This window comes from Cololabis saira, chromosome 3 (assembly GCF_033807715.1).
Source record: "Cololabis saira isolate AMF1-May2022 chromosome 3, fColSai1.1, whole genome shotgun sequence".
Classification (NCBI taxonomy): Eukaryota; Metazoa; Chordata; class Actinopteri; order Beloniformes; family Belonidae; genus Cololabis; species Cololabis saira.
In genome coordinates this window covers 39,238,724-39,382,902 of record NC_084589.1, presented here as the reverse complement: position 1 = coordinate 39,382,902, position 144,179 = coordinate 39,238,724, and the positions used below count along the sequence as shown (strand labels likewise).

The 144,179-nt window shown below is 44.8% G+C and overlaps 1 protein-coding gene across 1 annotated transcript; it reads left to right on the top strand.

The window, feature by feature from the left end:
* Positions 1 to 56,991: 56,991 nt before the first annotated feature.
* Positions 56,992 to 130,090, top strand: satb1b (SATB homeobox 1b). Its single transcript, XM_061717479.1, is given in 14 exon segments — positions 56,992 to 57,415; positions 70,095 to 70,333; positions 73,446 to 73,622; positions 75,037 to 75,163; positions 80,023 to 80,071; positions 86,037 to 86,148; positions 87,638 to 87,715; positions 93,343 to 93,515; positions 93,517 to 93,834; positions 96,949 to 97,161; positions 102,461 to 102,532; positions 103,287 to 103,442; positions 123,290 to 123,496; positions 129,028 to 130,090. Coding segments are annotated over 13 exon segments (2,526 nt in total). The 5' UTR covers positions 56,992 to 57,415; positions 70,095 to 70,119; the 3' UTR covers positions 129,658 to 130,090.
* Positions 130,091 to 144,179: the final 14,089 nt, after the last annotated feature.

Sequence of the window (144,179 nt, the reverse complement as noted above, 5' to 3'; positions counted from 1 at the left end):
TGTGCATAAATAAAACAAAAACAAAAAAAAAAACATCTGAATTTTATTATTCATCTGAGATGTGATTAATATGCAAAATTATGCAAATTAAGATGCAATTAGGCTCCAATTCTCCAGTGGAATTTTCCATTATAATTTAATACAAAGTAACAGAGTAATTGGTGTCACGTGTAATTACGGTTACTCAAGTGCACTTTCAGGCATGCAAATCGCTCGCTATACGTCGGCCGTCCTATGCAAATGCACCATGTGGCGCGTGGTCGCCCGGCGGGGGGGCTGCGGCCACGCAAACACGCCCCGATGTATGTTTTAAACTTTAAAGCCGGTCCATTAACGAGGGATGAGCTCAGGTTTTTCGGGCGCCACCGGAGACGTTTGGAAGAAAACAAACTTCAACTCGAGGCGTTAAACTGTTGCTTCCCCAGAACCGACGGCCGAGACCCTCCGGACCAGTGATGCCACAGATCTCGTTCCTGGGACGGGAGGACGGCGGGAGGTCGTGGGGTCGATACCTCGAGCCGGACGAGGTCCTGCGACTCGCTCGCAGGGAGGAATATATCTCAGAGAGAATCCTTCTTGGGAGGCAAATTGATTTTAAATTGTTACATGGCTGGTTGCATGTCCTGACATCTTTCTCTCTCTCTCTCTCTGACACACACACACACACACACACACACACACACACACACACACACACACACACACACACATGCACACGCACACACTCTCTCTCTCTCTCTGGCATGAACACACACAACCGATACACTCGTCCTCCAGCAGACACACACCCTCTGCTATCTGTCTTGTTCACGATCGACGCTCCGAACAAAGACATCCTCCCTCCCTCCTCTCACCCCCCCCCCATCCTCTCCGCCTCCACTCCGGGTGCTCGCTCGCTCGCTCGCTCACACAACTCTCTCAAAGAACATAATCCCTCAACAAAATGGAAACACAAAGGAAACTTGAGCTCAATCCCATAAACGCACGGACACAACAGACAATGCCTCCTCCCACCCGTGTCCCCCCCCCCCCAAGTCCCCTCCCCAACAGCCACAAATGCCCTGTGGCACAGATCAGGCGTTATCAGCCCCCCCCTCCTCCTCCCACTTCCATTCATCCATCCATCCATCCCTCTTTTGCTCGCTGATTTGTCCTCTGCTCCGCCCGTCCCGCTCCTCCCATACCTCCACACGGGGTTCGCCAGCGTGGATCAGTTACAGGGCGGACTTGCACGTCCATCTTCATCAAAAATACCGGGGCATTCTGACAACTTGCTGTCCTACACACTTCTCAAAAAGCTCCCTGTTCGTCTTGTCTCTTCAGGCCACGTTTACACATAGCCGGGTATTTACAAAAACTGATATTTCCCCCTCTACGTTTTGAAAAATATCCTTGTTTACACAAACCCGGATTAATATGCTGTTAAGGTGCTATAAACATCCAAACCTGCAGGGGGCAGTGTAACGAGAAGCGTAAAGTAATGCTAGCCAATCAGAATCCTAGAAAAAAACGTCAACAAATGACACGTGTGAAGCCTGAATAATATGGTTCCGCGTTAAATCGACGGTGTAGCCTACGTACGGTGGGCATCGCCGCGTACCCTACGCCGTAGGCTCTGCGTTGGTGTAACACGGAACCATAAATCAGCCTTGACTGCCAGTTACTTCCAAGATGGAACGAGAGTCTTTCGTTTGGAGTGACAGAGAAGTGGAGTTACTTTTAAGTGTGACTTTAGAATATAAAACAGGTAAAATACAAGAAAATATTAACGGTGGCCAAACAAATTGTAAACACAGATCGCACAAATGATGCTGGTGACGCTTCTGTTGCATAATGTGACGTTCTGAAGCCCAAATCTTCGTTTCTCTCCGTTTACAAGCAAACGTGAAAACTGAGTTTTTGAAAATCTCCACTTTGGCCGGAGTTTTCAGAAATGATCGTTTTTGATGACTTTGAGCTCCGTTTTCGTGTAAACGAACGGCCAAAACGCATGAAAATGCCACCGTTTTTGCTCCGTGTAAACGGGGCCTCAGTCTGTCAGACAAACCCCCGCCCACTCATTTTCTTTGCCGATGACACTCATGTCTATGTTGTTGGTGTTGTTGGTGTCGCCGATGTTTCTCTCTGTATGAGAATAGTTCCATTCCCCTGCGACCTAGGACACCTCTCAAGACGCGTTCTTGTCCGGACACCGCAGCCGTTCAACGTCCACATCGACTAGTCCAGATTCTGTTCTACGTTAATACAAAGAATTATCCTGGTTCTTTGAATTATACTTTGAGTTCCAGGAGGCCGTACCAACTGACATACAGTAAGACGCTGTTTCAAGATGCCGTTGGGCGGAGACAGCCGGACCAAAGGCGGTATCAAAGAAAGGGAGGCCAATAAAAGCCTGTTGTTGGCTTTGAAATAAACTGGGGATCCAAGGTGTTATTAGTAGGGGTGTAACGATACACTGATCTCACGATACTGTACGATACACGATACTGAGGTCACAATAATGATAAGATATTATAGCAGAATCTTTTTAACAACCTTGAATGAGGAACATATGACTGGAAAAAATTGTCTTTTATTTGAAAGACACAAAATACAAAACAATGCTGTGCGTTTGCCCTATTGTTACAGTTTGTAATGCTTTATAACTGTTTAAGTTTTAAAGAGAAAGCCAGGCCAACCATTTTCCACAAACTGAACTAAAAGTAAATGTCAGGTTTGCATTATGCATCTTCAGTTTCATACAAGTACAAATATTTAGCCACAAACTGAATAGTTTCTCTCATGTATGATTTGACTTTTTTCTTTTCCAGAAATTTAACAACTAAAATTAAATAAATAAATAAAAGAAAATAAATACATGCAATTTTACATCATAAAAAAGATTGATTCATGCTCACCTTATAAGTGTAAGAGGAGATTTATTTTTGTTAAGAAGGTTATTTTGGTAATTCATGGTTCATTATTTTATAAATATATTCTTTATATTCTGATGTAAATCAGAGACTATAATTACACTAGTCAGTTTATCTGTAGTGATTAGTCTGTTTTAGATTGGGCGGAGTGATACAGCACTAGGTGCTGTGTTGATGTTCTAAAATCCTACACTGTTGAGCGGACATTAAAGTACACTGGAACTCAGCAGAAGTTGTCCCCGTGTTTATCCTACTCACGACCCGAAAAAGGTTTAATTTAATAAGGTAAGGCTTAACTCTACAACAGCCTTACATTAGTAAAAGTTCAGAGCTCAAAACGGGACTAGTTTCTTCTGATCGGAGTAAGATTTTGGTCGCGGCCGCGGTCGCGGTCGGATGCGCGTTACTAGTCAACACAATAGATTAATATTAATAACCCAATATTGTGATACACTTTGTCACCTCCATGACATGTATTGTGACGTTTTTGTATCGCGAAATTTCGTGGCACGATATATTGTTACACCCCTAGTTATTAGCAATCCATCGTTTGGTAAATCCCCCTTCCCCCTTAGTTACTGTTGCTAACTCGGACAGTCTGAAAGTCAGTATGTTTACATGCACTAACAAAAAGTCTGTATTGCCTTAATGGCCTGATATCGAGGTTTTAACAGCCTTGTATACACAGGATGTAGTCGACCCGAACTGAAGCTCTTGAGATCAAGCTTTTAGTGCCTGAGAATGCTCCTAATCCAAGTTATTCCAGCATGTATACCAACCCACGCTTAGGCGAGCTAGCAACTGCCCCTTCTGGAAGTGATGACACAGCGAAAACCAGAATATCAACCCAGTAGGAGAAGAAGAAGACAAACAACAAAGAACTAACCGGAAGAACGCCAACGCGAAAGTGCCTGTGGGGCCACCTAGCGTTGTGGAGTGGAACGCACCTCACTCAATAATAGATTGTGTTCTTGCATGTGTATACTTGGATTTCTCACAAACTCCAGCTGCATTGTTGCCAATAGCTTGATTTAGATGTGCATGTAACCACACTGATTGTGTCGGTTTTATATAAAAGTAACTGGCGGTGTGAAAACCTTGACGGAGCACATTTTGGACACAGAGGGCAGCTTTTCGACAAGGAGCATTTAAATAGGACTTAAAACATCTTAAAATACATTTGGATCCACAGCGGAAAGACCAAACGACCGCGCTGTGCCAATCCTCTAAGAAATATAGATAGATAGATAGATAGATAGATAGATAGATGGATAGATAGATAGATAGATAGATAGATAGATAGATAGATAGATAGATAGATAGATAGATAGATAGATAGATAGATAGATAGATAGATAGATAGATAGATAGATAGATAGATAGATAGATAGATAGATAGATAGATAGATAGATAGATAGATAGATAGATAGATAGACGTGTTCAGGGGGAGTAGAGACAGTGATAAATAAAAGTAGAATTTTATCGTTCCTCTTTTATAATGTCTCCCGACTTGGATATGGATTTTTTTTTTTTTTGTACGTGGGATTTAAATTGAAATGACTCTTTTGCTCAAGCTCAAGTTATTTTGGTCGCCATAAAAATAACCTGTTTAATGTTAAAGACCTTGTACATTTTCCAAAACCTACAGAACATAAGAGGTCGTGGAGTTTGTCACTTCCAGGAAAAATAATAACAAATAAAATACTGATGATTCATCCGTGACCTGAGGGCCAACACTAATTTTGCACACAATAAAATGCTTCCTTGGATCCTGGATTTCCGCCACCGACTGTTTTTAGGAGGATGACACAGCGACGACAACGTCATCCGTTGGTTTGTCTGTTTTCTTCTTTGAAGCTTATAGTTCAGCGTTCAGCCATGTCTGCCATTTCCAGCGACAGAACGTGGGGACGCTGAAGAGTCGTTAAAAATATACATATTTAACATTTTAATATCTGTTTCCCTGTGGATTGACGTTCGCCGTGACACGATCTGATCATTTGGGAACAAATCTGGACGATAACACTTTAATGACTCAGCATCTAACAGCCAGGTGAGTGTCAGGCTCACCTTGTTGCTTTAGATGCAGTTTAGGATCATAGAACAGAGAAAACACCCAGAAGTTTTCTGAACACTGGTTCTGAAGCCCGTTTTGTGCCCAACAAGATCCCCAGTTTTTTGCAAAATCTCAGCATCAAGGGAGGATTGTGGCTTTAACTGGAAAAATACCAGCCTACATCACAGTCCTTCTTTCAGGAGATCATCAGTGTAACAGTCAATTCAACACATTATTAAGATGTAAATCAATAAATAAAAACAAGCATATGTGTAAGTGTGGCTCCGTCTATTTTCTGGGAAAGCACACTGAGCTGTAGTTCCCAAGCATGTAGCTGAAACATCACAGTCCGTGTTCTTCTTTCTAAAGTTTACTGAAAAACCTTTCTTTCAATTACAAAAACAAAAACTGTGTGATAATATGACTAAATAATATTTGAAATAAGAACGGTCAAAACTAGTGTTCTCTCTCGATTTCATAGCTTCACTAAACCAAAATACACATACCGGTATATCACGTTATATGTACGTAACCAATGAGAAAGCTGCAGTCATTATTAATATTATGCAAGCACCTTGTGAATTGATATTAAACTGCATATGACTCAAAAATACACTTAAATCAAATATTACAAAACCTAAATAAATTATTAATCATTTTGTTCATATGTACAAATGTCTCTAACAATATGTGCAAAGGCTTCCAGGATGCGGGTGTGTACTTCCTGCAGAAATGTGATGTTGGGATTCGTTTCACATTTGCTGCATGGTTGTAATGTTTAAACATAAAGCACAGAAGCAACCAGCAGATGAAAGTAGCGCCGCTCTCGGCCTCCACCGGCCTCCTCCGAGCCTCATCCCTTCACTCACTGTCACAACGGTCCGGCAGCAACTGGATAAAACCATCTTACCACCCTTTTTGGGACATTCGGGACATTAACGTGTAAAAAATTAGAGGTGGGTGCAATTCATCGATGTGTCGATGCATTGCGATGCGTCACGTGAAGATTTGGAATCGATTAATTAAAAAAAAAAAAATTATTATTTTTTTTATTTTTTTTTTTAGTTATCCTATCCAGATTCCAGACTGAATAAGCTGCTGAATCATTTCATTTTCAAGAATGCACATTTCTTATTGTTCACTTGAAATATGGCGGATATGTTTACACTAAATACATTTGATGGAAGTACATATCTTGTTTACTTGAATTAATGAACTCATTAATCCAGGGCTTGACCGTTTTCAGTGTTTTCCGCCAATAGAGGGCGCTCTCATGCAAGTGCAGCTTTCCCTGGTCAAAGTTAAGTAAGTCAAAGAGCAAATGTTTACATAGTCATAAAATAAATTATTTTGTGTCTTTGAAAAATACATGTCAAATGTTCAAAAAACCTTGTTATTTACTTAATGAGTGTTGTTAGAAGAACTGAGTTAATTGATTGGCTATTTATTTACAAATGTAGCCACAGATGAAGACAAAATCAATCTTGTATGGAAAAAAGCATTGAAAATCACAATAATCGAAGAATCGTGGCACCAATAATCGAATCGAATCGACAATCGTTATAAACGAAGAATCGAAGAATCGAAGAATCGAAGAATCGAAGAATCGAAGCTCAAATAATCGAAATCGAATCGAATCGTGAGGTACCCTTGTTTGCACACCCCTATAATAAATGCTGGTGCTCTTCAGTAGAACCCGTCAGCGACTGTAGACGCCACCAGGAGCTTCTCCGCGGTCAAGCAGAAGCTGCAGCAGCAGCAACAGGTCTCTCTTCGGCCTCGAAGGAAAGGCGACGTCACAAACAGCCGTCAGCTCTCTGAGCTTGAACACTGCAGCCCAGCTGCGGGTTCAACGCCAGCAGCGACGTGTTGCAGTGCAGACGGGAGCCGGAGACGGCCTGCGGTTTGTCAAAAATAGGGCAGCGCCGGCAGCTAAGTGTGACTTAACTGTTTTGTGCCCGTCGTGATCAGAGCTGCAGGAAGCCGGAGCGCCACCCGTAGGGTTGCCAACCGTCCCTTGAAAAACGGAACCGTCCCGTATTTATAAACTAAAGTACACGTCCTGTATTGAGCTGAAAAGGGACGCACTTTGTCCCGTATTACTGTGAGAGTAAAAAAATAATCAGAAAATGCCAATGGCATTGAGCTGTTGAGTTCATAAGTAATTTTTTTCTGTTTTACTACAACTGTAGCCTACAGGTTTTCTACAGACCTATTATTTGCACTTTTGTTATTGCACTAAAAATGTGCACTATTACAGAATGGAAGTTCTGCTTGCTTTTATTTTGTTTTATATCAATTGATACAATTTTAAGTTAAGCAGGACAGGTTTCTGTTTAAGAAAGATACTTATTTTATTCAGTTAATTTTGAATTAAAGTGAATTACTGGATAATAATTTGTTTTCCATGTGTTCATGGCATTCAAAAATATGCATCTAATTCAATTCAGGTTTGAGTCAAATAGTTAAAAAATCGTTTCACTCACAAAAAAAGGGGGCTAAAAAAATTCACCACGCCAGGAAGGGTGAAGGCAATCAGGTTGTTCGGCCCTCCGATGAGGTGTCCCTTATTTATTTTTCAGGGATTTGGCAACCCTAGCCACCCGACTCCCTGAGTTCCCGCCTGTGAGAGTGGTTCCTGCTCGGCCTCGCCGTGGAAGGAGCCCCCTGGAGGCGGCGGTGACGAGGGGGAAGCTGGAGATGATGAGCGGGGTGGTTGCCTGGCACCAGCGACGGTGTCGTCTTTGGAGAACCACTTCCCGCCTCCGCCAGTCCCAGGCAACGGGAAGGCGAGGCAGGTTGTCTCCCCTGCTAACCCCCCCCCCCCCCCCGTCTCTCACCTGCTGATTAAATCAAACCTACGTGGGGCAAAAGCGAGATAGCAAAGTAGGCCGCCGTGCCTCGCTGTCACAGGAAGAGGAAGTGCCCCGGTGCAGCCTCACCTGCGCTCGGCGCCGCTGTAAACGTGTCGCGCAGCTGGAGACGAGGCGGCGAACGCGTTAGATCAGAGAGCAGCGACGCGAGCGAGCTGCATTTCCTGCCACCGTCGGCGTGTCGGATGACCGTCTGAGGCCTGACGAGGAAACATACACGGAAAACACGCACACCTCTCCGTCGGGGGTCTGCCTTCGTCTGGCTAATGCTTCTTCCCTCCCCTGGATTTAAACACCTCCAATGTCTGGACAAATATATCCCGATTTAAAAAAAAAAAAAAAAAAAAGAAAAGACGCCAGGTGAATTCTTTGAAAATGACTTCCTACACGTCTCTGAAACAGAATGAATTTGGACATTTCGCCAACAAAGTAGCGCAAAGAAAAAAACAGCTTTGGATTATTTCGTATATATATTTTTTTGTTTTCCTCTTCATTTATGTTGCCAAAGAGCAAATCCCACAAACATCAGAGATGTGGATGGCGAGTCCTTCTCTATAAATTCTATAAATGTCTGGTCTCCTTTCATGGATTACTGTCATTTGCCATCCACCATTGTGAGCAGCTGCCAGGCGGGCTTGCCATTTCTGGGCCTGTGTTTCCAACCTTGATACATTTGCCAAATGAATATTTGAAGCTGTAATTAAATTTATCCCACCTCTACACCTTCTGTAAGACGGCCACCTCGCACATTTCTCACATTGCCATATTTCAGCTATTTTTTCTGCTGGGGGGGTGAAGGGGGGGGTACAAGCACAGCTTGTTGCCTTTCTTTAATGATTTGGAATGAGGATATTTTTACGGGGATAAATCTGATTTCAGGACACTCATAATGGTCCTGCTTGCGTATTCAGACATAAATACTCGCAGCATGATGAGAGGAGCCTTCAGGGCTGCCTCTGGCTTCATAAACAAACTCCATTAAACGTCAGTAAATGTGACAGGAGATGAAATTATGAGACAATCTGAAGCATTAAGCTTAAATCAGGTTTGGACCTTACACTAATATGTCCACGTACGGAAGAAAAACTGCCCTCAATAACAATATAACCTTTCTTGCTTTCTAACATTTGAATCTAAAAAGTTGTTCTTAGTAATGTAAGTAAGCAGTCAGATTTACTTGAAAGCCCCTGGTGTAATACCACTCCAGACCTGATGGAGGCAGCGTATCACACGGAAGTTCACATTAAAGCACCCCACCACAACAGCAAATATAGAAACATGTGACATCCTTGTGCAACAACAAGCGTTATTATTGTTGTGTTAATATAACTACTCATCGGTCGAGATGAAACCGTCCCAGCTCTGCATCATATTTCATGTCTTTAGGTTCGTTTCCACCAGCGGGAGTTCCAGGTAGTTTTTTCGGGGTCTGGCCGGACCGTGTGCGCCTGTCTCTATTAGCAGGAAGGGCCTGTAACGTGGCCTCCAGGAACCTTTATGGACCAATAAACGGCCCTGTAGTAGGAGAGGGACGGGAGGAGCTCCCTGGTGGATGATCTCTGCTGATCTACAAGCAGGAAATAACGTCCAGCCCTCTCACGTGAACTTAAAATCATGTGACTACAAATCATTTACGCAATTTAAAGGAGCATGAGGCAGGATTGAGGCAGGATTTATGAAAAAAATGTGTATACGTTTTAATTTTTCTAGTAATAATGTCAGATGAAGCGTTCCAAACCAAAAAGAATGAGCCCTCTAGCGTATCTCTCCGTTGCCTTGAACAGGCTGTGTGCTGCAAAATGTGCTGCAATTGTGGAGCTGAATTTCCTGCGCTGTCCTGCGGATGTGACGTCACATGACGCTGCATGCGCGTTCTCCCCGTTCTCCCGTGCCGGCTTCACTGTTGGCTGCAGTACCCCCGACGGCCGTCGTGGTGAAAGGTGGCGCTAGAGAGTCTCATTTCTTAAAAGGAGCCTCATGCTCAGAGACATTTGAGGAAGTTGGAGTTTACATGAAAAAAACGATAAATAGTGATGTGCGGATCGATACTGAAATATCGATACTTCCGATACCAGATCTGTATCCTCTAAAATCGATCCCCAAATGAAATCTTTTTTTAGTGATGGAAACACCTTTTTCAAACACTTTTCTGTTGTTGTAACAGCTCGGCTATATTGTGAATGAGGCTCCTACCTCAGTATACTTCTGACTTTAAAATAAATAGTTAAATAAGTGACTGATGTCTTGTATTCTTAAACTATCTAAAATACAATTTTTTTAAAGATTTACCGGGCACATTAGGTGTATTTGCATAATGTATCGGTATTGAATCGGCATCGCCGAGACAATCCTTAATTTTACTCAATATCAGATCAGAAAATAAATCGGTGGTTTGGAACATCACTACCAATGACTCAGTTCAGGTCTTGCTGTTATATTACACCAATATAGAGGTCCGGTGGGGGGGGGTTCTTTTAATCTCAATCGCTACGACCGTGGTGTATGTTTAAAAAGAAAAGCAATTAGCATCCGCTGTTTACGTGTTTCTTCCTTTCATTCTGCTGCTGGCTGTTTGCAAACTGCAAAAAATGAGCATCATCGCCACCTGGTGGTCTGCAGCGCTATTTTACAGTCAAATGTTCTTGTGTTACAGTGTCGTGGAAACGTGGAGGCTGAAGGGCCGAAGAGACGGTCGACCCTGTTAGGGTTCCTGTCTGGCGGGTTTACCTGGAACTCCCGCTAGTGGAAACGCACCTTTTATTTGCTGAGCCTTATCTGCGTCGGGAGGAATGCAACAGAGACGTACAGTAGACCCGTCTTTCTGACTCCAGACGTTTTTCATTGTTTCACCTCCAGGCTGCAGGCTGAAGCCTCACATAGCCCTTTTCCACCGAACCGGTTCCAGAACTGGTTCTGGGCCAGTTATGGTGCTGGTTCACCACTCATTCAACTTGAGAACCAGCCCTGGAACCGGTTTGGTGGAAGAGGGATAACAGTGACGTAGCCACCCAACCATTTTTGTAAAAAAAACAAGTACAAAATGTAAAGAAACAGCAATGCTGCTGTTCGTGTGGCTGAATTAACGCTTGTGCTGTCTTCGGGTCAAGGAAGTAGGAAGAGAAGAAGGGAGGAAAGAAGGAAGGAAGCAAGGGAGGAAGGAAGGAAGGAAGGAAGGAAGGAAGGAAGGAAGGAAGGAAGGAAGGAAGGAAGGTAGGAAGGAAGGAAGGAAGAATGAAAAGAAGGAAAGAAAGGAGGAAGGAAGGGAGAAAATAATGAAGGGAGGATGGGAGAAAAGGAAGGAAGGAAGGAAGGAAGGAAGGAAGGAAGGAAGGAAGGAAGGAAGGAAGGAAGGAAGGAAGGAAGGAAGGAAGGAAGGAAGGAAGGAAGGAAGGAAGGAAGGAAGGAAGGAAGGAAGGAAGGAAAAATGAAAAGAAGGAAAGAAAGGAGGAAGGAAGGGAGAAAATAATGAAGGGAGGATGGGAGAAAAGGAAGGAAGGAAGGAAGGAAGGAAGGAAGGAAGGAAGGAAGGAAGGAAGGAAGGAAGGAAGGAAGGAAGGAAGGAAGGAAGGAGAGAGCAGGAGGAAAGGAAGGAAGGGAAAAAAGAAGGAAGGAAGGAAGGAAGGAAGGAAGGAAGGAAGGAAGGAAGGAAGGAAGGAAGGAAGGAAGGAAGGAAGGAAGGAAGGAAGGAAGGAAGGAAGGAAGGAAGGAAGGAGAGAGCAGGAGGAAAGAAGGACAGGAGAATTAGGTCATTCTGACCCGAAAACAGCACAAGGGTTAAAAAGCGTTTGTACTGTTAGTTACCGAGGTGAATCGTGGTCCTCCCTCCGTGGGATTCCCTCATCCCTCGTGGGGGCACCAGCCCGTTCCCTGCTCTCTGATTGGCTCTAAGGGCGACCATGAATACACAACCCCCCCCCCCCCCGTCCTCAACCAGCCTCAGGTCACAGAACTTCCTCCTCTTCATTTTACCGTCTGAAGGCAGACCAAAAGCCAGATCTTTCATCAACACGGCAGATCCTTGTTTTTAGTGTGGCGATGAATATTTTCATCAGACATGCAGGACAACAAACCTTTGTTGCTTTTCGTTTAAAAACATACAAAATTTCCTTTACGTAATGCTGCACGGTTAGTACGGGTAACACGTGAGGGATTTGGGCTTTTAAAAGTTCAAGGATTTGAATTGAAACACATTTTAACGTGTGATCTGGGCCACAGTTGTCAGGTCCATCCTCGTTCTTCCTGTCAGACGCCCCCACTCCGAATCCTGTTAGTTACACTTTAAAGGAGCCCGCGCCTGATAATTAACACCTCCAAGACTCCCAATGATTACCGCTGGTTCCTGGTGACATAATTCATTAGTGTTTGTACAGAGGAGCGACGTGGAGTCTTTAAAGTGTTCCTCCATGCAGAATAACTATTAAAACAGCCACATGCACGTGAACTCAGAGGGTTAAACGGTTTGTTGAAGTAAGTCAGGGTACGAGGGATGATAAATGTAAATTATGACTAATACAATGCACCAGTGGCTTTTGGAAAATAAAAAATTACTGACACAGGGAAACCACTTTGGAGCGCTGCCCCCCCCCCTTCCTCGTCTGTGTCCGCTGGAGCGAGGATGCAGGAAGCCCGGCACAAAATGGCTCGGGCTTCACCCTGCACGTTCGGATGGGGAAGCTAATCGCTCACGCCTGGATACGCCGTCGTCATTACCTGGCCTCGCTGTTGAGCTCCTTCCAGGTGACGCCGAGCGCCTTTGTCTTCATTCACCTCCATCTAAAACTTCCCGACCCGCAGTGCAACTTCATCACAGCACACGGTGCTTAAACTTATACCAGCAAACATGTGCGTAAAGTGCAAACCAGTCTGTAGTTTTAGTGACAAACACTTTGGAGCGTGCATTAAATTACAAAAGAAAAAGTGGATTTTAGAACCCAACAACTTCTTTTTTTTTTTTTACGTTTGTATCTCAAAGAGGTCACAAACCAGGGTTCCCACAGGGTCGGTCTCAAGCTGTGAGGACAAAGTCACTTTTTACTAACGCACAATATTGAAAATTTAAGGCAAAACCAATAACTGATGATTGACTGCTTCTGCATGGCTGAAATTCATGTTTTTATATTTAATATAATCTTCATATTTTCTGCAGTTTGTGCACCCAGAGAATGAAAGAGAACCCCAAAAACTAAGACGCAGTGATAAGAAACTAATAGTTTAGTAGCTCTGGCCAAACTATAGCTACTAACTAGAGCAAACAGCACTTCTGGCTCTCTGATCTTTTATTTTCTTGTGTGAACAAGACCCTACAACACTTCCCAAACTATTAACAAACTTTGGATAAACTGGGGTATTTATATCAAATAAAGTCAAGTGGCTGAAATAAAAATCTACCGTGAATGCAAACAGTGAGTTTTCATGCAGTTTTTTATTTAAATCCGCTCACTTGATATTCATTTAAGACTGAAGAAACCTTAAACGCCTGATCTATTGCTGTACACTAAAAACACAAATAAAAAAACTGAATGGCTTATTAAAGTTTATAATCAGCAGACTCGAGGAAAAAACAAAGAAAAAAAGCAACAGACAAAATAAAACACTCCCAAAGTCACAGCCGCACATGAACTCTTCGCTTTTGGAGTCAGAAAATACAAATAATCCACATTCTGACCCAGGGATGCTTTTTTTTCCACCTGCTTTTGTCCCAGAAGTGCAACGCTTGTCCGTTACTGAAGACAAAATCGCACCGCTGGGTCTCGGGAGGCTCGTGCCCTGCAGCTACGATGGAGATCTGTGACTGTCGGAGAGTACGTTATTATTCAAAGAAGGAATCACGTTTCCAAAGCTTCAACGCTGGACACATTTAACCGCATAAAAGCAACGCTAAAGTCACGTGTCAATGCTTTCCCAGCATCCCATCTCACAAACGAAGAAAAACAGATCCACAAAGCTTCTTCAGCTCAACCTGGAGGGATGATGAAACATCTTCAAGGAGCAAGAAAAGTCCAGCTTTTCTTGCTTCAAGCCTTTAACATCCCAATGACCCGGACGACTGAAGACCCAACCCAGTACCCCGTCCTCTGTTTTCCTCTTCAGGGCTGCAATCACACTTGTATTCCAGTCTTGATTCCGATGGTGACACCCTGCCTTTGCACGTAGGCCGATACGATCCCACTGATGTGTGAGGAGACTTCAACATTAACCCTTCGTAAAACAGAACATATCACACGATGGCAATTCTGAAAGCCTGATTCATGCTTCCCTGTTGAATCGATTGTGCCACGACACAGAGCTCGGTGTCGTCCAATGTGCAAAACTTTGACCACAAGTAGAGTGATTTGTAGATTTATTCCTCTTTTTTGAATTTCCCGCCACTATTTTTCAACAGTTTGCTGCAATGTCTGCAGAAGCAACTGATGGTCAACGTGTGTGTGTTGCATGAATGAGAGTATGGGGAGTGGGGGCTCAAGGGGGATTGTTTCTTTTCTCTTTTTAATGTAAAGCCCTTTGTGTTGCATTTTATCTGTATGAAAGCTGCTATATAAATAAATAAAGTTTAAGTTTTAAGTTTTAACATCCGTCAGCGGCTGTGGAACGCACTTCCTGACCATCTGAGGGTCCTACAGACTGCAGAGGCTTTTAAACGTGACCTGAAAACTCACCTTTTTAAGAAAGCTTATAGCTAAATATATCTTTTATATGCTCTGTTTTTAAATATATATAAAAAAAGTTCATGTTTTATTTTCCTGCTCTGTAGCACTTTGAGCTTACTAAATATAAAGAGCATTATAAAGAAAATGTATTATTATTATTATTATTATTTGGTGGTGTAATTAACGGCGGCGAGGCTGTTCATACCCTACATGCTTTGGTGCTACGCAGAAGTAAATAAATCAGGTAGAAATATGGTGGCAAGATAAAGTATGTGAACCCCCTTTGAATGAGCTGGTCCTCATTAATTTGCCATAAAATGTGATCTCGTCGTCTAAGTCACAATAAAATACACAAACATCCTCCAGCGCTGTGAATATATTCATTAAAAAAGGACAAATCCTAAAAGTCTGCTTGTTATCAAATCGAGCACATCTGACGGACATCAGACCGCGTTTTAAGACGAACTAAATCAGAAAACCAGCTGACTCTACGGGGTTCACAAACTTCCTGGACCCAGCGGTCCGTCCGCTACCTGCTCCGAGCCTCCGGCTCTCCGTGCCCTGAAACATTACGGCGCCCTGCATTCATCACTACGTGTTTTGTCTTTGCAGGAATTATTAGCAGCTTAGCACCCAGAGGCCCCCTAAGTAGCTCTGAGGGTGTAAGCCCCCCCCCCAAGCCAAGGCCAACAACGCCGCGACTCCCCCAGCCCCATTCAGCCGCAATGTGCATCTCAGCAGGGACATGCAATCATCCGTCACTTCTCCATGCTAAATGATCGTTTTCATTCTTACACTCTTTCTTTTATTCAAGTAAATCCCCCCCTCTCCAAAAAAAAAGAGAAAATATTAACCCCCTGTCAAACAATAGTCCCTCAGAAAACATGAATCAGCAGATGATTCCCAGTCCCAAGCACAAAACAAGGGATTGTATTGAGGCTAGGGTGTGTGTACATGTGTGTGCATGTGTGTGTCTGTTACGGCGGAGGGAGCGCAGCCTCTCCTAACACCAGAAACTCCCAGCAAAACTGCAGACCGCCGGCGTAAGCGCGAGGCTTCTGCTCGGCGGGAAAGCCGAGGGAGCTGCAGAGCACCTCGCCCGAGTCTCCAGACGGCCTGATTTGGGAACGCCGTGAAATCCGTGGCACCTCTCTTGGCTTCCCGGCTGAACGGCTGCCATATCTTGTGATGGGCTGAGGCAGGAGAGAGCGAAGCAGCCAGGGATGAATACGGCTTAATCTTTACCCAGGCCACATGTGTGTGCATGATAACATGGTTGCTTTCTTCCTGTGCAGGGTTATTCTCCGCCAGCTGCCAGGTTAGCTGCCTCGCACAGCCGTGTTTCGCTGCGATATTTGCCCGCTGTAAAAAGAACCATTGCACCTAAGGTGGGGGCTAATGCATGTTTTTGGAAGTGACTGTAATTCCTGACACATTTCGAGAGACAGATAGGGTGTCTTATAGCAAATGACAATATATGTAAAGACACCTAGCTTTTCCCCCCTTTTAGTTCCTAATATTTTATTTGTGAAGCGCCTGCATTGGAAATCGAGGTTATTTTTGTAATTAAATGGCGCCATTGTGATCAAAAGCGGCAAGAAATCCAGAAAATAACTAAAAACACACATAAATTGGGGGACTCGAGGAAAAAGCCTTAACATAACATCCAATTCACTTCATATGCAGTTTATTTTTAGATCTAGGCATGCGCTCGAAATAGTCACTCACTTCTCAGACTGTTGTTTTGATAAGTTTACAGAGAATAAAGCATATTAAAGCAGCATTATCCTGCTGGATTTTTTTACATCTATGCATGTATCTACATTTTTTTTCAGCCTTTAGGTGTAAATTTCTCCTTTTTTCCCCCATCTCATGCAAACTTCTCCCTCCTCCTTCTCTACTCAGCTGCCTGGCTGCACAAAGCCCATTTATTATGATTGCATTACCATAAATGATTTTATAGCATCTGCTTGTCAATAATTATCGTACAAATCCCCAGAGCCCTCTGACCTGTACTTCAAATGAACCCCAGGTGGAAGCCAGTGTCTGGCTAATGAGTAGCTTCACGGCAGCACACTGTCACGCTGACAGCACTTACATCACTGTCACATGCCTTTAAACGGAGGGATGGGGCATTAATTGAAAAATACTGTATTCAAGTAAAGATAACGTGTCAAACGGGGAAGATATTTAATCTGATATCGGACGATATGGAGCAGGTCACGTCTTTGGATGTCTAGTTTGGTGATAGTTACAAATGTGAAGTTGATGGAAGTACAATCAGCTCTCAAAGTAAATATTGGTGCTTTTTCTTTTCCTCAGCGGCCACTTGAGGGCTCTGCCGGGGTCTTATAAGTCCTGTAAATGCAAGCTAGTGGTACATGTGGGTTTGTACTCCAGCTGAAGCCCAGTATCACCACCAGAGATCCAGAGATGGTAGGAGCGAGGCTCTGTTCCCACCGCTCTGATGCACCAGTCCGGCGTCGCACAACCCCGGTCCTCGAGGGCCTCATGTGACTCTACGGATCACATGAAGTCACTGGCAGCAAGGAGACGTCGCAGCACTTGACAGTAATAGTAATTATGTACATTATATACATTGAAATATGTAAATATATACATAATTATTATTATCATACATAATTATTAGCGACCTCAAAGATATTCCTACCGATGTCGCAAGTCAGATTTTAGCATCACGCGCTACCAAACCAGACTAAGTTCATACCGAAGTCAAAAGAATCACCGGACGGGAGACTAAGCGACTTTTAACCGGTAGTTCTTAGTCGTAGGTGACGTAAAACCTATGCTCTCTGGTTCCAAACAACACTGGAACACTTTAACACTTAGCTTGATAAAACCGCCGTTTCAGAAAAAAGAAGAGGGAAAATGAACCTACTGGCGGTTTTGTTACTCCGTCAGAATTGTGGCGGTGCCATTGAGAGAGAAGCCCCGTGCGGACTTGACCGGAAGTTTGGTGGTGTGGGTCGGTTCCGTCTTATACGCAAATTATATCTACATTTCTTGAAAGTTGCATATCTGTGCAGCTCCGCCCGTCAGATCCTGACAACAGAAAAACAGGGGCAACAGAAAATAAAGGTTATAAAGCAGTGGTTCCCAACCTTTTCCAACTCAGGGCCCACTTTTCTGTCTCAAAATGTTCGCAGCCCACCTCCGAACTTTTTAATTCTCCCTGTTGCTAGCCAGCTATCCATCTTTATACTCCAGTTTCAGGTATCAGCATCAAACGTAAATAAGTCAAGTGCAATGCAGTCCCGCTGCAAAGTGGTCTGACCGATAACAACAAAAGTTCCTATCGCTCATTTGCTTGTCACATGTCTAATACAAAACAAAATAATGAAAATAATATTTAAACATTTTTAATATAATTTTAAACATAACTGAGTTTTAACATTTAAAACATAATTCTGTATATTTTTATATAATTATACCCCCCCACAAAAATCATACTTTTTTGGAAATGATTTGGCGGCCCACTTGCAATACCTTGCAATACCTTCAGCAATACCCACAGGTTGGGAATAACTGTTATAAAGCACTGAAACACTGTCAGTATTCATGTTCGGGTTTTGTTTTTAATTATTTCTAAATTACAGTCTTTGTATTATGTTTCAGTTTAACTTTCTGATTATATTTTCTTTTAATTTTTCAGTAACAAATTACCATGGTTTGGGCCCCATACTGTCAGATTTCTCCCTGCTTCTACACCTGGTTCAAATTAATTTTGTTATGGTTTTGATAACAATTCCTGTTTTTATTTTGAAGCCTGTGTCTTTGTGTTTGAGTTCTGTCTTGACTTCCCTGGTTCCCATCTGCCCTGATTGTCTGCACCTGTGTCTCGTTAACCCTTCTGTATATCTGGGCTTGTCTTCCCCTTGATCCATACTGTTTCCTCCCTTCGTGTTTCAGGTCTGGTTTTTCTTCTGCTCTCGTATTTGTTTGTTTTACCCTGCTCAGCAGCGCTTTTTGTTTGACTAATAAATCCCCCTTTTTGAAACTCCTGCTCTCCTGCGTCTTGGTCCTAACCAGAGGTGTCAAAAGTATTCACATTCATTACTCAGGTAGAAGTATAGATACTACAGTTTAAAAATACTCCTTTAGAAGTTGAAGTATCAACTCAAGTTTTTTACTCAAGTAAAAGTATAAAAGTACTGGTTTCAAAACTACTTAAAGTGTAAAAGTAATGTAAGGGGGAAAAAAGCCATTAAGGACAAAAGACATTGAAAATGAATGCATCTTAGTATAATGCAAATATATTAAAGAACCATATATGTGTACTATTGAGCATTAACATGTGTTTCAGAGAGCAGGAGATATGATGACTAGTTGTTTTTATCCTAACCTTTATTGGAATGTACATCCAAGTTTAGTTGCAGGAATCTGAGGGCAACGGATGTAAGAACAAAACTGGACAAGAACATCTGTGCCACAACCAAATTCACTCTATCCGTTTAAAGCCGAAATGAATAGAGTAACAAGGCTGTTTTTAAAATGTAAGGAGTAAAAAGTACAGATAATTGCGTGAAAATGTAAGGAGTAAAAGTAAAAAGTCGTCTGAAAAATAATTACTCCAGTGAAGTATAGATAACCCAAATTTCTACTTAAGTAAGGTAACAAAGTATTTGTACTTCGTTACTTGACACTTCTGGTCCTAACCAACCAATTCCTGACAAATGTGTTATTAACAGACAGATGACGAGCTGATGGTGATCCATACATTTAAATCAGGTGTGTTGAACCAGGGAAACAGGACAGCTGCCCCTCGAAGACAGGAATTGGACAACACTTCCCCTAACCCTCCCGTCTTCCAAGGATTGGAGCTGTCTGAGCATTCAGGACCAATCAGCATCAATGGATGTGGGAACAAAGGGATGACCCCAAGACAGCAAAGCTGTGCAGCTTTTATCTCTGCAAATAAACATGCGTCCTCAAATAAGAGCGGTCCCACCAGAGGTGATGGGGAGCGATTTAGACGAGTCCCAATAGCAGCTGTCCACTCTGCTGCACTAAACACACGAGTTGAGTCTATTTCGGGGCTGGACTGCAGCTAAACGGCTTGATTTTACACACAGCAGATCGAAGGGGAAGGAAGCCAAAGCCAAGAACAGCATGAAAACATGGCGGAATTTCCAAAATAAAACACCGACAGGAGGCTCTGACTTGGACGTTGACATTAACCTGTGGAGTTTTGGAAGAGATTTGAACCACATACAAGTTTTATAAGATATTTAAACCACATAGGCTACAAGAGTTTTATTATTATTACGTTTATTGAACAGGGACAAATGTATCAAACATTATTTCATAAAAAATAAAAAACAGATGTCATACATACAGGTTTCTAGTCAGAGCTAATTTGCAACCCCTGTCCCTGGTTAGGCTGGTTAGAAGATATTTAAAAGACATACGAGTTTGAGAAGAGATTTGAACCACATACAAGAATTTTATAAGATTTTTGAACCAAATACGAGAGTTTTAAGAGATTTGAACGACATACAAGAGTTTTAGAAGAGATTTGAACCACATACGAGTTTTATAAGATATTTAAACCATATGGAAGAGTTTTAGAAAAGATTTGAACGAGATACGACAGTTTTAAGAGATTTGAATGACCTACAAGAGTTTTATAAGATATTTAAACCATATAGAAGAGTTTTAGAAAAGATTTGAACCACATACAAGACTTTTATGAGATATTTAAACTACATACGAGAGTTTTATAAAAAATATTTGAACCACATACAAGACTTTTATGAGATATGTAAACCGCATATGAGTTTTAGAAAAGATTTGAACCACATACAAGACATTTATGAGATATTTAAACCACATACGAGAGTTTTAGAAGAGATTTGAACCATACGATGAGAGGTTGACTTTAAAATTAAAAAAGCTTATTTTATTTTATGCCATCCTCTCTTTATATGCATAACTCCAGAAAGAAGAACACATGTGAATTATATTGGTTTTAATTGTGGTCAGACCATCTGTGTCCTCAATCAGCTGCTCTCCATCCACCACAAGATAACTGAGATAACAATATGACAAATCGGTTTAATTTTACTCCAAAAAAAAGTCAAGTGAAATGTTTTTTTTGTTTTATCGTACATCAACGTTTGCAAACAGGGAAACAGTTGGACTGGGAGCTGCCGTATCCATCGCTCAGCTTTCTGACCATGAGAACAAGCTTTTGTTGTTTAAAAGACTGCAGCAAAGCGAACCTGGCAGGCGAGTCACATTTCCCACTCGGCATATGGAAAATTATGTAACGTTGAATTTTGATATCCCGCTTCCTCGGTGCATTGAACCAGTCAGAGCCAACCAGTGGGAATCTGAATCTTTCTAAACCAGAACAGGTCTTGTCATTGGGTCTGCAGGTCAGTCAGTGCTTAATTTATGATTTAAAATGATGTGATGTTATAGTTTAAACTGATGTTAAGTACGACACAGAAAACAGGGATGGGATTCTGGCCTCCCAGCTGCTCCCTGATTCCTGCTGGTGTTTCCACTTCTCTTCCTGTGTTCTTCCCTCCATCAACATCATTTCAGTTATGATAAAATCCATCTGTCCATTCTCTACACCCGCTTCATCCAATGCAGGGTCGTGTTGCTCCGCTGGAGCCTATCCCAGCTCCATAGTGAAAAGGAAGGGCGTACCCCGGACCCATCACAGTAATGATGAAATAATAGTAATACAATTAAATCAAATATTAAAAATAAAGCAAATCAACAGTACTTTAATTTTAAAACAGTTTCACATTACAAACCTTTTACTCAAGTATTCAAAGACTGTAAAGTGCATCAGTCTGTAACACGAGCCGCTTTCTCCCCGAACAGCAGTCTCTCCTCCAGAGCAGACGCAACTGCAAAGTCAGATTCAGTCCTAATTGAAAAGTTAATTAACTCTTTGAAGGCATCAGCTGTCATTCTTACAGACCAGACTCTAGTCCAGCTCCCCTGAGACCAACTCTATATCAGTCTTAATGGCTGGGGACCCTCGCTTGGCTGCGTGGGAACATTTGGTCATTGAATATACCTTTTAGAGTATTGTTTAATTAAAGTCAAACTAAAAGAGCAGTATGCAGAATTAAGTTTCTGGTAGAAATTACTGTCAAAAACAGAGTGCAACTTGAATTTAACTTTTCATTATCCTCGCCTGCCTCCAGAGGTGCATCCACTACTTCCCTGCATAACTGCTAAAAAGTATGGGAGAGGAGGCCATTCATAATACACCACATAGGTACCGGTTCTCTCATTACAACTTCCTCCTGTTCAATGTTTTTGTTTCCCAATAAATTAAAGGTATGCAGAATAACTTGCTGGTGCTCTGCCAGTAGCCAGTCTGGTTACTAATATTTGAATGTACCACAAAATAGCTGACACGCTGGTTCCCGTGCATGACTGGAGTGTGTGATTTTGTTAGGAAGACGCTGGAGGTGTTCCCAAAATTGCCATCTGTGGTTTTCTGTCAAAGCTTGACCTCGTAGGCAGCAGGGAGATCAACAAAGGTTACATAGCAGAAGGACATTAGGATGCAAAATGATCCTCCTTCTGAAGATTGGATGATCTGTGTATTCTTTGACCAGGACGGTTTAACAAATGTTTATTACATTTTATTCATATCAACAATACATGCAGTGGACTCAGTACCTTTTATAACATTGGTGATGGTATACCCATATTAAATCAAAGTTGTCTGCTGGGTACCTGTTGGTTCCAACCAATAAGAGCGCAACGTTTCCCACCAAGGTGTAATTTGCAAGGGGGAACCCCACAGTCCATCTAACCACCTATTCTCTACCCCTTCATCGTGCTCAGTCCCAAGGCGTTAAAGTCTATCCCTGTCATGATCCCTCACCTGATCACCTGCCCGCTACTCCCACCTCATCAGTGCAGTGTCACGCTTTGGTTATTTAGTTCCTGTTTTATTTTGAAACCTGTGTCTTTGTGTTTCAGTTCTGTTTTGACTTCCCTGGTTCCAATCTGCCCTGATTGTCTGCGCCTGTGTCTCGTCAACCCTTCTGTGTACATCTGGTCTTGTCTTTCCCTTGCTCCCTGCTGGTCCGTACTGTTTTGATCCTCCATGTATCCTGTTGGGTTTCTGGCACACGCTAGTGTTTTGGTTAACCTGCTCTGCAGCGCTTTTGGTTTGTTTTTACAACTTAAAGCACCTGTTTTCTGGAACTCCTGGTCGCCTGCATTTCCTATCCACTGCATTCGTGACATGCAGCCAGCTTCACCTGTGCTCCATCCCCAGATATATCCCCACTCCTTCCACTCAGTCTTTGCCAGATTGTCTTAGCTCCATAGCAAAGCCTTCTAGTAGTTTTCTCTCGATTGTCTTTTTGGTTTCGACTCTGCCTGTTCCTGACTATTCTGCCTGCCTGTAGCTTGTCTGGTTCCTGGTTGCTCAGAAGGACTGTTTTTTGGCCTGTTCAGGTTGTGGACTACCACAACACCTTATTTTTGTCTAATAAATTGAACTGTTCCACCGTCGTCGATCTGTTCTATTCTTGGGTTCAGAAGAAAATGTTTAAAGAAAATATTGTAAATATAAAACACTATAAACTATAAAGTATATTATCAAAAACATTCTAGAATGCGAAACATCAATTTAATATTTTTTTTTTCTTCTTTATGCATTGTTTGTTTCCATGGATTAATGCTAATGTTTCAGATTTAAGCTGATCACAAGAGAAAAAGGGTAGGAACTATAAGCTACGGCTTCAGCCTACACCTTTTCAGCAAAAGCAACGTTTATTTTACTTTTTTCATTTTGTTTTTTAAAATAACAATGACTGAAATAAAGACAATTCATTAATTCAACCTCACGCCCATTACAATCCTGGCTGTCAGAGAACGAGAGGAAGGGTACACCCTGTCGATCCTACAACGCTCCAAAGCACAACCGCACTTCTTTTCTTGATTTTTGAAGACATTTTAACTCTCATCTGAAAATGATTTTCCAGTTCTGACAAAGTCGTTTAAGGCTTATGAACTGCTATTGGTGTTGCAAGTCATCGATCTGCCCATAAAAGGAGAAGTGCTGTGAAATTGCCTGTGGAGGCGAGACAAGTCTACTATGTGAATACGGGATAGTTCATGGTCTTCAAGAGTTTGATTTCACCTCAAGTTTTTATGATTACCTTGAGAATCTACCCTAGCACCATCGACAAGTTTCCCATTTGACAGAGAGACAACCAAGCACAACATCTCCAGTAATCAACCTAATTTACTGTAGGTGTCTTTAGAGTGGGAAGAATCCAGGTTATCTTGAGAAAACTCACACAGGTAGAGGGAGAACATGCTCCACACCGAAATGCACCATCCAGGGTTTCAACCAAGGCCTTTCTTCATGTGAGATAACCATAGTAGACAGTCATCACACCACCTGCCTAATCCCTGACTTAATTTCACATGCACACATTAGCCTAATAAGGTAATGCTCAAATGATGATGTTAAGTGGAGTACTGCCTTATTTGTGTCCAGATGGGAAACTTTATATTTCAATTTACATAAGTCAGAACAAAGTCCGATTGATGACTCCCAATGCTACTATGAACGTAGCATTCATTCAGTCTTTATGACTTAAAATGTCACCAGATACTGAGAAGCCCCGGATAGAAAGTAACAGCAGGATTAATACATGTGTACTGTATGTTCAAGTAATGATAGGATCAGAATGTACTGTTAAAAACTATTTTGATTATTGCAGCGTGAGCATTTTTAATTAGAGAGATATTGAAATAGTCCCTGTATATATGTACTATAGGCTGGGCTTTCATTTCACTGCTCCATTTCAAAGAAGGGCTGAATTATGTCTGGTGCAGTAGGATCCGGCAGGACAGGCTAAAATTCCCACCATCATCTTGTTGTCTCAATTGAAGGGTTGTATGAAGAAGAATCCTCCCACGTTGTTTCCAGAGGTCAGCACAGGTTTAATTGATTCTCCTTCTCCCTCCGTCTCCTATTAGGGCCGCAGCGCCTCTCCAAGGGAAATGCTAATTAGCCCTCCCCTGTGGCCACTTGGGGAAGCAGGCAGACGTGACACAGTAGACACTTGTGATGGTCCACAGGGACAGCGGTGGATGAGAGATTCACGCCAACTGCGTGGCTCTGTGAATTTCTCCTTAAGGGACGTCAGTCCTACGTCTTCTTATTTCACCATCTGGATGCCAGATTTACCGACAAACACATCCAAACCACAGGGACTCACGAGGCACAATGTTTAGGAGATTATACCTCTGGCTTGTGTGTGTCTGAACGGACGACTACTCGACATCCAAACTCAGGACATTTATCGAACAGTGAGGACATCTTCACACACCATTTGTTTGTTTGTTTTGTTTTTTAAGATCAAGTTTTTCCAGAGAATTCTCAAAATGTTCAGGAGGGGAATCTATATATAGTACAGACCAAAAGTTTGGACACACCTTCTCACTCAAACAAATGGGGAAGTGTGTCCAAACTTTTGGTTTGTACTGTATGCTATATATATATATATATATATATATATATATATATATATATATATATATATATATATATATATGTGTGTGTTTATTTCTCTTTCCAGAAATAATCGGGAAATAATGTGAGAGAGGTTAATAACATGCATATCTCCTGAATTGGCCATATTATGCTCTCCATGTTTTCTGACTGATCATATTCTTATATTAATCATAATCTTAGACTGAAGACTTGAGTTTTATATCTTCATTCGTTTCTTTCTTTTAGTTTCTCAGCACTTTCAGGCTTCAGAAGTGCCGAGAATGTTTCCTCCCAGAATGTTTTTTTTCCAACATCGGTTCTCTATGACATCATAGTGGAGAGAAATTCCTTGTACAATCATATTCTCTCTACTATGAGTGCCTTATATTTTTTGTTGTTTGCAATTAACAAATCAGAAGTTTATGACTGCATTGACATCAATTGAATTTTCCATCCTGGTGGATCTCCTGGTACTTTGATTCTGTTTCCAAAGAAATGTGTTTTTGGTTGAAAGGAAAATTCGGCCGACCGTGGTTCAGTGGATGCAGTTTCTTTTTCTTGACCAGCAAACAAAAAGAAGACGCATTAGCTTTTTTGCAAGACATCAGACAAAACTATTATTAAAAACAAGGCCCAGTACGTCAGGGCACCATTATAATGATTTTAGCTTGTGAGTCTGAACGACAAATGGTAGATAAATGGTAAGTGTCTGTGTTGTGGTTGCTCCTGTGTTGGTGTATTTCAGTGCAAAGGCAGTGGGTAAAGTGAGTGTATAATGCTCCGTCTTAGTCAAACAGAACAAGCAATTTCACTTATTATCAGAGCGAGATGGCCTCAATTGTTGGAAATTATGGGGTCAAAAGTAGTTTGGTGACAGCAATGTAAGCTTTTCTTTTCCCTGACTGCAAGTGTTTTCTGACCACATTTCACCACACTTGCCACATCTACACCTACTGACACTGATACACTGAGGAACATACACTATAGATATATATAGACACACAGCAAGTGACTAACAAAACATATTATTTAATGTTCCACAATAGCAGGCCATCAGCATATTATTCACTAATCAAACGTTCTGTTCTGTTCTGGAGCTCCTTTGCTGCGTCTGGTGTCTTGAATCTGTGCGGGTTCAAGAAATCTCAAGATTATCAGGACATTCTAGAGACAAATGCGCTGCCCAGGGTCAGAAACCTTGGTCTTCATTGCAGGTCAAGGGTCCTCCAACAGAATAATGACCCAAACTCAGGACTCAAAACATCCAGGAATCACTAAAAAGTGACACAAAACACTGAACTGTGCTGAAGTGTCCTCCTGTGAGTCCTGATATAAATCCTATTGAACATTTATGGAAGGACCTGAAACATGTAGTCTGGAGAAGAAACTCTTCCAACCTGAGACAGCTGGAGCCGTTTGTCCTCGAGGAGTGGACAAGACACACTTGTCCACAGGTGCAGAGGTCTCATTGAGAGTTACTGAAGCATCTTGATTGCAGTGGTTGCAACAACTGTTAGTTGTTGTTTTTAAATGATACTGTTGAACCAAACAGCAAGACTAATGTGACACTTTAAACTTTAAATCAACTGAAAAAGTACAAAGACAACATATCCATGTTGATAATAATAATAGAAAGTGGTTGAAAACCAAGAGTTTCTTCTTGTAACCTTTTGTGTCTTATGTTTTTCTTATTTATGTATCTATTGTTTGATCATACTGTAAATGTTTTCCAACTATTAACATCTTTACAACAGGAATTGTTCAAGTAGCCTTTCAGTGCAGTTTCAGACCTTAAAACCATGTTTTCTTCTGTCTTTTGAAGGAGAATTAGACCCTGCAGACATTTCAGCAGCAACGTTTTTCTTGAAGGATGAGGACAGTATTCAAATTTTAGGATATTAAAGAAAGCAAAAATATTTTTTAGTTCGGTATTTAAGGGTGCTTTCACACCTGTCCCGTTTGGAGCAGTTGTTCCGAAACAGGGAGCATTTCCCCCTAAAGATCGGTTTGTTTGGTATATGTGAACACAGCAATCGCGCTCAGATGCGGGACAAAACAAGCGAGCCGAGATCGCCTAGGAGAGTTGTAGTGAGAACATAATCCACACAGCAACCGACACAACTCACTCATAAGCTGCTTTCACATAGAGCGCGGTTTGCGCCGCACCCACCGCCGGTTTGGGCACAGACTCGGCGTAGAGTCGGCGCAGAGCCTCCACCACCTTCTTTCCTATTGGACGCAATGTTCTCTTTTCTCCCTTCTCTCCAATTGGACGTGCCGAGATGTCGTCATAGCGCGAAATTAAAAAATGTTCAATCCGGGCAGGCAGGCGAGGCGCAAACGCAGCGGCAGGCGCCCTCCTGCGCGCCACCGAGCGGTCCGCTCTCGCGCCGCGGTCGCACATACACAATGAATGGGATCGCTGGCGGGGGTCTGCGCTTTGCGCCCTCTATGTGAAAGGGGCTATAACCATTGTTGTTTTTCCCGGGGTACAGAAGAGGAAACTCCTTCTGGATTCATTTCTGACCAATGAGAGAACAATTGGTCCACGCATGGCATTTGTTAACAGCTTTGAACCGCTACAGACGCTTGCCTTGTGAACACAAATGCCACAAACGAAACAACTGTATCGATTTAGCCCATGAATCGGAACAAAACAAACGGGCCACAGGTCTGAAAGCACCCTAAGTTTTTTGTTTTGTCTTTTAAGGGACAGTGAGGACATTCAATCATTTCTGTGAAGGCCCTCGCTGGAGAAGACGTACCTGCGTGTTTTTCTGAGATACCAGTAGAGACGGATGCAGAAAAAAGTGTGGGATGATTTAAAGGTTGTTTGTGTTGTGGGCATGGCGGATGCCCCTACAAGCGCGTGTCAAGCACATGAACGTGTCGAACAGATGTGGTGAGAAGTGTGGACTTCGTACGTTGGTGCAAGTGTGCAACGTGTGCAGCAGATGAACATGAACTAAACGCTGGTGCAGCCAGTGTGTGTGTGTCGTTACAGGACATAACGTGTACTTGAATAACTGACCTTGATGTTTGTTTGTTACTCAGAAATGAAGGTAAGCAGGTAGAATCGCTGGATCTCGGCTCGGTTCTCCTCCTGTTCTTGCTTCACCTCAACCACAAAGACACAAGAGGCTGCCTGTGTTTCTTCCATATCAAACTAAACCCAGTTCAGGCTCTGCATCCTGTCTCTGCTCAATATACAACCACTTTCCCCGAATATGACATTTAAATCTTTTTTTAAAACTTTGATACGCAAGCAAGATTTTTTTTTTTTCTTGTCTGAGGATATTTTGGGTTTTTCATTTCTTTCTTTAAGTGTGACAACCAGGAAAGGAAATAAAATGGTTTCATGCGCACATGTTTACATATTCTCACGGTCCTGGCGGGCTGGGAAAGCTTTTAATTTTTACAGTAACTTGAATAATACCAAAAAACATTCACTCCGTTATGACTCAAACGAGTCCCGGTGGCTCAAACGTCTGCTGTCTTTGTTGTGGCATGTATTTTAATAAAGTGCCCCAAATTTACCTGAAGTGCTCTACATCACGTTTTCAGTTTCGTTTTCCTGTCGACCATCAAATGGAAAGAATTACGTTTTTTCCTCCGTCTGGTTGTACAATTTTAACCCATATCAAATGAAATTTCTAAAAAGGGTTTAATCATCTGTTTAATACAGTTAAAGTGCAAACAAGACCTCTGTAGAAACGGTTTCAGAGGGCTCTGAGGATGGAAATATCTGCAACAAACACATCATATCAGAACTCGTCAGTCATAATAGTTGTAAAACCACGATAAACTTACAACTGTGTAGGAAGAATGAAATTGAAAATGAATCAGGCGTGAAGTTTCTCAGCATGAGTGCAGAGAAATCACGGAGAGAGCGTGTGAGTCGGGATTAACATTCGAGGGGCTAAATGGTGTTATCGGTTGTGATTAAAGAGCATGTACCTGGTACTCGCTCCACCTCCCAGACTGCTATGGATGTCAATAGGGCTAATTGGCTTATTAGACAAGGTATTTAGCCATGCTATAATCATTCTGTGTCATGGCGCAGGAGCACGAGGGGCTCTGGCGATCCAACGGCCCTCTAACCTCAGCGGTAATCTGCCAGACGAGTCAGAGAGGCTCGTCAGACAGATACAGATGATGTTCTTCTGCTTCCGCTGGTTGAATTTAACTTTTCCAGAGAAGAAATGATAAAATCCAGCCAAAAAAACAAAAAAACAAGATAAAAAGCTGCCACATTATAGTGCAATAGCCTACAATTGGTCAAGTCTACGCCATATGATTTACTTGAATGATAATAAAATAGTAATAATAAAAGGCAAATTTCATAGTGTACCATTGTGGTATTTCGAACAAAGCATACCACATACTTTCATTAAGACCTCTCAAAATTGTGTCAGCTTTTGAAAACAGATCTCCTCTGTGTCCTTTAAAATAAATTAATATATAAATAACCAGGAGCCAAATCAATGAGCAATTTACAGGTTTTTATTTATTTAATTTTGGGGGGCTTTAGTGGCCATTTATTCAAGTTGCAGACAGAAAGGCGGTAGAGAGAGAGAACAGGGATGACATGCAGCAAAGGTGCGCAGGTCGGGATTTGAACCGGCGACCGCTGCAGGAGGACTGTAGCCTCAGTATATGAGCCGCTTGCTTAAAGGGGACATATTGTGAAAAACAATTTTTTCTTGTTTTAACATATATAAAGGTGGTCTCCCATGAATTTCTGCAAGGTCTGTGACCCCCGCCCGATAGAATCCCCCAGTGTCACGTGATTTTTTTTGAGCCGATTAGAATCTGCTCCCGTCGTGAGTCACGACAGGAGCAGATTTCCATAGGTTCAGCCTCCGCTGCTGAAACCACGCCCACAACCGGCTATCTCCGCCAGCTAGAGCTCCGCCATTGTTTAGAAGCGGTGGCTGTTTGAACAGCGAGGGAGAGTAGAAATGAGATTTTGCATCGACATTTACCCTCATAAAAGGATCAGTTCCCACAGTACGGACCCGGCAACTGCACACGAGTCAGCGGTAAGTTCCTTTTTTTTATGTTATTTATATTTGTATGATCTTTGCATGGGCTAAGTATTTAGCTGAGCTCCGGAGCCCCGGCGCCGCATACGGAGCTGCCGGAGCTGCTCACGGACCGGCCCGGCTCCAGTGTTCCCTAACGGAGCCACTCACTCGTAAATTAGTAATACATTTTTTCTGTCTGGTTTCAGATCTTCCAAGCACCTGAAGCTGTTCAAGGACACCTTCAGAAAACGCACGGTCCTTCCTTGAGCCAGCAATAGTGCATAAATGTTATTTATATACAACTCATATTTTATTTTTTTAACAATAAAGTTGCCATTTGTGAAAATTCAGTGTTGTGATTTATTTACAGTTAACATGATTCATCTGTCTTGTAACATAAATGATGAGAAATCTTCCTCTGTGAAGACGAGGTGACTAAAGGCTGATTTATGGTTCCGCGTTACACCAACGCAGAGCCTACGGCGTAGGGTACGCGTCGATTTAAAGCAGAATCGTAAATCAGGCTTTAAGATCCGTTTACAGCGTGTAACTGAATGAGAGCGTCCGACTATCAGGTCGAGCTGCGTGACATCGGACGCTCTCTGTCCACACTGAAACCGTTAAACTCGCGGCCAGTTAGGACAGTCTAATACAAAAAAAATAAAGCCATGGAATTGATTTTGTCGCAGAAGCTTCTCGCATGGGACACGTTTTGTGTACGCCGCAGCCGGCTGCTCTGGCCGGAGCGAGGCTTATTCTCCTCCCCTCCTACACGTCATTCAAGCAGCCAATCAGCGCAGAGCCTCATTATCATAGCCCCCCCCCGCCCTGAAAATGAAGCACAGAAAAAGGCTTTAGAAGCGGAAAAAATAAAAACATGGCCCAGAGACTGAATTTCTGATTTATGTAGAAAAAACAAGCTTTAGATTGTTTTTAAGACATTCAAGGCCTGTTTAAAATATACATTAAATGCCATAATATGTCCCCTTTAACCCACTGCGCCACCAAGCGGCCCACAGTTTTATTTTTATGTTTGAGACAGACCTGAATGGGGGGATTGCATCAAATTGAAGAGTCAACATCATCAGTTGGGATCTTTAGCTCGTCTGAATTAGCATCACAGGAGTTTAGACTCTGGACTGTAGTTAAATGAATTGGCATAGCCATTAACCAAATGACAACAAACTGGATTGAACTGGAATACAATTGAAGTGAACTGGATGGACTTTGAGAAGGGGAAATGACTTTTCCTCTCAAATAAAGGTGAAACTAGTGGGCGTATTTACATGTGGTCTCATAATGACTGATTTTTCTGATTTCACCGTCTGTGTATCAGGAATAAATATCACCTCAGTCTCTAACGACTACACCATAGCAGGTTCGTGAAATTTAAAACTAAAAAGTAACACTTGTTTAAAATGTACAGAGAATCAGTCGGTTTCAGTGTCGGGGGGTGTGCTCTGAGTTCTCCACTGAAGTGTTGACTTAGACACTTGTAACTGTGGGGTCACATGTACGTGCTGAAAGCATCGTTGGGTAACTTCAACCCCAACTGAATTGTGGGTTCCGTCCTGTCTGGAAAGGAGGTGTAGTTTCTGTTAAACGTTGGGGATATTTCAACTTTTGACACCTCATTTGTGTACGTCAGCCGATCAAATAGCCCCTACACAGCGAGTGGGAGCGAAATCGAACTTGGGGGAGGGGGGCCGTTCCAATGGGTAGGGAGCAGGAACAACTCTGACTGGTTGTTTATGGTGACCAAAGCATACAACATTTTAAAATAGTGATACCTAAAATCTTGCAAAGAGCAACAAGTGGTTCTCCCGTTGATGTGAAATCACGTTGGGAGTTTGGCCTAAAATACACCTCGCAAGTTGGACGGCCTTCTTCGTCCACCCTGTACCCGAAAACTTGCACCGTGAAACTACTAATGGCGCTTTTACACTAGTACCTACTCAGCCCGACTCGACTCGCCTCGGTTTTCCGCTTTTCCACTAGGGGTCGAGGCGGGTCAAGGCGTGCTGAGTAGATATTTTTTCTGTAACTACTCTGCCGAGGTTCTAAGCGGCTGAGTCAGGCTGCATCTGACGTCATCACACTACAGGCCACCGATTGGTCAGTTGGCTGGGCCGTCAACGTCTGAATCAGGCGGTGGAAATCAGCGAAAGAGCGACTCGCGGCATCTTGTTCATTTTATTCAACAGGCAATGGCAGCGCAAAAGTCTGTTTGGTGATCCAACTCTGAGGTGCAGATGTTCATAAACCTGGTGGCTGAGGAGAGAATTAAAAAGGGATCTAGACGGGTGATAAGGAACGACCAGATCTACCAGGAGCTCTGTCTCTTCATAGCTGCTCACGGCTACCAACAGACTTTTCAGCAGCGCCGAGACTAACAAACAAAAAAAAGCATTGCCGCTTGAAGCTTCTCTCACTCTCATGTTTTAACTTGATATCGAACACAAGCCACAGACCCAGAAGCACATACAGTATATAATCTCCTCCATGTTCTACATCTTTAGTGTTGTTGTCTTCTTCGTTTAGATCACACAATCAAATACGTCATAGCAGCTTCGTACCAACCCGCCTACTTCTGATCTGGGTATCGAAAATAAACGAGGGGCAAGGAGTGACGAGTCGAGTTGGGCTGAGTAGGTACTAGTGTAAAAGAGCCATAAAGCAGTTTTTGCCACCCGGCGATTTGGCGTTGGGTTCTTCTTTGCTACCCAAAGCCTAAAGGGATCCCTGCACTCTCGTGACTTCGATGAGATGCAAGTAACATGGACCATGGAAACAATTTGACATGTTTTTAGTGGTTTTGAAACGCGACCTTTTCAGATTGCGGTCTACCGTAATACCGGTAACCAGCCCGTGCCGGGTTCCCACACACGATGACTCATGCACCTGTACCAATGAATACAGACAGTTTATACAGATGAAGACTTTTTGATTTTTGATTTTTAGGATATGCTCATTTCCATCCGACGCTTACAAATGTCCTGACCCCACATGACACAAGGACTAGCAGATATGGATAAATGACCAGGAAGTGGGAATAAAGAAAATACATTTTTGAATGATTCTTTATTACAGTAAATGTAGAGATTGATGAAATCATTTACTGTTTATGCTCAAATATGGAAAAAGATAAGATAAGATAAGATATCCTTTATTTTCTCCCTCAGTGGGGAAACGTATTTGTCGTCAGCAGTACACACATATAGGGGAGGGGTAAAAAGACTGAAAAGTCAGAAATAAAAAATATATAAAAAATACAAAAAGATACGTATAAAATATGTATAAACACAGGATATGAACAGTATATACAGTTAAACAGTGCAGAAAAGCAGGTGGAGTGTTGTGAGGTAGATTGACAGATATTGCACATCTTATATATATTATTGCACGTGTGATATTATTGCACATATTATTGTCCACTGGCTACTGAGAGCAGGCCTTGTTGTACAGTCTGATGGCAGCGGGGAGGAAGGACCTGCGATGCCTCTCGGTGGTGCATCGTGGTGCATCGTGGGTGACGAATAACGGCAACCATCGGCTTTTATATAAAACGTTTAACTTATAAGGGCAGCTTCTGTCGGCGAGACTTGTGACCTTGACAGTGATGAAACCAGAGGATTATCTGCAATGATCCTTTCCTAAAGCTAACCAAGTGGTTTCAGATGAACCAAACTGAAAATACTAAAACAAAAAAAAACTTATCAGAACATGGGAATCCCCTGCAGGGTTTAAAAAGCCCAGTCTGAAACCATTGATGCTGTTTCTGGAACTGTTATTTATGATGTGGTTTTTGTGCACAGTTTTGCATTTTTACACAATTCTGCTTCTTTTTTTGGCACATTGACTGCTGCCAGAATACAGTACCTATCAAACACTGTATTCACATACTTACAGGTACACCAGCAGTTACAGTATTATAACTGCCTTGACTGCCCTGCTGTGTTGCACTACTGTATAGCATTGTTTTCTGTCATGTCTCTAACATTTTGCAGCGCCCCTGCTGTTTGTGCTCCCCATGTGGTCCTGTCTGCACTGTGTAGTCTTGTGTTATGTTGAGGTCCAGTAGGAACGTTTCACTGTGTACACGGTTGAAATGACAATAAACACCTACTTGACCTGACTTGACTTTTAAGATTCGATTTATGTGAGAAGTTCACAACAGTGTTGCAGAGAAAAAGAATCACTAAAGTTGTGAGCAGGCACATCTTTTTCTGCCTCTGTTTACTTTTCGTTTGTTAGAAGCTCGTGCCATCACTGCCATGGTCTTTTGCTTAAAGGGTTGGGGGCGGGGGGTGGGGGTGGGTCCTGGGGGCCCTTAAAAGCTGGCATGGCACTGACCACATCGTCGCATCCTCTGAAAGGAATGTCTGGTGGGGCATCAGTCACTGCTGGCATTCTGGAGGTGGTCTGCCAGTTCCTCATCATTGTGCCACCACTGTACACACACACACACACATTAATGGATCACACTCGGCTCCCACCCTGTGCAGGGTAGTGATAGGCAGAGGACGAAGAGCGCACATCCTTATCGACTCCAATCCAGATGAACCTACAGACACGCTTCCTCAACACCCCAGACCCGCTCGCTGCACAGTTGGCCACCATTAGCCTTCTTTTAGCTACGGCAGTCCTAAGGCTAAAGGGAAGGGGGGTGGGGGACACCACTGCCAATGTGCACCCATGATTTGCTACACTTCCCTGGGCTACGGGGCCTCTAGGCTTACTGGCCCATGGAGACATAAGCCCCGGCCTCCCTCGAGGCTCTCGGCCAACCCAGTAACTTGGCATGGGCGGAACCGTCCAATGGGAGCCATCCAAGTGCTGTGGATGGCTATGATATGTTTCCACCGAGGGCAATTTCAATCACGTGGAATTTCGATGGATGAAAGGAATGTGTTTCGCTGGAGGTGGACTGAAGGAGAGCGAGTCGGGCTGCTGTTTTCAAGCAGAACCCCAGCTCATAGCAGGAATGAGAGGTATCCTTCATCAACACTGTGGTACGTTCAAGGGGAACAAAAGTAAAAAAAAATTTCTCAAAACAAAAACATTAAAGGGTCATATGTCTGTCTCTATGGTATTTATCAAAATTTTTGAAACGTCTTTCTTTAAAGTGTTTGTCATCACTACACTGAAGTGAATACAATCTAATTCCAAAGAAAATGTTTCCACAGTGTTTTTAATTGAATGTTTTATTTATTTGGAGTTTTTATGGAATTTCTTTCTCCTTTTTTTGTAGAGAATGTTGTTTTCCTTTTTAGCTAAAATATGACGGCTATAGGCTATGTCCCCTGATTGGTCAGTCACAACACAAAAATATCCTTTATGTACATTCGTAAGCTGTGAAATATTTAAAATCAGTCCACTATCCGTACACGACCCTCAGAAGCTAAGTTGTCGTGTAAAAGAGAAACAAAAATAGTCGTATATGGTTGGAATATAAACTCCAGACAGTCACATGTAGTGTGCCCATCACCAACCTTACATAACAGAGACTCTTGAGAGCTTGCGCTACGTAGACTTTCAGGTGAGGGCCAAACCGGCAGTATCTCGTTTTCTGAGCTGTTGCAAATGTGGAAGTATGAAAGAAATCGCAGTACATTGAATGACCACTATGGAGTGGCTCCAAGAGCAAATCACTCCCCACTGATCACTGTGTTAAAATGTCCAACTTTGCAGCACAAATAAACCAATTTTTTGTGAATTACAGCTGAGAAAGCATAATCACTCTCAAACCCTAACTCTTGCCTCTGAAAGGCACATCTCTAAAATAAAGCAGCTTGTCTGTCCAGCCGAGCCTCAGAAACCTTGGTGTTATTTTTGACTCTGCTGTCTTTGGATCGTCAATTTAGAGTATCAATTAGGAATTGTTTCATTCAGCTCAGAAATATCGCCAGACTTCATAAATTACCATCGAAATCTGAGTTGAAGATGTCACAGTTTTGTTATTCCTGTTTTATTTTGAAACCCGTGTCTTTGTTTCAGTTACGTCTTGATTTCCCTTGTTCCCATCTGCCCTGATTGTCTACACCTGTGTCTTATCAACCCTTCTGTGTATATCTGGTCTTGTCTTTCCCTTTGCTCCCTGCTGGTCCGTACTGTTTCGTCCCTCCATTTTTCAGGTCAGGTTTTTGGATTTTGATATTAAGGGTGTCAAATCAGCACTTTAATTGCGATTAATTAATTAGACATATTTAGAGCGTTATGTTTTTTAATCGATGAATCTATTTCTTTAATCTCTAATTTTACTTTTTCTGTTTGCGAGTTGCCTTTACTATGAAATCTGTGTTTGTGCAGTGGGCTTCTTGTAGTGTTATGGGTGGAAAACAACGGTCAGTCCCACCTTGAAGTGGACATTGATTGGCTGTCCCTGTGTTTGGGCATTGGGGGGGGGGGGGGGGGGGGGGGGGTGAGTAGCGGAGAAGTGGAAAATGCAGGAGCATGTGAAAGTTGTTGGTCCAGTTTTTTTTTTTTTTTTTTTTTAATACTCAGAGGTACCAGCAATAACAGGCCTAAAGCCGATAAGCCATTGCATTGCCACCAGCAGCCCGAAGGAGGCCAGCAGAGGGACAGGAGGAAACCCCCCGCCATCAAGCCCCAGCCCCTACCAGCAGGCGACAGAGGGAAGCCCCGGGCGGAGCCCTAATGACCACGGGAGGAGGCAGCCAGGAAACCCGCGGCGACGGACCAGGATCCAGCCGAGCACCAAACACCTGGCATGGGCCGATCACGGGGCCAAGAGGTCCACACCCTCCGGACACCCATTCACACAGATACACTCACTGACAAAGACATGGACAATCATTCTGTCACCACTCCCATCTCCCCCCATCTTCTTCTTCTGCTACCGTGTTGTTGTGATGCCGTGACTGTTGTTATTCCCGCGGTGTCGTCACTTCCGGAAAGGGGGGGCCCGGGGCGGTCAGTAGCTCGGCTAAGTGTGGGTTGGTATACATGCTGGAATAACTCGGATTAGGACGCATTATCTGGCAATAAAAGCTCCATCTCAAGAGATTCAATTCGGTTCGACTACAGCCCGGCTGAGGTGTATACACGGCTTTTAAAACTTTGATATTGGTCAGATTAAGGCAACAATTCCCCTTTCTGTTAGTGCATTTAAACGTACTGATTTTGGCCTGGAAATAATCCCTGTACAATATTTAATATGCAAAAACAACTGGTAAAGAAACCTGTAGAAATATTTGGTCAACAACAGTGGTCACCTCACAGTGGATACATTTGTCAGTGGTAGTTTGATCCTTGTTTTGCACCTGTGTCACCGACGCTGAATTCAAATTGGCATTGTCAAATTCTCAAAATGTTTTATTGATTATCATAGACACAGGGTTAAAAAGCATCAAACCAGAGTTGTTTCTCATAGTCCGAGTGTGATAAGAACCTTTAACATCATTATAGTCAGCTTCTTACATATGTAGGGTATCACAATGTCAAAGTCATTCATGAAAGATGGCACACCCCGCAACACACCTCTAAAAAGCACTCTGATGAAGGATTGCAGTAATTTTTAATCGAGACGTGTTGTTATTTTAATTCGCTCTGACTACGCTGCCTTGATGGTTTTGATTAATATCACCAGGAAACGTTTGTGAGCAAGACATATACGGCGATTCATCTGCAAAATAATCCAATCATTACCAACTAATGACGGGGGGGTTGAAAAATGATGTGAGCCCAGCGCAGCCGCCCTCAGCCCCCCCCCCCCACTTCCAAACATGCACCAGGGCCCCACCGACGCAGAGCATTGGAGGCCCCACCTGTCACAGCCACGCAGTAATTGCATTGTGGGGTCTCTCCTCAGCTCGCTCTCCGCTCTTCCCCATCCGCAGCCGTTCAGCTGCGCAGACGACGCTCGTCCTAATGAAGCCGTCTGACGAGGTGGCAATTACAGACTTCTGTCATTGTCACCGGGGGCAACCGCGGAGGAGGTGGTGGGTGGGTGGGGAGGAGGGGGGGAGTTGTGGGCGCAGGATATCTCACCCCCGAGGGCTTCTCTGCACCCGCTGAGTTACGCTGGATAGCGGGGCGGTTAAGCTGCTGTCAAAGGCAACTGGAGTTGGATTAGAGCTCTACTGTATGAGCGATTGTTAGGAGTGAAGTGATGCATCGCAGCGTGTGGAGATGTCTCCGGATTGATGGATGATCCAGTGGCACTTTTACACTCACTTTAAAAACGGAGCAGTGCCTCCGTGTGCAGTGAGGGAAATCGCCCCCACTGTCATTTGTTTGAAGAACATACTTGTGGGTTTTGCCCAATTTTTAGGAAACTAAAATAAAGCGTAGTTTGCACATCTGAAAAAGAGTTTGCTTGTCATTAATATGCAGTCACCTTAATGCCACAGCTCCCACCCTGGGCTTTAACCAGGGAAGGCACTAAAGGTGCAAAGCTATAAATCTGTACAGTTTGCTATTGTTCCAAAGCAGTAAATCAATTCCCTTCATGTGCATGTATGTTGGGGCAAAGAAAAGGAATCCAATTAAATAATAAAGTCCAAATGAATGTGCATCCATGAATAAGTGATGTCTTGCATATAACATTTTTATAAGCAATATCATGATCCAAAACAAATTTCCAGTCATGGGAAAACATGGATTCTTGCTTGAGTTGGAGCACGCTCCTGTGGCCTCGGTCATCTGGTGTAAGGTGGTATTCGGACACAGTCTTTTCCGAGTATTCGTGTTACGACAAGGTCAAACACATTTAATATTACTGCAAATCTTAAAGGAGCATGAGGCTCCTTTTAAGAAATGAGACTCATTAGCGCCACCCTTCGCCACGACGGCCGTCGGGGGCACTGCAGCCAACAGCGAAGCCGGCACGGGAGAACGGGGAGAACGCGCATGCAGCGTCATTTGACGTCACATCCGCAGGACAGCGCGGGAAATTCGGCCCCACAATTGCAGCACATTTTGCAGCACACAGCCTGTTCAAGGCAACGGAGAGATACGCTAGAGGGCTCATTCTTTTTGGTTTGGAACGCTTCATCTGACATTATTACTAGAAAACTTAAAACGTATACGAATTTTTTTCATAAATCCTGCCTCAATCCTGCCTCATGCTCCTTTAAGTTTTGTCCAATGCAAGTGGTGTTGTTCCATGATATAATTAGTGTCAACAAAATAGGGGTGAATCTGGTTGCCGTTGTGTAAATATTGACCCTCCAAGAAATGCGCTTAGTCTGTGGCTCAAAACTCCCATTTATAGTCTTTAAATTTGAGAGGGTGTTTCACCTTTTTCCGTCGCCATTTTGAAAACCTTCTCAAACTCATCTATTGTATGATTGGCATTAGATGACTTTATTTTTTTTTTTTTTTTTTTTTTTTTTTTTTTTTTTTTTTTTTTTTTTTTTTTTTATTTTTTTATTTTTTTTTTTTTTTACCTTGTCTGCACACATATTATTGAATTATACCATGACGGTAGAAACCAAAAGTGTATATATGTGCATTATTACTATATGTAATATATACATATATATACGCACACATATGCGTACACATACATAAACATACACATACAAACCCAGTGTTTTTTTTTTTTTTTTTTTTTTTTTTTTTTTTTTGGGGGGGGAGGGGGTGGGGGGGGGGGGTGACGACATCCGCTGCCAATCCAGGAAGCAGGAACACACGGAGACACACGTCAAGCACTGGAAATCTGCAACAAAAAAACCACAAACAAAGCACGAAACCGGCACGGAGCCAACCAAAACACGAACAGCAATCGACCTAAATCTTGAGATCTGATCGCAGTCTAAGCTAAGCTAACGCTACCGCTACCTAGACCCAAAAACTAGAGAGCCAGCATGCAGGTGAACAAGCCAGTGTGTATGTCTATGTGTGTGTGTGTGTGTGTATATGATCATGCGTGTGTGTGTGTGTGTGTGTGTGTGTGTGTGTGTGTGTGTGTGTGTGTGTGTGCATGTGACTAAATGACTATATGTGTGTGTGTGTGTGTGTGTGTGTGTGTGTGTGTGTGTGTGTGTAATAAACCAAACAAAGCTCCACCTGAAGTGTATCTATAGTGGGGGAGGGGGGGGAGCGACCCCGCCACCCGCGAGACCAGAGGCCGACAAGGAAGAGCCCGGAACCCAGGCCACCGGCAAACCCCACAGAGGGGAGAAGTAGGAGGGAGGCAACCCACCGCCTGCGAGGCCCCCCCCCCGCCCGGCGGCGGCCGAGGGGGCCCGCGGGCGGGGCCCCCACGGCGCGGAAAGAAGCAGCCAGGGATCCCGCGGCGGCGGACCGCGACCCAGGCAATCCCCGGCCACCCGGTCCGGGCCGGACACGCGGCCGGGAGGCCCTCACCCTTCCGGCCAACGACCCCCACCCGGCAGGGGGCCAGCCTGCCCGGAGAGACAGAGCCGCCCCGGCCGCCGACGCGGGCAGGCGCACCCGTCCCCCACGAAAGTGGCCCTCCAAGACCAGAGGGGCGCCCCGCCGTAGAGGCAGCGGGGGGGACCGGAGACGGGCCCGGAGAGAGGGAACCCCCCAACAAGGCGACACCCGCGCAGGCCCGACAACGGAGGGCCCCAGACCCAGGCATCCCATTCATTCATCCATTCACCTATCCGATACCTATACTAATAATAATATAATATATTATACATAATAATAATAATAATAATACTAATAATAATAATAATAATAATAATAACCATCTTTGTATAATATAATATTGATAAATTATTAAGTTTTTGATGTCCTGCCAATGGAGGCTCAAATCCTCCATGGCAGGACCCTTCCATACCGCATTCTCACCGACACAGACATACAATCACGCACCGTTTCCCCCTCCCCGGGGGGGTCCAGCACCGCCAGAAGGCACCCCAGGCTGCACGGCGGGCCCCGCCAGGCCCGGGTAACCCGACCCACCCGTCCGAGGCCCAGGCCGGTGAGGGAACGCGGGTGATGTGGGACCCCCTCCCGCCCCTTGTGTTGAGTGCATGTGATTAATGCCATAAAAACAGGGAGGAGGGAGGGCCAAGTATCGATTGACACCGACCCCCCCCCCTCCCGAACTACGTGTCCTTGTCAAGTGTATTTATAAAGTGTTGAATGTGCAGTGTCTAATTTGCTGTTAAAACCGTGAGGCGGGGAGTGCCGGGCCACGCGGGACAGTGCCCCCCACGACCCGGACCCCCCGCCTTTCGCCTATGTGCGTATGAATCGTGTAGGGGGGGCAAGAGGGGGAGCGGAGGCCGAAGCCAGGAGGCAGGACCAGCAAAGCTGGCCCTGATAAGACACCCGCGTCCCCCCACCGGCCATCCAGTAGACGGGGGCCGGCCCCCCGAGCCGGGCCAGGGCCCCACCGTACCTCCACGGGCGCCCCCGGAGCCGCCGGAGCCCCCAGACGGAGGGGGAAACGGTCCAACATCCTCCCATTCATACTGACAACATAAGACATAGATACCTGGGAATGGCGCCACCCCGCCGCCGCGCCCGCCCGTGCACCCCCCGGTCAGGGGAGGCCCGATCTCCGGACCCGGCCCCACCCCCCCCCCGAGGCCACCCCGGCGGACACCCCAAGGGTCACGGAGTCCCCACATCCGCAGGGGCACTTGGCCCCCGCCCAGCGACGGAGGACCAAGGCAGCAATGCCCCCCCAGCGCAGACAGCCACCCCCCACCCAGGCAGGACCGGGCCCTCCGGGTGGGACCCCCACGTCCACGGCCCAGCCCCCCCCAGGAGGCCCGGAGACGCCCAAGCCACCGCCCCCCGCCCGAGCCCTCCCCAGCCACCCCCCCCACCGCCATGAGGTACCCCCCCCCACAGGCCCCCAAGGCCCCCACCGGCCAGGGACAGGACCCCGCGGCCCCACCCACCGCCCCCCAGGGGCCACCAGAGGCCCGCGCCCCAGACCCCCCAAGCCGACCCCCAACCCCAAGGGCTACGAGATCACCCCCCCCCCCGCCCCCACTAGGTAACGAGGCCAATAATCGGGGACCACAGAGAGTGCAATTCAGCCGAGTGTTGTTCAGTGGAGGCAGACATTATCTCACTACTAATATGATCTGATAAAAGATTCCTAAAATGGTTAATACATAAACTGGATTTTTGTTTCCAATTTACTAGAATGGTTTTCTTTGCGATACATAAGGCAGTAAGAACCCGGTGTGTCCAATTAGGATCTATTTGAGTGTCTCCCAGGTGACCTAATATACACACCGTGGGGCACACTGGGATTCTGTGGTCGATCCATGTGGATAAATCCTCACAAATCTCCTTCCAGAACCTCTGTACCGGTGTACAGAACCATAAAGCATGCATATAATTATCTGGGGTGTTCTCTGTGCACTGTGAACAGATATTAGAGGTGACAAAGCCCATCTGGAACATCCTTTGTCCAGTATAATGTATTCTATGAAGAACTTTATACTGTACTGCATTAGATGACTTTAAACTCATACACACCCACCATTCACTTGCATTAAATCAAATCTTCTGGCGTATTGATTGCCTCAGAACTATAGTCTGTAAATTAGTGAAATAAAGTCCTGTGATATAAACAGCTGAATGTAAGACAACTCTTTCAAACTTAGGTCCCTTGGTGTTATTTGTTTACCACATTTTGACTTCTGCTGATTATTTCACTGTAATGATCATCATAAAATTAGAATAACATTTTAGTTCCAGTGACCACTGGAGATACAGATAACAGTAGGACAAAGGGTTCACAATAATACATTAAAGTTATATTGTTTATAGACAAGTATTCTTGTCTAGTGTGTTCACATATTGAATATGGCGTGTTGTCCTCGCTAGTGTGTTTAGCGGAGGGCTTCTTTGTAAACTGTTGTCATACAAGTAGAACTTATTTTCCATCAACTTTGGAATTGATTTTATTCAAAAGGTTTTGTTGCATTATGATTTTAATTATAATGTATTGTGAAAAAAAAAACACATGCAAACAGTGTCCTTGTTGGAGAGCATATTGTCTGAAGTGACTACCATATTAAAAACTCTGGCAAAACATAAACCTGTCTAAGTCTGAAAAGCTGTCTTTCAGGGAGCCACCAGATTTGAAGGGTACATGTACCACACAGACACACACACCTGATCCATCCATCCATCCATCTATCATCTTACTCTTATCCAGGATTGCTCTGTGGAGGCAGCAGCATGAGCAGAGGAGCACCAGGCCTCCGTCTCTCCTGCTCATCTGGGAGGACACAAATGTCCCAGACCCACCAAGAAACATAAACTCTCCAACGTACCCCCGCTCTGCCTCAGGCCTCCCCCCAGAGAGGCGTCCAGGAGCGATCCTTACCAGTTCCCCCGACCAATACAATCAGCTCATCTTGATCTGAAGGAGCGGCGACTCTAAGTTTTTGCAGATGACAGAACTTCTCATCTCTAAGAAAGATCCAGCTGTCCTGCAGAAGCAACTCATTCCAGTGATCTTGTTCTTCCACCCTTAACAAAAATAAAGTATACCTCAGGTACATGCTTTTACGTACAGTATGCTTCAGTATATTTCGCAAACTCTACTTTTAAGTATCAAGTAGACTCAGACAAAATATACTAGCAGTTTACTTACAATTTTTGGGGGACTAAATGGGCCCACTTTTAGTTTTTACAAATTACACTTTGAAGTAACTTGGGAAAAAATTGGGATATAAAAAAAAAAAATATATATATATATATATAGCCTAATATATATATATATATATATATATATATATATATATATATATATATATATATATATATTTTTTTTTATCCCAATTTTTTTTCCCATTTTTATCACCCAGTGCTTCTACCTAAGTCAGTCCCTTTGGTGTATACTTCAGTAACTTTGCAGGTATACTGTTTATCAGTGATACATTTCCAGTATAGTTTTAGTTTATAAAGCTATACACTCTGCTTTTTGTTTATGAAATTATATATTTTTAAGTGTACTGCAAATCATCGTCTTGGTATGATTTTATTTCAATAATAATGTACTTCTGCTCCACTTTTAATGCTTAGCAAGACAATTTGGAAAACAGGTGACAAGATAGATTATTCAAGTATTTTATTTAGTAGTGTAAAGTTGTACAAGTAATTTCATAAGAGGCACACCCTGGTGAGGAGTGGGGTGGGGTGGAATATCTGACTGTACTCAATTAAGCCAGCTGCTTTGAACAGAGCTGTAAAGACATGGCTGAATACGGAGCTGTTGTACACTATTCATGTGGTATTTTGACACATACATTTGATCAAAACCTCAGGAATTGTGTTAACATTAAAAAAAAGGCATAGTACATAGTGTATCAGTGTTACAGTTTCCATGCCTTGAGGGCGAGGGAGGTCTTAATGGGTTAATTTGATTGTGAACCAACTTACCAATACTCCTTCCTGATCATAACTCTTTCCATCCTATTCAATGAAGACAAACTCTACTGAGTAGGAAGCAGAAAGTGCGTAGCCACGTCATCGCGATTCCAGTAAATCAAATTGGATTTGTTCCACACGAGTGAATCCGATGCACATCAGGTGGAATTTAATATTTGGCTTATGCAATTCTTGCTTAAAATGAAGTGATTATACCACCACTAACATTACAGTTTTTACTATGTTGTTTTGTCCAACAATGACATTTGTAGCATTCGTCCCACCCGCTCCAGTCACGTTCAGTCGATCTCGGGACCGTGGATCGCTTTGTTCGCGGCTGCTCCGACTAAAATTAAACAGTTGCAACACGGCACGTGTCAAATTGGATTTCAGTTTCTTAACAGGTGCCATTATGACAAACAATAAGACACCTTAAATTCTTAACCTCTCACAACCTGCTGTGTCTTACAAAAGCAAACATTAAAGGCACAATTATGTTAGCCAAGCTTTGCTAGACATTATGGGGAATTACAGATTTCTCTGGTTACAGTGGTATCAAAAAACAGAACTGGTGGCTAAAGGAAAACATGCATAAGAAGCTTAAAGGCATTTCAATTCTTAATGGTAATGTGATGGATGGAGCACGAAATAGCTTGCAGGCCAGGATAAATGGCACATCGACTGATATAGACCCTACCTGCGCCATACAAAAGCAACCTCTTTGTACCAAGTTAATCGCAGCAAATACCAGTGGTTAATGTGACACTTTTTTCAAATGGGTTATTTTCCATCACCGCGATGAGATTTATTGATGCAGTAAAATATAAACGTGTTTTAACAAAAAACAGCCACACAGTCACAACTATGCATCAGAACAAAAGCATTTATGACTGTGTGGTGCACTGACATGTGTTAATATTGACATTGAACAGATCCTTCAGCCTGCAGACAAACATGGCTGTGCCTTTAGGGTTCCACTTATTTAGACAAAAAAAAAACAAACGCCAACATTTACTGAGGATTCAGAGCATTCAGATGTCTCCAATAAAGCTTCAGCTGTGTTTGGAAAGTAGTTCATGCCACATACTGTTGCAAACCCACACACATATCTGCCTTTTAACGCACATGTTGCCATAGTTACATCCTGCCTACCTGCCCTATATAATTATGTAGGATTCCATGACACAAAACAAAGTAGTGTAAACACGTCTTCCATCTCGCTGTTGTTGTCTCTTCACGGATGAAGACTTCATTGTCTGATCCACTCTGAGACAAAAGTATAAAAAAAGTTTTCTAGCTGTATCCTTCAATCAAAAAAGTTTTTGTTTGTCGTGCCCTTTATGTCTGGATCACCCCTGGAGATATGGAGATACAGTATACAATTCTCACTTAGATATTGAAGGTTTGGTCGACACACATGACAAACATCTCTCATAGTTGGGTTTGGATCGTGTCTCTTTTGTGCATTTGAAAGCACCATTGAAGTGGGCAAGCAGACCAGGGGCCTCATGAACAAAACGTGCGTGGATTTCAATGTAAATCCGTGGGTGGAATTTTTGCATACGCAAAAAAAAATTCTGATCTTCAAAACTGTGCGTACGCCCAAATCCACGCAGGTTTCTTTGAACATCACAATCAGCGTGGATTTGAGCGCACATGCGGGAGCACAAAACTCCGCCCTGTCTGCTCCCTCAAATACATATATTTGAATATAATAATGAAGATAACTATCCATTAAAACCACTCATCCTAACAAGGAACTTGCAAAAACAAGTAAAACAAATTAAAAAAACATCAGATGTGAGCTGGAGACAGTCCTGTCAAAAGTTGAGGCCTGGAAAAAATTATTTATTTGGGGGCATTTCTCCCATTTTAAGCTGTATTGCATTATGGGTATTGTTGTTCTTTGCTTTGTGTTGTTCCGTGAAGTGTTTATGGGCAGCGTCAGTGCATCATTACCCTCTCCTTTTCTTTGTATTTTAAGAACCGACACCAGAACTTAAGTTGGTGGACGAAAAACGGCTCCTCGTTCCGCTTTATTGTCACGCGTATTATATACTAACGGATTAAGACCAATATACACGTGTATTGAGTCTTACACATTGTGGATGTCCGCGTTCACCTCTCTTATAAGCCATATGAACAATATAAACTTATATTTAAAACATGAAGCATCACAATCTGATTCCTCCGCTGCAGAAAGACAAGTTGTGCCAACGGGATTATCGAGGTGCAAACGTGAGAAATAAAGAGCAAAGTTGCTGTAACTCGGAGTGTTGCATCCTCAGGAGGAGAGACTGGTCTCGGTCCCGGTCCATCAACAGAGAAACACTTTCTGGATCCTGCAGCACCTGCAGCCGACTCGATATGAGACTCTGAAAGTTGCCTAAACATTCAATAAAAACTTCATTCATTCATTTCTGAGTCACATCAGTTCGTACCCACTAACCTTTCCATGACATCTTAGTTTAATTTTAAAAGACAACTTTACAGAACCGGTTTTTCGCTGCAAAATGTATTTTAATGTTTTTCTGTCCAGACACAGTTATGGGATGTTTTACGATCTGGCTTTAATCTCCAGTACTCGTCCCATACGGTCGTCATGGCAACTGAGAGATGTCCGACCTGTCAGCAGCTCGAAAGCTGAAAGCATCATGTTGGTCCGAACCGGAGCAGCTGGTCCAGTTCAGGGCAGAGATCCAGAAGATGCTCTTGGTACCTAAACCAGCTGATGGTCCAGTCTTAGTCCTGGACCAGCATTTCAGTCTGGTCCCTGAAGACTCGCTCCCGATCCTGCCATCAGCAGGTTCCTCTAACGCAGTGTTTCCCAACCCTGGTCCTTGGGGCACACTGTCCTGCATGTTTTAGATGTTTCCCTTCATCATCACACCTGATTCTAATTAATGGTCCTAATTAGCTTGTCATCAAGGTCTGCACAATTCTGTTGATGACACAGCCACTTGTATCACGGTGTGCTGAAGCAGGGTAACATCTAAAAAGTGCTAAGAGTTTTGTAGCAAAAGTGATGATAGCTATCCATTGGCTATTCCTGCCATCAGTCAAAGACCACACCCCCAAATTATACATATAAGTATTGCATTTCATTTCAAGATAAAAAACAAATTTGCCATGCATGGGAAATCTAGTTATGAAGTCACCCCAAAAAAGAAAAAAAAAAGCTGTAAATATGTTTATTTCTTCTGCAAAATTGGACATTTTAACGTGCGCGTTATTGGACATTGACTCACTTTTGAAGCAAGCTCTATTGGTCAGTCAAGGAACTGCAACCTTTCTTGGTTCCATGGCTTTAACAGAACAAAAAACAAAACAACTGATGGATTAATAGATTTTTCAATTTTTCTGCAAAACTACTTTAGATAAAATTTTACGGAGCCCCTAAAGGGACACGGATTTTTTTTTTTCTATAATGAGTTTTACGCGCGCGCGCGCGTGAAACCTTTACGCGCGCGCGTAAAACCTTTAAGTGAGCACGTAAAGTTGTTTACGTGAGCACGTAAAACATTTATGCACTCACTAAAAAGTTTCACGCGCTCTCGCAAAACTTATAAGTGAGCGCCTAAAATTTGTTCTACGTGAGCACGTAAAAACAAGTACATGGGAGTATTGCTGGAACAGGAAACCATCCAGTTGCGCCCTGCTCTGTTTATGAATGGAAATGACATTACAGGATTTAGCTGAGCTATATTTTAACCTGGGACTCCATTATAAGGACATTACCACTTTGCTTGCAAGTAAACAACTTTACGTGCTCACTTAAAGGTTTCACGCGCGTGCGTAAAACTCATTATTAAAAAAAAAAATTCCGTGTCCCTTTAGGGGCTCCGTAAAATTTAGAGACTAGAATTAGATATTTAAAAATTATTCTAATACCGTCAATTTTAGGTTGTCCTCCAGCAAGGCATACAGGCTTGTCTTACTGCTCCATCAACTGCTCTTTCTTCTGTTTTTCTACATTTGTTTATAAAGACAACTACCGAAAACGAAATCAATAAATTGAGCTTTCCTTCATGCTCCAAAATATTTGCATAAATCCAGCCTGGTTCATGCAGCGTAGTTATTGGATATTTGAGGTTATGCAGTGTCTTTATATAAAGGAGTTACCAGACGAATAAAATAATAGAAAAACAAAATAACATTTGACTCTCCGGCTTTTACAACTACACAATATTAGCATGCTGTGGAGCCCGCAGATCCAAAGAAAACCCTGTTAAGGAGGACGGTGCGAGTACAGCGCTTCAATGGCCGCTTTAACTCCACCAGACTTCCTTAAGTTTTTTTCAGCTGCAGTTGAAGACCTCATTAGTTCGAATTGGCATTGACCCAGTAACATATCAGAAAATATTACCTGCAGTCGCTCATCAGAACCCATCTGCTCCCTCAGACATAGACAGACTGTTGTTGTAGACAGCGCTGCCCTGGATGTGGAGGTTGTCTGTGATTGAGTAATGAGTGCACAATCAAATTCAGGAGACGCAGAGGGTAGACAGAGTTCAAACTTTAACTGAGTTTCTGGAAGTCTGCATCCTGATACTTCTCCTTTTCTCAGTCCTGCTGAGTAGCAAATAATATTTTCTGACAGAAAAAGATTATGGTTGATGGTGAATAGAAATGACTCAGAGTTAAAATCCCCTTGAAATATTAGCACTTGCAGTCACTTTAGTTTCTCTCTCTCATCTCTGTTTCTGTCAGTGATTCATCTTTTACAAGAGAGTGAAAATTTCCCTGTTGCCTTCCACCTGGTTGCAACAGACAGCCGTACCTAAATCCCACCCACATTTTCGCAGTAAATTACCGGTAATCAATCTGTTATTAGTTATCGCCTCATCCAGACTCTCAGACGCTTTCATTTTCTCCTGACAGTCAGCACTAAACTGCGATTGACAAACTTCAGAAGTGGACTTGAAGTGGTGCTGCGGGCACACATTACTCAAGTGTTAGCTCTGCAGCTTGCAGCGGTGTGTGTTAGAGAGTAATAGGCGCTATTAATACAGCCCAGCCACGCGTGACTCGACTTCCTCTCCGCAGCTGCCTCTCATGGTCGACTCCTTACTGCGGATTCAGTTGTGTGAGCTTGGATCAGTCTAATCACATTTGTTTAATTAAGCACAGCTAATAGACTCTCCAGGAGACGGGGCGTCTCGCTGTGACGGCAGCGCCACATTGAAATGCGTGTCAAACACAGAGCCCGGGTCGTCCCCGCAGCTCCCATGGCTCCAGGCGGGATGATGTCCCTGACATCCAGCTGTGTCTGCACGCCTGACACAAACGTGCAACTGGTTAAATACTAGATGGATGCACGGATGGATGGATGTGTGCTGCAACTATCCCTTTGTAGCATTTGCTGAGTTTTGATTACGCTCAACTGATTCCTGCTGACGCCGTGAAGGTGGAAGTTTTGCGCAGGTGATTTCATACTAGTGGTCAATAATCTGTGGTATTAGCATTAAAAAGAAACTCCTTCTTTACTGTAACATGTTACGCGTTTAATGGACCTTCAGCGGAAGTTTGTAACACTTGGTCTGATTGCAGCGTTGACAGACAGATTGGAGCCGTTTGCTTTTCCCAGATGCACTAGAAGCTCGATTGACTGTTTTTGATTTGATATCTCTTATTTTGAACAGAAGCACAAAAATTTCAAAAAAAAATTGCAGAATGCACAATGAATTAATAACGTAAAATATTAAAATAATAATCACTGAATAATAAATGTCCCATCGTAAACAAAGTAGACGAGAATTAATAAATATAATAGCAAATGTGTCATGCTGGAAAAAGGACTAAGAAGAAGTAAAAAAACGTATGAACTCCTAACCCTTGAACTCAATACTATTTTTTCATCGTTATTAAATATGAAAGAAAAGAAAAAACTTGAAATAGTTAAAGGTTGCAAAAATTAATAGTAAGAATTTAATAAATATAACGGAGTTCACACCAAACGGAGGAAGTCACCAGTGGGGAAACACCTCTGAAACATCCGGTCGTTTGGGTCTCCCAAGATTAGAACATTTTCATAATTCAGTTATCCCGCCCAAACAAATGCACAATTACGATATCACTGCAATATCTACAGATATTACCAAAGATTAAACGACTTCTTAGTATTAGTCAAATTAATGCATGTTTGCTATACGGTGCTTTTCTGTGGTTTTATTCTGAATCATCATCTGAGATGTGACTGGAAGCTCCAAAAAATGAAGTAAAAGAGTGAGTGTGCTGGGAACATCTCTGAGTTTTCTTCAAACATCAGCTCTCAATGACATCTAGACTGGAATTTCCATGTATGGTCAACGTGCAGCGACGAGAGCGGTTGTGCAGCGGACATTCCGAAAGTGGAAGTTTATGACTAAGCGTGTTTTCCATCCTGCTGGATCTCCTTGTGCTTCTTACTGAACACGTGGCCTCAAGAAATCTCCAAAGCGAACAGGCCTCGAGGGACCAGCACACTCGGTCGTTTTAGCGCCAGTTTGTGGGGGAGTTTCAGGCCACGTTTACACATAGCCAGGTATTTACAAAAATGGATATTTCTCCCTCTATGTTTTGAAAAATACCATAATTTACATCAGATCGTTTTCAAAACCTCTTCATTTACACGCATACATACGCTGTTAAGGGGTGCTATAAGCAGCCAAACCTACAGGCGGCAGTGTTACGAGAAGCATAAAGTCATGCTAGCCAATCGGAATCCTGGAAATCATGATCACAGTGGCCAAAAAAATTGTAAACTAACCCTAATCCAGGTCGCACACATGGCGCTGGTGACGTTTCTGTCGCATAAAGTCACGTTCCGAAGCCTAAATGTCCCTTTCCCTCTGTTTACAAGCAAACGTGAAAACTGTTTTTGCAAATCTCCACTTTGGCCGGAGTTTTCAGAAATTATCGTTTTTGGTGACTTTGAGCTTCGTTTTCGTGTAAACGAACGGCCAAAACGCATGAAAACACCACCATTTTTGCTACGTGTAAACGGGGCCTCAGTTTAGCAGGTACAGTGACCACAGTTGCAGAGACCTGAGACCTTTTCCCCCAAATTCAATGCATCTTACACAAAAAGTGCTAATAATCAGCCTTTACTGTATGGCACCTACAATCAAAAGTAGTGCGGTGGTTGTTTCCGTTTCTCTTTTTGACTGCAGATGTTTTATCACAGTCAGCATTTAACCAGATTTCCCACCTTGAGGAGTGGTGAGGGAATATTTGATTAAGGAATCATTGATTTGGTACTGCCAGCAGCTAAGGTTTTTGAAATGCCTGATTGATCTGATCATTGGCTCTGGTTGTTATCCAGTTAAGGATTGGAGATCTTGGTTTTGATGGTTGGTCTGATCAGCTAGACACCGTCTCGCCAATCATGATTGTGTTGCAGAAATACCCCTGAAACAGTTATTCTGACCACAGGTTCCTCCCACATCTGGGCATACTACTGCTACAGCTGATGGGATGATTTCCTCTGCACACTAATCACACTTGTGAGCCGTTTGCCTTCTGCCCGGCTGACTGACACCCCATTAACGGCTGGAGGCGTGCAGGCTTTGCGGGTGTCGCTCAGGGTCGGCTTTTATTGCTCCGATCGACCCTCATCTCCGCTGTCCTCCTCAGCAGCGCAGCAGATGAGGATTGATAGCGCTTTTGTTGCGGAGGTAATCTTTGACGAATTTCCCAACGTTTCAGTTTTCAATGAAGTGCTGAAAGGAGGAGCGAAGGAATAAAAGGCAGAGAAGCCCAAACTTCATCGTCTGTTTCAGCTGCAGGCGATTACAGAGAGAGAGAGGGAGAAAAAAGAGAGAAAAAGTGGAAATCCAGTGCTTACCCTGGATAAAGCCAGCAGACAAATGTCAGTCCTCTCAGGAATCCCTGTTAATCTTTGAAGGGTAAGCAATTATAAAAGAGCGACTGAAGAAAGTTGCAAAGGCCGACCGCAAAACCAGAGCAAAAAGCAGTGGCAGAGCATTCCACATTCAGATGAGACGTCTGTCTTTTAGCTCTTGGGCATCTCTCTGAGACAAATTACTTTCAGTAGTCAATAGCCTGTAATTAAAATATACCCACTTGATAGAGAGGCAACAGTGTCTCTATTTAGTTATGGGTTGGAAAGATTAATTCTGGGGTGTATAACCCTTGTAATTTTCCAAGTGCTGTTTATTGTTTGGGGAGGGGGGAAAAAAGTGCAGATGATTAAAATGTCTCAGCTCAAGGTCTGCTTTGATTTGTTTACACTTCACACATATTGTGTTTTTGTGGTTTCCGCGAGCTCGGGCTTTCTGCTCCGGCAGCAGAGATGCACGCCGACAGCTTGCGTTTGGAGAGCGTCCTCGCTGCTCGGCTGCTCTAATAACGCTCGCGTTGGCGTGCAAAGGTCACGGCTGGCGGTTTTGCACATTAAAAATGTCGCCACAGCTATCGAGATGGAAAAATATAACACATTAAGAGTTAAGAGGGTTTAACAGAAAGGGGCCATGGTCACGGCTGTAAATAACAGAGTTTTTTCTTCTTTTTTTTTTTGAGACAGTAAATGTTGGTGAGAATCAGTGAATCGCTATCAGGCTTTCATTCTCCGAGAACTGATGGTCTGACTGTACGCGAGGAAACCACCCTGAGCGCCTGGCGTATGGACCCTGGGTTGAGTTTGGGGGGTCCGGTTGACTCGTGGAACCATGACTGGCTACGTTTACGAATCAGAGGAACTCAGCATGTTGACGATTCCCGATGGCAGTTCAGTTCAGTTTATTGTATCCGAAGGTAAATAACTTGCAATAAGATGGTCTAGAGAGTCCAGCAACAAGACACCATCAGTACATACATAAAACATGAACGTAAACCATAATCACAACATAAAAGGCTAAAACCTGATCTATTTATTCAGGAGGGTTATATCAATAGGTATAAAACTATATCTGCGTCCTGACTGAAGTAGCTGGATGAGAGGTGTCTTTTAAAATAGATCCAGACATCTTTATATCTGTCCGGATTCATCTTCTGCTCTCTCGTTATCTTACTGGACCTCTTCACTATCTGGTTCAAATTATTTTTATTTTTAAGAGACAGATTTCCAAACCAAGACACCATGCAAAAGAATAAATGATTCAACAAAAGCTCGATAAAAAAGGGTCAACAGTGTTTCGTCGATATGAAAAGACGAGTTTTCTCAGGCAAAAAAAGACTTTGATTACCCTTTTTATAAACAGTGTCACAATTTTCTGATTTAGACAGTTAGAATGGCAAAAAAATCTGTTTCAGATTACATTACTTCACTCCCATTTAACCAACAGCCTTGTAAGAGTTAGCAGCGAGGCCCAAGTAAGGGCACTTTCAGAAGAGATGATTCATCAGTCAGAGAGCTCGCCATCGAGAGGGGCGGCAAATCCACGGGGAGCCGGCACTTGAGGGGGTGAACAACTCTGAGATATTTAAAAGACGCTCATCGGCCGCTAACGACTGGTGGATATTTAACGAGCCAAACATCTCAGGCCGACGAGGGAATCCCCGTTGGAGCTGCAGCCAGGGAGGGAGATAGTCGGTGTGTGAGGTCACCGCTGGGAGGGAAATCCTGCAGAGGTCGTCCTCAGAGCACCACGAGAAAAGCAGGGAGCTTACTCACTTTCAGCCTGTTCTGTAACACACAAATGCTTCTTTGTCGGGTCTTTATTCTTGTGTGATTTCTTAACAAATCATAAGATGAAAAAGCTTGCACCATTCCTCTGTGTCCTCCCTCGGCATGTACGTTTTGTTGACAAAATATGGTTTTAGAGACCAGTCAAGTGACGGAGTCACTGTCAAATCATGTAGTGTGTGACGATCTTTTAGAAATCAATCAGGTAATCCTGAAGAAATTACTTCAAGACTCATGAAAGTTGTGTAACGTGAACAGTCACGTCATCTGAAACTGTCGAGAATTCGTTCTTATTACTAGCTGGCATTAAAAAAGAGGCAGGGCAGGCTCTAGGTGGTTCTCTCAAATTAAACTCTTAATTGTTTACATTCATAAATGTATTCGGCTTTAGAAATGACTGTCTTTCACAACTCAGACGTTACAAACAGATATTCTTTAGGCTGCTTTATAAGAATAAGCCTGAACCTTTGTAACAGAACCTGCAAAAGTTATTTCTGTAATGTTTTTTTTCATCTGTTTCAATTATAAATCATCATATTTCTGTTATAGTTAATAGATTTACTGATTAAAAAGGATATCGTCTTAACATGGTGTTGTCAACAAAGTCTAATGAACCCCCTGGACAGGAGTTAATGTAAATATCAGAATACCAATATTTCACAAATTATAACGTTTTTTTTTGTAAGACTTAAATGAGAGAAGATAATTGCTGTCATAAAATATTGTCTCATCCTTTGATTCCTGTTAAATAAAATATTCTGAGGAGAGAAATGTGGACTTTTAAACCCCGGTCCAGGCCCGGGTCCCCTCTGCAGTCCTCGCTGTCTCCCCGAGCCCCGGCTCGATGTCCCCCTTGTGGCCGCCGTCGGTACTGCGGCGGATTTGTGCTCTCAGAGGCAGCCACGTGAATTGTTGCATCAAACAGAGGCTGCACTGAAATCACCAGCTGTTGTCCGTAATGATGAAAACATCCCCAACTTAGCATGAATTTATAATTAAGCAGCGAGCAGATTTGAATCTCTTTACTGGAACTTTTCGATTCCCGTTTATTCTCCCAGGAGAGAGCGGGTGTGAATCTTAAGCAAAGATTATAAGTGTGTTTGTGTGAAAGTGTGTTTTTTTTTTTTCTTCTTCCTACTACCTCGTTTTTTTCTGCATATCTCACATACTTCATAGTGAAACTTTTGTGGAGTCCCAAAACCACAACAAATGAACTTTTCGGAGAAGTATTTGAATACAGCAGTTACAATAAGAGCTCCAGTGTCTGCATTTTTTTTCTGATCAGTTTGGACACTCAGAATACAATTTGAGGATTTCCCGGGACTGAAAGCTATCCTCCTGCAACTTATCTGGATTTATTTTATATCTCGAGCTCCCACTAATTCTATCCGCGACGTGAGGTGTAAATGAAGTGCAAATGCAAAACTGGATCGGTACAAAAGAAACACGTTCATGTAAGTAAACAGCGACGTTACCTGCGGCTCCTGCGCGCCGCCGCGCACCTGCACAAATGCGCGCACACTCCAAAGAAGAAGAAAATAAAATAAAAAAAATTAAAAAATGAGAATAAAAATTATAAATATGAAGGAAAAACCTCACAAAGTCTGTATATATATATATATATATATATATATATATATATATATATATATATATACACACACACACACACACACACACACACACACACACACACACACACACACACACACACACACACACACACACACACACACACACACAGTAATTTAAGACATAGTCTTGTCCATAAAAGTAGAAGTGACCAGGAATCTTCTCTTTTCACCGAATTTAATCTGATCTTGATTAAGACAATTAGTCTACATTTCATTAACTTCACTCCAGAATTTCCCTTTTCTATTTTCAGGAGGAGATAAAGTCGCGCATTTAAACATATAGGCGTGTCTTTTTATTTAAATACAACATGTAACAGCTTTTACGGTCGAAAAGGAATTTTTAAAAAGCTAAAACGCGTTTAGACAACTTTGGATGTGAGAATAAAAGCTTATTTCCCTCCTTTCTCTCATCTCTGAGCCTCCAATGATTCCGCTTCCAGCTCGTGTTATTAGAAAATATACAAGAAAAAAAAGACACAATTATTCTGCTATATAAATGTATAAAAATTGCGTTAATTTGCCAACCGAATTGATTCCTTTTCTTTATTTTCATGGACAGGCCCGCAGTGTGTTCTTCAATCCTGGAGGTTGGGGAGAGCGTTTCTCTGAAAACCTGAGACAGATTCACGAAGAAAGAGATGGAGAGAGTTGGACAAACTAACAAAAGGAAAATAAAAATAATAATGATGATAATAATATTATTAATAATAATAATAGTGAAGTAAAATAATGATTTTAGTTAGTAATGAAACATTAAAATAATAATTGGGATATTTATTTTTCATCAAAAACCTGGTTCAAATCGGCCAAATTAATAGGAGGTAAAAGACGCGCTTTTGGGCCAAACAGAAGTAAATGTGTATCGACGCGTCACCGGGACAGATTTCAGACTTTTTCTTGAGAAGTTATTGAACTCTGACTTCTAAATAAACCAAAGCAGCCCTCTTGAATTTCTAGGTTGTTATTTTTTCTCTTTCTTTAGGAGCTGTGATGCTCCTTGCATGGTGTGTCTTCCCCTCAGGTGCGCGGCGCAGGTGAAGTCCGCGACTCTGCAGCGGAGTTTTCCCCTCGTCTTCCCCTCCTTGACATGCAAACATGTGGCGTGTAAATATGAAAATGAATGAGTGTGAGCGCTCTCCTGGCTGTGACTCCTCTCTCTCTATTTCTCTCTCTTTCTCTCTCCGTGTGTGTGTGTGTGTGTGTGTGTGTGTGTGTGTGTGTGTGTGTGTGTGTGTGTGTGTGTGTGTGTGTGTGTGTGTGTGTGTGTGTGTGTGTGTGTGTGTGTGTGTGTGTGCGTGTCCCCGGAGAGCGGCGCGTCGGAGAGGAGCGGCTGTAAAAACCAAAGTGGGGCAATGAGACAAGCTGCGCCACAGCTGGCAAATCATCGATTTGAGCATCAGAAACGGGGAGGGGCGGTTCGTTTACCTGCCAGCCTCTCAAAGCAGCCCTCCTTCCTCGCATGCCGCCACTCTCCCCCGCTGGCCGCCGCTCTCGCTCCGCTCGCTCCGGCTCCATCTCTGCGTAAACGCGCCTCCGCTCCGACCTCCGCCGGCCCGGCGGTTTCTCCGAGACCACCCTCCTCCTCCTCCTCCTCCTCCTCCTCCTCCTCCTCTTCCTCCACCTCCTCCTCCTCCTCCTCTTCATCCCCAGCCGTCGGACTTTTGACTCTTTAGAGCAGTTTTTCCTCCCACAGAGCCTATTTTTGGATCTGTCGTCGTGGAGCGCAGACAAGAGGTTCTCCAACTTTTGATGGAAAACGAGAGGTCGGGTCACTGCTGACTTGAAAGGTACGGTCCTACTTCATTCTCACTAATCACTGCCATTCTCACATCTCTCCACACTTTTTTTTTATTTTTTTTTTTTTTAATTGTACTTTTTTCCCTTTTTTAAAAGAAAAATAGGCATTTTATTGCGCCACTAAAACCTTTAACTTCCAACACGCACTGAACAAAAGTCTTATAAGAAGATCTCCCGCCCCAGCAAAAAAGAAAAGGATGTTAGTGTGACAGTAAATCATGAGCTTATCTTTTTTTTGTCTTATTTGACGTGGACCTGCGAGACCCTTGTGATGTTTGGGGTTGAATCCATCTCCTGAGTGATGCTCCTCCTGGTCTGATGAGTTCAAGATACAGATGTGCCTTTCTTGCATCAAGTTGTTTAATTCTGTCTTTAATTAAATTATGGACTCCCTTCACATTTAAAAAACAGGCCTTTTATTCTCTTTTCCTCTCTTTTCCTCTCCTTTCCCGCCGGATTGACTCGTCCTCAGCTGAGTTGCCACTTTTTATTAGGCCGTTGGTGCCACTTCATTTCTCCTCTCCTTTACTATTTAAATGCGATGGCGCATTTTCATTCAGTCTGGGAGGAAACTCTTTGTGCGAGTCAAAAACAAAAGAGGAGGCAGGGATACAAACAGTTAATGACCTTCTTTCAGTCGATGCAGAGATGCTGTTTGGTCTGCCTTGTGGCTTCTGTAACAGTGCTGATAAAGTCATTTCAGGTGCAGGCAGACCTGTGTGTGTGTGTGAGTGTGAGTGTGTGTGCACAGCGGGGAGCGGAGAGCAGTTATGAGAAGATGTATTGGTGTCTTAAAAAAAAAGAAAAAGGTGCGTGGGCAGCGGTTCTCTGTGGTTTACAGGCTTTTAAAGGTTTCACTATCTGCCTCCTGTAGAAAAGAGCTGACATTTCACACAGCAGCTCGGCCACTGGGCTTCACTCACACACACATCCGAGACGCTCGCCGGGGACGGAGGGAAGACGTCCGCTTGCATTTCAGAGATCAGATTATTAAAGGGCAGTTATCCTGAAATAATCTCGTCACTTGAGGTGTGTGTTCCTGTTGTTGTCGGGACGAGCGCTCTGCAAACTGGCGTGCAGTTCGGAGATAAAGCCTTTTTCTGCATGTGAGAAAAGCAGGTTATGCCACAACACGGGTGATCTCTCTGCTCTTATCTCTGCAGATCTGTGGCAGTTCAAGGTGCTGTGGTTTATCTGGTCAGTGCCTGTAAATACAGCGACACACACACGGCCCTTTTTCCTGTCTGAGTCGGGCCCCGCCATGTGTCACTTCTTGTAAAAGTCCTGCGACGCGAAGGAAAAGCCTCAACGGCGGCTCTGAGCAGAACTTCTCAGTATTACTCCTCGGCCTTGAGTGGTGCCTTTACAACCGCTTTTTCTCCCTCTTCTTATCGCGTTTGTGGTTGTGAAAGTGGCACAGAAAGTTCTCATGGTGCGTTTGGAAACGTCTGTCCGCGTAAAACCCGTTTGGCAGGAATGATAAGCATCAGAATGCGACGACTGCCGGGTCACCCGGATCCAGCAGCACGTACTAAACATCTGTCACCGCTTATTAGTGCTTCATTAAATCCTCTGTTTGCATCTGCAGTTCTTAGAATATCCCCACTGTGATTTACAGTTAGGTGGTGACAGTGGGGGGTTGTTTCCATTTGTCTCCCTCTCTTCTTTTAACTGACAGCTTTAACCTTGTCATACCTTGATCTTTCCACCTCAGAGTTTGGTTTTGTTTTCATTACATCTGAATGAAACTAGTGCACGTTGCATTTACTGTACTGTAGTGGAGTCATAGCAGGAAATCGACTTGTGATGTCTTTTACTTTGAAAAAAACCAAGTTGTGCAGGGTGATTCTTAAATGGTGTTAGAACCCCACATCTCGCAGGTTCGGGGCTGACAATAACCCGGCGGCTGCCTGTCAGGACGAGGGCGACGGGAGACGGCTAAGTTCGTCCTGTGACCCTCCGAGACCAATTAGTGGAAAAGCACAGGTTGTTTTTTTGCAGCCCCATTCCGCCTCTGAATGACAGAGGACGCACTGAAATGATCAGTCTCAGAAACACGAAGGAAAGCGGCCCAGAAAGCTCGAGTCTGAGCTGCGAAAGCTTCGCCGGGAGTTCAGGGCAGGGCTGTGCCTCGCTTCGCTGGGACCCATATCTCGGCTAAAACCATCGTCTCCCTTTACCACCTCGATAATTATCTCTGTGGCAAAATAACAGCTCAGCAAACAGTGAAATTATACCTGTGGTGGGGAGCAGTGTAAATACCTGTTTAGCTGCCAGCAAATGTATTTATTAGTCTGTCGCCAGTAAATAAGAGGCCTGTCTCGTTTTTTAATGTGTGGCTCTTCGGGGATTCCTTCGCAGCTCGCTCCCCACTGCCTCCTCTGCATGAAGCAGCTCTGTTATGTCTTGCTAATAGACGAGAAAGATAACAATGATTCCTTGCATTTTCTTTTCTTTTTTTGTCTCGCTTTTTTCAAAACGACGTGTTGCAACTAGTTGGGGAAAAAGAAAAAGGGTGGCGAGTTAATAAAGATTGCTGCATTCCAAGGCTCGAATTATAAGCGGACCCGCCCCCCCCCGCTCACCTCCCCTGTCAGCTACAGACATGCCACCCTGGGTGATTCAGGAGTTACGGCTCGTTTTGTCATTATCTGGAAATTCTTTTTTTTCCTCTTAATAAGACACAGTGCGGTTTTGTTGTCGCAACACGTCTGACTGCATATATTCTGGCGTAGTTTATCCAGATTCCTCGGATGCTGATAAAAACGTCACATTGTTTCGGGCCCTCAGAACCGTCCCCCGTCTGGAGTGGAGATGAAAGGAGCCCCAAGTCCGTCATATTGGTTTTGTCACGCTTTTTTTTTCCTTCTCTCTCTCCCCAAACTGACATCCCTCCTCGCTTTCCTCTCACTGAGCGCTCAGTGAAAGTGTAACGGATGTAATTTAAGGATATACATATGCATTCAGGGTTCCATGATTCAAATCACATTATTACAGGTCTCATCGTGCGTTTATTTATTTTAAGAGGGGGGGGAGAAAAAAAAAGAAATCTCATTGTCTTTTATGCCGGTGCTTGTCTTTATCCGATCTGTGTAGGTTTTCCTGAGTCTTTTGTCGGGAGAAAAGGGAGAAAAAAAGCGATTTAGAGGAAGGCGCATCCCGCTAAGATCAGGTTGTTAATACCCACCCACGTCCCCCGATGAAACAATATCAACAGATACTCTCTTCTCTCTCCGTCTGACACACACACACACAGACACACACACACACACACACACACACACACGCGCTTTATCAGCTGTGGATACATGAAGCATCCTTTCACGAGGGATTAAATATGCAAAGAGAAATGTGTAGATAAAGAAGCGCATCCTTAAGTCTGGTCCTGGGATTCGTCAGCGCCATCTCTCCCCTCATCTCTCCCTTCATCTCTCCCTCCATCTTCGGTGTGACTTCCTCCCCGCCGGGGCGGGTAGCACCTGCCCTGTTTTCCCCTCACGAACCGGGGTGACTTGCCCTTCACCGACCCAGCAGGACCCAGAGGGCGCCTCTCGCCCCGTCCGTCTGTCCCGCCTGAGTCTATTAATTGCGTATTTGTTGCGAGCCACGAGGCAGAGATTAGAGTTTGATTATTCGGTCATGTGGTGGTCCGGCGCGCGGTGACAGAAAAGTCATTTCTTTAAAAGCGGCTGATTTTCTCGGCGACTAATTGGTTTTGTAATTCAATAAAAGAATAAGAGGCGGCGAGCCAGGGTGGGGGGGGGGGTGAGCCGGACTCACCCGCAGCCCGCCCAAGTTCACCTCGGGGTGGGGGGCTCTTCGTCAGGCCGCCCGAAGGCGGAAACCTGCCCGCCGTCGCCGAGCGGATGCTGGCGCGTGGGAGCGGCAGCGTGTACAGTTCACGCCACACGTAGTAAGGTGGTTGTCTAGAGTTGAAAGGTGCAAGAAAACGGAGAGAGGGAGCGTTGTGGTGTTTGTCGTCCGCCCGCCGCGAGGCGAGAGCTGGCGTTGGGGCCTTCCTGTCAGCAGACACGAGGTGGAGGCCACTTGCTCCGCTTCTATTTCTGTCGGCTTCATGTGATTATAAAACAATTAAGCACTTAGGAGCCGACTCTCAGTTCATTACATCCCCCCTTCTTGTTCTCTCTCTTCTCCTCCTCCCACCACCCGGCACCGACCTCCTTCTGCTGGTAAACCAGCGAGATGCTGAGGGGAAAACGTAAAAAAACCCCTGTTTCTGCAGCGCGCCGGCTCTCACCTTGACCCGGCGGCTGATTGGACGGGTACTGGCCTCTTATGTGGAAATATGAACGTTACCCTGAAGTCTGTGGAGGGGAATCAGGTTGTGTTTTGGGGAAATCGGGCCGTTTTAAAAACCCTCAGAAGAGAAGGAAGGGAAACATGAGGATCACGGAGGACCACAGGTCGCCAGAATCGCGTTATCCCGTCTAGGATTTGGTCGTCTGACTGCACTTGGAAACTTTTCCTCCCTCGCTGAAGTTAACGGCCCTAAAAACACCTCCACTGTTCCATAAATGCACTCAGGATGAAAAATGAAGCCACATAAAAACACCTAATGTTCTGCATCAATACGGGGCTTTTTCCTTTCGACGGGGAATCCGTCTTATTTCCTGTCACTTTTATTACTCCTTAAGCCGCGTCTTGCTCCTTTTTGGGGGCAGTAACCGCCCCCCCCGCCTGCATCTCGTCGCCTGCGCTCCCACACAGACGCAGGCGTGTTCTGACACATTCCTCGACAGATTATTAAATCCTCTGTAGCCTTTAATAATACTATTATGTTTATGTCTTCTGTTTTTTTTTGTTTTATTGTGGGAGACACTTCCAGCGAGCGCTCAAAGTCGAACCAGCGACAGAGCCGTCCCCCGCCCCCCTTTCCCTTGTGTTTGATCAGACTGGATGCGCAGACTAATTTGTATTAGTAGCCAAATAATCGTATTAATGCCCATTAGAAGCGTCACAAGTGGCGAGCATGAAGACATCACAACACCTACGTGCAGTAAGTGATGGCGCTGCGTCGCCTGACACACTAAATAAAGACGCTCCTCAGCGCTGAGCCAACAATGATACCTTTTCTTATTCATTTTCAGACCTTTTTTTTTCCCTTTCTTCCACCTTTTGTGCGTCGACTCTTCAAAGAGGACACTATTAAGCAGGGAAAGGCTTCATTTCTCCGAGACGAGAGGTTTAAAAGCAGCAGGGCCGGTTATAATACTCCTGATAAGGGTGTTGTGGTGTTAAAAACAAAACACGTAGTAACTAATGCACACACAGCAGGTGGAGTGGGTTTAAATATGAGGTGTCTCTCGCTGCAATTCAGCTTCCAGTCTGTCGTGTCATTTTTCATGATTTCTTTACAAATGTGGCCATCAGGCACAAAATCCTGCCTGAACAATCACAGCGGTGTACACGCGTAACGCGGCGGCGTATCTCGCCGGCACAAAGCCGCGCGCGAGGGCTTGTAAAAACCCACCTTGAACAGAGCTAAATCTGCATTCAGCACACGATTAGAACAGCACACAGATAGTATTTTTAAACAGGCTTTCTGGGCTTCAAAAACCCATTTTTCCCTCTTTTCTGTGCGATACAAAAACAGAATATGTTAATTGATAATCAGCAGTGTTGATTCAGCGGTGCATTCAGTGCAAATCTGTGCCCTTCTGGATGTCAGAGGGTTTTTCGCAGCCGCGCCGGTGCCAACCTCGCTGGCAGTTGCCGGCACCTGTTGGCGGTGCCAAGGCCTGGCAGGGGTTATCGATGCTCTCTGATGGCGCCCGACAATCACCGCGGAAAACCACTGCGGCTGCTTGCGTCACGCCAGATAGAGAGGAGCGTTCGCTCGACGGCGGCTCGCTTTCACCGCCGCTTTCTCCCGTTTTTTTTCTGAACGCTTCCAACGGCGGCCAAGGAAAAGAGGGGGGAAAAAAAGGGAGGGGGGGCAGAAAAAAGACGCGGTGTAAAACATGCCTTATGCGGGGGAAACATGCTGCTGTGCAAGTCAAGGTGACGCACCACGGTCTGGGTCTGGGTGTCGGGGGGGCTGCAGGGTGGAGGAAACCAGAAATTAAGCAGCTCTAAATGCTGCAGGAACATGAAATATTGATTAGACGAGGACGGATAACCTCTGGACGGACACCTGCTCCGGAGCGGCTCGCGTCCTCGTGCTGGAACGCTCCCACGTTTCTCGGATGCTGAACAATACGTGATGATGACATGGATTTGTAAAAATGCAGCACGGTTCGGGCCCCTCGTTCTCACACACACACACACACACACACACACACACTCACACACACACAGCCATTTAACCGCACGACACACCGCAGCTGTGTTCAGCACACGGAGCTGGCAGCTCGCTGAAACCCCCAGGATGGTTGAGATAAGACTCGATCGGCGAACTTGTGCGGACTCCAAACACTCGGTCGAGGCGCCGGTAGTTTCAACAAGTCTTGCATTTCCTGTTTGAAAGAAAGAAAGCAAACCCCCCACCCCCACCCACCACCACCACACACACATGAACAGTTGTGGGACCGTTTTAAATGCAGCCGCCTCCACAAAACTTCACTGTAACTCGGCCTGGATATTGCAAGACATTATTCCCTCTCAGGTGAGGTTTCGGGTCGTATCTTTCCGCTAAAAGCTTGCTGGCCTTCTGTTTTGACTTCCTAATGCCGTCTGGTTGGACTCAAATGTATTTTGAGATGAGCAAACTTTTGACCTCACTTTGGGTGGGTGGAACAATGATTTGGTTTCACAACGAGGAGCTGAATGAGGGACATAAGTGATCGGCACACTGTCACTTTATCTGCTGCTGGTTATGTCATCTTTTACCGGTTTCAGCCTCATTTTAAAGAGCTAATGTTTCTAATGTTACGGTGCGTACGTTTGGGGAGCTTTTCCTCGCTGCCGTCAGGCTCAGCTGAACGGCTCACATCTTCCGACGCCGCATTGTTTATGAAACAACAGCTTTTTTTAATTCAGGTGCGTTTCTCGGCGGCCTCCCCCGCAGGGACGAGCTCCGTGAGCCCGGCGGGGATTTATTAGCGAGCACGATGTGCCACGCAGCGCTTCACCTGACCGCCACGGCTGGCTCACAACCCCGGGTTCTGCGTCAACATAGGTGCACACACGCTTCCTGTTTGCTGTCGGTTTCCTGTTTTTGTACTTACGCAACCTGGACAGAAACACTTTCTCAACTTCAAGATGCAGATATTGGCCGGATGAGTCAGATGAGGTGTCTGCATTGAACTTTGCTTGACACATTCACCCCCCCTCTGACTCCTGACATAAATAAATAAAATAAACAGCTAGACCACCTTTTTTCTTGTTTTCTGGTCTTCTAAAGTCAGTATGACTTTAACCTTGTGCTTTGCATGAAATGGTGCATATCAGATATTTTTATTGACAACCTCAACAGATTATCTTGTCTGAGTTTGTGCAGTTTGCCAGCAGGGAGCGGCTCAGGAAATAATTACTAAATAATAACAATAGCTTAACGCTGACGTCCGGCTGCCGCCTGAACATTCTGTTCCTCCCCTCCCCGACTACTTGACAGTTCAGGGTTTTGTTGACAAAATCAACAGAGATTAGAGCGTCTAATACTTTGCAGGGATCTGCTTTGACATCACAGATGTGCAGCCTGCAGTGGAGGTGAAGTTTTGTGTCGCGGCGGTGCAGAGAAAACCGAACGTTGCGATGGGAAATGTCACCTTAAGGTTTCCATTCTGACCTGAGATTGTTTTCTTTTAGAGCCTTTGATGTGAGACTTATCGCGTCACCGCTGAATGCGCAACACGACTGCTGAATCAAGGAAAAACAGAGGAGCAAATCAGCAGCCACTTAAAAACACAAATTGACAAAAGACAGAAAAATATTAATCGGAGAAATCACCGCAGCTCGGCACTGACTCCAGTTGTCAACCGATAAATCACAAACCCATTATGGTATAACTAATTCTATACACTTCATTAATATTTATTAGAGCAAATAAAATATTATTACCATGGTTAAGTCTTTTAAGAATGCAAGCTGCAAATTATTGCTCACTTAAATGTATAAGTATGTAGCTCTTTTCATAGTCCTCAATAATAGTTTGTTTTCCATTTGAATAAAGAGTTCATATCACATGGGACATATATTTCTGCTTGTACTTTCCAGAAAATAAAAATAAAAAGAAATGACTATTCAAGACTGTAGCCTCCATACAGTAGACGGGCTTTTGGAGTTTTATTAGGGAGCCAGATTTCTGCAAGCATGGCTTGTGCCGTACTGTTTAAAAGCCTCAGGCATTCCTGGTCTTGTTGTTTTATCAAAGTTTTAATGACCCCCATATTTATTTTCTAGTCTCTGCTCCTGGCACAAGCCATTAGACTTCTAAATAATGTTAACAGTTAACAGTGAGCCTCGACTCACACCCACAGCCTCATATTCATACTGACTGCCATTGTATGCCACCAGGCACCGCACACCTCATCTGGCAATTATTACTCTTTTAGCTGTTTTTAATTTGTTTATCCTTGATTTTAGGCTACTTAGGTGAAGGGAGGCAAGCAAAGTAAGAATCCCATTAGAAAGTTTTTAATATTTTACTGTGTCTATAACAATACACTTCTTGAATCTTGAATATGTATGGATCCTTAGAAACATCTGCAGACAACAGTCTCATTGAAAAGTTAAATCAGTGCTCACTTCTTTCTGAGCGACATCATTTTTTAGCTTTTACGGTTCTTTTGTTCAGAAAAGTTTGATTTTTATTTCATAGAAACCAAGGTCAGCTGATATGGCTCTTCCTGTAGGGCTGATGCACATTATGTAATAATTGAGCAATAACAACTGATTTAATTGGTCTACCTCATGTTTGTATCTCAATTAAGAGACTAAAAAATAAAAATAAACTTTGGATTATTCAACAAAATTAAGGGTGCCTCAGACTTTTGCACATAATTGATTTTTCTTTTCTTTAGTATCTCCTGATGTTTGGGTCATATGACCCCACTGATAGAGTAGAGGTTAAATAGTTCACCTTACTTTTTGCTACTTTTCATTGAATACAATGAATAATACTGGGGCCAAAATAACAAATGAATCAATAAGTAGGTAAAAACCCACACACACACGCACTCACAAATCATAAATTAATGTATGTGTTGTGTATGTGTGTGTGTGTGTGTGTGTGTGTGTGTGTGTGTGTGTGTGTGTGTGTGTGTGTGTGTGTGTGTGTGTGTGTGTGTGTGTGTGTGTGAGCATCTGCGTGCTGCCCGGTAATAAATGCAGGACCGCCTCACTCTAATCAAGCTGATTAAAAATTCCTACGCCGCACAGCCGGAACTCGCACCAGCGTGGTGCGCGTTTCTGTCTCCATCACTTTCTCCACTTCATTCCTGACTTTTCCGCATGAGTTTCCAAAAATAAAATAAAATTAATAAATAGATTCATAAAAAATAAAAAAATAATAAAAAAATCAGCCTTGTCCCAGTGGAGTGGGATGATTCCTCCCTTTCACACACCTTCTTTTCGACCATTTCTCCCCTCTTTTCCCCCCCTTTCCACGCCATGAAGCGAAGGGGGAGAAAAAGGGAGAAGCGCAGGCAGCAGCGGCACCAGCAGCGAGGAGGAGAGGAGAGAGGAGAGGAGAGGAGAGGGGGGGAGCGATGAGTCAATACAACTAATAATTTAATGGGGACAGAGAGGGAGAGAGGGGGAGAGACAGACGGGGAGACAGATAGAAAGAAAGAGGAGCTCCATCCCGATCCAACAGGACGCCTCCTACTACTACGACCGCTGGCAGCCTTCACGGGCTTCCACGGCGAGCCGTTTTCCTCCTCGACATCGGAAAGTGAACCGCACTTTTTGACCCCCCTTTTTTATTATTATTATTTTTTTATTATTTTATTTTACAACCCGACGTTACGGTGTTTTTTTATTTATTTCTTCCGTGTGTGTGTGTGTCCGCTGGTCTCTCCGCGAGGCGGCGGGTGCAGCCGTTACAGCCGAGTCCGCGGCTCGCTTGCCTCGCGGATGTGGACGTTCGTGGTTCGAACTGACGCCGAAGTCCCTTGCCGTTACAAGTGAGTCCGCGGCTCCGCGGATGTGGACGTCGTGGTTCGTCGTGGTTCGAACTTAATGTCGCAGGTTTAAACCGATACCGATTTTTTTTTAATTTTTTATTTTTTTTTTACCCTTCTTCCCCTCCTTGCCTGCTCCGGTTGGACGGAATTAGCCAGCGTCAGGGCTCCAACAGTCATCACAACCGCTCACCAATGTTCGCCTGTCACGGTGCAGCTCGGACCCCGTCACCCCTCTCCCGGAGCCGGCTTGTTGTTGTTCCTCCGCGCCGCCTGTCAGTCCGAGAGGAGCAGGAGAAAAAGCTTCTCGTTATACACTGATTTTTTGTTTTTTTCTTGTTTTTTTGGGGGCAACCTTCCGCTGTCATGCACACGTGAAGCTTTACTAAGAGAGGACATCTCTTGTTTTTTTTTCGGGGTGGGTGGGTGGGTGGGGGGGTCTATTTTCTCTCACCTGGCCAAACTTGAGGAAGACGCGTCGTCCAGGTGGCGTTACATGCTCTCCAGTGCTGAAGTGCTGCGTTCAAGGTTGGTCCGGAGGCTTGTTTTCTCCCCCTTTAAATCAACTTATCTCCTTCTCAGGGTGTCCATTTGAACTTATTACTCCAGTTTCTGTGTTTTAAGGTCATTTTAAAAAAGTATCTGGATTCCTTTGCCCCCATTCCAGCCCTCCCTCTTAATTTGTGGGGGATTAATTACCTTATTGCATGTTGTGAATGGAGAAGTTCATGCTCTTTTTACCCAGTTCACATTAACCTGCATGCGTCATCATGTCGTGCTTGATCAAATATTTTAACTTTTGCCATAATTACCTGTAATAATAGACCTGTAACCTGGTTAAGGTCTGGTGCACCTGTGGATGGAGCCGACGTCTCGTCTTGTCCTTCTTTACCTCCCTCATCTCTTCATCTTTTTAACTTTTGATGACTAACCTCATGACTCAGCAGCTGCCTGATGTGGAGGTTATTTAAACTAACCCCCACTACTAGGGATGGGCGGTATGGACTAAGAAATGTATAATTTCTGGCATTTATCCCGATAACGATAAAAATGACGATAAAAAAAATACCAATTCAACTCCACCTTTGTAACTATAAATCTATCACGCTCTCAGATCCGCGTCATCAACGGGAATTTATCTTTCTTTCTTTCTTTCTTTCTTTCTTTCTTTCTTTCTTTCTTTCTTTCTTTCTTTCTTTCTTTCTTTCTTTCTTTCTTTCTTTCTTTCTTTCTTTCTTTCAGGCTCAAATCTTTCTTTCTTTCTTTCTTTCTTTCTTTCTTTCTTTCTTTCTTCCTTCCTTTCAGGCTCATTTCCTCCCTTCTTTTTTCCCTTCCTTCCTTCTTTCCTCCTGCTCTCTCCTTCCTTCCCTTCCCTCTCTCTTCCTTCTTTCTTTCCTTGTTTTCTCCCTCCCTTCCTTCCTTCCTTCCTTCCTTCCTTCCTTCCTTCCTTCCTTCCTTCCTTCCTTCCTTCCTTCCTTCCTTCCTTCCCTCTCCCTTCCTTCCTTCCTTCCTTCCTTCCTTCCTTCACGTACGTTGTGCGTGGATTTAACGCAGAATCATAAATCTAATTTATTGTTTTTCCCGCGAGATGACAAATTCTTACCGTGGGGAAATTTTTTTGACGGTTTATCGTGAACGGTAAAATATCGCCCATTCCTACCCACTACACACACGCGCACACACACACACACACACACACACACACACACACACACACACACACACACACACACACACACACACACACACACACACACACACACACACACACACACACACGCACACACACTCCCTAATGTGTGATGTGCAATATCTGTCTACCTCACAAACAGCCTACCTGCACTGTTTCTCTTTCTTTCTCGTACTGCACTACTTTTATTCTCATTCCAATGTACGTACTGTTTATATCTTGTAATTACACATTTTTTACTCTTTCGCTGCATGTGTGTGTTGTGTGTACCGCTGCTGCACAAAGCAAATTTCCCCTTTGAGGGAGGAATAAAGGACAATCTAATCTAATCTAAAGTTGTAAAGTTATTGGCTGTGCTGAACATCGTGCAGCACTTCTTAAAATACCGTTCACACCTGTAAAGTCGTTTAACTGATGTTGTGTCTGTCACAACACGACAGCGTCATGAATGTGAAGCTACACTGAGTGACTCACAAACCGAATAACGTTTGTTTCCCCTGCTGCGTGAGTGTGTGAGTGTGTGTGTGTGTGTGTGTGTGTGTGTGTGTATGTGTGTGAAGCACAACCCTTGTTTCCTAAACGGCTCCGTATTCATTCAAGTGGAATCTGCCGGTAAATTGACGTGTTTGCACGAAAAAACCAGGGCTTGTTTGCCTCGTCTCACATGGGAATCTGTTGTAGGACAGCCATACATAATATATGTGTTGGAAAAACGTTACAGCAGCACGATAACGTCACCAGCGGCCCGGAGCAGCTCTGACGGTTACTGGTACACCGGCTCTGTTCTCAGAAGTCTTATTACTCTACGCTTTTCTCTCTCTCCCTTCACCTCGTCACATCGGCATGTCTCGGCCCGACACCTGACCTGTCGTCGTTGTTGTGTTTGTGCCTCCCCAGGTGATAGTGAGCAGAGGTGCTGAGAATGATGGAGCATCTCAGCGAGACGTGTCTGGGCAAGGAGAACTCTGAGCTGGTCAACAGCATGGCGGAGACCAAGGTCCCGCCGGCCAAGCTGCCCCGGCTGGAGCAGAACGGCAGCCCCCTGGGCCGGGCCAGGCTGGGCAGCACCGGGGCCAAGCTGGCCGGCATCGCCTTCAAGCCCAGCGGCCACCTGCTGAAGACCTGCCACAAGAAAGGTAGGAGCCACGGGTTTGATGCGCTTAGCTATACCAAACCTACAAAACATGAGCGGCCTCCAGAGTTGTAAATCTCAAGGCTCGTTCAGGGGGGTCGGGTCAGGTGTTTACTAGGGATGGGCGGTATGGACTAAAAAATGTATCACGATAATTTCCGGCATTTATCCCGATAACGATTAAAAAATACCAATTCAACTCCACCTTTTCAACTATAAATCTATCTCGCTCTCAGATCCGCCATGTTTGTTACACAAATCGTCATCAACGGGAATTTATCATTTTTTCTTTCTTTCTTTCTTTCTTTCTTTCTTTCTTTCTTTCTTTCTTTCTTTCTTTCTTTCTTTCTTTCTTTCTTTCTTTCTTTCTTTCTTTCTTTCTTTCTTTCTTTCTTTCTTTCTTTCTTTCTTTCTTTCTTTCTTTCTGGCTCATTTCCTTCCTTCCTTCCTACCTTTTTTCCTCCTGCTCTCTCCTTCTCTTCCTCTTTTCTCCCTTCCTTCCTCCTTTCCTTGTTTTCTTCCTTCCTTCCTTCCTTCCTTCTTTTTTCCCTTCCTTCCTTCTTTCCTCCTGCTCTCTCCTTCCTTCTTATCTTCCTCTTTTCTCCCTTCCTTCCTTCCTTCCTTCCTTCCTTCCTTCCTTCCTTCCTTCCTTCCTTCCTTCCTTCCTTCCTTCCTTCCTTCCTTCCTTCCTTCCTTCCTTCCTTCCTTCCTTCCTTCCTTCCTTCCTTCACGTACGTTGTGGATTTAACGCAGAACTATAAATCATTTTTACACAAAAACTTTATCAAAGGGAATTTATCGTTTTTACCGCGAGATGACAAATTCTTATCGTGAGGAATTTTTTGGACGGTATATCGTGAACGGTAAAATATCGCCCATTCCTAGTGTTTACGGTGTGAAAATCCCCCAAATTCAGCTTTTAAAGTGCTGATAGGACAAATATACAACCCTAGTATGTTAACTCTTTTCCCTTTTGACTATAATTACTAAGGGGACAAACATTTATGTGGAAATTCTGCAGATTAATTGATTTTAAAAACAATGATGCATTTTGCAGTCTGAATGCAAAAGAAGCAATACTACTAAAAAGGCTCATTTTACTTAAAAAACAAAAAAAACTAGCTGCATTTGTTGAGCGTAAAAGAGAAAATGAATCCATGTAAATTAGGTGGAAGCAATTTAAATGCCGTTTAAATCATCCCCCATCCCAACGTGCACACATCCACGTCGGTTTCCACCCACCACCACCCCTGTGTGCTCTCCAAAACTCTTAAACCTTTTTACAATGCTTCTTTAGTCCTCTGTGCACTCACACACACACTCTCACACACACACTCACACTTATTTGCCCAGACAAAAGCTAATAGAGGAGCAGTGTGAGAGTTATGTGTCGCGCTGCACAGCGGTGTCACTGCTCCTCTCCGCGGCTCTGACATTTGTTTGTCAGGGGAAAGTTGCAGTGTATTAAAGAGCCGTTGCTGCTTAAAGGGAGTCTTTACTTAGAGATTATGACATAGCTTTTTAATATAAGTGGTGTTGTCTTGTGAAGAAGAAAATAAAAAAAAAAAAGCATCCAATATTTGTATCATTTTATGCTTGTTTTTATGGTTTTAAGTGGAAATGAGGTTTAGAACTTGACTTTTTTGGAGTTGTCGCCGCGCTCGGCTGCCAAAGCTCAACAGTTAGTCGGTTTGTGAGGCTTCTTTGTGGCCAACGGGGATGCAGGAACTCCAGGAATGCGGCTGTGTGAGTGCCCTCCGATGGGCCATTCCTCTTATTTGCTACTTTTTTATCTGCGTGTTGCGCTCCAGCAGAGAGGGCCTAATGTGTCACTTCATCATCTGTGCTTCTCTTGGCCTCCCACCACACTCGGTCCTCCAAGCCCCCCCCCCCCTCCTCCTCCTCCGCCTCTCCAGCCCTCCAGTTTTGCAGGTTAGCAGAGGGTGAAGCAGCCGAGGGGCGGACGGGCCGGCGGGGCCGACAGTCGGCCGCTGAGGCTTCGCAGAGGACCCACACTGGGCATTGTGTCCCAGCCCGAAACAATATTTACCGCAGCGCTCTCTGGGTTCCCTGCAAACAAAGCCAGTATTGATCCCCCAAATGAACCTACACAGCAGTCTTTATTGTTAGATCTTTATCTATTAAAATCAGGGGAGGAGAAAAGCAGCTCTTTCAGCACATTCCTTTGCATTTGTCGGCTTATTGATTGTTTTGCCCGAGCTGTGCGCATCTTCTGGAATCCCTGAGACTGGAAAATATTAGTTTGGGAATAATTGTCTTTCTATTTTCCTGCTGGGATAACTAACACGCAGACGTGGGTGATGGCACGGGCCGCCAGGAAGTAGGGCAACAGGGCAGCTCTAAAGAGACGACTGTCTTTTTTTTTATTTTCTTTTTATAACCTCCAGTTCACACTGTAACTTCAAACTATCAAATTTGCCCTTTTTTTCTTCCAGCTCTGAAATTACAGTAATGTTATTTTAACAAAAAGTGGCATATTGGTTGATATTTGCACAGTGGAACCCTGTCTGTGGACGGGGATTGTTCACTCCACCTAACAGCGGAGCCACTGTTGACACAGACTTGTAAACCTCAGGGAGCAGAGGTGGCTCTGGGTAGAAAGCTCTGCATCATGGGAAGATGATTTCGGGTTGGCAGGCGGCGACGTCGGCAAACGTGATCGCAGGAACCTTGGGGAGTGAATATAAAGAGCGCATTGTGCCAGAAAGGGGAGCGATGAGTTGAGGGATTTCTGTGGATGCTTTTCGTGTTTGTTCGTACCGATTTAAAGCTTGTGATTCGGTCTGCAATGTGTGCAGAAACACACACTCTGCAATGTTGCATCACCTTTTAAAGCTCTGTGCAAACTTCTAAACAGACAAACGCCGAGTCATCAATTTGACGTGAGAGATTGGCACCGAAAGGTGAATTTTTTATGTGGAAACTTTCCCATGAAGATGAAATATGTTGGTTTATTTCTTCCACCCAGCAGTGGTTGTCAGTCACTGATAATCCCCAGACACTCGCCGTACCTAAACGTCTCGTCCCCCTGTGAAGAGAATAGTGAAGGCTTGCAGGTGGAGAAACTCTGTCTGAACCTGTGTCTGTGTCGCCAGGCAACATGCTGCCGGTGTTCTGCGTGGTGGAGCACTACGAGAACCCCATGGACTTCGACAGCAAGGAGGAGCACGCCGAGTTCGTCCTGGTGCGGAAGGACATGCTCTTCAACCAGCTCATCGAGATGGCGCTGCTATCTCTGGGATACTCCCACAGCTCGGCGGCGCAGGCCAAAGGTACCGCCCACTCTCACCCGGCCCACTTAACCCCCCGCCGGCAGATCTGAAGCTCCCGTAACGCATCCTGACACTGATCCCTGACGGGAGATGCTCCAGCCTCCCGGGGGTCACGCACACTCGTACCGCCGCTCTCCGTCACCTACTCACACGCACCGCTCGTATTCTGCTCGCACTCTTAATGTATTTATGTGCACTAGTGCAGCCTGTTTCCATTTTAGTTTTAGTCTAGTCTTTGGGTCAAGCTATCATTTTAGTTTGTATTAGTTTTAGTCACGTTCATTCTCCTTTAGTCGTGTCAAGTTTCAGTTTGAGCATTTTAGTCTTATTTTAGTCATAATTGTCCATTTTAGTCTAGTTTTAGTCAAAGATCGTATTTAACGAAACCCATTTTACAATTGAAACAAGGTTAGCTTATTATTATATTATTGTTACCTTATAGACTCAAGAATACATTCATTCCAGATTTGGAAGACGCTCTAATTTGACTTTACAACATATTTATTTTTCCGCATTTCTCCGCGTCTTTTTCTTTTTCGACGACACATTCGCTTTTTTTTATTTTCCACGTCTATGCAGGAAAGTGTATCCAAAGATGGTTTATTCTTTGGATGGGCTCTGCGTTAACGGCATCAGCCTCTAACTCTAAACCAGACAAAACTACTGAAAACATGGAGATTAAGAATCTTTGTTAGAACATTTCGTCCCGTTTTGGTCAACGAAAATGAAGACACATTTTAGCATAGTTTTCATTTTGTAATCTACATTTTAGTCTCGTTTTTATTCATCTACGATATTGCATTATATATTTAATTATCGTTATCGTCACATGACCAGCATATTCGTTGCATCTCGTCTCGTTTTCCTCAGGTGATAAAGGTTCGTTGACGACGATATTTAGTCATAATTTTCGTTGACGACAGCAACTTCAACGATGCGGTGCAGGTGTGAGAGGCCGGTGCAGGGAAGTGTCTGCTAATTGCACTGCAGGCCGAGCTTGGCTATTTGAAGGCGGCTCTCTCCCCTGTCTTTTATTATAGCTTGTCCATCACACTCACACTCACGCAGACGTGCCGCTCATCCCAGCCCACCTCTCCCGTAGGCAGCCCTCCTTGTCACATCTCGCCGTGTGGGCTGGCGCCGGGTTTGGAGACGGTGTCGGGGGAAATCGTCGCTGGGTTGCTGTGATTTTTCAGTAACGAATCAAGAGAAGCGGAGAGCGTTTATGGCACCAAGATGCTTCCAGGGTGCCTACACATGGTGTCGTTCGCACCGTGCATGTGTCGCCGCTCTAAATTATGCCGCGACAGCGGGCTCGGATGCTCGGTTGTCTCGTGTGTCCACATCTGCTGCCGCCGCCGAGCGCGTCCACGTTCACCCACGTCTGAATGTAAACGGCGCCTTGTCCCCGCAGGAATGATTCAGGTGGGCAAGTGGAACCCCGTCCCCCTGTCGTATGTGACGGATGCGCCAGACGCCACAGTGGCCGACATGCTGCAGGACGTCTACCACGTGGTCACGCTTAAGATCCAGCTGCACAGGTAAGAAACTTGCTTTGGCTCCCCGTGTGGTTACATAAATATGCACGACTCAGAATCATAAATCATCCACAAAGTTTTGTTTTAAACGATCAAAGCACACGAGTTCCTCCTGAATGCAAAGATCCCAAAGTCCCTTTAATCCCTGATTACAGCACGTACGCTTTAGCCAGAGGCAGGTGCCAATCTGCCCCGTTTGATACGGAGAGTGGCGTTCTCACCCTCAGCCAGGACTGACTGACCGCTCCCAGGAAAAAGGGAAAAACCCATTTGAATAATGAAAACTTCCTCAGCAGGCGATGCCAGCGCGACACAGAGGCCGCTCTATCTCCCAGTTTAACCATTAAGAGATCGGGGCAGGGATAGCCAAACCTTCCTTGCAACGTTGCCAACGATTTAGTCTGCAAGGGCATACGTGATCCGGTGGATTTAAACTCCTGTGGCCGCTTTAAATTCAGTAAATGATATAAACTCACATGTAATAACCCTCAAAGATTTAGTGGTTCAGCTGAAATAAGTTAATAAATAAAACCGACTTTCACATGAACAGTGTCAGTAAATGTAAAAATAAAGTTAAAGTTTATTTGCCATTTGTATATGTGTTGGAGTAAACATTTAAACAGGAAATAAAAAGAATAAAATAACAATAAATATCAGACACTCCATCCCTCCTTCATCACAAGCCGGGACCCAAATCAAAGACGATTTTCTGGTTCTCAAATTCATTGAAAAGGTAGTGTAGCTTAAGCCTCAGATTGTAGAGAAATAACCACGTTTTCACGTACAAAGGTAAAATAAAGAAGTGCAACTGAAAAATATTCCCCAAAATATATGGCTTTAGCTGAGCATCCACTAATTAAATGCACAAATACAGTAGGAATGAAGTTATTCAGTCATTAATCAAGCTTCAAACAGGAAACAGCCACTTTTAACAGACTCAGGTGGGGTTTTCCTGCAAATACATGGAAAAAAATGCTGAAAATGATGTACTTTACCAGTATCTGACTGAAAACAGGTCTTATGACCCACTTCTGGGTCCCGACCCACCAGTTGGGAATCACTGCTCTACACCACACCTAGGGATGTTGCACGCTGCTAGCTGCTAGCTGCTACCTCCCTGTAGGTGTGAGGCTTCGGTGTGTTTATACACACTTCTAGACCCAGACACAAACGGGCTCATCAGTGTTTTTGGTAGACACGAAGGCCCCCCAGCCCGGCTGACTGGTGCCGGTGCCAGATGCACACTAACTAACCCAGTGTTCTGTAACCCTCCGGAGAGCTGTTCCTGCTCTCCTCTCTGCCCTCTCCTGCCGCCCCCCCACTCCCCACCGCCTGATGTGAACACGTCCACCAGCGTGAACACAGAAGGTTGTGTTTATTTCCGGCTTGCCAGCCTCCGAATTCACAGATAGCCGCCCTCCTCCGCTTCCCCACGCTTCTCCCTTTTCTCTCTCTCCCTGTCTCGCACCGGTTTCACTCGTCTTGTTCGGCTCCGTTCCCCCCCGGAGGTTTCTCTCTGGCTGCTCGAGCTGTTGAAGGTGTTTCGGGAGGATCCATTGTTGCCGTGCTGCTGGAGTGTGTGCATGTGTCAGGCGCTGGGGTTTTTCTCCTCGGCAGATGTTGGCCTCGACCGTCGCACGCATCCTTGTCTGTTCCCTTCTCCTGTTATCTCCCCGCTCGTAACGTTTCCCACACACACACCCCAACGACAGATTTATGGTCAGATGCACTAACAATATCTCACACACTCGTGGACTCGCCGTGCTGCACAGCCTCTCCCCTCGTACGCACAAGTAATTCAGCGATAAGTGCCATGCGAAACCCACAACACATGCTTTGCACATGTCAAGTGTTAATCCGGAACTGGTGCAATCACCGAAGCTCGGTTCGGTTGCTCCTCGCTCTCACCTCATCCAAATGTGTTTCTGGTTTTCCAGGTAGAGCCAGCTGTCTGCAGCCCATAACTCTGGCAAGCAGCAAAAAGGCAACGCCGGCTTTATTGGAGACATGAATACATTGTGATTTTGCTGCATATTGTCAGTATTGCTATTATATCGGATGTACTCCGTCCCCCCGCCCCCCACCCAGCCTGCTGCAGAAATCTACCCAGTAAGACCTTAAATTGTTTCGCCGAGCACAACAAGCCAGGAAGGTAGAAGTAACACGAAATAATAGTCGCCACATGCAGCTGATGTATAATTCATGCATCAATCCAGCAGATGTGTTGTATAAAGTAATTAACTAATCAGAACAATCAGGAGAGAGAGAAAGAGGGAGAGAGGGAGGAGAGGAAGGCAGACGGAGAGAGAGAGACAGAGCAATCTCCAGATGCATCTGCTTGATGCGCCAAATGAAATCTGTCTGTCTTGGAGGGACGCTTGCAGCAGGAGAGACGAGAGAGCCGGGGCCCCGAGTGCTCGGCTCTGCTTCTCCCTGGTCTTTCACTCTCCTCCTCCGTCTGACGGGGGTTCACTGTCCCAGCCAGGGCCGGACTAGCACTGCAAACACAACAATAACCGCTTCCCAACCAATGACCTTTTTGATAAAGCTCAAAGAAGCGTTTTAACCAACAGTACCATTGATTACTGATTAGTTATTAACAAGTTTGATCCAGAAAAGCCTCCGTGGGATTTTGCTAGTGATGCAGCAGACTGCAGATCTAAGCCCAAACCAGTAACTGATGATAGAAAGCTGCTTGGCCGGTGTGGATAACTGATGGGTTCATGTGCAGCCTGAGGAGAATAAAAGATGCAGACATGGAAACTAATATTTTAGTAAGTTTGGCCGAAACATACGAGCGACCAAGAGTCACGGCTCTGAAAAGGATCCTTTGTTTTTTCCTGTGAGGAAGAAGTCACAATAATTTCTAATCTATAAACAACCTCTGGAAACACAAGTGGTTGAAATAAAGATCTACTCTGATTACACACTGTGTGTGTGTGTGTGTGTGTGTGTGTGTGTGTGTGTGTGTGTGTGTGTGTGTGTGTGTGTGTGTGTGTGTGTGTGTGTGTGTGTGTGTGTGTGTGTGTGTGTGTGTGTGTGTGTGTGTGTGTGTGTGTGTGTGTGTGTGTGTGTGTGTGTGTGTGTGCAGCACAGAATATCAGATTCAACAAACCTTTAAACTTGAGGACTAAAATTAGATAAATAAATAAATCTCACACAGACGCACACATACTACAGCAAACGATACTTAACGTTACTTATGATTTCAGTTAATCAAATTCTCCCTAAACTATCAGGTTTCAGAACTAAGATTGGTTTATGTGTAAATACCAAAAATCCTATTCAAGGATTTAATAAATACCAAAGAACTGGGTATATTTAGCTGTTGTGACGAGAGGTTTATATGTGGAGTTGAAGTAGTTTTTTTTGGAACTACAATAAAGGTGAAGACATGTAAAAGAAAAAGCACATTATTCACAAAAAGAGTTTCCAGCGGCGTTTACGGCTTTAGCACTTCTGCTGTTCCTTAAAATAGCTTTTCCAGTTTTCACGGGAAGATTGATCCCAACACGTTGTTGTGGTTGTTGGCCTTGGCGCTGCCCGCCGCTGCTTCGTGTTGTTTTAAAGCCGCTTCACTGCGATGACGACGGTTCAGGTGAGATATCAGACACGTCGTCTCTTCTTCTCGTCTCTGAATCCTTGCTGGATGTGAAAATCCCCAGACTGGGACGTTAGCTCCGCCGTTGACGCTCATTTCCAGTCAGGCAGACAACGGGCCGCGCCGGGTCCTGAGGGTCCGATCACACCGTTTTAAAGGCCCATCAGCAAACAGTTTCACTAATGATCATTAATTTATCGTAGCTTTTTACTGGGTTCGATTTATTTATCGTAAGTAAATATTGGGCATCAATACATTTTAGGTGTTGATCAGAAAGATTAAGCAATTTCAGGAGCTGTAGTTAGAGGCTTTGGTATTTTTTCACGTTTCATCGATGGTTTAAACAGTAAATTTACCAACTGAAACAACCAAGACAGCAGTTAAAATAGTTTTAATAAACCAAATTATCATAGGACACATTTAGCAGTTTCTATCCTACTGCGTTGAGTCGTGGCAGGAAGTTTTACCGTCCTTAGAAATTGGTTTTAAACACGCATTTGAATGCGAATAAAAAGCACCAGTCCCATTTAAGCGAGACAGCTGAACCGTCACGTGGACAGAAAAGGACGCGGGGCCGGAGCATCGTCCCAGAACAGTTGAGCTTTTATTCAGCCTTTTGAAGCGTCGGCCCGGACGTCCGCTGTCACGGTTATTGGGTTGTCGCTGATGAGATCCCCGATCAGAAGCTTGCAATTGAGATCAATCAATAACATTTATTCTGTAGCGGGATCAAACACCAAAAGTTTTATTGGTTTGTAATGTCTGGCCTCCAGAAGCTGCGAGTTTACATTAAAATGAGCGTGAATCCCATTTGAGGGGAGACGAGAGGCTGTAGCTACGAGTAGAAAGCGAAGGAGGGGGGTCATTTATCAGAGGAGAAATAAAGAGAGGTCTCCTGAATATTTTTTCCAGTTTAGCACTTTGTAAATGTTCTCTAATGAGGCCCGTCCGCTCCAGCCAATCACGAGGTTAGGTTTCGCTGTGGAAGGATGTTTCCATCTTTGCACATAAACGCTTTTTCTTAAATGTCAAAAACCTTCCCACACAAGCATTAAAAAAGAGAAAAAAAACTAATCCCAGAAAGTCATTCCTTTCTTTTCTTTTGTGTGTATCAACAATTTCTGATGCCATGTTTGAAAATATCACTAAAAATATTAGCTCTGTCTTTTTCTTTTTCTTTTTTGTCTGTTCATGATCTCCATCCTTGTCCTCTTTGTCCCCCCCCCCCCCACCCCTGTGTGTCTCCCCCTTCTCTTCGCAGTTGTCCTAAGCTGGAGGACCTGCCGCCCGAGCAATGGAGCCACTCTACAGTAAGAAACGCCCTCAAGGAGTTACTCAAAGACATGAATCAGAGCTCTCTGGCTAAAGAATGTCCTTTATCACAGGTGCTGAAGCCCAAACTGCTTATTAAAACAAAAAAAAAACAAACAACAGAATACAGAAAAAGGGAAATAATCTCAACCCCTTCTCCCTGCTTCCATACCACACGACAAAACAAACACACCAGTCTCCATCACCTCCGCCTTTTATCCGTCACTTATCAGATGCCCTGAGTTTGATCAAGTGGGAAACAAAATCGGCATAGAATATCCGAATCAATGCCTATTGTCATTTGTTTGCTGCATTTTTTTTCTTTTCTTCCACCGCCTACAACACACACACACATACACACACACACACACGCACAGACGTGCATACAGTGGCAGCCAAAAAGCAGAGGTGTTATTGAACATATGGTTATTGTTAGATAAACATTGGACCAGACCCAGAACGATCCGGATTGTTTTTTTTTTTTTTTCCTCCTCGTTGTCGATTTTTTGAGTTTGTTCTCAGCGTTTCATGGCGCAGGGCTGCTGGAGAATTGTGCATTGGCGTGTTAGGTGTTGCATTCTGCGTTGTTGTTGTCGGCTGGGGGGTTCAGCAGAAAGCACCATTGTATTAAGAGGCGGCGCGGCGCGTATATCATGGAGGCAGCTCTGGACTGAGAGGAATGAGCAGGCCGTATATCTCTCACCGCCGCCAATAACGCGCGTGTGCGAGAGTTACACTTGGAGATGTGTGTTTGCTCGAGTGTCTGATGTCAATGTACATGATGCATGTGTGTGTGTGTTTGTGTGTGTGTGTGAGTGAAGCCAGCTCCCCTCCCAGGCCGCCGTATGGTCACCTGGAGACCAGCGTTTGTGCCGTTTGTGTGTACTAGTGTGAGCGAGTGGCTGCTCCCAGCATGTGTGTGTGTGTGTGTGTGTGTGTGTGTGTGTGTGTGTTTGTGTGTGTGTGTGTGTGTGTTTGTGTTTAGCTGGGCATGAGCGGTGCACTGATGATGTAAAGAGTCCCTGGGTGGCGTTCAGGCGGAGCCCAGCCCGGTCTGGTAATCACCCTGTTTACGGTCCATATGTGAAGACGGCTCAGAGGAGAGCGAACGCCGGCTCCCAGGACTTAACGCACAAAGCAGCCTCAGTCTGTCTCCGGCGCGTGTTTGCAGCGGTGAGACGCAGACTCGCCTCAAATTAAACCCGGGTTATTTTAGCCTTTTCACCGAAGATGAAAGGTGCTTCTGAAAATACCTCGAGCCGAGTCCGCCTCTCCTTCCCGTACTCAAACGAGCAGCTGAATTATCATAAACGCTGAAACGCTGCAGCCGGCCCCGCGTTGGTTTGGGGTAGCGAAATAAATGTAACGTGGGAGCTTTGCTGCCGTTGCCTGAGCATCCGAAGAGGTTCTCGGTGATGGTGCCGTGCAGATCATCCTCAGATCAGATCCTCCTCCCAAACCCGGTCCAGGGCCGTCTTGAGTAGATGGACCCCATGCTCCCAGAGCAGTGACGTCACGGCTCTGGCCCCGCCTGTAAGGTCCCCCCAAAAGTAAAGAGAGGGGCGAAGCAAGGGGGGTGGGGGGCGGGAGATTAGCACTTTTTCAGGATTAGTGTTTCCTTGATATTCTGCTGCATAATCCTGGACTGAAAGTGGAGGTTAACGGATGAGAGGAAGAGAGTCGGCCTCTGAACGGGCCTCTGAGGAGACGGGAGGGCGGTGGGAGGGGTGATTTTCTCAAATGCTTCTTTTGTCCGGTGCCTTGTCAAACATTTAGTTTCATTCCTTTGTAGCGGGGAGTGGTGCTTTTGTGCGATCGGCCTACGAAGTCGTGAGGGTGGAAGGCGCTTGGCTGCTCCGGGGAAAACCAAAGGCTCGGAGAATCCTCCACCACGCGTTACCTGTCCTGATCCTGCAGCCTCTGGCCCCTGTTCACAGAAACTATGGCAACAAACGACAACCACCTTTCCACCCGGCTCGTTTCCCCCACTTTCCCAACCCCCCCCCCCGTTCGCTCGCTAGCGCCGGGCGGCCCTGTGATGCACCAGCTGCTGCGTTGTGTAGCGGCAAACACTCATCAAAATGCCATCTTTGCAGGTCTACACCACCGCCGGCTGCCACTAGCGCAACCTGGGTGCCAGTGGGTCCGTGCACGTGGGTGTGCGTTAAAACGAAGGCTGGGGGAGGTTCAGGGGAGGGGGTGGGGGGGGTCATCCCAGTCGAGCTCAGCTAGGTGCTCAGCAGAGACAAGAAACTGTGTTGCAGGGATGATATGCTTTTTTTCCACCAGCTGATTCGAGACATAAGGCTGGGCTAGTGTGTGTGTGTGTGTGTGTGTGTGTGTGTGTGTGTGTGTGTGTGTGTGTGTGTGTGTGTGTGTGTGTGTGTGTGTGTGTGTGTGTGTGTCTGTGTGTGTGTGTGTGTGTGTGTGTGTGTGTGTGTGTGTGTGTGTGTGTGTGTGTGTGTGTGTCTGTGTCTGTGTCTGTGTCTGTGTGTGTGTGTGTGTGTGTGTGTGTGTGTGTGTGTGTGTGTGTGTGTGTGTGTGTGTGTCTGTGTGTCTGTGTGTGTGTGTGTGTGTGTGTGTGTGTGTGTGTGTGTGTGTGTCTGTGTGTGTGTGTGTGTGTGTGTGTGTGTGTGTGTGTGTGTGTGTGTGTGTGTGTCTGTGTCTGTGTCTGTGTGTGTGTGTGTGTGTGTGTGTGTGTGTGTGTGTGTGTGTGTGTCTGTGTGTGTGTGTGTCTGTGTGTGTGTGTGTCTGTGTGTGTGTGTGTGTGTGTGTCTGTGTGTGTGTGTGTGTGTCTGCGGGGGTTGCACTCGGTGTGTGTATCACGGTCTAAAACTGGCAGCTGGGTGCCTGCAGTACCTGCCTGCTGCTCTGCTATTCTCTCCCCCTCACACACACTTGCTCACACACACACACACACACACTTGCTCTCACTCACACACACACTCCCCCGCTCTTCCTGTCTCCCATGTTGGGGAGTGGAGTAGATGTTGGGGACCGATAGCAGCCCAGTGCCACTTCCTGGTCTTGCTGATAAGCTCTCTGTGCTGCAGATGGCTATCACTTAAAGGATCCACACACCGGCTCATGCGCACAAGCGCTCTGGCACACACCGGGACTCGGGGCACACACACACATACGTGCACACATATGCACACTACCTGTTGACAAACCCCAACACAACCCTCCTGCTGGTACCTCGGTGGAAGCAGAGGCTCTGGTTATCTGCTTGATTTCACTTAGTGTGCATGCATGTGTGTGTGTGTGTGGTGGAGCTGTGGGGAAATAGGTGTGTGTGTGTATGTGTGTGTGTTGTTTCCCCCACACATGCGGGCGGTGGCCCCCTGTGAGAGGTAGAGTGATGTATTGAGGGAGAGGGCTGATTAATGAGGAGCGTTTATTAGAACATCTGTGTCAAAGATGGCGGCGGCGGAGAAGGGAGCGAGGAGGATCCGCAGGCCTCCCGTTTGTTGCCTGGAGCCGCCGTAGCCCAGATATACTGTAAATAAAACATGGCAGGCTGGAGGAGAGGAGTTCATTATGCGCCTGATTTTGAAGGAGAGGTTGTCTCCGGTTAAATATATGCTTTTTCGATGGATCCTGGGGTTGGGAGTTGGCTGCCGCCGCCAGGTTGAAGTGGAATGTCGGCTCCGCTGCCAAATCTGCGTATTATCGTCCCGAATATCCACTTTTTCTCCTCCAAAGTCATAAATCAGGAAGAGAAGTAGTAACTCTGCTCCGACTTCTGTACATCCCATCTCGATGAGTGGGAACCAATCGGCCTTTTAAGAGCAGCGAAGGTTGAAGGAGCAGTTAATTCTCCTTTTAACAAGAATATTACTTAGATCCAAAAGAAGGAAGCGCCTCATGCGCAGATGTATGACCCATTAATGAGCTAATTCTGACTTCCTAACCCCAACCTGAACTCCATCCTGGTTTTTTATTGAATGAAGGCTTTTCAATATGTCTATAAAAGGCCACTTTGTTATACTGTGCGAGTCCAACTGCAGACCCCCCCCCCCATGTTGTTCATCATGACGAGACGATGCACCGCAGCATTGTTGGCACAGATTCACACCCAGCTGCAGTCACCAGCGTGACTCTCAGCTCTCTAATTCCCTCAAAGATACGCAGCTGAACGTGTGAAGGGAAGCGACAAGTGCCGGTCGGAGCTCGTTGGGTTTGTGTCGACCGTCGTTTCTGCCGTAAAGATCAGCGAAAGTATTTACATTTATTGTTGTTTTAGAGGGTATGCATTGACGTCACTTTCCCACTGGAGTGGCAAAAATGGCTGCAACTAGTGGAGAAGACGGGATAACAGCCGATTATCGGCTTAAATTAAAGGCAGTTGGTCTTGACAGTGACCCGTACAGTTACCCCAAGAACCAGTGGTCCATGGACATTAATATTTGGCCACGAATCGAGTTTCCTGATATTTATATGTACTTAATTTCTACGCCGGGGAAATACACGAAGCAAAGCTTGAAGGCATACAAAAGTCTTGACGCTTGGTCCTACTTCAAGGCAGGATTTGTTGCAGAAATTAAAGTAATGAGGCACCGAACTTTATAATTTGACCGTTTAACGTTAGCTACCCAAAAATCCAACATTACCTGATACAAAACGGGAACCGCAAATCCACATTTCGGTGCCTGGAATCCAGTTGTTTCTGCGAATTGCAGCGATCCATTTGTCTCTCTTAAGCTTATTTTTCGGCAGTCTGTAAAACGATAACTCTGATGTCTTGCTAAATCTATGAGTACAGTTGATCGCACAACAGCTCTTTCCCATTTTAGATGTTTTCCAGTTGCTCAAACTGAAAGTTTACGCAGCCACTAAGTCTTTCTGCCACTCAGTGCGCGTAACCCGCTGTGAAGTTGCATCTGTGACGTCATGCACATTCCCTCTATTCCAGCAGGACTTGGGGAGGCAGGTTATCTGCTGTTATGAACCGTTTCTGATCCTCCCCTGAGGATTTCCTGCACACGGGCCTCTGCTAAAGTTCCTGCAGGCTTAGCGGCGTCATCACGCCGAGCAAACATCTTCACCGGGGGGGTCAGGGGGTCAGAGTTGGACTGACCTCTCCGATGACCTCTCCAAGCTGTCACCCTCATGTCTCCTTTTGTGCCGAGCAGCCGAAGCCTGAAACTCCTCGCCGAGGAGCATGAAACTCCTCGTGCTGCCTTGCTCGCTGCCAGAAGGTTCCCCCGCCATCCTCCGAGCGCATATATTATAGAACATGATAAAGATGGGAGACCTATGATTTGAAAACAGATGGTTTGGTTCTTTTGAATATTTATAACAATCAAAAACAATTTCTCCTCCACCAGCCTCTGCGTTCACCTGGAGGCTGGAAAGGTGTTAAAACATTGATTTTAATGAAACTGGGTGGGGGTGGTGGGGGGTGAAGGAGCCGTGTTGAAGTAAATGTTGGGAGGGCAGAGCGCTGACGGTATAGGCGGAGCCGGGGGCACGGCAACATGCTCGGCGTGGCCCCCCGTCCGCTTGAAGTAGTTGTCTCCAACAGATTGCATAAATAAAGAGCTGGAAAATAAAAGAAGCTTATCTGCTCGCATTACTCAACTCCACAGCTGCTGATGCTCAGTAAGCTTCTTTTGAAGGTAAATATCTCTTCTTCCCGCTTGCTCTCCGTGTCAGCCGGTGTAAAACGCGGCGGATGCTGCGCCCCCCCCTCCCCGCCCCCCCCGGGAACACAACCAGTCAAACTCAGTGGCATCTGATAAGGAGAACAGATAATATAATTTTACAAGAATAGATCCCAAATTTCTGCATGCATATGCTTTCAGTTGGCCATTTTTTTCCGTTTCTTTCATTTTTGTTTTATTTGTTTTGACAAGTTACAGTGTCACTGCATGTTTCACAGGCTGCAATATTGCGTCTGTATTTCCCACAATGAGAATCTAAAGTCTCTCTCCTCTCTCTCAATCCATCTCTCTCTTTCAGAGTATGATTTCCTCCATTGTGAACAGCACTTACTATGCAAATGTGTCGGCGGCAAAGTGTCAGGAATTTGGGCGCTGGTATAAACATTTCAAGAAGACAAAAGATATGATGGGTAAGCAAAACGGAGGGGTGCAAAGTATGGCGCTCACGCTTTTGTCTCTCTGCGCACACACACACACACACACACACACACACACACTTACACTTTCACACCAGTCATCGTTACAATATGTCCCCTCACCAAGCGCCTCTTTGTCTTCCTGCTGTCGCATGCAGCAGAAATACATTTTTATCTGGTTATCTAATAATTTGAGATTACTGCATGCAGTTGAACCCGTGCAGCGTTTATCTCTAACCGAGGCCAGTTCCCCAGCCGGACGGAGGCCTCTGGCCAGTGGGTGTTTGTCCAACGCTGCAGTTTTCCTCGACGGCTCTAACTGGCCACCGCCTCGTATTGGATTCACTTCCCTTTTTTTATCCTCCCTCCACCGATCTTAAGAGAAATCCCCTTTGACCCTCCAGGAAATGGGGTTATACCAGTGGCGAACTGTGAGCACTAATGCTGGGCCTTCAACTGGGAAAAGAAATCATTGCGGAAAAAAGCAACAGTACACAACGTCACTCTCGTTTTCGGCAATTTAACTCCGTCTCTCAGCCGCTCTCACCACTGCAGAGATTTGATGTTCAGACTTCATGAAGGCCTACCATCTTTTGTTTTATTCCCGCCCACTTGAAATCAAACTGTGATTGGTCGATTTGCCCGTCACTCTCCACACCAAAACACATACAGTAGCTTTGCCTTCCCCGGGATTCGTGAAGTCCTAACCAATGAATGAGCAGCTAACCGGGCCTTAATAGAGACAGACCATTCTGATTGGATAACAGGTTTTCAGGACATGAACTTGACAGTAAACTTAATTTTAGAACATAGATGAGAAAAAATCTGTTAAATATATTGTATTAAATTAAATGAGATAGAAATAAAAAAATATATATATGTTTTTTTATTGAATACTTTATTATTATTACATTTATTATTATTTCTTATTTTTTTAGGCCTTCTCTGAAGGCGTAGAAGGCCCTAAAGGTTCCCCATTGGGTTATACAGTGTAACACCAGCACCCGGCCGGGAGATGCACTTCTAATGTATTCTTCTGTTTTTAGATTACGCAGAGTAGCGTTGTGTTGTAAGACATGTTCAGATATTAGTTTTAGCAATCTGTGGATCTGTTTTCTTTGCCGGTGTTCTGTTGCTCACAGTGATGGGAGACGAGATACCACGCAGAAATGTTTTCACAGCCTTCATGCAAATAGCATGTTGTGATCGTATCTTATCTGATCCCCTTTTTTTTTCTGTTAAAGTGACGACAGCGAACGGGAACATTAGTTACTTGAGACCTGCTGTACACTTCTACACGTTATCTCTCACTCGTCTTCTCTCGGGTCGGCCGATGCTGATGCTGATGCTGATGTTGTGCTTCTGTGTGGCGGGAGTGGGAGAGGCGGTCCCTGGAAAACCCTAACCCTGTCTTTCTCTCCTCACAACTCCACGCTGTGTGTGCTGTGCATCTGTGTGTGTCTGTGTGCACGTGGCTGCGCAGGCATGCGCCAACCCTCCCAGCTGGAGGGCTACCTGGGGACGTGCGTCCTCCGCGAGAGTCCCCGTGCCAATGCACTAGGTATGTTGCTGCATGGGCACACACACAACCGCTAGCACGTGCACGCGCTCGGGCATCCACATGTGTGCAGACGTAACCACGGCAGCAGCGCGTAGACCTCCGCTTTTCTTTTCTTTTTTGTTTTTAAAGATTTTTGTGGCTCTAGTGGCCTTTAGTCAGAGTTTAGACAGGAAGGGGGCGGCAGGCCGGGACTCAAACCTGCGACCGCTGCAGGCTGTCTGTAGCCTCAGAATCCAGCATCTTCTCTTAAAGCCGAGTCAGTTTTACACGTTATGTTATGATTAGATAATTAGCTTTGCATGAACCAGGTTTTCGTCGCCATAAAGTTACATCTCAGCAGTTTTGGGAGTAACGGCCTTAAAAATAGCAGCGTTACTAATGCCGTTATTTTTTCCCAGTAACGGGTAATCTAACTAATTACTATTTCAAACATGACTCACTCAGACTCACCTGACCTGAGTCACTCAGACTGAGTCAGGTCGGATGACATCAATTAGATATCATGTCAGTGTATAGTAACGCGCCACATTTCACTGTCAGTAACGGTATTGTAACATTTGAAATAGTAATTAGCTAGATTACCTGTTACGTGGAAAAAATAACGGCGTTTTAAGCGCTGCTGTTTGTAACGCTGCTGTTTTTAACGCAGTTATTCCCAACACTAGATCTCAGTTTAAAGCTGCACAAAGCAGCTCTGCAGTCTGGCTGAGCGGGTTCCTGCAGCCATGTGGGTTCCACTCGGGGTGCTAACTACACCTGCCTGATCACTGGAGCCTGGTTGGTTTGGTTAGTGATGGTGCCGTCTTCCGGACTCAAGCCCGACACCGTTCCTGGTCTCAGGTTGCACATACGTCTGCACACGTGCGTGCTTTTCCTCGTGACAGACATTTAACAACATAGTGACACCATCCAGGCCTCTTTTACTCTTCAGTTAGTACTTTCTTGAGTCTTAGTCACCTCTGGAACCACGTTACACATCAGCGCTGTGAGCATAGACCCATAAAGCGAAACCCGGTTGTCCTAAGAGACGACCGGGACAGAAGTCCACAGTTACTCAGGAAACCGCCAAGAGCTTATGGACACCGCCAAAAAATCATCAAATATTCCTTCAAATTAAATTTAAACGTATTTTTTAACACAAAACTTTAACTTTTGTGCTGCTTTGCTAACAAACTCGCACAAACTGACATTTCCTTGACTTCTGTCAACTATAACATCAACCACAAAATCAGTTTGTCATTTTAAATTCATATTAAAATGGAAAATGACTGATTGTTAATTCAAAATAGAGAATGAGATAAGAGCTTTACCGCTCCAACTATCAGCTTACAAAACCCTGATTTACATGTTCATGAGGAATGTACCGGAACAGTTTTATAATGAGTGCGTTTACATGGGAAGTTTAATTCCTCTTTAATTCAGAATTAAAATTGAATCCGATTAAAAATGAGTAAAAATTACCATGTAAACACCTAATTCCGAATGAAAATGGCCATTCCGAATTAAACTTAATTCCGAAGTAAGTGGCTGGTTAATTCCGATTTTAAATCCGAATAATTCCGCGATCATGTATACACTCATTCCGCTTTAAATTAATTCCGATCTTTCTGCGCTGCTTGTTCCCTCTCCCGTCTGTCTCCATGACGCTTATATTCCCCGCTGGGCTTGTTTTAGAAAAAAAGTTTCAAGATGGCAGCACGCAGTAAACGGTGGTCAAGAGCAGATACGATTTATTTAATAAATAGCTTGGAGAACCTGGAAATAATTAAAAGAACAGATGGCAGGAAACATAACAATTGTGAGCTTTTCAAAGTTGTAGCGGTTTGTTTTTCTTCCGGTAGACGTAACTTCCGGTCCGCCCCCCTGTCCAATCAGAACCTTCCCAACCCCCAGACCTTAAGAGGAATTGGATAAAGCCGACGTAAACCTCAATTCAGAATTACTATTTCCATGTAAACTTGAAGGAAAATAGTTTAATTTGGAATTATTTAATTCGGAATAATTAATTCCGAATTAAAAAACATCATGTAACCGTGGCCACTGACTGCGAAGTAAAACTAATCATCTTTCATGTGTTTACGAGGGATGTACATGGTGACAAATGGAGGAAAAAAGCATGAGCGGTGTCTCCTGAACCCTTTTGCAAAGCTTTTACATGCACAGGAAGTAAAATATAAATATACACAGTGAAATAAAGGAAGAACAAAAAGACTTTAACACGTCCTGTTTAAAGTTAAAGTGGCACCATTGGCAGATCAAATTCACAGGAGAATTTTTAAAGTTTTAAGTTTTTAAATTTAAGCCACTTGCAGTACATGCACAGAGCCAGTGATGAGATCAGGATAACTCCAGTAGCCACAAGTCAGTTTATCTAAACCTCAGACACAAAGCCCCTCCCACTCAGCCCCAGGTACCCCCCTCATCCCCAGGTACCCCCCTCATCCCCAGGTACCCCCCCCAGCCCCAGGTACCCCCCCTCCAGCTCCATCCCTCTTCTGTCTGCTTCTCCTGACCACTAATGGAGGAGAAACTGGTGACTGCCAGGTGTGAAGGGTGGAGGAGAAAACAGATGGCAATCCTCTCGTCTAATGGGATTTGACATGATTCCACGTTCACTTCACCTCACTGCATTTACCTGCAGTCTGAGGCTAAAGTGGGTGGAGCAGGTACCTGATCACAGGTGCTGAAGTCACCGGCCACTGGGCCCGGCGGAGCAGGTACCTGATCACCGGTGCTGAAGTCACCGGCCGCCGGGCCCGGCGTTGCTTCCTCTGACGGGGTCCCGCTGGTGCAGAGCGAGAGTTGGGTCAATGTCTCCGTCTCACTCCCTCCCACACCCCCCTCAGCCCACATCCCACCCCCATTGTGTGTTTAATCCGGGGCTCCTTTGTGCCAGGATTCCACATGAGGACTCGCGCCTCTGCGGCAGCCTCTTTCTCCCAGGGCCTGCCATGCTCCTCCGTCACCCCTTCTCTTTTCAATTTGCATGGAAATGCCTGTGTGTGCCTTGCGTGCTTGTGTGTTGTGAGTATGCCCCCCAGCCATCTCTGTTAGCAGCCATATGCACACATATTCATATCCCAGTGAATAGGCATGCCATACCATCAGAGCCGGGGAATGCCAGGGATTAGAAGGAGAGATGTGATTATTACCCAGATTTTATTTTCCTCCCTGTTTTTGTCTCGTACCCCCCACGCCTTTTTACGCCACATCATTTGTTTTTGATAAATACTCAATAGAGCTCTCTTGTCCGGGCGCTTTGTGCGCGCTGACAGTTGGGAAACAGGCGTCTCATACACATGATTATTGTGGATATTTCTGGAAAACAAGCGTGCACTTAATTCTTCTTCTGCTGATATCCCATCTCCCGTTTCCCTCAACGCCAGCCTCATATTGGATGTGGAGGCTGCAGCCCACTCCCGAGTAGTTAATATCGCCATCCATATGAAGTCTTAAACGCTGCCCCCACACTCCTTCTGTACGTGATAAAAAACCTCAGCATTTTGTTTGCTTAAAGAGACGCATCAACCTGCGAGCGATCGGCTTTCCTAACCATTCATTCCCTTCGCCGTGAGTGCTACTTTCAATGTTAAATAATTGTTTTCATTCTCTAAGCACATCATTTAAACCTGTCTTAAAATATTCTCCGGCAGCCATTATGGACTTAGGGATTCCCAGAGCAGGAGCTACCACAAACATCTCCAAAGATGCCTTTTAAATGACAGGATTGATTTATTTTTTTTTTCCTTTTTTAATATGTACCGAAAGTTCCAGTCATAGCTGTTAAAGTACATTCAGACAAGGTGCTTTCTATATCCTCCGATGTGTACTCCTTCTGTCTGCAGCCACTTCTTCACATTTATATTTAAACCATCCTCCCCTAAAAATGTCATATTGGCCAGCGTGTGTTCCTTATTTTAGAATTAAGAATGCAAAGAGGGAATCAGATTTAGCAGTATTTCTTCTGCCTTTGTGGACACACACACACACACACACACACACACACACACACACCCTGAACCTACACACACTAAACTGTCTGTGTGAGATTTGTGTCCTCATACTCGGACACAGACATTCTGGACTTAATTTCGAAGGAATGGGTCGAGGAGAACACAGGTCAAACACAATGAACCTCTTTTTTCTGCATTTCCATCTTTTATTTTTTAATTGACCCGCTCTGGCTGATCCGCTGTGTCATCTCCCGCTCGGGAAGGACGGGGCTTTAGGGGGGGGCCACGCTTATGGGAAAGATACCAGTATCTTTTTGTTAGTAATTTGGTTTTCCTTGATTCGGTTTGGAAGGCTGGCAGCCTGAGAGATGCGCTCCCTGCCCGCGGAGAGGAAACAGGAAGGTTTTTTTTGACAAATATTTTTATTGACTTTTTCAATTACAGTACAAAGGCACAAAACAGAACAAGGCACATTAATATGTACAAATAGGCACTTGAAGATATTCCTAATGTAGAGATTAGGGATGGGCGGTATGGACTAAAAAATGTATCACGATAATTTCCGGCATTTATCCCGATAACGATTAAAAAATACCAATTCAACTCCACCTTTTCAACTATAAATCTATCTCGCTCTTTGTTACACAAATCGTCATCAACGGGAATTTATCCTTTTTTCTTTCTTTCTTTCTTTCTTTCTTTCTTTCTTTCTTTCTTTCTTTCTTTCTTTCTTTCTTTCTTTCTTTCAGGCTCATTTCCTTCCTTCCTTCCTACCTTCTTTCCTCCTGCTCTCTCCTTCCTTCTTCCCTTCCTCTTTTCTCCCTTCCTTCCTTCCTTCCTTCCTTCCTTCCTTCCTTCCTTCCTTCCTTCCTTCCTTCCTTCACGTACGTTGTGGATTTAACGCAGAACCATAAATCATTTTTACACAAAAACTTTATCAAAGGGAATTTATCATTTTTACCGCGAGATGACAAATTATTATTGTGAGGAATTTTTTGGACGGTTTATCGTGAACGGTAAAATATCGCACATTCCTAGTAGAGATTTAAGTGGTATATTTTACTGTTGTTGTTACTGACTGATTCTCATCATGGCGTTTAGGGAAAAGAAAAGGATAACCGTGTACTTCTAGAACGCTCCCACCATCCAAAATGTGATCAGTGACCTTATTAGAAATAAACAAGAAGTTGCATATATAAAAATAAAAATAAACTACAGATACAATGTAAGTGCTCGGGCCCTAAAAATGTATAATACAACAGTAGACTACAAAGCTGCTCCAGCTCCAGAAATTACATAAAAGAGCCCCAAATCTTCTCAAATGTGTTATATTTCCCTTTAACAGCATATGTAAGTGTCTCTACAGCAAGGCATTGCAGTAATGCCTCAACCCAACTCTGCCTGCTTGGTCTGTGAACAGATTTCCATGCAATTTTATGTTTAGCTTCTAAAAATGCGGGAAACGGGAATGTTAACTGACAGGCAGAGATCTGATCCAGAGCTGATCTCTTTCATTTCTGCTGATCCGAGGCCGCGGTTACGACTGTTAAGCTGCTCTTTTACGAGCGTTCACCTCGTCTCCAGAGCTGCTGCGTTTGTCTTTCTGGCGTCTTAAGTTGACAATCAATACTTGAGCGGTTATTGGTTCATTCTCCCGCCTCCCCGTTTCCGCAGCGGAGATGGACGGCCTGTCGGACCTGTCCCCGCCCGGCTCCAACCACAACCACATGGGCTTCTCCCAGCAGCAGCCCATCCCCGGCAGCACGGCGGAGCAGACGCCGTCCTCGCCGGTGCCGCCGCTGCCCCACGCCCCCCCCACCCCACGGCGGCCAGGGCGGCGGCCGGCAGCCCCAGCTGCCCGGCCTGCACCACCCGGGCCTGGTGTCCACGCCCATCAGCCCCCAGCTGGTCAACCAGCAGCTGGTGATGGCGCAGATCCTCAACCAGCAGTACGCCGTGAACCGGCTGCTGGCGCAGCAGTCGCTGTCGCAGCAGTACCTCAACCACCCGCCCGTCAACCGCAGCTCCCACAGCAAGCCGATGGAGCCGCAGGTGGCGTCCAACACCGAGGTGTCCTCCGAGATCTACCAGTGGGTGAGGGACGAGCTGAAGCGGGCCGGCATCTCGCAGGCCGTGTTCGCCCGGGTGGCCTTCAACAGAACCCAGGTGAGCACCGGAACTACACACTTTACCAGCTAACAGCAGAACCAAAACCTGAATTACCGTGTTTTCCGGACTATAAGTAGCGGTATTATTCATAGTTTGGCCGGGGGACCGACTTATGTGTGAAATTATTAACACATTATTAGCGGTTTATCATTTCACCAGAGGTGGGTAGAGTAGCCAAAAATTGTACTCAAGTAAAAGTACTGTTCCTTCAGAATAATATGACTCAAGTAGAAGTAAAAAGTAGTCATCCAAATAATTACTTGAGTAAAAGTAAAAAAGTACTTGGTGAAAAAACTACTCAAGTACTGAGTAACTGTTGAGTAATGTCTGATTTATTTTTTTAACACAACCATTCAAACAGACAAAAGTACAAAATAATCATCTTCAGTCAAATTAAATCAATAAAATAATAAAATTAATTAAAATTAATAAAAATAGCTTAAATTAAAATAATCTTAAAGTAAATTCAAGTACTTTAATAAATAATAAAATAAATAAAACAACAGAATAAAAAAATAAATTAAACACAAGTAGCACAAAATTTCAAGCCGTTGTACTTTTCTTTTTTAACCAGGCAGAACTAGAACAAGCCCATGAACTCATAGAAACTCTGTGTGTGTTTGAGTCTGTGTAAATGTGACAAAACATGCAAAAACAAACAATTTTCCCAAAGAATCACCCAGTGATGTCATGAGATTTACGCATACGCGGATAAAAGGGATAAAAGAAAAGTAACAGCTCAACGTAGCCTAATGTAGCGGAGTAAGAGAAACAGTTTCTTCTTCACAAATCTACTCAAGTAAAAGTAAAAAGTATAGTGATTCAAAACTACTCCTAAAAGTACAAAATTTCCCAAAACTTACTCAAGTAAATGTAACGGAGTAAATGTAACTCGTTACTACCCACCTCTGCATTTCACATGTTATTTTCACACTAAACTGCAACTGACGATGAGTCTGACATTAGCGACGTAGAAGAGGAAGCGCCGCATCTTCTACCTCCGGAGTTAGTAGAGTTGTTTAAAAGTGACACAGAGGATGAAGATTTCATTGGATTTTAGTTATTTGGAGTGACATGGATGGTTAGGTAAACTTCTTAGCATGTTATTTATGCTATAGTTATCTGAATAACTCAATAACTTAATATGTTATGTTAACATACCAGGCACGTTCTCAGTTGTGTCATGTAACGTAAGCATATGTACAATTATTCAGCCTGATGTTGCCTCTATTCTATTTTTATTTTAAATTGCCTTCCAAGATGACATGTCTGTTCTTGGTGTTGGATTTTATAAAATACATTTCCCCCAAAAATGTGACTTGTAGTTCGGAGCGACTTAAAGTCCGGAAAATACGGTAGTTAATATTGTCGCTCGGTCGACCTCTGGACCCACTGGAGTTACAGGGTTCCAGGTTTACGCATGTCATCTTTGAAATCTTAAACGGCTCCACTCAGGTCAGGCTTCAGTCCTGGCCTCCCCTCGCTGACCGGCATCCTGCTCGGAAACGTAGCGCGCTGCTTCCAGGAAGCCGTGAGACGGTTTCGCAGGAACTCTTTTGCAAACAAGTGTTAAGAAAGGCTTATTGTTTGAAGTCGCAGCTTATAGCGTACTCATGATTATCATTCAGCGCAGATAGCATCTCCTCTGTACTCCAAGACGCCTGGCAGCCTGCCATGCCAGCGATCCCAGCTTTGGTCCTGGCGTCTTTTCTCTCCCCGTGTCACCTGCTCAGGATCCAGCCGGTGCACCGCCGTGAGCCGGGACCAGTTTTTACTGCATATAAGAGTATTTTCATGGCTTTTCAGATGGAACCGCTCCATCACAGAGCCGGGTTCTTATTATTTAACCTCCTGGTCCCAAGAAAACCTTGAAATGTTTATAATATAGTCCAGAATAAGAGGATTCAGCGCTGGTTTCTGTCCCGGACCTCAGCGTGTATGAGCTCCCCCTCGAGTCACTGGTATTAAAGAAACACACTGAAATAATGTCTTTATCAGGATGTGTAATTGCTGCTCCATTTGCTTTGAGCCTAAAGACTAATGAGAATCCGTCAGAAAGGAAACGCGCAGGAACCCGAGCCAGCCCCGAAAAATAATAGCCGTTTGTGTGTCACATGTGGGATCCAGACAGTGGCGTGTTTGTGCCGATTGGGAAGCTCCCACACAAGCGGGGTCTTATCTGCGGCTGATGGGAGGAATTAGCCCGGTGTGCCGTTGGAGAGGCTGCCTTTAGAGGATTATTTATTAGGTTTGTGCTTTCCCATAAGCCTGTGTTAATAAACGCACGGGGGGGGGGGGGGGGGGGGGGAGGAGGGGCCTCCGGCCGTGACACGAAGGCCAATCAGAGACTGCGGTCGCTCTCTGCGGGGAGGAAACTGATTGACCAGACAGATAAGGGTTGATGCCAGAGAATGATAAGCATGTACGCGCTGAAGAATGTAGACTGACAGTCGGACAAAGTTCAAGCACGTGCCGTCGACACAGAAGCATTCACACCTCACAGCTCCCTTAAATGGGAGGAGAAAAAACAGCAAATACCAGAAAGCACGTGCGTGTTTCCCCCCCATCACCTGGTTTTATTACCAAATCACACCTATTGATGGCGACGGAAGCCGAGTGACGGTTTGCACAGCGTGAGTCCAGGAGCCGATGAAAAGGCCCAATCACACGTCTCTGATAATGGACTCGTTGCCGTCTCGTAGCAATGGAATTGAGCGCTATTGAAAAGTAAACGGAGGACACGCTGATTGCCCGCTAAACAAGACGTTTCACAGCCGCTCTCTTATCCAAAGCAGCCCGAAAAATAGGTCCAAGATGTGCAAAAATGACATTCGGCCGTCAGACGGCGTCTGTCATCCTTAAATGGACTGACAAAGCAGAACACGTCCTTCTTTCCTTTCTTTTTTTTAAATGAATGGTTCAGCAGGAAAACCAGGAAGTTTAAGAGGTCTCCATCATAGGTATTGGTCTCCGTCTCCACCTCTCAGCCTCAGCTCCCGTCTTTCTCCACCTCTTTCTTTTTTTTTTTACCTCTGGATCTCTTTGGTGCTCTGTCAAATCTCCTACACCCTTTTTTTTTTTTTTTTTACAACCTTTGGTTTCATCAACCAGGGCTTGCTGTCTGAGATTCTGCGTAAGGAGGAAGACCCAAAAACAGCGTCCCAGTCGCTGCTGGTCAACCTGCGTGCAATGCAGAACTTCCTGCAGCTGCCGGAGGCCGAGCGCGACCGCATCTATCAGGAGGAGAGGGAACGCAGCCTCACGGCCGCCTCCGCGATGGGCCCCGCTCCCCTTATCAGCACGCCGCCCAGTCGACCTGTGCAGGTACACTTGTCTCATGACACGTCACTCCATGATGATTATTTATCTAACAGAACTGAAGCCAAAATGCTGAAACAGTGTGGTTTTTTTCTCTCCCCGCCGCTGATGACCTTCAGCAGGGTACCTTCAAGTATTTAATATAAAGTTATCCGGTGGCTCCTCTTTTCTACGTAGTTCCAGTTCTCTCTGAAGGCCCTCAGAGGATTCAGTTAGTCTTGAAAAAACACCTCGGCCCTTCTCTCTTCCTGCCACGGTGGTGCAGATGTGCTGGTGCGTGTTTGCCGCCGTCCCGCTGCATGACCCAGTTTGCAGCCGGGTCTTAGCTGGCGGGCAGATGGCCTTACATGTGCCGCCTGAACGCAGAGGCACAAGAGCATCTACAGGCGTTTGTGCTCCTCTCAGTGACTGCAGGGGGCCCTTGTACCTGACGCTGGGTACCAATGTTGAGAAGAACATGAGTCCAGAAGTCTTGTGGTCTGGTCTGAGGTAACTTTGCAAAGCTGTGCACCAGTTTTTTCAAAGCGCTGTCTCTTGGCAGCCCCTCCAGACAAACTTGACAAACACGTAGAGTCTGAGGCCTAACCTTTTCTTTTTTTTGCACATCTTGGTCTGAATTTGCTGGAACATCCGCTCTTTAGGAGACTGGCAACCGTCGTGGTTTAGAAACGGCGTCACATCCCTTCACAGGTTGCTAGGCAGCAACAGCGACTTCTCTGAGAGTATTGCTGATCGATTTTAAATCTAAATCGGATTTATTAATCAAGACGATGTTAAAAAAAGGAAAATTGATTTTCCTTTTTTGCAGCTGGCTGCATTACAGACAGAGCTTGTCTAGTCATCTTTGTTTGGTCAAGAAAATTGTAAATGTTGTCACTTTACTAAACTCAAGGAGGATTTACGGTATCTTTCAATTGCACTTCATTCCCAATAGGGAAATTTGTTTGCTATTTTTCTTTGAAAATAAAGATAAAATATTTGAAACAATTTATTCCATTGTCTTTTGTAGTTTTACCAAAAAAATCGAAATCGTAAAACGGGTTTTCAGAGAAAGAAATCTGGATTTTATTTTTGTCCAAAATCGCCCAGCCCTACGTTGTGGTTTAGAAACGGCGTCACATCCCTTCACAGGTTGCTAGGCAGCAACAGTGACTTCTCTGAGAGTATTGCTGATGTCTGTCCTCCTTGGCGTTGCTTTAAACCCCCCCCCCTGAAGACTCCAGCGCCCGTGCCGTGCTCTCAGCGCGGGGCTCACACCTGCCGGGTTGGGTTGGCAGCTCCCGTGAACGCAGTCGGGGTAACGTGCCTCCTCACACGCTGCTTCGGCATTTTGGCTCAGGTTTTGTTAAACGAATTATAACATAATGATGTAATTTGTTATGTGTTGCTGTTTGGATATGAGTCTGTGTCTAATTTTAAGAGCTGTTAGGAGTCAGATGTCCACACCTCGACAGAGCTCCTGTTGTGAAGCCACCTCGGACCGTCGGCTCCATCTCTAGCTTCCTGCCCGTTGAGAGAGTGTAGATCTGGTTTTAGATACTCTAACGAGTGAGAAGTGAAACCTGAATCTGTGTCACGGGGTTTCGGCCGCCGCTAGAAGCGGATCAGATCGTTTAATGTGTTCACTAAACTAGGCTCCGTTGTCTGAGGGAGAAAACTGGGCCCGGTTTGGCTTCTGACCGTCCTGACACACATCTGGTCCTCTTCACAGCAGCAAATCAACGTAAAATTACATTTGTTGGCTAAAATTACCCTCGCTAGAGGCACATCTGTGCCAGAGCAGCACACGGTCACCAGATCTGAAGCGAAACTCTACAACCGAGTACAAACGGCACCTGAACATGCGCACTCTTCAGCCCGGCGACTGCTATGGATAAAACCACACAAGATATCCAACCATTTCTCCATCAGAACAATCAGCTCAGAATCCGTGAACCGGGTCCACTCAGAGCTGAACTTCAGCTTTCAGAGAGGAACTACTTCCTGGCAGGAAACAGGACTGGCAGTCCTTTTAAAACTAATGGCGCTTTTCCACTAGTACCTACTCCGCTCTACTTATCTCAACTTGGTCTGGTTTCTTTTCCATAAAAATTCAGCACCTGGAGCAGAAGTAGGAGGTTGGAGCGAAGCTGCTGTGACGTATTTGATTGTGTGATCTAAACGAAGAAGACACTAAAGATGTAGAACCTGGAGATGATATATATGTGCTGCTGGGTCTGTGGCTTGTGTTGGATACCAAGTTATAAAATGAGAGCGAGAGAAGCTTCAAGTGGTGACGCTTTTTAATTTTGTTTAGTTTGTCTCTGCTGCTGAAAAGTCCGTTAGTAGCCGTGAGCAGCTATGAAGTGACAGAGCTCCTGGTAGATCTTGTCGTTCCTTATCGCTCGTCTACATCCCTTTTTAATTCTCTCCTCAGCCACCAGGTTTATGAACATCTGCACCTCAGAGTTGGACGATGAAACAGACTTTTGAGCTGCCCTTGCTGGTTGAATAAAATGAACAAGAAGCTACAGTCACAGTCGCTCTTTCGCTGATTTCCACATCCTGACTCAGACGTCTGACTCCAACCCCCCGACCAATCGGTGGCCTGTAGTGTGATGATGTCAGATACAGACCGACTTAGAACCTCGGCAGAATAATTACAGAGAAAAATAATCTACTCGGCACGTTAGACCCCTAGCGGGAAAGCGCCGAGTCGAGTCGGCCTGAGTAGGTACTAATGTAAAAGCGCCTTAAGACAATTTAGTCTCCACTTCCACTAACAATGCCATTATTTTAAGTTCTGTTGGTACTTGGTGACAGAGTTTGCCGGCAGTCGGTGACCAGGAAGGTTTGCAGTTTCCTATTCAGAGGATTCTTTCTGTTAGCAGCGATCTCACGCACTCCTGGGCCGCTCTGTTTACGTGCCACGGCAGAAGTACCGATGCAAGAGTCATCCTCGCCGGCTGTTTTGTTGCACACTTGGCGTTGCCCTCTATATCAGGCTGCAACCGGTCTGGAAGACGCTGAATAAACAAGAGCTTATTCACATACGTTAGGTTCTCCGTGCATGTAAATGAGCCCCGCGTGATCCCGGCCCTCACCACACAGGTGAGAAGTCCTGCATCATTCCTTGTGCTAATTCTGACCTTCTAGCGTGCATTAGGCGGCCCACTCAGCGATGACCAGCTCCGTTTGGGAAGATCAAATGTGATTTTTAGTCAGTGCCTCTTTTCAAAACCCGCTGCATACCACAGCGCAAAAGTTTGTGCGCTCTCTGCAAATCAGTGTCCTTCATTTGAGAGGTATGTGGCAACTCTGTCCCACTTAAACCCGTTTGAAGTGCGGTCAGCTGCATCTGGGAGGTGAGAAGTGCAGACAGAGGCTCCCTCTGTCCCGTTCTCGCTGAGGATCTGGCTTTTATTCAGGTGAGGAGGGAAGTAGCAGGGAAGCAGGGGCCCACCCAGATCCAGAATTAAGCCTTTCCCTGTGAAAGCCCTCAGCGTGGTGGCGGCCGGTGCCCATCTTAAGCAGAAAAAACAAAAAAAAAAAGCTCTTATTCTGAGGCGGCGGGGCTTGAAAACAAGCAGGGCTACTTAAGCAGTTCACAGCTCATCTTTATAATCGGGGGGTCGATGCGGAGCCGAGGAGCCTGACCTCTCGCACAAGAATTTCTTGAAGTGAAAATATAAAAAATAAAAGCCCCGTCTCGGCTGAACGACCTGCTGTTAAACGATTTCATTAATGCGCCCGGATCTGAGGTTGAGGCTCGGAGCTCCGACTCTCACATCGAGTGCAGGAAATCACTCGCTCGCAGATATCATCTAACAAGACCTCTTCAGCGGTTCTGACACCGGGCTACTAAACGGTAGAAGCGCTAACAGTAAAACGGTGACTAACGCGGCACGCAGGATTCTCCGGTATGTGTTATTGTTTCAGCTCCTTCCCACGTCACTCACAGAGCAGTTGACACATCCACGATCGCCGGAGGCCTGATAGACTTCGCCCCTATGACTAAAACCCACTGACATCCATCATATAGACCTGTTCCCCGAGCTACCAACCCCCCCCCACACACCTGGCCATCTGCCAGCCGCTCCTATAGAGCGCTGCGGCGCGGATCTACACGCATAAATCAGCCGGGTGGCAATCCAGCCCGAGACAGAGGAGGCTTTTATTGGCCTCGTAAAAACAGATGCAGAGGTATGTTTCTCTCATGTGTGCTGATGGCAGCCCCCCCCCCCCCAGCAGCACCGCCGCCCCAGAGCCAGTTAGTGCACGTCCCAGCCCTAACAATTTGCTTGACAGGGTATCGTCGTGCTCAGGCTGACGAGCCGACGTCAGGCCGTCGTAAAGGGAGATGACAGACCGGGGGAACGCTCAACCGCTGCTGCAGTCTCACCGCGAACTTTAGGAACCCCTGATTGTTTTTGAGGCTCGTATTAGGCGTCGGTTAGACGAGAGAGAACGTCGGTTCTGTATGTGTTTATGTGATCAGAGGAGAGCTGGTAGCCGGCGGGGCGGTTCTGGTTCCCGTGAAGGATTCATACGCTAATGGTTCCCGGGTTACGTCTTTATTAGGAGGCTCGTCACCTTGTCGAAGGATTTTTGTCAAGATGCAACAAGCCGCTGATTAAAAATGATTTGATTTCACTTGACTTGCATTCGCTGTTTAATCACCAGCTTGACAGAATAACAGTTTCATGCAACACGTCTGAGTGTTTCTGAGCAAAGTAGGAGTGTGTGCGTGTGTGTGCGTGTGTGTGTGTGTAGTTTGTGTCAGCCTGTCTCAATTTCAGTTTTAGTCTAGTCTTTGGGTCAAACTATCATTTTAGTTTTATTAGTTTTAGTCACGTTCATTAACCTTTTAGTCATGTCAAGTTTCAGTCGACTAAAAGTCTGAGCAATTTAGTCTTATTTTAGTCAGAATTGTCCAGAATCATTTTAGTCTAGTTTTAGTCAAAGATTGTATTTATCCAAACTCATTTTACAATTCAAACAAGGTTATCTTATTATTACATTATTGTTACCTTATAGACTCAAGAATACATTCAATCCAGATACAGAAGACTCTAATTTGAGTTTACAACATATTTATTTTTCTGCATTTCTCCCCATCTTTTTCTTTTTCAACGACACATTCGGTTTTGTTTTCTACGTCTATGTAGGAAAGGTGTATCCAAAGATGTAAACACTAAACTGGTTTAAAGACTATACCAGAGGAAGCAACTTAAAAACTGTATATTGTGTATGTATATAGACAGATTCCTTGTGTTTGTGCTGGTGTGAGTCTAAAACAAACCTGTTGTGTTTCTCGACCCTGCAGCCCCGGAGGGAAGACTGTAACAGCGTGAGGCCCGAGGACTGGAATCCCAGAATCCCCGTGGGCATTTCACCTGTGAGCAAACCTCTGCATCCACTGCACACTGCCGACCCGAACACGCGACGACAAATATTAAATTGCAAACGTAACATAACCCCCCCCCCCAAAAACAAAACAAAAAAGCAAGCGTACCTTCATACTGGAGTTATTGACTTTCTTTATATTATATTTGTAATTTGCTGCTGGAATCCAGTTAGTTCTCCTCCATGTGCTTTGGTCGTATTTTTGATTAGAAATCAATTCATTTTTATTGCACCTGCATATCACCGTAAAGACTCTGCACACGCCGAGCCGTGCGCCTGTGCAGCGTCGCCACCCTGCTAGTGTAAGAAGTATCTTATATCCGTCAGAGCTTTGAAGCTGGTGGGTTGGGGCAGTTCTGTAACCCTTGCTGCTATTTTGCATATTGATAAATTAGCCGTTTGAACTCTTTTGAATACCAGTCGTTTAGTTTTCTCTGGAGTCACAGATTGAAACCTGGGGAGAAATGTAACGAGTAGCACTTCCTGGTAATCTCACAGCAGTTTTGGGTTAAGTTCATCCTGCCGAAGTTTTGCTGAGCTTATTTGATAAGTTAAAGCATTTTAGTGCACGTTTGTCTGTTCAGCTATCAGAAAAACCTGCAGCATCTCAGTTGGAAGTAACGATGAAAAGCCCCGAGGTCGTCAATGCATTTAAAATCCAGCTCATACAGATGAGATTCAACAATGTTTGTTGGCAGTTGTTTGGATCGAGGCATTTAAACTGTCTGTCTTCCCGTTTGTGGCAGGTCAAACCGTCTCCTCTGCCCAACGAGTGGAACGGCAAGACGGACAGCTGCATCCTCAACATCAACTCCACCATCTACGACGAGATCCAGCAGGAGATGAAGAGGGCGAAGGTGTCGCAGGCGCTGTTCGCCAAGGTGGCCGCCTCCAAGAGCCAGGTACCAAACCCCCGCCGGCTAGCTTTAACTGCTGAAGTAGAGTGATGTGGATCGTGTTAAAGGACAGTTACACTTACTTCAGTAATCAAACTGGTGAGAATCATTGGAAAAACACAGTTTTTTTTAATTTATTATTATCATTTAACTCCAGGGAATAAAGATCCTTCCGCTGTGAAGGAGGTCTATTATATCAAAATAAGCTAATCCTTGACCTGAGGAGCTCTCGGTGTGCACACACGGGGTCATCACACACTTTGTCTGTGAATAATATTTAATTTCTTAATGGGGCCCAAAGAAAAACTGCAGCTGACTTGTGACATGGTGATAAAATGCACGTGGCATGTGTTGGATGAGATGAAAATGATCAAAACTTTAAGTTGGGAGGTCTGTTTGGTGTGTAGAAGCGGCCTCGCTGCCTCGGCGCTGCGGTGAGTTATCGGCGCGATGCCTCGTCTCCTTTATTGCGGGTTTGGAGTTCAGCGGCCGACGCTGTTGCGACAGCAAACAAACCTGTTTATATTAGCTCCACGCAGTAAGATGATGAGGGGCCCCTGTCATCTCCCCACAAAGAGCCCGCGGCCCGCACAATGCAGGCTTGTGTGCGCTGGAAACCCGAATCATCAACGACAACGCAAGCCACCAGTTTAAGTCTTTATTAAAAGCAATTAAAAATGCAGAGCCAAGGACTCGCGATTAAAGGTTGTTCATGTGAGGATGGAAGATTTCCACAATTGTGCCTGATGACGATGACGGGGGGAGAAATGGATCACCAAGGGCGGAATAATCTCGAAATATCTGCAAAGGCTTTATTTTTTTCTTGCTGATTAGGATGATTATACCCCCAGATAGCTTTGTTTTACCAAATTGCAGTTTGATGCACAAACCACTGTTTTTGTTCAGGAGTTCAAAGACTCCTTGGAAGGATGGAGAAAGAGAAAGGAGGAGTGCGAGGCAGTCGCAGCATTAACTCGCTCATGTCTCTCTCCTTAAATGAAGGTTTGTCTGGGAACTGGTTTCCACTGTGCCTCCTCCACCTCCCTCCCATCTCTCCATCTTGCCCCTCTACCTCTGCCGTTCCCCCAATTTCTGCCTCTCTTTCACGTTTCCATTCATGGCAGGCGGGTGTGAATGTGAATTGAGCAGCAGATAAGAAGTGTGCTAATTATGCCTCTGAAAAGGGGCCTGCGAGAGCACTTATCTCTCGCTCTATCTCGTAATGGGCGCTTCCCGGGCAGCTGGTCTCCCCCCTTTACACCAGAGCCGCCGCCGCCGCCGCCGCCACCAGCACCTCCAGACCAGCGGCAGCGCCGACCCTGAACGGCAAAGTTTTCAGCCGCGCTTTAAATCCTTAAAAACACTTATTACATTTCTGTTTGATCCGAAGTAAAATAGGACGGGAGGCTTCATGTGGATCCAACAATACGCCGAGACGCGATGCCATTTGGACTTTAGATGCATAAAAGTAAAATAATTCTCCAGTTATTTCCACCATAGATCTATGATAACGTTTCAAATAATCAGTCCGCTTGATTCAAATGTTAAACATTTGGTGCTTTCATCTTCTTGAATGTGTTTTCCTTTTTTTTCCTTCCACTTTATTCTTGTAAATTGAATAAAACCCAGTTTTGGACTATTAATTGGAGAAGCCAGGAACAAAAGCCCACATCGCTCTCCCTCCCTCTCTCTCTCTCCCTCCCTCCCTCTCTCTCTCAATATGTCATCCTTGTCCTTGGCGAATTATGGCAGGGATTTCTCTCTTTTCTTTTTTTTTCTTTTTTAATATTGACTAACCTTTTAAGAAGTGATTGATAGAGAAAACAATGATAAAAATCATTGATTTAAACAGAGAACCGCCCAGACAGCTGTGGTTTCCCTCGTTCATACAGTCATCTTGGTAGGGAGCTGCCTAGATTATATGTATTATAGAAAAAGGCATTCGAAGGCATGCAAAGATCCGTAGTCATTTTGTCTGAAATCCATACGTGGGGAGGAAGTACGTGCCAGATATTGCTGCTTAGGTTACGCACCCATCTGTCTCTGTTAGCCCAGAAACGCTAACTTCATGTGACTGCAGCGTTTTTCCTCTGAAAGGGACACTTTAACCCGGCTAGCGGTTGTTGTTCTAGATGATCCCGAGCTTAGCGCGACGTGAACCGCTGAACAGAGAGAAAATTGTATTTACTCGTAGTGCTGCGAATTGGCGCCGAGGCTTAGGTGGAGATGTGATTGCAGCTCTGCTGGCGGGGAGGGAAGGCAGCGGCGCCCTGCGCCGAGCCGCTGCCAGCTCAGGCTGCCGGTGCTGAGCCGGAGGAGTGCAGCGTGGAGGATGGGTCGGACTGGCACCGTGCCCACGTGGGGTCCAGGGAAATAATAGTTGGGGGAGGGTGACGACGCCCGGGCGCTGAGCTGGCACCGTCTGAACTCGACTCGGGGTTTTCTCCGGCGACGATCCGGAGGTCAGGATGTGCTAGTCCTGCGGGCTCGGTGGGCGTTCGCTAGTTTAGCAGCACGACCCGCCGAGGCTCATCTGCCTCATTTAGAGAGACGGATGAGATCTGAAGATCTGGGAGAGGAAGACGGGAGCGTTCTCGCCTCAAACACAGGTTCCTGTGCTGTGTGCAGCAGCGTTTGTGTGTCGGTGTGTGTGTGTTTGGGAGGTTTCTGGATCGCAGCCATCCTGTCCTCTCTGAGGGCTCGTAACCACAGCAGGCCTCTGCCAGACCCTAACTGCCCCTCCAACCCCCCTCCAACCCCCCACATATTCAATGTTGCATTTCAATCACTCCTTTACTGCCACATATTCAGAGTGGTAACTATAGAGCAGCGACATATTCCTCTGTCGGATTCGTGGCTGCTGCTCACTTCAGTCCTCAACTTTGTTTTTCCTGTGACGCACACGAGACTGATTGTTGATCCCAACGTAAATATCTGAGCCGGTATTCGTGTACCCGTTCCTTGGCGATTCAAACTGATCAGATATCTTCCAGGAAGGCGACGTTTAGCTTCAGGAGATGTCAGACTTGGAGGAAGCGACTGGTTCAGATCCAGTGACGACGCTGCCAGAACTGGGTCGGCGCGAGCCGCGGCGCTTTGTCTCCATTCATGTTAACGGGGGATTGGTAGGTCTGGCGCGGAGGGCAGCTAACGCTCGGCTGGCGGATGGGGGGGGGGGATGGGGGGGGGCTCTGACACGACTCTCATGTACAAACATCCCCGACACTTCCGGGTGAATCACAGCCCCTGCTGTCGGGAGACAAGCACCCTGGGAGCTCAAAGCCGCGCGGCTCCTCGGTGACCAGTCGAGTACAGATCACCATCGGCGGCGGCGGCAACGCCACGCACCCCCCCCAGTCTCTCTCTCTCTCTCCGCCTCTCTCACACTCACTCTCTCTCTCTCCCCTGGAAGAGGCTACGCTAATTAGCCAGGCTCTAATGAGACAGAATGGCACTGATCTGGTCTGCCGCTGCGCCACCGGAGGGGGGGGCCGAGCAGGGGGGCTGGAGCGGGAGAGGAGGGAGGTTTGGGGGGGGTGAGAGGAGAGGTTGGTGTGTGCCATCTGTCACCCTGCACCCGCCTGGCATGGCAGTCTCTGGAGTCGAGGGTGGAGGAGGGGAGATGTTGGTGCCGAGTGAGAGCCATGTTGGTCTGGAGGGGAGTGGGGGGGGCGGTGGGGGGGGGTGACGCCGATAAAAGAAGGTAGAAATGACTGCAAACACCTCCTCGTGTTTCAGAAGTTACCGGTTTCCTGTTGCCGAGATGCTGCTCCGTCACCGTACGTCGCTCTGGGACTCAGACACTTTTCTTAATTAAGCAGACACACACACATATACACACAGACACACATGCACACGCACACACACACACACGCAGAGACACACAGACACACACACACACACACACACATGCACACACACACACACACACACACACACACACACACACACACACACACACACACACACACACATGCACACATGCACACATGCACACACACACACACACACAGACACACATGCACACACACACACACACAGACACACATGCACACATGCACACACACACACACACACAGACACACATGCACACATGCACACATGCACACACACACACACACACAGACACACATGCACACACACACACACACACACACACACACACACACACACATGCACACGCACATCCAGCCGCCGCTCAACCGGCGGGGCAGATGGCTGACCTTTTCCACGTCTGCCTCCCCGCTCAGATGTTTCACTGTTATCGAGGAGCCACTTTCGGGTCGCCGCCGAAAGGATCTCGGCACAAACGACGATAAGTGGCTTCCAGAGCCGACGGAAGATGTTAGCAGATACTTAAAAAATCCCACAGCATTTGATCACCTTCATAAGTTTCACTTATGTGCTCCAAAAAGCCAAGCGTCCAATCCTCCTCGTCTCCGTGTCCGCGGGCTCCTCTGCACCGCTCCATCTCTCAAATTAGGCGGATTAGAGCGGGCATATCAAAGCCCCCGGGGATCTGAAAAGGCTGTGACTGTTTATTAATTGATTTATTTATTTATCTCCCGTGCCTGCTTGGTTATTAGGTTGCCATGGGAAACAAGCTGGGCCAGATCCCCTCTATTATTAAAGACACAATTTCTTGAACTGGAGACCCAGCTGTCTGAATAATTAATTTAGCAAATGAGTTATCTTGCAAACGGTGAGTCCCCCCCCCCGCCCCCCTCCCTCTGAAATGAGCCTTTCCCTCATTGTTTAATGGACAGTGGAATTCCCACCCTCCTGTTTTCCCTCCGCCGCCTGTGCGGTGGAGGCAGGATCACAGGGCCGCACTGAGCATGCTCAGAGCACTTTGCGCGTCTCTCCTGCCATCTCTCTCACTTACGCCTTACATGCCACCTCTCACCCCATCTGTCTTGGGCTGCACCGCTCACTCACTTGCTCTCCTCCTGCCTCCTACCCTGCAGCTCCCGACCAGGAATCCGCCCCGGCTGCCAGGACTCTTTGTCATCATCTTTAATGCATTATTATATGATAAACGTTCGCTGCTGCGCGGCGGTTATTAGCCCCTTTTGCTCCATAACCGAACCCATTTCAGCGGCCCTCTCTAAGTAGTTCTTGTTCCAGTAACGGGAAAGTTTGTCCCCTCGCAGCGACGGCGTTCTGCCGGCTTTGTCTTCCCTGCAAAACGTTAGCTAGCTACCCCACTCCCACTGTCTGCACTTCTCCTGACAGACCACACAGGGCTTGTTCTGAGGCCCATTCCCACTAATCTGATCAGGCAGGCAAATACGCCGGGAAAAGCGCTTTAATGATCCCCCTAATTACCTCAAGTCAATACCAACTGTATTATTAGACTCGGGGAAAATATTCCATTAGGGTGCCCCCCGTGGGAGTCCCCCCTGTGCGTGCTGATGTCACGCGCCGCGCGCCCCCTACGCTTGTAATTAATTTTATTTACACACGCAGGAATGCACAAGGTCGCACCTGCAGCCCGGAGCCGCCCGACTCGGCCCGCCTAATCAGATCTGTCATAATTACCATTCTGCATGCTTCTGACACACGCCGGGAAATATTTCAATTTAACTACAGCCACTAGCTCGGCAGATGCAGTCTGGGAGGGAGAGAGAGGCAGAGAGAGGGAGAGAGAGAGGGAGTGTGTACACGGGTGTGTGCATGTGCTGTGTGAAGAAAGAGGGGGAATTACAGGGGGAGACATTAGGATCTATCCAAGTCCTCATCCTGTTTATGTGCATGTGGTTTCACTCACATCACTCCTTCTCTCGCTCCCTCCACATCACTCCATCTCAATACTCGCCTCTTTACTCCATCTTTACCAGAACTGCATCAACTGAGCTGGAGAAGGCGGTTTTTAACCACATTCAGAGACAGATTTTACACCCTATTAAACATTAAACATGTAAAAACTTTTCATAGCACTCTTCTTTTTTTTTGGTTGAATATTTAGTTTCATTAGTACTTGAAGCAAACTTGTAGACCAATTAAATCACTTATTTAACTGACACAGACAATTTGCAGGTTCTCCGCTATTTCAATCGCTAATTCAATAAGATCAGTCATGATTTATCAGCTTAATTATCCTTTGATATTAGCAATTAAACCCCAGCTTTGAATTAAATCTCAATCAAGCTCTTGTAATTGATGGAATCCGACTTCACGTAGGTGCTCTGTGTTTGATTGTAATGGAGCTGCGGTTTTTGTTTATCTGCAGTTTATCTTGGGTGCGTTTATTATCTCGTGTGCATCCATCCTCCATCTGCCTCTTCAGCATCCAGCAGAAAAAAGATGATAAACACGAGGTAAATTTGCAGTGGGAGAGCTCTCTCAGTGGCTGTGCAGGCAGCGCTCGTGCCCAAACACCAGCCCACCGCCGGGCCAAACTAGATTATGGTGCACTTTCCACCGCACTAATATTTGTTGCAAAGAGACACGTGCACCGGAGCATCGCCGGTGACTCATTTTTCAGACATTTTGTGCTCCACGATCAGCCTGTGCGAGGAGATTTGCACCAGTATGTGATGCTGGGTGATATCTGAGGTGAGATTCAGTCTCACGACTTCCACGTTTGGTTTGGGGTGTCGGAGAAACGCCGACAACAACCTTCAAACGAAATCAGATGCGTTTTCACCCACTGCGGAGGAGGCACTCCCACATTTTACTGTTGTTGCCGTCGTGTGTCGCCGCGGTGAACTTTACTGAAAAAGAATAAAATGCGAGCTTTAAAAAAAAAAAAAAGAGAGGGAAAAACTAACCACACAGATGTTTAATGCGCTCCGTTTTTGATGGACTGGTCATTTGCCTTTGGTTATTCTTTATGCTCCATCTGCCTTTATTTGCTTGCTCGAAAATCCCCCCCGAACGCTTTATCGGCTCGGCAGCCATGACGTAAACTGCCTCACACAGCGGCTCGGTATTGTCCTGCGGGTGCGAGTGCCGACACCGAGAGAGGGCCGCTTCCTGCACAGTCATGGCCGGGCCTCACAATGTGCATCGCATTCGCCGTCAATCTGTTAACGTCGACAACTCGCCTATTGTATCTGCAGAGGTCGCGACCCCCGCGCAGAAAACGCTCACTGTTTGGCTGCAACTTCTCCAGATGAAGCGTTTGGCACGTCGGATTCAGGCTGGCAGGTTTCTCTCCCACCGCTCAGACGTCCCCACAAAGGAGGACGGTGACACAATCTGGAAGGAACCCACTCCGACACATCGGAGTCAAGACTCCATTTTATTAGGATTATTTAAAAATGTGCACGTTTCAAAATGATTCAGATGATTCAAGACGAGCATTCGATCCCTCTGTTTCGTCGTCTTTCTCTTTATTCTTCTGCAAGCTGGAATTAGGCTGTGAATCCATAAGAAACAAATATGAAGAGGTAAACAAAAATGTGTCTGAACTCTTTGACCATATGTTGAGCAGCTTTTAGTCCGTTGAAGAAGTCAGGTTCTTTTCATCCGATTTTCCACGATAAATATTAAAGGTCTTCATCTCTGGATTTTTTTGTTTTCCTGTTATCAACCGACAACAGAAAAATAAAAAAACCTGCCACATCCTTGAGTTAAAGTGGATTCGTGCTCCTTCTCTGACAACGTTTTTTAAAAGTTGCATCTTAGTAAAGACTCAAACAAGGAAAAAAAAGAGATGCACATTTGACAACGTCTGAGCAAGATTTCTGACATTCTGGCCGGATTTCCTGACCGTCGGTCTCGAATGGTATCACGTTCCTTCTTTAAGCTGTCCGTCCCGTTGAGCCGTGCACATCCTAGGTACATTTTAATAGGTTTTATTGGGCACTAAAGGCTTTCATCCAAAGTGGAGAGCGATTGGAAACGAGGAACTGTTGAATATGTTGCCAACTGACAGCCACAGTATCTATCGGCTTCTTCCGGCTTCTTTCCTCCTTTTTTAAGGGTCACCACAGCAGATTATCACATTTGGCATCGGTTTTATGTCAGAAGCTCTTCCTGATGCAGCCTTGCACACAACTCCGGGCTCGGGACCAGCGCTATGGGAACGCTGGCCCAGAATCAGCATTGTAAATGTAACATAAAGCATACTGGGAAGAAGTCTCCGTAATCTCCTTTTCCTTTGGTTTCATTGATCATTCATCACAGAGCATGTCTCCGCGGTGCGGCTGGACTGAGAGGAGCAAGACGGACGTTATTTTGGACATAGGTTGAGGGACATTTGTGGATTCTGCTTTTCTGAAGCAGCACGTTAGTTTAATATTTATTATTTTTTGCACTGTTTCATCAAGGATCTTTTGTTTACCTTTTTTTTTTTTTACTTGCAAAAGCCCCCCCCCCCCCAACCCCCCCCCCCCCCCCCCCCCTACTTTTATATTAATTTTTGTCAGGATTTATTTCACGACACAGACCTAAGTTAGTCCTGTGCTGCTTGTAACCCATCACACACTTTTCTGCTGCCCGGGGAGCAGTTGGGGGGGCCCTCGGGGGCCCACGGGGCCCTCTGTTGCCAACTCTGGGGCTGAAGCTGCTGCAGAAAAAAAAAACCCGGCCTGCAGTTCTGTGCAGATAAAAGTGTCAAGTCGAGTATTTTACTCCCCAAACTCATCAGTTCTCTGTAAAACCTCCACCACGCTGCATTATACACAGCTGAATAACTCCAGCTGGAATGATGCGGCCCTGTGTCTGCATCTGTTTTATGTACCAGAGACATCCGAGACCTTTGCTTTAGTCTTATCTCCATCTCTTCGGAGTTGAAGGAAAATCAGCTGGGTCACTTTGGGCTCAAATACCTCACAGAACCCGGCGTGTTCATGTGGACGCACTGCCACGATATTCAGCCCATTAAACCTTGAGATGAGCTGAAAATGTATCTGACGTCATCACACTACAGGCCACCGATTGGTCGGGGGGTTGGAGTCAGAATTCTGAGTCAGGATGTGACATCAACGAAAGAGCGACTCTGACGGCTTCTTGTTCATTTTATTCTACCAGCAACGTCATTTAGTGATCCAACTCTGAGGTGCAGATGTTCATAAACCTGGTGGCTGAGGAGAGAATTAAAAAGGGATGTAGACCGGCGATAAGGAACGACCAGATCTACCAGGAGCTCTGTCACTTCATAGCTGCTCACGGCTACCAACGGACTTTTCAGCAGCGCCGAGACAAACTAAAAGAAATTTAAAAAGCGTTGCCGTTTGAAGCTTCTCTCACTCATTTTTTAACTTGATATTGAACACAAGCCACAGACCCAGCAGCTCATCTATCATCTCCTCCAGGTTCTTTAGTGTTGTTGTCTTCTTCGTTTAGATCACACAATCAAATACGTCACAGCAGCTTTGCTCCAACCTCCTACTTCTGCTCCAGGTGCTGGATTGTTATGGAAAAGAAACCAGGCCGAGTTGAGTCGAGCCGAATTAGCTGAGTAGAGACGAGTAGGTACTAGTGGAAAGGTGGCATTAATGTTGCTGCTGCGATGGGTGGATTCACCCTCGCTCTTCCTCCGACGGGCTACGTGGACCTTCGGAGGACTTCTGGCCTCTGCTGGATGGATGAAATTGTCTTTATAAAGATGAAAATTGTTATGTTTGAGGAAGGCAGTGTGTTGTTGCTGCATTTTTGTGCCCCGTGATCAGCATCCTCCGACTTCCAGAGGAGTTTAATTAAGGCGGCTGAGTCACTGTTTAGTCCTCCTCTGGTTTTCTGGTCCTTGTTGTTGTGGGAGATTCACAGCTCCACACTTAATTGTCATCAGCAGATGGGCGTCAACTGTGGCAGAAGGGATTTTCAGCACAGCACGCCCAGCGTTTGGGCCGAGCTGTGCACGCGCAGCCCCGGTTAGCGCGCGCGGGGAGGAGGAGGAACAGGTTTAGACATACCGCCTTATCAGCTGCATTTATCTGCCCGGTGCCGTCTGCCAGCGCTGGGCCTCCGCCAGGTTCAAGGAGGAGGGAAATAGTAACGCATTGTCTTCCCTCTCCTCCCGGCTCCCTCCCTTCGTCAGACACAGGAGAGGTTTGTCTGGCTCCTCCGGAGCCGTCCGCCCCCCCCTGCCCCGACCAGCCAGCCACAACAATGGCCACAATCTTCATCCAGGATTGTTTAATATTTCTTTTTTTCATTTTTCTGACTCGTCATGTTGTCCGTCTAAGTGCTGCCGGGTTTGCTTCGTCGCTTTCGTCGCACTGTAACCGAAGCATTATTTCTGGTCACGCAGTAATCCGAAAGGACGGGGGGGGGTGGTACTCAAATGGCAAATTGATGGACATCTGTTGGCTTATTTTATTTATTTTCGTGGTGGCCGAGGTCAGCGAGATGGGACTGATAACGAGCAAATGAGATTAGGGGGAAGGTGTCGGTCCGGGCCGTGTGACAGACCCCTCTGTCTGTCTGTCTGTCTGTCTGTCTGTCTGTCTGTCTGTCTGTCTGTCTGTCTGTCTGTCTGTCTGTCTGTCTGTCTGTCTGTCTGTCTGTCTGTCTGTCTGTCTGTCTGTCTGTCTGTCTGTCTGTCTGCCGTCCCTGTGTCTCCGGCATTGGGGGTTTGAGCAGCCAACGGGTGGGCGGTGAGCTCTCATTGGTGGTTTCTGACTGCAGCGCTCACATAGGCAAGGCAAGTTTATTTGTAAAGCACAATTCAACACAAGGTAATTTAAAGTGCTTTACATCAACATTAAAAGCCGCAAGACACAATTAAACAGTAAATAACAAATAAAATGATAAGAAAAGAGGTAAAATAATAAAAAGCACAAGTTGTTAAAAAGTAAGGGCAGTAGAGTACAGCAGGTACACATCGAGGGCCGAAGAACATAACCTCCTATCTGAAAATTTCACTTTTTTGGGAAAACACAAAAAAACTGTGTTGTTTTCTTGTAGAATGCTATTTTTTAAGGATACCCCTATCCTAACCTAATCCTACCCCTACAGGCTGAATAGGTGCAGCCCACTTGTGATGTCATCCAAAGTGAAAAATACCAATCAGACAATTTTGCAGATAGGAGGTTATGTTCTTCGGCCCTCGACATCTCATTCTTAAAATGGCAAGAATTACGTTTTTTATACGGTCAAAACGTACAAAGACCGGGTCAAATACAGTATTACAAGAGTAATCAATTCGTACGGTGAATTAAAGGCAAGGCAAGTTTATTTATGTAGCACAATTCAACACAAGGTAATTCAAAGTGCTTTACATTGACATTAAAAGCGGCAAGACATAATTAGACAGTAAATAATTCGACATAATTAGACAGTAAATAACAAATAAGATTGAATAAAATTATGAATAAGATGATAAGAAAAGAAGTAAAATAATAAAAAGCACAATGTGTTAAAAATAAGGGCAGTAGAGTACAGCAGGTAAGTATTTAATTTAATTTAAATTAAACCAATTTCAGATTTCTGAAACATACATAACGTACATGATGTACCAATTAAACTAAGCAAGGAAAATATTTTCATGTGAACACGGGGACTATGAGATGGTCTATGATCTGATCTGGTCAGTCGTAACAAAACCGGAGCCCCGCCAGCCCGTGGTCAGATCTGTGAGCTTCCTGATCGGCGGGCCGTTGAAACGACTGAATAATCAGGAAGGAAGGCTCGGCAAGGTGAGGCGGAGGATTAGACTGCAGGTGTGCGCCAGCAGAGTAAATAATCCTATGCCTGTCAGTATTTATTGTTTCAGGGAATCTGTTTTGAGCATCTGTGTGTTTAATCGTCCGTGTTTCACATCCAGATTAACTTTAGCCGGGCCCGCCTTCACCCAGTCAGCTTTGCAGGAGATTCTCTCTGGTGAAATGGGTCTGGTACCCTTCCCGTTCCCAGACTCGCCACTCGTACAGGAGCCTCCAAAATATCCACGGTTGTTTTTAGCAGCTCGGATCAACGTGTTTTCACTGCAGAACCAGCAGCTCTGCTGCTACTGCACCCCCCAACATTTGGGAGGTCTTGATACTCGCCTGGTTGTCGTTTCACCTCCATCACATTACTTGCTTCTTGAATAGGTTGTATGTCAGTCCAGTGGTGTCCAGAGTCCTGGAGTCCAGGGGAACCACACCGGTTGTGTAGACGGAACCAGCTTCAGGTCATCTATGGTGGGAAAATCCGTTACTCCGTAGACAAACTGCTAAAACTGTTCTCATAGTAGACCTTTCTCCGGATGTTAAAAGTGGTAGACTTCTGCCAAAGTTCTTGTGGTTGTAGCAGCAGCAGCGAGTTTAACTCGAGCGTGACGTCCACAGTTTTCGAGGACGGAACAACAGTTGGGAAAGTTGAGCACTAATTTTTGAAATGTAAATATAGCACGCTATTTACATTTCAAAAATGAGTGTTTGTTTTGTGAAATTGAATATAAAACCTACACGGGGGAAGATTTTCTAAATGGTCAAATATTTGTACGCAGCTCTTGAATATTCCTCAAATGAAAACAGTGTATTTACTCATCCAAACACAATCCTTCCCCGTCATCACTTATGGCCGGCTGGGGGGGGTTCATGTTCGTAGGTGCTGCCATCTGCCTGTAATCTCTCACGTTCTCATCACTTTGCTTTGTTCGTGGTGTTTTTGAGCTGCATGCTTCAGTCGCTGGCCTTCAGACAAGACCTGAAGAACCACCAGGTTCAGGATCGGTTATTTCAGCATAAATTAATTATGTTTTATCAGGAATAATCATCTTAATTCCAAGCACGAAACTTAATCAACAATCAACATTTAATATCCAAAGCTAAATACCCAACTTTTCATAGACATGCCCAATAAAACCTTCTTCTCTTGTTTTAAAATTTAAATAATGTAAGAAGATTCCTTCAACACCAACTGGTTTACTACCTTAATATAAACAAATCTTAAATTTAAAATTACTCACTAAACAATGAAGCTTACAAAAATCTGTAAAAGCTGATTTATTATTTTTTTTTTATAAAAAAGCTGATTTTACAAAATATTTGTAATATTTGGACCTGGGAAATTTAGTATTTTTCGCAAATAGAATAAAAGTTTCCCAAATCACATATTTAAGATGCTCTTTACCGTCTAAAAGTTAACTTAGAGTCAGAGTCAGAGTCATTTTTATTGTCCCTCGAGGGGAAATTCATTTAGCAGTATGGGAAACAGTCATCATACAAAGACAGACATACAAATAAGAACAATTAAAACATTAAAACATCACATAGTAACCATAATAAATGAGTAAAAGCAGAAGTGCTTCCAGCAGTGCAGGCAGAATGATAAAAATGTATTAAAAATATTAAAATGTATGTGAATTGATCATTTTAACAGCGGTTGGTATAAAAGAAAATGTATACCTATTGCTACTTAATCCAAGTTGGAGCAGTCCGGGTGTTGTGGTTCTGGACCTGGACCGGGTTAAAGGCCTCTTTGCTCTGAAACTGACATGGTCCTTCAGTCTGAGTCAGAAACTGACTTCAGCGTTGCTCCAACCTGCTAGCTCAGATCTCTCCCGCTCCGTTACAGAGTGGGACAGTTAAAAGAAGACTCTGATTAAAGTTCAGCCGGCCTTTGTATCCGATGTCAGTCTTCTCATCAATACCTTGCTAGTGTCTTCCTGTGGTTTCTGGGAGTTTTAACCAGAGCTGTGAGCGGCAGAGCTCTCAGCGTCAGGTGTGTCACCCCCGCTAAAAGCACCATGAAGGACTGTCATTGTCCTAATTGTTGGAAATATTGTTTTAATTACTCACGAGCAAAAATCACGAGAATCATTTATTGCTTTGGATGTGTCTCATGATGCAGCAGCAGTTTATGTGCTTGGGGGGGGCATCATGAAGGTCACAGGGCCATGTCTTCTCTCTGCTCTGCTCTGCGTGGTTTGGGGGGGGCACTGTCTCGCCGGATCCTGCAGGGGTCCGTGTTTCCGGCTTCGCTCCGTCACTAATGTCGCCCCTCTTTAACATCTTCACATCAAATCCGCCGCTTGGCTCTGCTCCACTGAGCTCAGGGGGGGGCCACAAGATGTAATGTTGAGTTTACAGACAGTTACTGACAATTATGATTTATTACACCTTAAAGTGTCGTCATTAAAATGTCATAAAATGTGGAAAAAATAAATAAAAGAATAAATACCATCAAGTATTTTCGAAAGCCCAAGGTGAAACTTTAAACTGTCGTTTAAAAGACATTTAAATGACTTTATCCCGTTTAGAGACTATGACTAAGTACACTTATGCAGACTTTAATACACAGTTTCTGGTGGAGCTGATGTGGCAAGATTTTCAGTTTTAATCAATGTATTTTCTTTTTTTTTCATTGTGTGTGTGTGTGTGTGTGTGTGTGTGTGTGTGTGTGTGTGTGTGTGTGTGTGTGTGTGTGTGTGTGTGTGTGTGTATATATGTATGTATATATATATATATATATATATATCTATATATATATATATATATATATATATATATATATATATATAATATACAGTACAGATCAAGAGTTCACTTCCACGTCCAAACTTTTAGTCCGTACTGTGTATATATTTTTTCTTTGTTTTTTTTTTTAAACAAAAATCCCCAATTTGAGATGCTTAAATCCTGGAAAATATGAAGTACGATCTTAACTTTAATATAGGTTATTTCAGAATACGGAAACGGGAAGCAGCATCATGTCCGGGGTAGATTGTATTCAGCAAGTGGACGATTTTTACCCGTGTATTCTTAACAGATGTGAAACACGTCTTCCTGCCAGGTCTCGTCAGCTGGTTATTCTCACATCACTCCGCTGTTGTGGCCTGAGTCCAGTGGTAACTGGAGGAACACTGCAGTCGGTTGATCGGTTAAGGAAGGATCCAAGTGCTCCGTGTTGCGTTGCGTACTTCCCTGATTTTATGGAGTGGAGAGCGTGTGCTGCGTGGGAGTGATGCGGTGGAGAGCTACAGCCACCTGATGGTGGAAACACAAGCCACATCGGGGCTTAGTGACCCAGACAGGACCATACTGACCCAGATAGTACCCAAACAGTAGCGTAGCTCTCCCTGGAGACGCGTCCCGAGGTGGATCCCAGGATCCCAGTCAGGGTGAAGGGAACTACTGGTTCTGACATGTTCACTTGTGGGGTCTGTTAACTTTGTATGTGGGTCGTTGTTTTACTGTAGTTTGATCAGCAATGTGCATAAACAGATCTGTAGGTCACGATGATTCTCCCGGGTCGCCGGGGCTGCTTCCGACCTGCAGTTCCTGGTCCCTGCAGTTCCTGGTCCCTGCAGTTCCTGCAGTCCTGCAGGGACTGCAGTCCCTACAGTCCTGGTCCCTGCAGTCCCTGCAGTTCTGCAGTTCTGCAGTTCCTGCAGTTCCTGCAGTCCCTGCAGTCCTGGTCCCTGCAGTTCCTGCAGTCCTGGTCCCTGCAGTTCCTGCAGTCCTAGTCCCTGCAGTTCCTGCAGTCCTAGTCCCTGCAGTTCCTGCAGTCCTAGTCCCTGCAGTTCCTGCAGTCCTAGTCCCTGCAGTTCCTGCAGTCCTAGTCCCTGCAGTTCCTGCAGTCCTGGTCCCTGCAGCGCTGCAGTTCTGGTCCCTGCAGCGCTGCAGTTCTGGTCCCTGCAGCGCTGCAGTTCTGGTCCCTGCAGTCCCTGCAGTTCCTGCAGTCCTGGTCCCTGCAGTTCCTGCAGTCCTGGTCCCTGCAGTTCCTGCAGTCCTGGTCCCTGCAGCGCTGCGGCGCTGCAACGGTTAAAGCGTCCTGCAGGAGCACCTCTCCTCCACGCTGCGTGTCCTCCGCCGGTCGGTAACTAGGCCTGCTCTGAACTACTTGTTCTATTTATTTATAGAGAGCCCTTAATGATCCTCAACAAAACACGGAGCACACTGGATTGAAGAGCCCTAGATGTGTGTTTGCTGGAACGCACCGGAACACTTTAGCGGCAGGGCAGCGAGCTCCATGATCCAATCAAGAGCGGCTGGTGCTTGTCAGCTGCGGTGGAGAGGTTCAACAAATTACATTAAACAATAAAAGGGGAAAACAGAGTTGCAACAGTGTGGTGATATCAGCCGAGTGCGGGAATGTTGAGCATATAATCTCGTGATTCCCCGAGTCTTAAGCAGCTATATTAATATACTGGTACTTTTGTATTTGTGTGGCAGAGAAAATACATTAAACACATTTTCTTCAGCACATTTTTTCGTCTTTACAAGTTTCCTCTCACCCCCTGTGTCCCCCCCTCACCTCCCGCTCTGCCTCTGCCTGGCCTGTGGAAGCAATGCAATTAGACAAACACAAACAAAGCTCTTGAAACTGCCGTGGAAAATGCTGACTGTCCGCCGTCCGCAGGGCTGCCTGGGAGCAGCGCTAACCGCCGCCTGGCGCGCATCTCGTAAAAAAGGCTTTAGCTCCTCATCCAGAGCTCTCCGTGAAAGTTACACGTCTCCTCAGGAACCGCCGAAACGATCAGAAACAATATCCACGCTGGTGAACTAATAAACTCTTTTGTACTTCCTGGCGCTGAGGCGGAGTTCACGCCGCGCCTGCGTGTGATTGGCTCTGCCACTTTGGGTCTAATCCTGCTGGTTTGGGGAGTGTTTGAGTTGGATTACTCCATCGCTGGGCCGGGGTACCGCGTGTGTGTGTGTGTGTGTGTGTGTGTGTGTGTGTGTGTGTGTGTGTCTATGTCTGTGTGTGTGTGTGTGTGAGAGAGAATCAGCTGAAACCACAGACGGCCCGACTGGAGTGCCGTCCAAATCCCTCTGCATGCAAATTAAAAACGCAACAATAAACGTGGCAAAGGAACAAGGTGGGCATGCAGGCTTTACGGCCCCCCCTGCTGCCCCCCCACCCACCTCTGTTCCTCTCTCTCCTTTACATCCTCCTGTACTCCTCACCCCCCCCTCCACCTCTCCTGGGTTTGATGTGGCTTATGGGAGGAGTTGGAACGAGGGACGAGCAAACTGCTGAGTTATCTCCCGCGTGCAGCGGCGTGGCTCGGCCCCGCGCGTTGCAGCGCCGTGTAATCCTGCGGAAATGAAAGGTGCTGCCGCACACTGGCCTGGAGATTACACACACACACACACACACACACACACACACACACACACACACACACACACACACACACACACACACACACACACACACACACACTTTCCCTCCCCGGCCATCCCTCCTTCCTCCTCTCCCTCCTCACCTCTCCTGCAGCTTCAGCACTCCGGCCCGCTCTCCCACACAGCTCCTCGGTGCGTTGTTTCCTCTCTCTCCCGCTCACGCGCTCGCCAGCCCGTCGAGGGTTCGGTCGCCGCCTCCGACGGCGTAACTCGTCCTCTGAAGAGCCTTCTGTCTGAGCAGAGTCCTCAGTCCTGACAGACGCACTGGCAGGACCGCCACCAGTCCTACGCCACACTCTTAGTCGTCGGCACAATCAGCAGCTTGAACTCAGCTTCCAGATCGATCAGTTACTTCTTCATATGTTATCAAAGCAAAGCTTTTTAATCAGGGTTGATATCTTTATATGATAACTGCAGAACTTCAGGGGTCTTTTTCTTCTTCTTTCTTTTGGGGCCTGAATGGCATTTGTGTCGCATACGGAAATTCAGATGCATTAGGTTATGAAACAATGGTGGGACAGTGGGTGAGATGAGAGAAATTGTGATATTTCTGTGAATGTATGGACGTTTTGTGAAATCTTAATAATAAGAGAAATAAAAAAAAAGAAATCAGAGCGATCTGCAAATGCATGAGGATGTTTGGGATAAGACTCCAGTCAGGTTCACGCGGTTAAACGCAGCCGTCAGTCGGGTTTTAAGCTTCTCACAAAGTTCCTTAGTGCAACATTTACAACAATCCCATCAGGAGAAATGTAATATCACACTTTTAATCATTAATTGATATTCTGTGGAAATGCATGCGGATTAAAACGGTTGTGTTTGGACTGAGTATTGGGGATTATTATTGACTCATCTTCTAATAATCAGCGCTGGATAATAATGTTGCTTAACCCTGCGTTAGAGTTATATGGCTGGAGTCTCGGAGGAGATTTGTCTTCACCCTCGGAGGGAAACCGCCAAGCCCTGCGTGTTGAATCTGTCTGATGGGGATGGAAATCAGTTTAAAAAGACATCAGTCCACCTCTCGTTGGGTTGCCATGGCATCGTCCATCATGATCGTTCTCCACGTCCACAGGGTTTAGTAAACGTACCGAGCGGCTTTAAGAGCTGGTGGAGCCTCCCATCACTGCTCTGGTCGGTAACCTGGTTATACGAGTCAAGGTGCAAATGGTAGTAGAACCTCGTGGGTTGAAATATAAGCCCTCCGTCTCTCCGTCTGTGGTTAACGCTGGTTCCCCCTTTCACCCCTCCCACAAACCATCCGTCTTCTGTCCAAACTGTGTCCAGCGTCGTCCCCAGGAGACGTGTCCCTTGTCCTTGAGCTGCAGACGGACCGCTGGGTGTCGACCTTAAGGGCGGCTCTCCTGTTTGATGTCGTTTAGTTCCTCTGACGTAGACGTCAGCCGTCGGGCCGCTCGCTTCACGGGACACAGGTTCTGTTAGGGGTCTGTTGGTGCTGGTTTGAGGTTCACTGGAGGGTTTGAATAAGATCTTTCTACATTTCTGAGAACTGGCTTTTAAACGCGTTTCATCCGTTACATGGAGCAGCCTCCAGCAACACTTGGACCATACAGAACAATTTAATATTTAACCAGTCTTAGACCCTGAGCAGTACGAGCAGGTGCATGCTGGGTATCTGTTCCCACAGACGTGATCATAGTCTTAGGGAGGGTTTATTTGGTTCCTGCACACCGGCCTTTTGGAGTTCCAGCTCTGAGTCAACGACACCCACACCAGCGCTAGCGAACGTGTACAACCCTACCCAGTTAAGTTTGTGTGTAGTTTGGTCGAAGGTCATGAATGATGAGTGTTTAGAAACGTAGGCGTCTTGTTTTCTTGAGTTAAGCGACTCGTCCAGCGCCTCGTTCACTTGCCGTCACTGATGGAGTTGATGCTGGTTGGACGTCTTGAAGCAGCATTTTAATAACATCTTCATTTTCCTGCTAAAACAATGACTTGTTTTTCAGAGGAAGAGTTTAAACCAAAGCGCTCTGATTATTGTAACTTAATTATTTATATGGAGGAGGGCAGTTTCATATCCATAATTAATAACCAATTATTAGAACAACGCGCCGGTCTAAAGCGAAATAATAAACTATTTTGTGTGTGTGTGATACTGAATGAGCAGCTTTCATTGTTCTCACACTATAAATAACAGTATTTGTTATTTATTCCTTCCAACACTTAATGATTTTGTTGTTCGCATTTTACTTTTTTTTAATAGTTTTTTAACACAAATATAAACTAATTTAGGTTGAATATGTTTCAAGACTGATCTGCACACGTGAGCATCTCCTGATGATTAAATCAGAGGGGTGTGTGTGTGTGTGTGTGTGTGTGTGTGTGTGTGTGTGTGTGGTATTTGTTTGGGATGATCACCACGTTGTCGTCGTCTCAGCTCTGTCTTTCATGGCCCTCTGGTGGATCGTTTCAAACACAGAGTCACTCGTTTTCTCCCGCGGGTGCTGCTCCATACACCAGGGTGCTGCTCCGTACGCCAGGGTGCTGCTTCGTACGCGCGGGTGCTGCTCCGTACACCAGGGTGCTGCTCAGGGTGCTGCTCCGTACGCGAGGGTGCTGCTCCGTAGGCCAGGGTGTGTTTGTTACGTTGTTGAGTCCTGCTGCGCTGCTGAACCTTCCCATCTCCGTCTTCAGACGACCCTAAAGAGCTTTTTGTACAAATGTCCACAGAACTGATTCAAACATTTTGTTTTGAATTATCTGGGGTTCGAAACAAGTCTTTACTCCAGAAACCTGGATGACCCGGTCCATAGAGGACACCGTCCAACAGGTCACGCCTGAAACTCTGAAGTTTTCCTCACACACCCTCCCTGTCTCTCCCTCCAGGGCTGGCTCTGTGAGCTGCTGCGTTGGAAGGAGGACCCGTCTCCGGAGAACCGGACCCTCTGGGAGAACCTGTCCATGATCCGCCGCTTCCTGAGTCTGTCTCAGGTCGAGCGCGACGCCATCTACGAGCAGGAGAGCAGCGCCGGGCAGCAGCACCACAACGAGAGGCCGTCGCACCTGATACACCTCTCCACGGACCAGCTACAGGTGAGATACTCTCCATACTGTTGTGGTATCAAAACCCTGCCGAGGGGTTTTCACAGAACAAATACTAAACAATTCAGTTTCCATGAACTAATTGGCCTTTTTTCACTTTTATATTAACTATTTAGGGGCTGAATTGGTAAATTTGAGCAAAAATAACCAAAAAGGGTAACTGAGACTGGGATGCAGTGCTATCTGCTAGGGCTGGGCGATATGACCTCAAATCCATATCACCATAAATTAGGCAGTTTTAACTCTATAATGATAAATGTACGATAACCCTTAGCCGGCAACAAATACAAACAAAAGTTTGTAAGATGAGCTGTTGGAGTTACGGTGCGCTGAAGTTAATTTCTCAGCATAAGAAATGCCATGTGAGGCCCTGTTATGTCAGCCGCTTCTTCGTTTGAAGCATCAGCCATTTTCTCGGGTTTCCCTTCTCGGTCAGACTGGGTGGTGGAGTCACATGATTACAGATACGCCGTCTTAAAGGGGAAGGAAACTGGCCTATCATCACACAGTCAAAACAGACAAAAAGATGTATATATTTTCTTTTTTTTATCAAAACACAGAATTTACCGACATGGAAAAATTGGCGTCGGTCATCGCAGTGAATGTCGGTACATTTTCGGTTTATCGCCCAGGCCTACATGCTGGAACCCTATTTAACACAAATGGAGTCGTTGGTCGAGTTGGTTGTCCTTTCAGCTAGAAGTTTGATATCCACCATCGTCACGTTCCAAACTGCCCCTGGGCAAGATACTAGAACCACACAAGTATTTTTTAATTTATTTTTTTTATGCCGTTCAAAGTGCCGGTGTGGAGCCCGGATGCACGAGTAGGGTTGTGTCGGGAGCAGAGGTGTCAAAAGTATTCACATTCATTACTCAGGTAGAAGTATAGATACTAGAGTTTAAAAATACTCCTGTAGAAGTTGAAGTATCATCTCAAGTTTTTTACTCAAGTAAAAGTATAAAAGTACTGGTTTAAAAACTACTTAAAGTATAAAAGTAAAAGTAATGTAAGGGGAAAAAAGCCATTAAGGACAAAAGCCATTGAAAATGAATGCATCTTAGTATAATGCAAATATATTAAAGAACCATATATGTGTACTATTGAGCATTAACATGTGTTTCAGAGAGCAGAAGATCAAAAAGTCAAACTTCAGAGGCATGTTATCATTTATCCTAACCTTTATTGGAATGTACATCCAAGTTTAGTTGCAGGAATCTGAGGGAACGGATGTAAGAACAAAACTGGACAAGAACATCTGAAACAACCACAACCAAATTCACTCTATCCGGATGGAGCAATTTAACTGGATAGTTTTTTTTTAAAGGCAGAAATTAAATAGAGTAACGAGGCTGTTTTTAAAATGTAAGGAGTAAAAAGTACAGATAATTGCGTGAAAATGTAAGGAGTAAAAGTAAAAAGTCGTCAAAAATAATTACTCCCTTGAAGTATAGATAACCAAAATTTCTACTTAAGTAAGGTAACGAAGTATTTGTACTTCGTTACTTTACTCCTCTCGTCGGGAGGGGCAGCCGACATCCACCCATCGTCTAGAGCTGCTGCCTCCTGTTCAGGGTCACAGGGGCAGCATTCTTGTTAAAATTATTTTTTTAATGACATTTGGTTTTCTGACACATTTTCCTGCCTCTGCCAAACGTACAGATCGGCTGCGAAGGGAAAAACCCAAAGAAGCTGCTATCAGGGAGCACGTGAAACAGTCTCGACAGTACTGAGCTTTTGTCTCCATTTAAAAAAAACAAATGAGTTAAAAACATAATTTCTCTGCTTTTATGCAATCTCAAGTAATATTTGAACAAAATGAATCAACAACACTTAAGAGGCGTAATGAACACTTGTAAATTAGAACCAGAGCAACACTTTCCAGTTCCCTCTCTTTCAGCAAAAGCCGTTTTTTAAAGATATTATTAGGTTGAACTTATTTAACACGAGACATCTGGCGTATGAATAGAAAATAACACAGAGCCCCGCTTAACAGCAGAAACATCTTAATGAAGTACAATAATACTTCTATTAAAAGTCCGTGCCACAGCTGACTGGTTGATTACTTATTTGGTTACTTGGATACATGGCCGGCGCTCCACAAAGACTCTCATTTACTGGATATAAATAAGGTAATAGGATTTCTCTTACAAATCAGTCTCAGCAGCAGATCGGGAACGGGGGAGTTTTGTGCATACTTTGCATGCAAACAGAAACGGTTGTAGATGGATAAAACCGGATTATTTCTGATTTAACGGTGCGGTTCTGCAGCATCCATAAAAGACCAGAGTTTAAACATTTTGTGCCGGTGTTTCACTAACGTGATACATTAGCCAAATTAACTCCCATTTGCTCAACAAGAACTATCATGGCTCTGTACAATGAAACCACATCTTTGCGTGCGTTCCTGCAGCTGGCGAGCAGAGTCCCTGCGAAGCGATGCTCCGGCGAACTCGATTATGAAACACCTATCTGCAGTGTCTGACTCAGAAACCAAAATAAAAGAGCACCCATTTCGCGGGGTCAATAGGGACCACGAGTTGCCCACTCGCTCCCTCTCCAGCCGCACAATGAGGCATTTTACAAGTAATGTGTCATGTGTTTACACCAACGGGGCTCGGGCGGCGAGGCCAGAGCCATCGATAGCATTCTCACACTGCGGCAAATCAGCCGGGCCATCGCTGCGTGGATTGTTTACCGCCGTCGGGCCTCGGAGTCTGATAAGCAGCAGAGGATGTGATGGAGAGGCCGGTTTCCCTGTGAATTCCCGCTGTGTGCAGAGCTGCTCGTGTCTGTTTGGGTTCCCGCTGGTGTGCTGCCTTCACCTCCACAATGAGACTCAATCTCCCACACCCCCCCCCCAAAAAAGAGAAAAGAAAAGCAAATCGCATCTGCTGATTACATTCAGTGGGAAAAACTAAAGTTGCTTTCGTCAACGAAAATTATGACTAAATATCGTCGTCAGCAAACCTTTATCACCTGAGGAAAACGAGACGCAATGAAAATGCTGGTCATGTGATGATAACGATAATTAAATATATAATGCAATATCGTAGAGGAATAAAAACCAGACTAAAATGTAGATTACAAAATAAAAACTTAAAGCTTAAATGTGTCTTCATTTTCGTTGACCAAACGAAATGTTCCATAGTTACAAGTTCCATAGAGAAAGGAGCCGATGGCAACGCAGGGATCTGCTCTGGGGGGGAGAAGAAGAAGAAGAGACCATCTTTGGATCCACTTTCCTACATAGACGTGGAAAAGAAAACCCAATGTGTCGTCAAAAAAGAAAAAGATAGGGAGAAATGCGGAAAAAGAAATATGCGCTTTTAAGAGGCTTTTAAACGTGACCTGAAAACTCATCTTTTTAAGAAATCTTATAGCTAAATATATCTTTTATATGCTCTGTTTTTAAATATATTTTCAATAAATGTTCATGTTTTATTTTCCTGCTCTGTAGCACTTTGAGATTACTAAATATAAAGTGTGTTATAAATCAAATGTATTATTATTATTATGTTGTAAACTCAAATTAGAGCCTTCTGTATCTGGAATGAATGTATTCTTGAGTCAATAAGGTAACAATAATATAATAATAAGATAACCTTGTTTGAATTGTAAAATGGGTTTGGCTAAATACAATCTTTGACTAAAACAAGACTAAAATAGTCCTGGACAATTCTGACTAAAATAAGACTAAAATGCTCAGACTTTTAGTCGACTGAAACTTGACAAGACTAAAAGGAGGATGAACGTGACTAAAACTAATAAAAACTAAAATGATAGTTTGACCCAAAGACTAGACTGAAATTGAAACAGGCTGAAAAAAACAACACTAGATTGTTTGTTTTGTTTAGGATCCCCATTAGCATTAGCAACAGTATTAGCTATTCTTCCTGGGGTGCGACATACACACAACACACAAATTAACACTTAATACATAACAGACATACATTATACATGACAAACAAAGCAATAATAGACACAACTCCCTTAGTCACAAACAACACAGATAATAACTAAATCACCATCATTCTCAGACATAAATACATAGAAATTAAATAAAATAAAACACCTTCATGAAGAATACCTGCCTGAAATGACCTTATCTTAAAATTCTTGACCACTTTTCACCTTTATTGTGATAGGGTTTACACTACCTGTCATTCTATTCAAACCTCATTCTATTCCTTTCCAAATGTCAAATCATAATTCATTAAATTTTAAAAGATATTGTTTCAATTGAATCTTAAACCAATCTTTGCTAAATACATGAGAAATATGAACTTGTATAGAGTTCCAGCCTACGACGGAGTATTAGGACGAGAATAAAGTCATAATATTATGAGAATAAATTTGTAAAATGACGAGAATAAAGTCATAATGTTGCGAAAATAAAGTCATAATATTACGAGAATAAATTCGTAATATTACGAGAATAAAGTCGTAATATTACAACAAATAAAGTCGTAATTTATGAGAACATACGTCTTTTGTGGAAGAGGAGCTGTCTGGTCGACTGCAGGGCTGTCGGTGGTTCCATCTGCTGCCATTCAAAGAGGTTTTGTTGTTTCTCAGGAAACAATGAGGATGATCATAAAGATTTTCCTCTTCCACAAAAGACGTAATTTTCTTCCAAGTCTGTGTAAACGACTGCGTCTATTTCAAAGAAGGAACCACACAATCGTTTTAAAGTCCTTATACTGATAATAATTTGATGCTGATGTGCCAAAAGAATAAGTATTTCCTTATTTGTGAAACCGATACCAAAATATAACTTCACAAGAAGTTATATTCTTGCTCAATATTCCTCATTTTAACACAGGGAGAAGACTGCTCTTCCTGTTAGAGTTCTCAAAAATTACGACTCTATTCTCGTAATATTACCACTTTATTCTCGCAACATTATGACTTTATTCTCGTAATTTTACGACTTTATTCTCATAATATTATGACTTTATTCTCGCAATTTCCAATTTTTTTTTTTATGTCTTAGTTTTTGTTTTGTTGTTTTGTTTTAGTTTTGTCTTAGTTTGGCCCTAATACTCAATCGTACGTTCCATCTGTTAAGATAAAAACACAGAAAGTTCCTTCAACCCCGTGTTGCTCCGTTGCTCCTCACGGCTAAGGTTGTGATAAGTGTTCACTTACCCCCCCCTCCTTCGGTAATAATCATGTCTGCCTCAATCTGCTGCACCTCTCACTTTTTGTATTTCTTTTGTATAATTTTTTGTATTTTTTGTATAATTTGTTTTGTAAAATTGTAAAACGGTAAAATTGTAAATAGGTTATTTTATTTTATTTTATTTAGAACTGTCCTTTTTCTTTTCCCCTACCTCAAACTGCTGCACCTTAGATGTTTATTCTGTACATATGTCAAAAATACCACATTTGGTTATTGTTTATTTGTTTATCTACTGCGAAAGAGCGAAATTAACAGAGTCAAATTCCTTGTTGGACAATGTTTGAACCTGGCCAATAGAGCTGATTCTGATTCTGATTCTCCTCTTCTCCCGCTACAGGGCCAGCCTCCTCAGCACCAGCACCAGCACCAGCACCAGCACCAGCACCAGCCCTCCCTGTCCCTCCACCCGTCCCAGCCTCTCCTGTCCCAGCAGCCCCTGCAGCAGCAGCAGTCCATCGCCGGGCCTCGGCTGCCGCCCCGCCAGCCCTCCACCGCCTCCCCGGCCGAGACGGAGGACGAGAGCAGCCGCGGCGGCATCATCAAGTCCCGCACGGGCGGGGGGAAGATCTCCCTGGAGGCCCTGGGCATCCTGCAGAGCTTCATCCAGGACGTGGGGCTGTACCCCGACGAGGAGGCCATCCACACCCTGTCGGCCCAGCTGGACCTGCCCAAGCTCACCATCATCAAGTTCTTCCAGAACCAGCGCTTCTACGTCAACCACCCGGGCCGGGCCCAGAAGGAGCCCGGCAGCAGCAGCAGCACGGCGGCCAACACCAACACCAGCAGCAGCAGCAGCGGCAGCAGCCCGGCCTTCGAGCCCGAGCTGACGGACTTCCGGGAGGGCGGCGAGCTGCTCAAGGAGCTGGACGAGAGCACGCAGACCAACAGCACCATCTTCTCCATCAAGATGGAGGAGCAGCTGGGCCGCGGGCCCGAGGCGCTGTCGGAGTCGGAGGTGAAGGAGTAAGGACTCCCCGCGAGCCGCTCCGGTGCACCGGGCCCGGGACTGCGTCGGCAGAGACGGTCCGGCCGACGCCGCAAACACGGAGGGGTCCAGTTCTCAGCGAGGCCACGGGACGTGTTCACACACTGGAAAGCCCATCTCAGACTCAGTAAAACAAGTACTACTTTTGGATTTTGTAAAACTTGTATAATTGACTGTAAAGACTTGATGCATCATTTAAATAATCTGCACAAAAAAAAAAAAATTATTCTAAGTATGTTGCCGTGGATATTTGCTGACTGCACTCAATGTATGTCGTTTTACACTGATTATCTTTTTGAGCTACTGATTATATTCTGAAAAAAGGAAAAAAATAAAAAACCAACCTTCCCCTGGAGTTTGCTAGGACTTTGATAGGTGTTTACGTACGTGACGTTTAACTGGATTTTTTTTTTTTTTTTTTAAATAGCAAATGAAATCAAGGACCAAGTGGTTGTCAAGGCCTTAATTATGAGGTATCAAGTCTGGAGCCTGCTGGCAGATAAGTTATTCTTTTAAAAAGAGCATAATGTGATTATGGATCACTCTGAACTCTGGAACGCAATCACCCGGCCCAGGTGCAGCGCCGGGAATAGCTCGGTCTGCGCGTCGATGGGGAGGAAATAGAAATATAAATATACATATATAGATATATATATAATTATATATATATCTATATATACACATACAGACGGACATTATATTGTAACTGTAAAAATGATAAGAAAAAGAAAAAAAAGACAAAAAAACTGTCTTAAAGAAACTATGCCAACAAATGCCTTGTACTATACGGCACTGCCGATGTTAGATTATTTTGCAAAATCTCTGTCACTGTAACTCTGAAATGCCACACAGTTAGAAATGTGAATTACACGATGTTTATGTTGTCGGACATTATTTATTTGCAGTTCATGCGGCGTCTCTGATGTAATTTTTATTTTTAAGGTTTGTCCCATGGCGCTTCTTTTTTCTTTTTTTGTTTTTTTAATTCCAGACTCTTCCTCTTTTTTTTTTTTCCTTCCTATTTATACGTGTAATTTCGATGGGCAGTAAAAACAAAAAGTGTCTTAAACGTTTTAAATGGAGAAACATGTGCTTTAAAGGTTGCCTATAAAGTGCTGTATGTCGAGCAAATCATTCTACAAGCTTCACAAATTAATGTCGTATGCAATTTTTACTCTCATGCAAATAAGCTTAGGTAAGACGACTAACCTATAGAACACCTTAGAAAGAAAAACATATGCAATCTGTGTGAAAAATCGATGTCTGCGATGTGTCTTCCTTTGGTTAACGATCCAATTCAGAAAGCTCCTCCTGTAAGATTACCGTGTACAAAAGCGTCAGTTTTTTTATGAGTTGGTTTCGATGAGAAAACACCGGTTATTTTGTTACGACTGTTTTATAAGTGTTTCTCGGTTCCTCTCTGCAGAAATGTTCAAACTAGAAGTGGTTATTGATTGTTAATTACACGATTAAACTGTTTGTATTGTACCACCGATTTCTTGGCATTAACTTGACCAGACTCTTTTGCCCCCCCGACCCCCCCGACCCTCCAGGGGCCGTTTTCTGTTTTTCTTGTCGCCTCCAGACACAGGAGATGGATTGACGATGTGAATTTTAAAAACTACTGCTAAGAGAAGCCGGCTGAGCTGTTCAGCCGCCGCCGCCGAACATCCTGTTTGTAATAACTGTAAATATCACACCTTATGAATCATTGATTGTTTATTATTATTGTAAATATATTTGAAGTTTGTTGTAAGAGCTCACCATGCGAATCTGACTTCGACGTTCTGTTGTGCCTCTTCCTCTGGAGACGGACTGTACCTGGGCTCTCCTACTGCTGAGTGTATCTGAAACACCTGTGAAATCTGAAATAAAAATGTGTGAGGTGTGAACAGCTGGAACGGGCTCGTCTGCAGGGGGAGGTGAGACGCGGCGTAGCGCGCCGCGGCGCAGGTGAACCCCAGGTGAGGACGGGCGCCTGCACCTTTAGGAAATTACCCTCACCTGTTAAACTTCCTGAGAAACGTGCCAGCCAGTCTGGGGCCGTTCACGCTCTGCCTTTTACCTTCTCTCTCTTTTTTTTTTCTTCATTAATAAAAAGCGACGTCGTGTGCCCTCAGAGGAAAAGAAAAACCCCATGAAGCAGAACGTTCACTGTTATTTCAGACGAGAAGTAGCACCTCAAATAAAGAGGCACCATTAAGCTTCATTATTTCTTTCGTTCTCATTATTTATATATAACTGGATAAAGTCGTTTGCCCACCAATCACGAGGTTGCCAGATAAATCCCCATCCCCCTTTGTGGTTCAGTGTCCCTGAGGGGGTCGGCTGAACCCCAGATTAACCCCGTTGTCCCGTCTGCTCGTAGCGGCGGCCCGAGGCCCAGACAGGCGGGGGAATCAGGTCGGGAAGGGCTTCTTACAGTAAAAACAAAGTTATATGAAATCAGTGCATGAAACAAAATGACCCACTGAGGCAACACCTACAAATGACCCTAAAAAGGAGCAAGTGGGTACAGATGATGGAGGGATGGCCCACCACCGAACAAAGCAACTCCCGTATCACTGTTTTCACCAGCATCAGGCTTATTCTCCTCGGCCAAGTGGCTCATACGTTCTCAGAGTAGTTTGCAGTTTTCAGGGTTAGGAGAGGGAGGTAAACATTCAAAACCTGAAGTGATGATGGAGCTGTAAAGAGTTTAGAGCAGCCATGACTTCACAAGTCACCAGTCGGTGTTTCATATCAGCTGGTTTTATATCAGCTGGTCATCCACATCTGCACAAGTCTGCATGTGAACCGTTCATTTGAGCCAGATGTGTTGGAGCAGGGAAACGTGCCAAACCTGGCAACCCTTTCACTCCTCAGCTTTTATTTTGAAAAAAATAGCCAAGTAAACGTTAAGTATGGAGGAGAATTTAAACAGAAGGAGCCGAGATGATGAAATATCAAATGAAAATGAACTTCCTCCACATGAAGCTTCCGGGTGGCGAAGGACGGACGAGGTCGAAATAAAGATCAACTTTAAGCCAGAGAGATCCAAAAGTGTTTTAATTGTTTTTCAGAGGAAATACACAACTGCACAGAGTGACAGGGCATTGCAAGTAAGATGAAACAAACCTTCAGACGGGCCGTGGATCCGGGTTCATACTCGTACAGGACTCTGCAGCAACGGTTTGACTGGAAAACATTTTATTAAAAGGTGAAAGTTCTCAGGAGGAAAGAAACTAAACCTCAAACAAGTTTATTTAATGCAGATGTGGTGTTGTATAGACCTATACGGTAACCAGCACTGCGTTACCCCCCCCCCCACAACAACTGCAGCTCAGAGTCTGGCGTTGCCGGGCAGCTGCCGGGTCTGGACGGTTTGGAAAATAAAAACTAAACATGCAGCTACTGTGAGTTAATCAAATCCTCTGAATTGTGTGATGCAAGGATGCACAGCTGCAGCAGGACATATTTAAAGAGTGTGTGTCGTACATGCTCCACTAAACACAACCCCCCCAGAGTGCTCACCAACGTCAATCATAGTGAACATCAGCCCTTCAGAGGCGATTTGAAGGGAACGAGAGTTTGGGCTTCATGAAGGCACATTTTAGATTCTTAGTTTTTTACTTCAGAAAAAGAAAGAAAACAGGAAATGATCTCTGTGATGGGTAAAACTTCAGTGTTTAGGTAAAATCATGTGATACACCACTTTTAGAGCTCAGTGGCTGAATAAGCAACATGAGGTGGTGTGTCGTTATTTCTGGTTGCGAGGAGGAACTTCAAGTCTAACAATACATTAAACATCTGTCCTTCTGACAAATGTTTATCTTAAAGAAAGATTAAAAAAAAGAACATCTCAAGAATCCAAAAACAGCATTCATATTTCTTGTTTTTAAACTGATTCCTCCGTTTCAGATGGTTTTGAACGCATCATCCACCTTTATTGTCAATATCGCGTTGATACGAACCAACTGAGACGGACAGATAGAGTGGGGCAAAAAAGTATTTAGTCAGCCAACAATTGTGCAAGTTCTCCCACTTAAAAAGATGAGAGAGGACAAATGAAAGACAGAATGGGGGGGAAAGAATCGAGGATTTTTACTGAATTAATTGGTAAATTCCTTGGTACAATAAGTATTTGGTCACCTACAAACAAGCAAGATTTCTGGCTTTCAGACCTGTAACTTCTTCTTTAAGAGGCTCCTCTGTCCTCCACTCGTTACCTGTATTAATGGCACCTGTTTTATCTCGTTATTAGTATTAAAGACACCTGTCCACAACCTTTAAATACTTTTTTGCAACAGGTTGCAACTGCATTATCCTTGATAACAGTACATAATAATAATAATAATACATTTTATTTGTATGGCGCCTTTCAAGACACTCAAGGTCGCCTGACAGAGCAAGAATACAACAATAAAAATACAAATTACAACAGTAAAAAACAAGTATAAAAAATTTAACACATTATCGTACAGAACATTCCTGTAAACCCTCAAACTTTTTTGTTTTTAATAATATATCCACAATTAATGCTTCACTATGTCAAAAACGAATTTTTCTTGCTGGCCTAACAACTTTTCTCAATATTATCTATCTGGAAATATCTACAACCCGAATCCATAATGCAAAACAACAAAATATTTTATTTTAGCAGATCAAATTAAAGCCAAACTTGAAAGATGTATTTAAAATTGATATAGACTACCTTGTTGCAGCTATCCTTGTCCAGTTTTTTATTGTCGTATTATTTTTTTTTTCTGTTTTCCTTATTATTAATTGTTTTCATCGAATGCTTAGGTCCGAGGGGTGGGTTTGGAAGGGGGTGAAAATATGTGTATAATGTTTGTTTGACATCATTGTGGATGCGACCGTTTATAATTTAAAAAATGAAATATAAATAAAAACATTTGATCACAAAAAAAATACTTATTTGCCCCACAGTAGATACTTGAGGTCAGCTTGGATAACAACCCAGGGGCAGACTGGCTCTATCATCCGTTGCCACGGCGCCGTGGTCGGGGCTGTCGCGGCTCACTAGCGGCGGGATGACGGGGATCATCAGTAAACCTGAAAACGTGGTTCCCGGCGTGTCTGCTCTGGCAGGCGAAACTAATAAAACATTAGTTTTTTGCCGGTCTGCTTGTGGAGAGATCTACAGTCCTGCTGATGATCGCTTCATCAAGGACGGATAACGAGCAGCACCTGGTTGCAACTTAGCCTCTTAAATCCTATGGAGGCAGTAGGGGGGGATGCACTCGGGTTTTATTACGTTTCTCCACAAAGAAGTTGAGGTGGTGCTGACTTTTGCACGTCTGTTCCGTGTGTTGCGTCGGACGCACCGATGTCCAGCGTCTTCACTGTTCCCGCCACGTTTAGCTCCAGATTAACAGCGTTACGCTCAGGTTGCTGCGGCACAACATCGGCAGGCCCGACTCGCGCTGGGAAGTCCTCGGCGCCTACCCATGAGCCCCTGGGACTGCGCAGTAAATCAAACAGGAAACGCAGCAGAAAGCCTAATAAAGTTTTTCTAATGATGGCAAGCTCAACAGACTCCCGCGACATAAACCAGGAACTTCCTCCCTCTCTTCTTCTCCGAGCAGCCCAACTTCAGGAGGACAGAACCAGGAGAGGTTTGAGGTGTGGAAATTAATAACATTAATCACAGAGTTGCTATCAAATCGCCTATCTTGCTCTCTGCCTTCCGGTTTTGGGGAGACAAGATTAAGCATGAACCAGCGCGGGGGACTGAAGCCATCCTGCTGATCATATTAGTTCAGCAACATTACATGAATATGAATATGTATTCTGATTTATGGAAAAACAGGCTCATGCCCATTCCTTATCTGCTGTGATTATATTAACACGGCCTCATTTTGAGCTGCGTGGTTTTGGTAAATCTATTACAACATTTGGGGGATGTAAACAGGACGGAAAATCGCCCTCGGCTGGTTTGAAGAGATCCGAGGTGCTAAAAAAACAGCATTCCAGGACTTTTATTTATGTCGAAACTCGACATATATGGCTGCGCTTTTATTCTGCTCCAGCGTTTCAGACATAACAGCGTTTTGTTTGAAGAGCGGAGGCAGACACAACAGCCAGAGCCGCGGCTCCGCGCCGCTCGAACCCGCCACCTCCGCTCACAAGTCAAGCATCTCAGGAAAGATGTTGTGAAACGGATAGATGGATCTCAAAGTTCGCCTCCAGTCTGGTTACTGAGCTGAGCCTTCAAAGCCACAGAAATGGATTTCCATACTAATAATCGCTTTCTCTTTAATATACCATTTACAAAAACAGAGACGGGCCACAATTACCTTCAATATTAATGATCATTGGTTTTGTTGTCGTTTGGTCTCGTGCTAAGGACTTCTATCCAGCCTGCAGCAGTATATTTTCTTTAATGTTTCAGTAACAACCAACTCATCTTTATTTATCGAGTCTGCAGCCTGTTGTTCATTTTCTATGAATTTAGCTGAAGTGGCCTCTTGTCATTTGGAGTGCTAATTGAACCCATTTTCCCCGTCTAAACCTGTATTACCACTTTCATTTTAAAACAATAACTCACGGATGAACACCAGCACTCGCCGCGCGCCACTCGTCACAATGGTTGCACTTATGCATTGACCAAAACAGACTCAACAGTGAAAGTTGCACGGCAGAGTTTTAGTTCACCGGCATGTCAAAGTGCCTCACCACTCAACGGTCTGAATTAGGTTTAATGTTTTTCTATTTTGGGGCTGTTTTTAAAAGTACAGAGCTTTGTTGTAGATAAACAGTTAGATTTCAGGTGAGATTATTTCCACCGTTATTCGTGGACAGTTCAAACTGGCTTTGAACAGTCCCAGTGCAAAAGGTGAAACAGTCTTGATCCTTTCACTCCGGCCAAGTAGAACCTGTGTAAGATTCGGACCTTTACTTTGGTAGACTAATATTAAGGAGTACGACATTGTACATCTTCTATGTCTGGGAACAAGACAAAGCAGATGATTGTGGATTTCAGGAGAGCCGGTATCAAGTCAAGTAGTTTTTCAACCATTAATATGTGTGCAGACAAGGTGAAAAAAAGAAAAAAGTCAAGTAGTTTTTCCATCATGGAGTGAAGTGAAGTGAAGGTGGCGGAGAAGTGTAAATACCTCGGTGTTCACCTGGGGTCCGTTTCACAAAGCAGGTTCAACAAACTCCTGAACTCTTAGTTGATCTACTCTGAGATCGGAAACTCTGAGTTTTCGGTTCCAGAACAGCGGTTTAGAGTTAATTTACTCAACTTTAAGTAGTTTCACCTGGAGTTAAGCGCGTGCACCACAACTATGAAATGCCATCATCAATGGAGCCCTGATACAACGATTCACCATGGCAACCGGCGACAACAAAAGATCCACATACTTTTTCTTTTTTTTTTAAACTTTATTTAACATTTCAATTTACAAAATCCCTTTGAGGAAATATTAGTTTGCATCTGTAGATCCACATACTTCACGCCACTGGAGTTAGAAGTGTTAATACGTTCGTATGGCGAGTATGAGAGCATATTTCGAAAAAAAAAACCCGCAAGCAAAGGAGAGAGGCGTGGGAGAAAGTTGCTGCAGTCAATGTGTAAGTTTGAATGCAGTATTCATTTAACATTTAAGCACACTCTTATAATATTACAGATGAAAACAGTGGTGGAATGGTATTGAATTAATTTTTTTTTTTAAATACATTTATGGAATTACTCTGTGTCTATTTGTATTGATTTATTCTATTAATTAATACATATAAAATAACTACAAATGCATATCAGAACAACATGATGGATTTCAATAGGTATTATCTTTCTCAACACTTGTATTCCCCCCTCATATCTTGAAATGTGATGTCCCAGCGTCCCTGACGACAGTGGTCACTATCAATCTCGTTTTTAGCGCGCTGTGCAGTGTTACTAACTTACAAAAATGAAAAGGAAGCAGACAACCACGCAATAAAAAAAAGAAAGAAAGAAGGCAAGTGATGGGTCCAATGTTGCCCCAGCAGCAGAAGATATTAACGATGCTGATGGATTAATTATGCAAGTTCATTTTAAGGTAAGATATCAAATCACCCTACCCTCTTATAAATCTGTTTAAGCGAAATATTTGACTTTTTTTTACTTTCTTTCTCTCTTCTGCTCCTCCCTCTCCTTTTTGCATTTGGACTTTAACTGTTTGAAGTTAAACTCGGATGTCTCTGTGATATTGTTGCACTGACATAGTGAATAAGGTGAACCGAATGAGTTAAATTGCGTTTGTCAGATACGCTTTCTCTAACTCTGCCGCTTGCTGTCCGTGGTGCAGAAAACGGATGTGTATTGCGTAAAGGCCCATTGGCTGAATTGACACCACTGAGGGAGGAGACAGAGAGAATATCTAGTCTTGTCTTTCCCTTGTTCCCTGCTGGTCCGTACTGTTTCCTACCTCCGTGTGTTCTGTCAAGGTTTTTGGATTTTGGCTCTTGTGTTTTTTTCTCAAGCCTGTTCTGCAACGCTTTTGGTTTTGTTTGGAGTAATAAATCACCATCTTTTGGAACTCCTGCCTCCTCGTCTCTCTTTGTTTGGGTCCTCATATACCGTCCCGTGACAGAACGGACCAGCCAGCAAGGACCCAGCCGGAGAGATTTTTGATTTGTGGGAGTTTTTCTACCAGGAGGTGAAAAAGACAAGGCCCTGTTGGCAGGACCAGGATTCACCCTTCGTGGGAACGCGTCTAGCTCTAGGTGGGCCCAAGAGCCTTCAGGCTCAGTTCAGGCAAAGATAGGGACAATGTTGGCGCCATTTTGAGGAGGAGGAGTCCCCATTCTGGGGAGCAGGCCTGGCTCGAGGCAGGCCCAAGTTTGTTCAGCCTCAGGGGAAATGACAACTGCGGCGGCAGCACCAGCCTGTCCCCGTTCCCGAGGCGGTCCTGGACGCACCCCAGCCGGCACCCAGACACCTGCCCAGGATCCTGTCCGCCCCTCGGATGGCTACAGGGGATCTTTCAGACCGCTACAGGAAGTTCTTCAGACCGCTACAGGGGATCCTTCAGACCGCTACAGGAAGTTCTTCAGACCGCTACAGGGGATGTTTCAGGCCGCTACAGGGGATCTTTCAGACTGCTACAGGACATCCCTCACACCGCTACAAGGGATCCCTCCTGTCCAAAGCATTAAACCTCTGGAATGAATTTTTGAAGAGACTTAAATGATGACTACTGTAACAACTAAGCAGCAGTCTTCTAAAGATGTCCAGCTAACCTCTGCCACCATCTAGCCCTCTATTTTGTTGCCTGTTGGCAATGGTTGGCCTAAGTTTGGGAAATTTCAAGTTTTCATGCCTCAACGCAAATGTCAGCCAGTAACTGCCGTACTGAGACGGAGAAGAAATTTGGTTGATTGTCAGTATGACAATGGCACATCACGTAACTGCGGCAGGATGTTAGCCATCTACCCACTGGCTTACACCTGCCATCCTTCCCTCTGTCTCCAACATGCTGTCATGGTTAATATATATGTTTGATATACATTTTGTAATATACATTTCGTGATTTATTGTGTGGAAAATACAGCTCAATGTAGTTGCAGGTTGTGATGAGTACCACTACAATGATGCAGCTGGTGTAATGATGTGGGTGGGATGAGGGGGGGGGGTTAATGGAGTGATGTAATTGTAATTACTTATGTATTTAGTTAAGTATATATATGTATAATTGTGCTGTTATATGAATGTATTTTAATTTTAATGGACCCCAGGAAGACTAGTTGGCGTTTTGCGTCCGCTAATGGGGATCCAAAATAAAAAACAAAAACAAAACATGCAAGCAACATAGCTGACCTGCTCTGAGGTCCAGAGCCCGACCTCAGCTCAGTGTTGGAGGTCTGACCGTGGCTGCCTGCACTGTTGCTCCGGGGTACTGAAAAGTTGCCCCTGTCTCTCACAACCCCACATCTCAAATGAAGCCCTGAATATTCATTGTATACTCCTACCTGAGCTCCGGAGCCCCTAAAATGGTATTTGGACCAGCCCTACCCTCCAGTCACGGGAATGCTGATGCAGAAATTGACACGTCTTGGTTGACAAACTCCATGGGAGCTAAGGTGCGGATATGACAACCTGGTATTTCTTTCCTCCGATCATAATTGCGCAGTGACAGATGGGCAATGGTGCAGTGGAAGTACACAACATGCATGGAAATGTGCTCATGTTTGTGAACAGAAACAGGTGTTTTGTTTTTCTCTTTTTTCCCTTTTGCCCCACACCTTACTTGCCAATGAAACACCTATTTCTTCACTACCAGGACTTGGTTTCACAAATCTGGTCTCAAGTTTGTGGAGAGACGCAAGAAAGCAGCGTGAATAGTTGTAGATCTTTCCTGTCGGAGGTGAACGGTAGATATTGTGACCATTTTTAAATCACAGAGCAGCTCCACCGAGAAAATGGAGCAGTTTGTGGGGCCTCTTGCCACCGTTCCCTCTTGACAAGTAAGCATCAAGAGAACTGAGACGAAGCCGTTAAATTGCTTTAACAGCTGTGCAGAGTATGAATAACTCGTTAGCTGTGAGCATTTTAAGTCATCAAATCCCGAACCTCCTCACCTAACCCTCATTTGCAAAGGGGACAGGAGGAAGGTGCTAATTAAAGGGATAAAGAGAACAAATCTTATCATATCTAATGCTGATTTTTTTGTTGAGAGGGCGGGGTGAAGGTGTCGGTGTGTGGAGAGGAAAAAAAATCCACCGTTACATCTGTATTCTCACTCAGGGAAGGTGCTATTTCATGTTTAATTAATTAAGCAGTCTCTTTAACTGTATCTTGACAAATGCGATGCCAATTAGATAGTGTGGAAAAATTGTTTATTGCTAATTAATGGATGATTTCTGGGGAAAAGAAGTTAAATCTTCTGATATCATACATTTCTCTAACTGTTGCAAAGAAATGAGCATCAACATCTGTCTTTGCAATAAAAAACAACCTATTGTTTGAGAAACAGATGAAAGGAGCCTCCGGTTTTGGGGAATTCAGTGAATACTTAAAGAATTATGGCTTGTTTTAATAACTCTTAGATGACAGTAGGTGGGAAGCCGCCTTAATGTCCTTTTGAAGTGGCTCGCATCTGATTATTTACTGTATTTGCTGGTTTCCTCTAAAACAGAAACGAGGAAACACCACACTGCTCTGATTGGTCATCGCTAAAAGTTTTTACGTCAGACTTTCGATCTTGGATCTATAATTAAACTAAAAAATAACAATCAAGTCAAGCTAGATATGTTAAAGGTAGTTTAAATATGCACAAAAGCAGAGACAGGCTTCTACCAAAGCTTTATTGAAAACAGGAACATCATCAGGACCAGCAGTCATTTTGAAATACAAAAACGATAAATTGAGTCTTTAAAGGCTCTGATATTTTCTGATATTTGTACATACTGTATCTTGTATGTGGTGTCGGTTCCTCCACAGCTGGACAGTAGGGATCAATATTGAAATATCAATACTTCCGATACCAAATCTGTGTGCTCTAAAATCGATTCTTAAATGAAAATATCAATACTTTTGATACTTCAGTCATTCGTGGTAATATATATCATTAACAGGAATACAGCGGAAAGTAACTAAACTATTCAGATTTTGTCTAAATGCTGCTGGTAGGAACTACTTTTTTTAATTTTCATTTTTATAGTAGTTCTTATTTAGTGGTTGTTTCGACTCCTGACAATGGCTTTGCTGCGTGCTGTCCTTCTCTTACAAAACGGGTGGGGTTTGCGTGTCTGGGCATTGGTGGAGGGAGGGCATTGGTGGTAGTTATCCTTCCTTACAGAATGATCGCCAGTTGTCTTAGGACCTGGTTGTGTCTCCAGGTGTAGCGGCCTTGGGACAAACTGGTTTTGCAGCCGGTAAGAATGTGTCTCAGTGTTGCAGGGGTTTACAGAGTACACAAGAGGGATCTTCTCCAAGCCACTGGTTTAGGTTCTTGGGCGTGGGAAGAACATCGTAGGTGGCTCTGATGATGAAGCTGATTTGGCTTCCTTCCATTTCCCACAGATCCTTCCACGTAAGCTCCCGATGCTCTACGTTTTCCCAGCTAGTCCACTGGCCCTATTTGGGCTGTGAGACTGCCATTGCGCATCTGTCTGCCTCCTCTTGTTGCCGCACATGAGCAACAACCAGCTTTCTCCTCTGGGTTGATGTTGCCTTGTGCCATGTGGGTCGACTTGTCGCCAATCCAAGCCCACCTCTTCCATATTGCACCTGTCCCACAATGTCTCCATGTTTGAGTTCTGATTTTGCTTGCTGTACGGCCTCAGATGGGATCCATTTCCTTCCTGTTTTCAGTCTGGGAGCAGCTGCTCGGATCGTGTCATCTTGAGCCTCTGTCAGGGTCATGTTCAGCCTCACTTTGGTGCACTTAAACTCCTCTGTGAGGCTAGAGATGGGCAGTTCCAGGGCACCATGTCCATACAAGCCGATGCTACTCTCCAGCTTCTCGACTTTGGTCATAGGGATCTCGTAGAGGCCACATCAGACGGGGGAGCAATCCAAACCGCAGGCACCACAGCTTCAACTTGCCAGGGAACATGGTCTTGTCAATGCTGACTAGGCCTTTGATGGCTTCTTCCCTCAGCTGGTCACTCTGGTCTGAGTCTTTGAGGCTTGCGTTGTACACTCGCCCCAGGCTCTTGACTGGCAGCTCTGACACCAACGGGATGGGTGTATCCTCAATGTGGAACCTTTGTGGAACGAGTTTTCCTTTGACATGTGACATGCTCCTAGATTTGCTTGGTTTGAACTTCATCTGTGCCCATGAAATGTTGGCATGAAGCTTTCGTAGCAGATTTTTGGTGCATGCACTGTTTGAGGTCAAGGTTGTCATGTCATCCATGTAGGCACGAATTGGAGGAAGACGCTGTCCACATTGCAGACGTTGTCCTCCCACAACCCACTTGGAAGCTCGAATTATCGTTTCCATTGCCATGGTGAAGGCTAGTGGGGAGATGGTACATCCAGCCATTATTCCCACTTCCAAAGATTGCCATGATGTTGTGTATTCTGTTGTCTTGATACAGAATTGCAGATCTCTGAAGTAGTTTCTCACCAGGTCTGTGATGGTATTTGGGATGTGGAAGAAACAGAAGGCTGTCCAAATGAGAGAATGGGGGACGGATCCGAAAGCGTTGGCTAGGTTGAGGAATAAGAGTAGGTCTCTTCCTTCCCTTTTGGCAGATTGGATTTGGTGCCATATCATGCTTGCATGCTCCAAGCATCCTGAGAAACCAGGTATTCCGGCTTTCTGTACAGAAGTATCAAGTAAGTTGTTTTGCTTGAGGTACATTGTAATCCTTTTAGCAACAATGCTAAAGAAGATCTTCCCTTCAACATTCAACAGATTGATCTGCCGGAATTGATCGATGTTTGAGGCATCCTTCTCCTTGGCGATTACCACCCCCTTCTGCTCTCCGCCACGCTTTTGGGATGTTTTGCTTCATCCAGGTCACCTTCGTTTGCCTCCACAGGAAGCGCAAGACGTTTGGGGAGTTTTTGTACAGCCGGTATGGGACTCCATTTGGTCCTGGAGCTGAAGCTGCCCTTGACTTCCTCACTGCTTCTTCGACCTCGCTCCATCTTTGGGGGACTGTCGTCCATCTGGTGTTCTGGTTGAGGAAGTGGTGGCATGTCTGGTGGTATCTCCCTTTGTTCCAGTCTCTGGCTGTGTGTGTGTGTTGTTTTCAGGTGATCCTCCAATTCCCTCTTTGGTACCTTAAGTGAGCCGCTCTTTTCCTTTGTGAAGAGTCATTTCACAAACTTGAAAGGATCCTTGTAGAAGGATGTTCTTGTCCTTTCCTTCCTCTTGTGTCGAGTCCTGAGGTTTCTCCGCAATCTTCCCAGGCGTCCCTTCAGGTCTATTTGTAGGAGGTCAATGCCCCGCTCTTTCCTCCTCTGAGGCTCTCTCCCATTGCCTCCTCAATACCCTTCTCTCCTTCACAATATGCCGGATTTCTTTCTGCCTTCTGGACGTGGGAGGAGTTGTTGGTGTCATGTCTTTCCTTCCTGTCTCCTTTGTTCCGAACCTTTCCGCTCTGTAGAAGTAGATCAGATCGCCCATCTTTTCCAGTTTTTTCTCCACTGTTCGTTTGATTCCGTCTAGGATATTGATCAAGTCTGCATCGATTGTTGCCCACTCTTTCTTGCTGCTGGACTTTGGCCATTTCACCTGAGGTCTGTGGCCTTGAATGTTCTTCTCCAATGTAGGTTGCTAGTGTCTTGGTTCCAGGTTCTCCAATGTTGTGCTTGAATCACTTTCAGCCACTGGGGTACTGATGCTCGGTGGACTGTGGGGTAAATCCTGCCGCCGAGCTTCACTCGCCTGACTTGACCTTTCTCTCAAGAGATAATGATCAATGCGAGTCCTCTGGGCCTCACTTTCTTCAAGCACTTCATCCGCCCTTGATGAATTCTTAGGCCCCTGATGGATGTTACTTTGGACCAGCCACAGCTACATACTTGGCGTTCCTGTCCTTCAGCTGATGATGCTTGTGTT